The sequence below is a fragment of the Paroedura picta genome, chromosome 13 (assembly GCF_049243985.1).
Source record: "Paroedura picta isolate Pp20150507F chromosome 13, Ppicta_v3.0, whole genome shotgun sequence".
In the NCBI taxonomy this organism is placed as follows: Eukaryota; Metazoa; Chordata; class Lepidosauria; order Squamata; family Gekkonidae; genus Paroedura; species Paroedura picta.
Genome location: NC_135381.1, coordinates 3,894,429 through 4,032,463, shown reverse-complemented (window position 1 = coordinate 4,032,463; position 138,035 = coordinate 3,894,429). Strand labels below are relative to the sequence as shown.

The window sequence follows — 138,035 nt, the reverse complement described above, 5'->3', positions numbered from 1 at the left end:
CTGGCTCCGCCTCTTGCAGCAGCCATTTTGTCTCCGTGCTCAACAAAGTGGAGGACCCCAGCCTTAAAAGGGGCCAGCAGGATTCTGGTTTTTCCCCACGGCAAAGGCACCAACCAATCCTTGATTGTGGGGAGGGTTGGGCGACAGGCGGGGTAGGCTCCCAAGCAGGTCAAAGGGTTGTACTGAAGGTGGAGAGAGTCAAGGGGTTGCATTGAAGGAGGGGAAGGAGGAGCTGTTTTTTTGTACCCCGCTTTTCACACAACCTGAAGGAGCCTCAAAGCAGATTACAATCGTCTCCCCTTCCTCTCTCCACCACAGTCACCCAGTGAGGTAGGGTGGGGCTGAGAGAGTTCTGAGAGAACTGGGACAGGCCTGAGGTCACCCAGCGGGCTGCACGTGGAAGAGGAGGGGGGAACCTCTCCCCTGCTGGAGGAGCAACAGATCCAACCTGCTTTTTTCTTCAAGGGCTAGTCCGGCTCCTTGGAGGGGGGGGGGGGGATGCCAACAGCCCCAGCCCCACGTCTGGGTATTTGGCAGTTCTTTGACCAATCAGAGTAAGGCACGCAATCCAAAGGGCCATTTTCCCCTGCAATTTTATTGTTTAAATCTCTTAAAACAAGCATTGGAGCCCACTCAACAGCATGATTCTTCCCAAAACGTTCCAAAATACAGAATTTACCCACAACACATTCGGGCCAGCCCAGGAATTGCTGCATGCCGGGTCATTTCCTGTGAGGTACCGACCACTGGCTCACCCCTTTGTGAAAAAAGAGATTGTGGATGCCACCGGGGGCCGGTTTTTCACAGTTGTCAGAGCGTATTTTATTATTTTTAAAAGATCCCTTTGCAAACCAGTAAGATCCCAGCACCAAGAAAGCACTGTAGGCCATTCTTCAGACACTGCAGAGTCTGTTACATAAACCTAATCGTGGTCTGGCAGCCCGCAGGCACAATCCCACCCCAAAGGGGCTTCCGGACTGACCCCAACCTCGATCCCATGAATTCTGCCCTGCCCTCCTTCATTATCCCCACTTGATTCCTCCCTGCACGAGCCAGGATCCCGGGCACCCAAGCAAGAAGAAGTCGGACTCTGTTGCCAATTCCCGTGTGGGAGACAAAACAAAACCCAACGGGATTAGGCAAGCGGGGGCATTCTGGAAGCCCTCCACCAGAGCCTGTCACTCACTCCGGAGCAGAAGGGGTTAACGGGGCCTTTGCCTGCTGTGAGCCTCCAGCCAGAGCCCACTGTGTAGAAAGCACCAGGCACGGCTGTGCAGAGAGTCCTGCAAAAGCAGCCACTGGCTCTTCACGCCCCTGGACTTGCACTGACTTCGTTTACAGGTGAAAGGCTTCCCTGACACTTCAGAAGTGCCGATATTCTGGCTAGATTGTTAAGTTGCCTGCACCTTTGATGCCACAGGGGATTTGGAGCGGGAAGATTAAAGCCGCTGCAAGGAAAGTTTGTGGGCCCCGAAATCCAGTCTGTCCCGAAAAGGTTTCAAAAAGTTAAAGCTCTTTCAAAAAGGCCGCCACAGGACTCAGCAAACGGCCATCCAGAGGCCACGAACCTTCCCGTCTGCAAGAAGGCGCTGGCTCGGTTCTAAAAGGTTTAAATTAAAAACTTTAAGAAAGGTTAGAGCTACCTGAAGGTGTCCATGGGAGGGGGGATTGGAAGGTAACGCCGCAGAAGCAAATTAGCCAAATTAATCCCGTTAACTTTCTTTCCCTGGGATGGTTCCTACAAGCTGCGTACTGATAGCTTGCTGAAATGCATTCTGGGAGGCAGCCTACAACGAGCCTTCAGGAGACGAGGGGTATCAGGCAGCCCTCTTGAGACTCGCCCTGTTCTATGAGAACCAGGAACACCTCCTTATATATGCAACGTATCACATGGCTACACTCCCTAAGATAAGTCCAGTTCTGAAGGGGAAAGAGGTTACAGCGTTAGCTGATCTTCTGACTGAGAAGGGAGGGACGTCCCCTTAAGGCGGCCAAACACCTCTCCAAAAATTAAAAATCTCCCTCAAAATGGGACAGGGCTACCTTTGAGCTGAACCTGCTCAGTGTCTCTTTAAAAAACAGAAAGAACGGTGGGAAGGGGAGAGGTGTTAAGCATCTAATAAAAGTCCTCATGTCTCGTATTCCAGCTGAGGCAAGTGAATTCTTCCCCATGCGGAAGAGCGCTGAAAACAACGGGAAAGCTCTGACTTCCGCTCCCAAGCTGTGTCAAGTGAATTCTTCCCGCCTGGCGAAAGAGCACTGAAAACAACAGGGGCTGCGCCATGCTGTGCTCGGCCACGGGACGGCGTTTCTCCTTTCAAAGAAGGCCAACGCCGCCACTTAAATAAGAGGCCCTCCTTTAGACACCATATTCATATACATATATACATCGTACAAAAACCCCCACGCACGCACACACGCACAGAAACACAGGGCGACAGGGAGGCCGAGGAGCTTCAGAAGCCACGGAGTTCGGGGATATCCCGGTAGAGGTCCAGCGTCTCCGGATTGGAGAAGGTCCCCCGCTGCTCGACTTCCCTCCCAGCAATGATCTGCTTGACGGCCACTTCGACTTTCTTTCCGTTGATGGTGTACTGCGAATGGAACAACAAAGGCAAGGTGAAGGGCAGGCGGACACCAGATCAGTGACTTCTACCCAGGATCCTGTTAGGAGAGCCAGCGGAGTGAACTTGCACAGGGGTGGCCAAACTGTGGCTCTCTGGATGTCCATGGACTACAGTTACAGGGCTCGTGAATATTATGGCCATCCTTTCCTGCCTCTAGGGGTCAAGCTGACAATAAGGGGATACATCTTGTAAGATCACAGACTGTGGGAACAAATGGCGCTGGGGGAGCAGGGAAGCCTGGCTCTATATCTGCTCCAAACCTTTGTATGTTTGTACAGTAAAACGTCCTATGTAGCCATCGGTAATATCTTCAATAAACTACTGCAGTTTTTCTCTAAGGCTCAGAGTTTCCCTTCTTGGGGAACAACTGTGGTGGAACATGACACCACCATGATTCGAATTCAGCAGGCCCGCCGTCAGCCAGAATTTCTTCCAAGGCCCTCCCCCCCTAGATTTCCTTAGAACTTTTAAAAGAGACATCTCCCTTCTTGCAGAAACCTCATGGATGAACGTCTCCTCCTGCTTTTCAAGAGCAGAGTGCTGGGATGAAGACGGCTCCCTTGGCACACCGAACCGCCAAAATTAATCACCCCATTTGGATTTAATTGAAACCGCCCAGGAATACTTGATATATCAACAGAGCACAAATATATTTATAAACAGAGAGGAGAGAGAGAGAGATGTTTTGCTAGGGAGGGAAGGTGTTGAAAAAGGAAAAGTCTTATTCAAGAAGAAAGGCAGGCGTACACACAAACTCAAACAAGTTGCTAAGCGACCCAGCAAAACTATTTATAAAACTCCAATCCTTTTTTTTTTTCAAAAAACGGAGAGGCGAAAATTTCCAGGCGTGTGTGGGCTTTGAAGAGAGATGACAAGTGCTCCCTAATTACTATTCCAAGGTGACAATGGGCGGAGGGAGAGAGAGAGAGAAAGAGAAAGGAGAAAAGAAAGCATCGCTTCGCTGTACCGGGATGCCTTCGGTTTCTAAGATAAGGCTCGGGACGTGCCGGGCCGAGAGCGCCAAACGGATCGCTTCCTTTATCCGCCGCATGAGGTCCAGGCTGAACACCTGGTTGGTGGCCATCTTGAGGAAGAGGATGACCCGTTCTTCACCGTCTTTGTTGTACTGAGGGACGCAGAGGCTGTCAGAAACCTCTTCGAAAGCTTCCACTGCGGAAACGCAAGAGACATCGCCTTAGGTTTACTGGCCTTGGTAAGCAGACAGGGACCAGGTGGCGCCCCGCCCAGTAGGGTCACCAGGTCCAGGTTGAGAAAGTCCTCGAGATTTTGGGAGGGAGGGAGGCTGGCAACCTCTGCCTCTCAGGCCAAACAAGGAACGGCTGTTTCTGGGCCTGTAGGCCGAACCCAGCTTTGACAATAAGGAATGCTAACCTCCAGACGGGTCCTGGAAATCTAGAATGTCAACCACCCTCCAGACGACCCAGTTCCTCTGCAGAAAACAGCCATTTTGGAAGGAGGACTCTGTGGCATTGCCAGGACTCTGTCCTCCCCCCCAGGGTTGACCCCCAAACCTTCCGACCAGAGTTGGCAACCCTCCAGCCCCCCCCCTCGCCCGACAAGGGACCTACTGCATTTCAGTCCGTGCTGTCAGATCAGAATTCCCTTCATAAGCAGTACAAAAATGTTTCCATTGAGCTGCGACACAGACTGTGTTAATATCTCAGAGCTTTCTGTGTGTGTGGTGAAGGGGGCAAGTTCTCGCTCTTGGGACAAGATGGGGTCAGTCTGGTCTTCCGACCGGAGTCCGTGGCCAGCCGCCTGCGTCACCACCCCAAGCCGCCCACGCACAGATGGTCAAGCCATCTGCGTGGGGGCGGAAAGACCGGATTCGGGATGGGAGACCGCAGACCACGTAGCTCCACAGACATCGCAGCTGGCTGGCCCAACTCCGACCTGGGGGGCAGGACACAGAATCGCCTCAGAAGCCGAGAAGTCCCTCCTCTTTTCCACTTGTGATTAAAATTTAAAAGAAGAGCTGGAAGCTTTTCACTACCTGAAGGAGTCCCCACGTGGCTTACAAGCTCCTTTCTCGTCCTCCCCCCACAACAGACACCCCTGCGAGGAAGGTGCGGCTGAGAGAGCTCTTAGAGAATTGAACTACAAGGAGAGCTCTAAGAGAACTGTGACCAGCCCGAGGTCCGCCAGCTAGCCGCCTGTGGCGGAGGAGTGGGGAATCAAACCCGGTTTGATTCCAGATGAGCTGCTCTTTACCTGCAAGACCACGCTGGCTCGTTTTTAAGCCAGAGAGAGTCCCTAATGTGAGAGCGTGGGAAGGCTGGCCCTCAAAGCGTTTGTGGAAGGTACCCACGGACACGGATCGTGGTCTCTTGCTCCTCCCCCAGCACCTCTGGGGCCAAAACAGTGACTGGGTTTGTGGGAGGCTGGAGGGACAAGATGCCAATGGATCTGCAGTGGGACAGGAGTGGTCTTCGCTCAGCCCCCACAGACCCCTCTGGAAACATTTGGGACAGAATTTTCCGAACGAGTCTCAACGCAGATTTCATTCTGAGAAGTTTTGCTGTCCTGTCCTAGGGATTTTTTGGGGGGGGGGGGGGATTGCGGTGACAGTCTGGTCTAACTTATCAAGATGGCTTTAGGATTAAGCGCTGATGCACGAGTCTTTTGGAGTAGCGATCCCCAACCTGTGGGCCGCGGACCACATGTGGTCCTTCGACTAATTGGAGGTGGGCCCCGAAGGATGCTTTCTCCCCCCCCCCCGGCCCTTTACTTCATCCCCCCCAGCCCTTTACAACACACTTCATTGTTGTGGCGTGTCTGTATCTTATTTTGAAGGGATGTTTAAACATTACCATAGCGATCAGAGAACGCTAGGGCAGTGGTTGACAGTAGAGGAGTAAAATAATCCCCCCCCCCCAACCGGGCCTCAGTAAAAGGCGTTGAGTGGTCCCCGGTGAGTGGTCCCCGGTGATAAAAAGGTTAGGGACCACTGTTTTGGAGCACTAAAGACCGAAGTGGCAAGACAGTCACCCAGCGAATGAGACCCCCCCTCCCAGGGCTCCCGCCTACATTGCACGACCTGACGAGATCCGGATCCTAAAGGAATTCGAGGCCAAGCTCCGTGTTCCTTACCCTCCCCCCCCACGCCCCACCCCAGAGGGAGGGGGAAAGGCCGCCCGACAATAAGCCCATTGCCAGAAACTTTTTAGGAACAGGAGGGTGAAAAGCCAGGCCCAGCCGAGCTGAACTGCTGCCCACACAGGGGGCGGAGCTTCCGCCGAAACAGTGGCCTGATTCACTGGCCCGCCGTTCTTACACCACCGTCGCTCCCGCCCTCCCTCTGCGGCTGCAGATTCTCCGCTGCCTGAACGGGCCAGTCTGACAGCGTCTTTATGCGGGCACAAGAGTTATGGCAGCAGGGAGCAGAGGGGGGGGGCGGGAATCCGGGGACAATGATCCTCTCAAGACAACCGGGCCCCTGTGTGGGTCTTTCTCAGGAAACAGCACGGCCCCCCAATGCCAGGGGAGGGGGTCGGGGTTGTTCACACCAGACGGTTCGGCACATGCATCGTTGCGCAAACGCAGGCGGAAGGGGACTCCCCACGCTGACCCACCAGGAGGGGATTCTGTTCTGCGGCCTTCTCTTTTTCGAAGAAGTTACCACCCCTCCTTTTAGAACAAGGGGCCATAAACATGTCCTCTCGGGAGCCACGGCCCAAAAGACCGGAATGGGGTGAGCCTTTCGAACACCGTCAGGTTTCCCCCTCGTCTCTGCATCCGGACCCTTTCGGCTACCCAAGGCAAGCATCGTCCGTTGGAAGCTGGCCAGGGAAATTGCTTAGGGTTGCCCCATCCCCTGCCAGGGAGGGCGATTCCTTGCCTCCCTGCACTGGTTGTGAACAGGGGCAAGAAAAAAACAAAGCCCATGCAGCATCAGATCACTTCCAGTCAAAGAAACACAACTGAGATGACAACAGGGATGCTCTAGGACAGGGGTAGTCAAAACTGTGGTCCTCCAGATGTCCATGGACTACAATTCCCAGAAGCCCCCTGCCAGCGAATGCTGGCAGGGGCTTCTGGGAATTGTAGTCCATGGACATCTGGAGGGCCGCAGTTTGACTACCCCTGCTCTAGGAATTGCTGAAATCTATGGTAGAAGACAGAGTTTCCAGAAATTCCTAGAGCTACCTGTCATTTCCACTTTTTTAACTGGGAAATGATGTGACGCTACAGCTCCTGTCATGCCCAAAATTATCCTTACGTGCAGCTCTTGTAACTGTTGTCAGGCACTTACTGGAGAGTCTGACTTTGCCAGAACTTCTGTTTGGTGCAGTTGTTTGTAAGCCCAGCACTACCACAGAAGTACACAAGATGTTTAGCAAGGGAGGGGAGCTTCACCGGACAGAATCAAGGACTCTGAGCTGTGTTGGAGGACGTTTGGGGTCACTTTCACACCCTGTATCCCCCCCCCCCCAAAGACATGGAGAAACCTGCTTGCCATCTGGGCAAGGGGTGTGTGTTCCCTCTGTGCACATGTGGGAAGGCTGGTGACTCATTCCTCTGGCACGTGAAGGAAGCCAAGAGGGGCCGCCATTGCTTTCTGCCACTCCTACCTCGCAGGGTTGTTGTGCAGGCCAAACCCAGGAGAACTCTGTCTACTTAAGCCTCAGGCTCCTTGAAAACGCCAGCCTCAGACATACATTTAAAACAGGGACGGGAGGAACAGCTGGTGAGCACGAAGCTCTCCTACCTATGTTATAAATCTCCGAACTCCCAAACCTCACCCCGCTCGGATTCAACGTGCCGTCGCTGAGAACAAACCAGAGAGCAGAGAGAAAGAGGGGGAAAATCATTAAAATATAATCAAGGTTTGATGAAACGCGGCGAATTGATGTAATTTATTTTGGTTCTCGATGAGGCGCCTTGGTTAAATATGCAAGAAAGGAAAGCAATTCCTGGGACAGACAGTGCCTGCCTTACAAGACATTTTGCTGTGCTCCTTCGCGAAGCCGTTCTGATAGAAAGTATTACGTGTATTGAAGCAAAACGGGGAGAGAAATTATTGCATGCCACACGCCACAAATGGGAATCAGCCGGTTGGGTATAGTTTGCAACCCGGATTGCAGGAACAGCAATTTCACAGACCCTGCAGATGTCTTCCTCTAACACAGGCCAAATGTCCCTAGACTACAACTACCATGAGCCCCTGCTGGCAGAAGACAGTTTCCGTAAATCCCTAGCACTACCTGTCTTTCCCACTTTTTAAAACAGGAAATACTATTTATTTTAGCATTTGTATTTATTGTCTTTAGATAACTGCCCTCCCTCGTGTTCCAGGGCGGTTTGCATAGAATATAGGAGAACGTCAGGATAAATACGCTATAATTCAGAATAGCGCTAACTGAACAACAGTTATAACAGTTGTTCCACGACGATTCATAACTAACAATAGCAATGTTAACGTGTTAACTATGACCCCAAAGGTTGATCAAGTTAGGAATCAGCTCAGGGGGAGGGGTTCTGGGGGGCCTCGTAGATGGGGTCGGGCGACCTCAACAAATGCCTGGTGGAAGAGCTCCCTTTTGCAGGCCCTGAGGAACTGTGCTAGCTCCGGCAGGTCCCTGATCTTCTCTGGAAGCTCATTCCACCAGGTGGGGGCCAGGCCGGAGAAAGATCTGGCCTTGGTTGAGGTCAGATGTGCGTCCTTAGCACCAGGGACCACCAGCCAGTTGGAAGTGGCAGAGCTGTTTGGAGATACAGACAGCGAAGCAGTTCCTCAGGTACATTGGGCCTGGACCGTGTATGGCCTTGAAGGTGATTACCAAAACCTTAAGTCAGATGCAATAGATCCGGTCATGCTCCCCATAACCCTCCCAACAATTTCCAGGCACTTCCCTGAGCCTCAAACGGAGGTCTTTTATGCCACCTTCAACCGGAACCTTTTAACTGGAGATAGAATCACAGAATTGGAAGGGACCTCCAGGGTCATCTAGTCCAACCCCCTGCAGAATGCAGGAAATTCTGCTCCTATCCAGTGGGGGACCATGACATGGGTAAGAAATAAAAAAGCCCACGGAAGTCCCTCTGTAGCCAAAGCCAGCAGCACAAACCCCCTCCCCACGCCCTGCCAGGAGATGTACAAGATGCCGCTCTCCCACCTTCCAGAGAGCGCCCTCGCCAAGGGGCGTGGTCAAAGCGCATCTTACCTGCGCCCCAGCATGACGATGCCTCCTGTCTTGGGGTTGATTTTGCAGTAGTCTCCGTGGGACCAAACACCTGTGTCCGCCCGCACAGATACCCCCAAAAGAGAGAGGTACAAGAGGTCAGCTGGGTCGTTTGCCAACAGCCCAAACCAGGGGTAGTCAAACTGCGGCCCTCCAGATGTCCATGGACTACAATTCCCAGGAGCCCCTGCCAGCGAATGCTGGCAGGGGCTCCTGGGAATTGTAGTCCATGGACATCTGGAGGGCCACAGTTTGACTACCCCTGGCCCAAACCGTGGCTCATGTGCACTCTCATCTATTTCAGAATCAGAATGGCACAGAGCTGGAAGGGACCCCCAAGGGCCATCCGCTCTAGCCCTCCCCACCACCACCACCACCTTCTTGGGGACTTGCCCCTTCTGCACCAAAGACCAGCTCCCACCCGCTCCCTTCTCCACGTACCTGGGAATTTTGAAAAATACGCCTTCCGGTATTTGATTCCGTTTTCGTCGTTCCAGAAATGCGTCGGCTGGCAGGGCATGGGCTTGGTGCATACCAGCTCCCCACTCTCCCCCCAGACTGGTTTCCCTGGTTGAAGTGGAACGGAGAAGGATTGATGGATGCTACTCATGCTCTGCCTTTCTCGCTGAGAAGCAAAGCCAGTTAGGCAGTGCGAGTTCGTACAATGCCACGGGGCGGGCAACAACCTGTGCAGTTGGACTAGGATTACGGCCATCTGAGCATGCACACGTGGAAGCCGTTTCCGGGGGGTAACTTTGTCGGTCTGCAGGAGAAGGTTCAGATTCCAGTCTGGTCTCACCAGCCAGATTTGCAGGGGGCAACCTCTCAAGGGTCAAAGCTCCCTTCGTCGGAATTTCCCGCATGTGTTTTGCACTCCCTCTAGAGGTCGATTCAATATTAGAAGAGATGAGGTTTTGTACCTCGCTTTCTACTACCCGAAGAAGTCTCAAAGTGGCTTACGAGCACCTCCCGTTCCTCTCCCCGCAACAGACATCCAAGTGAGGAGGGTGAGGCTAAGAGAGCTCTGAAAGAACTGTGCCTGGCCCAAAGTTACCCCGCTGGCTGCATGAGGAGGAGGAGTGGGGGATCAAAGCCGGCTCTCCACATTAGAGTCCGCCCCTCTTTAGCCAGTACGCCATGCTGGCTCCCACAAAACTTGCAGACGGCATCTTTTACCTTCATCGTCCCAGGCTTCCACCGCCATTCCCAGATTCCGCGCCTGGATTTCGCCTTTGTAAACGGGAATGGTCACATTCTGGCCCATAAAGCAGGAAATTATATCCGTACCCCCTGCAACAAAAAAATATCCCACTTTTCACTGACCAAAGCAGCCCCCAAAGCAACTTACAAATGCCTTTCCCTTCCTCTCCATGCAACAAACACCCTGCGAGGTAGGTGGGGCTGAGAGAGCTCTAAGAGAACCACTTTGCAAAAAACAGCTCTGGGAGAACTGTGCCTAGCCTGAGGTCACCCAGCTGGCTGCATGTGGACGAGGAGTGGGGAATGCAACCCAGTTCTCCTGATCACAAACCACCACTCTTAACCTTGGTTGTTTTACGTGCGTTAGCAGCTGCAGTGTTAACCTTACAGGTCAGCCATCTTGTTAGACCAAAGAGAAAGGGTGTAGATACCCAGGAACACACTTTGCATGTCAAAAGTACCCACATTCGGTCCTTGCACCCCTGATTTTAAAAGAAACCACCGGAGGATTTAAGAAAGCAGAGCTGAGACAGACAGGGCTGGGTTTTGACAGCCCACGGATCCAACTTGACACGAGGCAAGTGGCCCAGGGGCGCCCCTCCCTCCTGTTGCTTAGCAACCTCAGCATCCGCATCCCTCCGCCGGTCCCCTCCAGGAGATGCAAGCCGAGGCTCGGCCTCCGCGATCACCTACCTGAAATCGATCCCAGCAAGACGTTGCTCTTCACGCACCTGTAGACGTACTCGTAACTCTGGGGCTTGAGAGGCGAGCCGGTCGACAGGATGGTGTGGAGCGTCTGGAGGTTATGAGTTTCACCTTGCGGGGAAAAGGGCGGGGAGAGAACGTCAAGCGTGAAGCCATGTTTATAGCGCTGCCATCTTTCTGTTCTTCGCCTGGCACTGAAAAATCCAGGGGCTTCAAGCACAGACGGCTCTTCTGCTTTATGCTACCCTTAAAGGTTTGAGGTGGTGGTGGGAGGGGGGTTCTCCTACTAGAAAACAGCTTTATTTGGACTGAAACAGACGTTGCTATTTTAACCGCTGAGTGGTCATTAGGACCGATCAGCGGCTAAAACAGCAAATAGACACAAGCGGCTATTGAAAATTAGGTTTGATTTACTTTATTTCCTGAACTGACTTATTTAAAAGGGTTTTCGGCCGTGTTGCCGCCCAATCGGGGTACGCAAGGTGGTTTTTTCCACAAAACCCTGGTTGAGAAAACCTGCTTTAGATGAAGCTCTGGTTCTCTCTTGTCTCTGGCCCACAATTGTCCAGCACCAGGCTCCTCGTCCCAAGGGAAGCCCCTCCATTCTGAAAGCAGCTTTGGGCGCCCCAGCCCACCCGCCGACACCGATGCAAAACCGGGAGGAGGGAGTATCCAAGGACGCCCAGCACTTACAGGGCTTCAGGTTCTTCTCTTCAAGCACCGCCAGCCATTTCGCACCCGTACCAAGGATGGTGATCCTACAACCAAACAAAGCAAAAGGACCCCTTTCAATACAGACCCTTCCCACGCCGCCAAAGCACGGTCCTGCCCCTCCAGAAGGAACAGCGCTAGGACACTAAAAACGCATTTAGAGATCGAGGGAGCTGAGCAAAGAGGAGTTCTGACGACAGTCCTGCGAGAGAGGCCGGTCTCGTTTCAGCGTTGCCGATGGGGCCGGCCTGAGGATAAGGCGGGGTTTGAGCCCAGGGCTCCGTCTCGGAGCATAGCTCTGTTTACCCCTCTGCCTCAAAGCTCTTGTGGCATCAGCCGTGGCGGGAATCTCGTACGGCCTACAAGAATATTTCTACCACCTGCTGTTTTAACGCCCCGCAGGGACGCTGGTTTAAGCGCGTTGGGAGAAGCGGCGGAGTTTTTCAAACCGTTGGCAGGGGGAGGGGGAACCGGAGCCGTTAAGAGGCTGCCAAAAGGTTCTCCTTCGCTTCGCTCGCTGGAAATTATTCATCTGAATTCAAGACTAACCCTTCTGCTCCGTCAGAGTTTGTTCTGCATAAACAATGGTTAAGTGATTAAGTTCCTGGCCGAAGGGGAGGCGGAACGCTCAGAGTGGCAGACATGCTCGTTAAAACCCGCATGACCTGTGCGTGGGAGTGCTTTCAGAGTGCCTGCCTTGGGGCCAGCTTCGTAGACAGGAAGGAGGGGATGCGAGTTCGAATCTCTCCTCAGTCGCCAGGTTCACTGGATCCTGCTCTTGACCAGGTTGTTGGAAGCATGAAACTGGGACAGCAGCCAGAGGGGTGTCCCTTCCCAGGCCAGCTGGTTTCAAGACACCAGTTATGGACATTTTGATGATTTTATTCCACTAGTTTATTTTCAACACTTTTATTGTTTCATTGCACCGATTTCTATTTTTTTGCATTTTTAAAATTTTACTGAACAGATTTTGTTGCACTTTTTTTTTCTTGCAGCGTTTCCCAGGTGGAGAACCTGAACTCCAAACCCCTGCTCCTAAGAAAACGAGTCACCCTAATCCTCCAGCTGGGGACTATTCTGGGGCTCCCATTTCTGGAACATCATGAAAGCTGATCACCCCCTTGAGCTCGTAAAGCCTTCCAATGCCAGAGCATGTTAACAGGATATCAGCTGCTGAACACTGAGCCAGCAAAGTCAGCATCTCTTACTCAAACTGGCAGCGGCTCTCTGGGGGTCTCAGGCACAGGTCTTTCCTGTTGCCTGCCACCTGGTTCTTTCAACTAGGGATGCCGAGGATCGAACCCAGGACCTTCCGCATGCCAGGCAGATGCTTTGCCAATGAGCCACAGCCCTCCCTGGTTGCATAGGGAGGGCCTACCGTTGCTCTGGTTTCCATACGGCCGGTTTACCTACCCTAGCCGGTCCACCAGATCCCAGAGGACATTGGGGGACGGCACCAGCGGGGAGCCGTCGTAGAGAACCAGAGACGCACCCGTGGCCAGAGCAGACACCAACCAATTCCACATCATCCAGCCGGTCTGGAGGAGAAGGAAGAAGATGTAGAAAGTTATACACTTTTTTTTTTCCTTTTTGCCAACCGGCTGACTCCATCCTCACCTACTGGAAGAGCTGCGAAGTAATTTCCCACTTCCTCTGAAGACGACGGTGGAGACTGAGTGGGCGCTGTCACATGACCACAATCTGCCGGCGTTCTCTCAGACGCCGGGCAAGCCCCAATTAGCTTTCAGAGCCCCGAAAGAAGGTCCGAGAGCAACTCTTGGTTTTTAGGCAGAATTTCTCTTTGGGGAGGGATCCGAACTAGGGACGTGCGGTTCGGCTCGGTTCGGCCCGCTTCGGTGATCGCCGAGCCGAACCGCGCATCCCTAATCTGAACCATTCAATAAGCAGCAATCATTCAGTGCCCTCACGGTGCAGCGGAATTGCGGCACCTCTGGAGGACTGGCAGGGCAAAAGACTAACAGAGGTGGTTTACCATGGCCTGCCTCTGCATAGCCACCCTTGGTGGTCTCCCATCCGAGTCCTAACCGGGGCAGACCCTGCTTGGCTTCCGAGCTCTGACAAGACAGGCCTAGCCTGGCCCTCCAGCCGGTGGGATCGCAGTCTTCACTTCCAGGGATGAAAGGGATCGCCCCCACCAATCCCCGACTGGATCCCGTGTTCCAGAAACCGAGGGCAGGGCCGGATAACCACCCAGAGCGGTTTCAAGCAACACCAAAGGGCCTTTCCCGACCGGGACCGCACTTGCCGTCGTGTAGTACATGATGACGTCGTTGCTCGTGGTGTTGCCGTGCAGAATGTGCTCCTTCAAGTGCTGGATTAGGCTGCCCTGGGGGGGAAAGAAAGGCAAAAACCTGTAGGGAAGGGTGGTCAGGAAGCCATGGGCCTTTGATGCCAAGACCCGCCTGCCTTCCCAGCGCAAAATATCAACAATCTGCGTTTCACTGTCAAGGTGAGATGCATCCCGTGCGAATCGCTTTCGACGGGTGAAATAGGACAGGGGCAGGGATCACTGCCATGGCTCAAACCCTGATTGGGCTGCCCCAAAGCAATTTTTCAGAGCGACCCCTTCCCCCCAAAAAACACACATGGCAAGGTCTGATCGCGAAATCGGCATCATGCTTCGAATGACCCTTTGTTTTCAAAGTGCCCAAAGTGAGACTATCAAGGGGGGGGGGGCACCAAGAACGCCACAAAACCTCACAGCTAAAGCGATGGCAAGACCCTCGGACAGAGAGAGAAGGTATTTATGCTTCCCAAATCAGTATAGCATAACTGTCATGGCTTCCCCAATGGAATTATGGGGGGAGAACTGGAAAGCTTCTCTGTTGAAGACGCTCCAGAGCCCCTGGAAGAATCCCCAGAAGGGCCGTTAAAAGTCAGTTTAAGATGGCGGCACAAATTTAGTCGGGGGGAGGGGGGCTCGCGCTGCTCCAAACGCAATTCAAAGGACCTCACTCGGGAGACGGGGCCGGCAGATTGTATCTGAGCCCCGCATTTGTTTATCCTCATAGCCTCACCGTGGGTGGAAGTATGGAGGGATTTGATGCAAATCCAAATAAATGCAGGAAGGAAAAAAAAATATCCTGTACAGATAAGAGAGGGGTTTATGGGGGGGGGGTTGCTTTTACCAAAAAGAAATGCTAATTTTGCACACTGGGGGAATTTTTTATTTTATTGGGTTTTTTCCTTCCAGCGTTCCTGTCTTTAGCCACTCCAGACATCCAGGCAAGGCCCCTTAGGCGACACGGTGCTGCCATCTAGTGGTAAGCGGTTTTTCTTCTCGCTTTCCTAACCGAGTACATTTACTCTCAAGGTATTAGAGACCCTTCCTTCCCTGTGAGTCAAGGATGAGGTCTGGGGCTTCCCCATTTAGAAAAAAGATGTAGCCCCGGGAGGGAGGGAGGGGGGAGAGACGGACATGATCCGTTGTGGTGAAACGCCCCTTCGTACGCCATTTCTAAATGAATCGGAGCTTTCTTTTCTTTCTCTGCGTTTTGGAGAGAGGGGAATGACGACGTAAGGGGAAGGTCTTGGCCTGTCCAGAGGAACTGGTTGGCCCCAGTGTGAGACAGGATGCTGGGCTAGATGGACCCCTGGTCTGATCCAGCAGGGCTCTCTGACGTTCCTATGAATGCCTCGGCCTCTCTGCCCTGCGGTTGGCCCCTGTGTGAGACAGGATACTAGATGGGGCACTAGTCTGATCCAACAGGGCTCTTCTGCTGTTCTTTTGAAGGCCTTGGCCTCTCTGTCTTGTTGGTGGCCCTCAAGAGGAACTGGTTGGTCACTACGTGAGACAGGAGGCTGGACTAGAAAAACCACTGGTCTGATCCAGAAGGGCTCTCCTGCTGTATTTTTGAAGGCCTTGGCCTTTAGGTCCTGCTGTTGGCCCTCCACAGGAACTGGATGACCACTGTGTGAGCCAGGATGCTGGATTAGATGTACCACTGGTCTGACCCAGCAGGGCTCTTCTTATGCTTTGACCATTGAATTGCGCTGCACTAATTCATGTTAAGTGTCCTTTCAGCCCAAGATGCTGGTTTCCATTTTCCCTCCTATAAGGCTTTTCCAGGGAGTTCTTTAGCATTCTACACGGGGATTCTGGGCTAGACATTCCACACAGGCAGGTGGGCCAGGCGTCTCCCAGGGAAGATTCAAGTGACGTTAAGAAACCTGACGTTTGCAAAGAAGGGCAGCAGGTACGGTGCCTACAAACATCAACAGACTCATCCAGCGGCATCAAACCGCCCACCGCAATCAGCGGTAATTCCCCACAATTCAGCCCATTTCGCCTCCCGGGCGGCTGCAGTTTTCCAATCAAGGTATTGAAGTGAGAGTGCGATTCCCCCCCCCCCCACACACACACCTGTACTTATTTCATTTGAATGATAAAACACGACACTCTTGCCGTTTGAGGGAGCTCGGGAAACCATCCAGGGTTAACTCGGAGGACAAAGAAAGCCCCCCCTAAATGCTGCTTCACCTTAAAAGAGAAGCAGCTTGTCCAGAACGCGAGCCCACCCCCACCCCGCCGCCACCTTGATTGGGCCAGCGTGCTTCTTTCCAACTGCGGACAGCCGTGCAATCTGCGGAGATGCACCAGCTGGCCTCTGGTCCCCAAGTGCTGAAATTTGTGTGCATATCAACTACATCTTGGCTCTGGTGCCCAATAGACAGTGGAAGGCAGGCAAAGGGAAGACACTACTGGGAATGCTCCTTCTTGCTCATCTAAACCACAAAATTGCCCTTAAGGTAGAAATCTAGCATGCAAGGATGAAAAGACTGCTTCTTTCTCCTTGCTATCCTAGCTTTCTACCTGCAGAGAAGCAATTCTTTGGAGCCTGGGAATATTCTCCCCCTGCAGCGGTTCAGTCTACCCTCCCTCCAGACTTTGCCAAAGCAACTCAACCCAGCTCTGCTGAGGCAATGTACTCTCCCCCCTTTGAATGCTAAAAGGTTCCTTCTGGCCTGAGTAGGTTTTATACCCCGCTTTTCCCTACCTGAAGGAGTCCCAAAGCACCTTACAAACACCTTGCCCTTCCATGCCCCACAACAGACACCTTGTGAGGTAGCTGGGAGCTTGGAGAGCTCTGAAAGAACTGCTCTGTGAAAACAGCTCTGAAGGAACTGTGACTGGCCAAGGTCACTACACCACACTACACCTTCGAAGGACGCCGGGAACTCTGTCCGGAAAGACCTACCCCTGCGGAGTGGACCATGCACTTGGGCGCTCCAGTCGTGCCGGAGGAGTACATGATGAAGAGGGGGTGGCTGAAGGGGAGCTGCTCGAACTCCAGCTGCGGGGCTTGCTCTCCTTTCCCGGTGGCGAGGAAGTCTTCCAAGAAGATGCTGGATAAAAGGCAGACAAAATGGGAGGAGGGCAGTCATTCCCAGCCCAACACAATAGTCTCACAAAAAGTTCACGAATGCATCATTGCCTTACTGTTCCCAAGTGGGTATTCGCAGAACCACTGAGCGTAAAGGGCAATATCCTGCTCAGCACAGAGCAACTTGGACAGCCTCTGCCTGGAGACCCTCCCATGAGGCTGAGCCCACCCGGCCATCGAGGTTGGACCTTGGAGCCGAGTCCCAACCTGGACGAAATTAATTCTTCCAGGCACAATGACGTCTTTCCACCCCTAGGCGGCAGCCCCCTCCCCTAAAGCAGGGGTACTCAACCTGTGGTCCTCCAGATGTCCATGGACTACAATTCCCATGAGCCCCTGCCAGCACTGCTGGCAGGGGCTCATGGGAATTGTAGTCCATGGACATCTGGAGGACCACATGTTGAGTACTCCTGCCCTAAACCACAGCTAATGTCGCACCGCAGCTGAGCGGAAGGCGATGCTCTAAAAGGAACCACGGCTGGGCCGCAAATACAGCATTGATGTGCAGGTGACGACAGCGTCCCCTGCACAAGGGAGCCGTTGGAGGCACGAGCAGAGCACTTGACCCGCTAAATGCAGCTGCGCAGAACCCCTGCTGGTCACGGATCCCGATTAAGCACTGCAGGCCCAAACGAGGCCCGGCTGCTCGGAAGGGCCCTTCTAAATAATTCATCACACCAACGGCAAAGGAAGAAACAAGCAGGCCTCCCTCCCTCCCTCCCCGCAGCCAGAGTTCTCTGCAGAGCTGGATTTGTGCAGGAGACGAGGGGGCGACGGCTTAGGGCCGCAGCTTCCGAATGCAGCAAATGCAAGGAAATTGAGCTACTCAGGGGGGAGGGGGCATGTGCGGGGGCCTCTTGGTGCAGGGGTTGAGAGCTGCCCTCACCTGTTTGGGATCCTGGAAATGTCTATGGACTCTTTTGCGGAAACGTACGGAATCACCACGACTTTCTGGAGGTCGGGGAGACCTGAGAGGAAGACAAAGACATGCAAGCCACCAGTGTGAAGCAGAAGAGAAAACACAGGGGCATAATGGGGGAGAGGGAGGTAGCTCCAGATGCAAGACCAGGCCACGGTGGTCCAGATCCGCAGGACTAAGCCCCTAATTCCGGCACTCCACCTTCCTCCCCAAGCGTGTACGGGACGAGCCCGTTAGCTGATCCGGCACAGTCTGTGGTGTGGCACCACCTCCAAGTCAGCAAACTGTGGTTTGCACTTCTTCTCCAAGCCGGAATTGGCAAGATGCCTAGTTTTGTGTACACCTGTACTTGTTTGGATGCTACAGAGAACGCCAGCATGGCCAAGTAGTTAAGACCAGTGTCCTCGAATTGGGAGAATGGGTTTGATCCCCTTCTCCTCCAACATGCAACCAGCTGGGTGACCTTGGGCCCATCACAGTTCTCTTAAGGCTGTTAAGAAGGCTGGATTACAAAACCACCCAGGGTCTAGAGCAAACCAGGGCTATCTCGGGACCTTAGACAACTCACAAACTGGGAAGGAGGCGTGGAAGTGGCCCATCAGCGCTGTTTCCAAAAGTGGCTGCCAGAGAGACACCACTGCATGGTGAGCAGTTGCATCACACCAAGCCAGCTAGAGGTCTTTTTAGGACACACCCCTAGCTGCCCGCAGGCAGGTGCACACATTCTGCAATTCGTCGAGAGCCCCCAGGGCTCATGCCTTCAGGGTTTGTGCCTCCAGCCCCGGCTGTGCCAGTCAAAAGCAATCTTTTATTACAGAAAACGGGATCGCTATACTCACGGGCTAACTGCAATCCCCTTATTGATATTCTGCACGGAAAGGGGGGCTTGTGGTTTTGAGGATGGGGGGAAGATTTAGATTTGCAGAAGTGAGGATTAAGGAGTTTTTAGATAATATAAAAGAGGATTTTTTTTTTTTTTGGTTATGGAGTGGCTAATCTCATTATAATTTTAGATCAAGTATTCAGTTGGTAATTGCACGTGTCTTTGTGCTCGAAAAACTGGGAGGTTTCACTGGGATATTGCTTCACCTTCTCTCTTGTCAGCTTCTTGGACTCTTTTCAAAACATTTCTGCATCCAAAAAGATGGATGAAAAAGCGATCCTGCCCAGGTTAGTGCACAGACCCTCACCCCACCCCCCAGAGCATGGCTGAAGACCCACAGACAGTCTCCAAGGGATACCAGCCATGACTGGAGCTGAAGGCTGCTGGTCGGCAGGCAGACATCGACTGGGGCTCAAGGGGGCGTGGATTCATTGCTTAAGCACACTGGGGGGGGAGCAGGGGGCCGATACCCTTGACGACGCTCTGGAGCTTCTCCAGATGAGAGTGCTTTTTCCCGTTGTAGATGACAGCTTCCACGGAAAAGATCAACTTGGGCTGAATTTGAGAGAACCGATCCAGGACGCCCTGCAAGGGAAGGCGGCAAAGGCTGAAATCACGACACAGTTCGGGAAGAGGCAGCAGTACGATTTTAGATGTTTCGTTGTTTAAATATTGGACTGACGCTGGACCTTTTAATCTGTATATCGTACTGCGGATGAGCTGCTTTGGTTATTCCGGGTTGTGTGGCCGTGGCCTGGGAGTTCTGGTTTTACTAATATTTAAGGACTAGCAGCTCAACCTGGGCCTCTCTACATCTCTCTTTTGCATTCTGGAAGCCCAGATCCAACCCTGGATACAGTGTTTTCCATGTTTTACATTCATTGGTATTTCTTCTTCGCTGCATGTACCTGTTGAACAGGTAAAATGGTCAAGTACAATCTGTTTCTTAGAATCTTAGGGTGGGTCAGAGGAATTAATCGGAAAGACTGGGCATGATTGCTCTCTTTAAGTCAGCCTTTCTCAACTTTTTCGCCATACAGAAGCTCCTGAAACATTCTTCAGGCTTCAAGACACCCTGGAAGAGGCATCACAGTGCAAAATATGGTTGGGAAGCAGAGCCGTGGACACGCCTACCCAGGCCCCTCCCCTTCCCACCCCCCTCCAGGCCCACCACAGGCCATAAATGCTCATACTGCCCAATAAACGTTTAACACATTTTAAATATATATTAGACAATTATTTAACTCCCACCCATTCCAGAAACCCTTCCAAGGCCATCACAAAACCCTGGGTGAGAATGCCTGCTTTAAGTATTCAAAAGGTTCTGACTTGGAGGAGGGCAGGGAGTGGCTGCTGTCGGCAGCACAGGAGAAGACCCGCAGGACTGAGTTTTAAGCTATGTGTAGAATGGTACCGGCTAGGTATCAGGAAAAAAAATGTTCACAGTCAGTGTAGTTCAGCAGTGGAACCAGCTGCCTAAGGAGGTGGTGAGCTAGAGAGCAGGGGGGATTGGTTAAAGTCGCTGTTTAAGGCTGCCTGAAATTTCTACATCATGCTAATGGAAGCAGAGCAATGCTGCCCTCTGCTGCTCGTAGGGAGGTCCCAAATCTATCATTCCTGGATTCTAAGTAGGATTCCATTCCAAACATCTCCTCTGGCTTCCCACCCATCTACCTTGGGACCCAGTGGAAATAGGGAAGGGTGTCTCCAGGGGTGCCCCCCCACTCCACTTCACTGGCCCCTCCGCCGCAGCTGTTACTCACGTTGACGCCAAAGTCGGGGGACGTCGCGCTCCAGATGGCCCCGATGCTTGCCGCGGCCAACATGGCTTCCAACGCGTGGATTCCGTTCGGCAGGTAACCTGGAAGAATCGGAAGCCGAAGCGCTGATGAAGAAGGGCGAACGTCCGTCTAGGGACGCGCGTGCCAAAAAAAAAAAGATATCCAGGACGCTTTTGACTCGGCCCCACCTGGCTCAGCATAGCGATACCCAAATCGATTAGGCTCCACTGGGGCCCAAAAGACAGCTGACGGTGTACTGAGCCAGCTGTCCACAGCATTAAACCAAGTTGGATGGAGAAAGGGGCCTTTCACCCCAGCAGACCCTGGAGTCTGACTCCAGGTGGTCGTCTCAGTCGTGGATGTGGCCCTCGGGCTCGAAGGCTTGCCGATTCCTCCCCGACTTAGGGGTGTCCACCCTCCCTCCCCCCAGAGGAAGAGAGCCTGCTCACCGACCACTCGGTCTCCTGTCTGCACTCCCATCTTCCGGAGGGCGGCCGCGTAGAGAGCAACATGCTGCCTCAGTTCTCCAAAAGTCACTTTCAGGATCTCTTCCTTGCCTTCCTCTGCAGGGAAAGGGGGGGGGACACGTGATAAGACTTGTTAGCACAGGCTAGGAAAGGGACCAAGCATGACAAGGACAGGTTAAGGGAATTGGGAATGTCCTGTCTGGAGAAAAAAAGAACAGTTGGGGGTTTTGTACCCCACTTTTTCCAGAGGTCAACCTCCAGGCATTTGGTTGAGGCTGGGCCACAAGGAACATCTAAGAACACACACCCCTCCCCAAAATGCGCTCCCTCAGAACACTCTGGATGAGGCAAGAAATATGGGGGAGTCACATGGTAAGCCCCAGAAGTGGTGTGATCGTGCAGAATGTAGTTGGGAAGCAGAGCTGTGGACACCCCCACCCGGGGCCCCTTCCCCTTCCCACCCCCCCTCCAGGCCCCGCATTGGCCATTTGGAGGGGGTAAGGTCTACAGCAGGGGTAGTCAACCTGTGGTCCTCCAGATGTTCATGGACTACAATTCCCATGAGCCCCTGCCAGCAACTGGGAATTGTTCATGGGAATTGTAGTCCATGAACATTTGGAGGACCACAGGTTGACTACCCCTGGTCTACTGGATCATATATGCTCAATATCCTGGGATAAATGTTTTTTAAAAATTAGCTAACACCGACCCATTTGGGAAATCCTTCCAGGGCCATCAAGAACCCCGCCCCACGCTTTCACAAATCCCTGGTTGAGAAAACCTGCCTTAGCTCTAGCAAGATTGTGTTTCTATTATACCTTGGTTTTAAATTGTCCTACGCCGCCCCAAGACGGCCGTGCCTAGAGGGGTGATCTTATCAAAGTTAAGATCAACCTAAAGACTCGCCTATCCGTCCTCTCCACACAAGAGACATCAGAGAGCTCGTTTCTTACTGGCCCAAACTGATTTGTGATGAAATAAACAAAAAAAAACCCCGTAAATTAAGTTTTGGCTGCGAGGTTTGAAACACGTAAGCACAGCGGTCAAGAGCAGCGGTGTTTGTAAGCCGCTTTGGGACACTTTCAGGTAGTGGAAAGCAGGGTGTTAAAAAAGCCAGTTCTTCTTCTCAGTCAGGTCCACGTGAGAAAATCCAGTTCTGAATCACGGCTGCTGCACAATGCTGGCTTGATAGCCAAACCCTGTGGGCAGCACGAAGGTGACTCCGAGCCTACCTCACAAGGCTGTTGTGGGGCTAAAATGGAGGAAGCCCTCAGCTCCAGTAGAGGAAAGACAGGCTAAAACAGGGGTGGGTGCCAGTTAACAGAGGGGCTGATGGCCTCAGCTTGGCGTAGTGGTTAGGAGTGTGGACTTCTAATCTGGCAAGCCGGGTTTGATTCCCTGCTTCCCCACATGCAGCCAGCTGGGTGACCTTGGGCTTGCTACAGCACTGATAAAACTTCCGGCTGAGCAGTAATCTCAGGGCTCTCTCAGCCCCACCCACCACACAGGGTGTCTGTTGTGTGGAGAGGAAAGAGAAGGCAATTGTAAGCCTCTTTGAGATTCCTTCAGGTAGAGAAAAGTGGTATATAAGAACACACCCTCCTCCTTCTTCTTCAGAGCCTCCAATGGGCTTCCAAATGCTCGAGAAGGCCTCTCCTGGGCGACTCTTCTGCTCCAGCACTGAGCCAGGAGCTTAAGGAGCCTGGCGCTGACTCTGTTCTTAATCTCCTTAAGGCCAATAAAGAGCTGAGATGCGGCGGGGTGGGGGGGAGGTGAGTGACGCAGGTCAGTGATGTGCTCTCCTGCCCCGGCCCTCCCCTTGGCCTCTTTCAACACTTCTAAGAGAGATGGCACCAGGACAGACTCCAAGGCCAGGAAATCCTGTCCCCTGCCACCCATTCCCTTAATGTGCTTGTTCCCCTCGCTGGCCCAAGCCAGACGCACCTTCTGCAGGAGTCTTTGCACTGAGCTGCTAAAAGAGCAGTGAGCCCAGCTAGCCCCCAGGGCCAGGGTAGTCAAACTGCGGCCCTCCAGATGTCCACGGACTACAATTCCCACGAGCCCCTGCCAGCGAATGCTGGCAGGGGCTCGTGGGAATTGTAGTCCGTGGACATCTGGAGGGCCGCAGTTTGACTACCCCTGCCCCAGGGGGTAAAATAAGAAAAAGAGTTGGTTTCTTTACCCCACTTTCTCTACCCAAAGGAGTCTCAAAGCGGCTTCCCAACGCCTTCCCTTCCTCTCCTTGCAACTGACACCCTGTGAGGTGGGTAGGGCTGAGAGAGCTCCGACAGACTCTCTGCGAGAACATCCCTAAGAGATCTGGGGGTGGCCCAAGGTCCCCCAGCATGCTTCATGGTTCCCAAAGTGGCTTACGATCGCCTTACCTTCCTCTCCCCACCACAGACACCCTGTGAGGTGGGTGGGGCTGAGAGTCAGAGAACAGCCCTAGGAGAACTGGGACTAGCCCAAGGCCACCCAGCTGGCTGCATGTGGAGGAGTGGGAATCAAACCCAGTCCTCCAGACCACAGGCTGCCGTTCTTACCCAATACACCAAACCGGCTCTCGAGCTATGGCTGCCTGACTACAAAGCTGCATTTCCCGTCTTTTTTGAATCTCGCTTCCATTCACTTTTAGAACCACCTTCCAAACCCCACTGAGCACAGCTCTGTCACGGCCAGACCTAGACCGTTTAACCACAGAGCTGGGAAGACTCAGCAGGGCCACCTGGTCGGCTTAACTCTAAGGAGGTTGGGCCACACCTTTCGGATCCGCCAGAACCGTCTCCGAGCAATCTGGCAGGGAAAACTTCCAAAACTGGCTCGTCAGCCTTCCGGAAGCCAAAGAGGGCTGGAGAGCAGCCTCCCAAAGGCAGGCAGGGGAGCGACTTCCGTGGGCCGATTTCTACCCTCCTGTGGAGCAATCAGGCTTGTTGGGACATCTGTCATCACAGGTAATGAGCTAATTAGGAGGGAGGGGAAAGGAGGGGCGGAACCCCGAGTTTTGCAGGCGGATAGCAAGGCCCGCCTCCGAAGGGCCAAAGGGAATCCCCGAAGCAGAGGAGCAGGTTCGGAGAAGGACCGACGACAGGGCGAGGCAGGGAGAGACGTCCAACTGGTTTGGGAAGACGACGCCAACTCTTTTTGCCAGGCAAAAAGGAAGGCGGAATGCAAAGTGACGCTAAGAACGTGGAGGGAAGACAAGGAACTGCCCTGCCCTGCCGCTTACAAAGCCCTGACTAGGCCGGCCGGCCGTTCCAGTAAAGGATTCTTATTGCACCTGGTCAAGGCGTTCCGTGACGAGCATCCGTTTTAATTTTTTCTCACTGTGTTTTACTGCAGGAGCCTCAAACTGGCCTTTCTCTGCTTCTTTTTACCACTGAGAAAGCCCTGAGACCTACCGTCAGGCTCCGAGAGACCCCAGAAGGGGTGCGACCATGCAGAATACAGCGGGGAAGCAGAGCAGAGCTGCCCACCCCACCCCCCCCAGGCCTAGCATCAGCCATTTGGGAAGGGGGGACAGGTCAACACGAACATTTATGGTTGCATCGCCTGGTAAATATTTAACACATTCAAAAAACAGCCATTATAAATTACGTAACTCCACGTGCCCCCTGACCAATATGGGAAACCCTTCCAGCGCAGCCAAGAAACACAAGCGCTTCGCGAAGCCCCGGCTGAGAAAGCCTGCCTCAAGCAAGTGAAGACGGGCCCGGCCACTCACGTGCAGCGTAGAGAGCAACCTTATCGTTTTCTTTGTGCTTCAGGAGGTTCTCGGCGTAGTTCAGCCGGCTGCCTTTAAACCACTCCGGAACATCCGCAATGCCTTTCGAGGAGTCGACCACCTGTTGGGGCAGCCAAAGAAACACGGATTTCGTTTCTTCTACCCCACTTTCTGCTCAACGGGCCCCAAAGAGGCTTACAACGTCTTTCTTTCACTCCTCTATTTTATCCGCTTCATGCGCCTCCCTAGGAGCTAGCTGTTGGGATCTGCAAGCTCGGTCGTGTGCATGATTCAAAGGCAATGTGAAGAACAGCCTAAAGGGGGCAGCGGAGGAGACACGTATTTGGCATAGTTGGAATAGGATGTTTTTTTCAAAGAGCCCCGTCTCGCATCCTGATTGGCTCCTTCGGGGGTTTCATGCTCCTCTGGCTTCCTCCCTGCTTGCCTTCTGAAGAGGACGGACAGAATGAAGGCAACAGGATGGTAGCACAGCTCGACCTCTCCTTCTTCTACACAAAGTTTCCCTGCTTAACAAAACTAGTGTGTTCTTTTATGCAGGTTGTTGCTTCGCCCTCGCTTGCACGTTTGAACGCCAACAGTAGTTCGCTCGTGCCCATGGTAGAACAAGGATTTGAACTGGATGTCCCAGAATCTAGTCCTGCCTTTATCGACTGTTTCCACCATTGAGAAACGACATTCTCCAGGCTGCAAGAAACCCCGGACGCCGTGTGATCGGGCAGAATATGGCTGGGAAGCAGAGCTGTGGACACACCCACCTCGGACCCCTCTCCCATTTTCAGAGAGGGGGGTTGATAAGACCATAGGATCTATCATATATGGTCCTAAAAAGGTAAAGGTATCCCCTGTCCAAGTACCGTGTCATGTCTGACCCTTGGGGTGACGCCCTCCAGTGTTTTCATGGCAGACTCAATACGGGGTGGTTTGCCAGTGCCTTCCCCAGTCATTACCATTTACCCCCCAGCAAGCTGGGTACTCATTTTACCGACCTCGGAAGGATGGAAGGCTGAGTCAGCCTTGAGCCGGTTGCTCAGATTGAACTCCCAGCCTCATGGGCAGACCTTTCAGACTGCGTGTCTGCTCCCTTACCACTCTGCACCACAAAAGGCTCTTTCATATATGCTCCTATCACTCACTAAATATTTAACGAATTTTAAAAATACACAATTTTATTTATTTGGAGTTTATACCGACCTCCTGGCTAATTCACTCCCACCCATTTGGGAAATCTTTCCAGGGCCAGGAAGAAACCCCAGGGTTTCACAAAACCCTGTGCAACATTCTGGCATTGTTATTTGTTGTTGTTGTTGTTGTTGTTATGTGCGAAGTCGTGTCCGACCCATCGCGACCCCATGGACAATGATCCTCCAGGCCTTCCTGTCCTCTACCATTCCCCGGAGTCCATTTAAGTTTGCACCTACTGCTTCAGTGACTCCATCCAGCCACCTCATTCTCTGTCGTCCCCTTCTTCTTTTGCCCTCGATCGCTCCCAGCATTAGGCTCTTCTCCAGGGAGTCCTTCCTTCTCATGAGGTGGCCAAAATATTTGAGTTTCATCTTCAGGATCTGGCCTTCTAAAGAGCAGTCAGGGCTGATCTCCTCTAGGACTGACCGGTTTGTTCGCCTTGCAGTCCAAGGGACTCGCAAGAGTCTTCTCCAGCACCAGAGTTCAAAAGCCTCAATTCTTTGACGCTCGGCCTTCCTTATGGTCCAACTTTCGCAGCCATACATTGCAACTGGGAAGACCATAGCCTTGACTAAACGCACTTTTGTTGGCAGGGTGATGTCTCTGCTTTTTAGGATGCTGTCTAGATTTGCCATAGCTTTCCTCCCCAGGAGCAAGCGTCTTTTAATTTCTTTGCTGCAGTCCCCATCTGCAGTGATCTTGGAGCCCAGGAAAATAAAATCTGTCACTATCTCCATTTCTTCCCCTTCTATTTGCCAGGAATTGAGAGGGCCGGATGCCATGATCTTTGTTTTCTTGATGTTGAGTTTCAAGCCAACTTTTGCACTCTCCTCCTTCACCCGCATCAACAGGCTCTTTAGTTCCTCTTCACTTTCTGCCATTAGAGTGGTATCATCTGCATATCTGAGGTTGTTGATATTTCTCCCTGCAATCTTGATCCCAATTTGTGACTCCTCTAATCCCGCATTTCTCATGATGTGCTCTGCATAAAAGTTAAATAGGCAAGGCGACAGTATACAGCCTTGCCGAACTCCTTTCTCAATTTTGAACCAGTCAGTGATTCCATGTTCAGTTCTCACTGTTGCTTCTTGACCAGCATATAAATTTCTCAAGAGACAAATAAGATGCTCTGGTATTCCCATCTCTTTAAGAACTTGCCACAATTTGTTGTGCTCCACACAATCAAAGGCTTTAGCATAGTCAATGAAGCAGAAGTAGACGTTCTTCTGGTACTCCCTAGCTTTCTCCATGATCCAGCGTATGTTGGCAATTTGATCTCTAGTTCCTCTGCCTCTTTGAAATCCTGCCTGTACTTCTGGAAGTTCTCGGTCCACATATTGCTGGAGCCTAGCTTGTAGGATTTTGAGCATAACTTTGCTAGCATGAGAAATTAGTGCAATGGTGCGGTAGTTTGAACATTCTTTGGCATTGCCCTTCTTTGGGATTGGAATGTAAACTGACCTTTTCCAATCCTGTGGCCATTGTTGAGTTTTCCAAATTTGCTGGCATATTGAGTGTAGCACTTTTACTGCATCGTCCTTTAAGATTTTGAATAGTTCAACTGGAATGCTGTCACTACCACTAGCTTTATTGTTGCTCAGACTTCCTAAGGCCCATTTGACTTCACATTCCAGGATGTCTGGCTCCAGGTCAGTAACTACCTCATTGTGGTCATCAGGGATGTTAAGCTCGCTCTTGTATAGATCTTCTGTATAATTTTGCCACCTTTGTTTAATCTCTTCTGCTTCTGTGAGGTCCCTACCATTTTGGTCCCTTATCATACCCACCTTTGCATGAAACGTTCTCTTCATATCTCCAATTTTCTTGAAAAGATCTCTGGTCCTCCCCATTCTATTGTTTTCTTCTATTTGTTTGCACTGTTCATTTAAGAAGGCATTCTTATCTCTTCTAGCTTTTCTCTGGAATTCTGCATTCAATTGGGTGTATCTTTCTCTTTCTCCCTTGCCTTTCACTTCCCTTCTCTCCTTAGCTATTTGTAAAGCTTCCTCAGACAGCCATTTTGATTTCTTGCATTTCTTTTTCTTTGGGATGGTTTTAGTTGCTACCTCTTGTACAATGTTGCGAACCTCCGTCCATAGTTCTTCAGGCACTCTGTCTATCAGATCTAATTCCTTAAATCTATTTGTCACCTCCACTGTGTATTCGTCGGGGATATGATTTAGTTCATACCTGAGTGGCCTAGTGCTTTTCCCTACTTTCTTCAATTTAAGCCTAAATTTTGCAACAAGAAGCTCATGATCTGAACCACAATCAGCTCCTGGTCTTGTTTTTATTGACTGGATAGAACTTTTCCATCTTTGGCTGCAGAGCACATAGTCAATCTGATTTCTGTGTTGACCGTCTGGTGATGTCCATGTGTAGAGTCGTCTCTTGGGTTGCTGGAAAAGAGTGTTTGCTATGACCATTGTATTCTCTTGACAAAATTCTACCAGCCTGTGTCCTGCTTCATTTTGTACTCCAAGGCCAAACTTGCCTGTTATCCCGGTTATCTTTTGGCTTCCTACTTTAGCATTCCAATCCCCCATGATGATAAGCACATCATTTTTGGGCGTTGCTTCTAGAAGGTGTTGTAGGGCTTCATAGAACTGATCAACTTCATCCTCTTCAGCAGCAGTGGTTGGGGCGTAGACCTGGATCACTGTGATGTTGAATGGTTTGCCTTGGATTCGAACTGAGATCATTCTGTCATTTTGGGGATTGTATCCCAAGACTGCTTTTCCTACTCTCTTATTGATTATGAAGGCTACTCCATTTCTTCTGCGAGATTCTTGTCCACAGTAGTATACCTGATGGTCATCTGAATTAAATTCACCCATTCCTGTCCATTTTAGTTCACTGATTCCTAAAATGTCGATGTTCAGTCTTCTCATTTCTTGTTTAACCACATCCAGCTTGCCTTGATTCATGGATCTGACGTTCCAGGTTCCTATGGAATAAAAATCTTTACAGCATCGGACTGTCTTTTCGCCACCAGTTACTTCCACAACTGAGCGTCCTTTCGGCTTTGGCCCAGCCGCTTCATTCATTCTGGCGCTACTCGTACTAGCCGTCTGCTCATCCCCAGTAGCATATTGGACACCTTCCGACCTGAGGGGCTCATCTTCCAGCGTCATATCGTTATGCCTATTGGAACTGTCCATAGAGTTTTCATGGCAAAGATACTGGAGTGGTTTGCCATTTCCTTCTCCAGTGGATCACCTTTTGTCAGAGCTCTCAGCTATGACCTGTCCGTCTTGGGTGGCCCTGCACGGTATAGCTCATAGCTTCACTGAACTACGCAAGCCCCCTTGCCACAACAAGGCAGCGATCCTTGAAGGGGGGGCATTGTTATTATGTTAATGTTATTGTTGTTATCACCTTGTTATTACCACAAATGGAGTTATGTGTAGCATTTCTTGTTTCATGTAAACCGCCCTGTGCCTTCGGGGAGGGCACTATATAAATACAATAAATAACCACAGCAGCACCCTGGTCCCTTAGGGAAGGACAGCGGAATTCTGGAAGGCTGCATTTTTGCATTTCAGCAGAACGCAGGGTTTGCTCACTCCAAAACCTGCATGGGTTTCCTTTCCCACAAACCAACCCCATGCAACCCACCACCTAACCCCATCCAGGTCAGAAACGTAGGTCCATTGTTGTTGCAGTTGTTTTTAAAAAGAACCAACTCAGGCCCAACTGCAGGAACGTCAGTGGTGACAACTCCCGTAAGCATGCAAGTTCATCACCCAGCATTTAAAACGTGGGAAAGCTAGACTCTGCAGGCAGCCCTCGCTTTCCTAGGGGAGGGCGTGTGGAGGATAATGGTGTTGCTAGTTCTGAGTTAAGAAAGAGCTGAAGATTTGGAGGGACTTGGGAACACCTGGAGCTCAAATGTGAAACAGTGGAAGAACGGCAGGTGCCAACTTGCGTGTGACAACCCTAAAACCACACGGTGTGTGGAGAACTGATCCCCACTTGCCCCCCTCCCATTCCAGCGCGTTCCTTTTACAAAACCAACATGGCGCCACCCTAGAGTGGCTCCAGAACCAAGCTGAGCTGTCAGGTCGTCTGCCGCTTACCTCGGTATAGAGCCGGGAGAAAGTCAGACCGCTGAACTTCCAGAATTCCGCCCAGAAATTGGGATAGTGCTCAATGGACCACTGGTACAGTTCGTCGTAGTTGGCTGCAAGTTAAGCACACGTCAAACAGGTTAGGGGTTACACTTCCCTGTGTCATGCGCAAAAGTGCTCTACTGCAATTGTTCTACTTTATCACGCACTGTACATAATGACTGTTTGTCCTCTATCGTTTGCACTATATCTGTTAGCTATCCGGTTCTACAAGGATTCAGGAAAAGAGCCCTGTTGGTCAGAAGCAAGAGAACAAAGTTGGAGTCCAGCAGCAGCTTTAAAGCCCGCAAAGTTTCATTCTGGGTGTGAAAAAATGCATGGCTGCTGCCTCCAGACCTCAGTTAAGAGATCGGTCTGCTCTGGTGGACTCAGCACCAAAGAGCCCTTTTCCCTCGCTTCCAGGAGTTTGATCATCTCTCTTCTCCCCACCCACTGATCAGGTCAGGCCGCGTCAAGAGATCCATTTCCTGGGGATTCTTCAGACATTCCTTCCTGAAGTCTCTCTAGGATTTAACACCTCCAACTCTCTGTTCCTAGCTTGCACCATCTCACTGTCTCAACCTATAAATATTCATATGAAGGTGGACTGAGGTAAGTCCACAAAGCAATTGAACTGAGCCCACCGCTCCCCCCCCCCAGGTCATTTCTCTGCCTAAAGACTGGGTGGGTGGGTGGGTTTTAAACTCAGAGTGACATTTTGGCTCATTTCAAACCTCTAAAGAAAAAATGCATTTGCTGGCAAGTCTCATGGGAATTGTAGACCATGAACATCTGGAGGACCACAGGTTGACTACCCCTGGTTTAGGATAAGGCCGTCTCAGTCATACACTGACATGAAATTGTGCAGAGGGTTTCTCTCCGGCCCCAGTGTGCCAAACCACTAGCCGGCTCTAGGGGAAAAGGCCATTTCGTTGTCTCATTCAGAAAGCTTGCCATTAGAAACTGTGGGGGGGATCGTGATTAAAGAAGAGGAGGTGCCACCCCCAAGCAAGTCCATGCAAACTGACGGGACTCCATACTTTGTTTGGCTGCTTCAGAGCAACACGGCTACCCATCTGAATCTGGCTCCTAACAGAAGGGGGGAGGAAAAACGGTCTCTGGATAGACCATAAAAGCAGATTACAAATTTGTATCGTTACGGCCATATACCACCCACAGCTAAACAATCATCACAAAATATCAGATATCTGCTCTGTAAATATATCAGATTAGATAGTATAAAATATATAGTAGGGCCACCATAAAACGCAAAGTATGGTTACAAAAACTGTTCCCCATGCTCAACCCATTGAGTTTATTACAAAAATACACAAAAATGTGCCTCTTGGCCTGTTGTACGGGAGTCCTCAAGGGACAAGAATCTGCCTAAATGGATCAGGTCTGTCTGCAAGAACAGCCCAGCAGTTCTATCTAGCCAGAGATCATTTCACCTACCCCCCTCCAGTTGGAAACTCCGAAAAAGCCACCTGCTCCTATTTGTCCCTTTAGGTCATTACCTCTCAAATGTGTTTGCTGACAATCGTTTAGCTGCGGCCTCCCCCCATTAAGAAGCACATGAAGACAAGCAGGACCCCACGTCCCCCCGGCTATCAACAGTGACTCCGACAGCTGACCGTCGGGCAAACAACCTTTCTTGCTCCACCCCCCCCCCCCAAGCAGTGACAAACTCCATCAATCTCGGGCGCTGATGGACCAGAAGATGCACATGAGAGCCATTATGGGGCCTGCCCTAAAGACACCACGCGCACAAGCTACTAAATCACCAACCACAAATGCTGTGGCCTACCTTCCTCCGTGAAATGGAGGGGAAGGGCGTCCCCGAAAGCTAGATACCTTTCAAAACCACTCTGACCTACAGCCACAGCGACAAAAGAGGGAAGCCTCGTGCCCCACGGACGTGATGGCGGCTCTGGCTTCATGCTCTGTCCAACCCATAGGCCACAAGAGGAGGCCAAAACAATGAGAGAAGCTCATGAGATGATGAGTGGAGTGGGAAAGAGCGGACAGAGAGAACTTTTTCTCCTGCTGCAAAATGCTAGAACTTGGTGGCATCCGGTGCAGCTGATGGGCAGTAGGTTCTAGAGGGCCGAAAGGGAATGCCACTTTACACAGAGTATGAGTTAAATGTAGATTTTGCTGCCAGAAGATGTTGTGATAACCACAGGAATTAATAGTGTTCAAAGGGGATTGGATAGACTCTGGGAGGATAAGTCTACCAATGTCTATTGACCAGTGACAGAGGGGAACCTCAAGGTCACTGTGTGAGACGGGATGCTGGACTAGATGGGACCTCCCTGGTCTGATCCAGAAGGGCTATTCTTAGGTTCTTAAGAAGGCCTCGGCCTCTCTGCCTTGTTGTAGGCCATCCGGAGGAATTGACTGGCTGCTATGGGATGGGGTGCTGGACTAGATGGACCCCTGGTCTGATCCAGCAGGGCTCTTCTGATCTTCTTATGAAGGCCTTAGCTTCTCTGCCCAGGCAAAGCACATCACAGAGCCTGCTGTTAGGCCACATTGATGTTGGCTCTTCTCCCAGTCTTGGGTCAGACACTCTAACTAGCCTACCTTGCAGGGGTGTAGGGAGAGCCCAATGTACATCCCTGAGCTCCTTGCGGGAAGGCAACAGCGGCAGATAGTGCTGTAACCCCCAGCCAATGGTGAGCCTGTAGGGTTTTCAAGGCAAGAGGGTCTTCATGGGAATTGCAGTCCAGAGACATCTGGAGAGCCACAGTTTGGCCACCCCGATGCAGAAATTACTTCTGGAAAAATGCTCTTTGACACAGGATGCTCTAGTCCGGGGGTGGCAGAACGTTGGTGCTCCAGATGTCCATGGGCTACAATTCCCATGAGCCCCTGCATGATGCTGCAGGGGCTCATGGGAATTATAGTCCACGGACATGTGGAGAGCTACAGTTCTGCCACATCTGCCCAAGTCCTAGGTGTTTTCTTATTCTTGGATGTCATCTTCGCACTTCACTCCCAATTCTTGAGCAATGCCCCATCATTTCCAAAAGCCAAGCTCTCAACATGAAAGCCGTCATCTCTTTTTCAATCTAGTCCCCGCCCCTACTCCGCTCCACTGATATTTGCAATCCGCTGGAGTGCCAAAAGACAATTCACCTTAAAAAAACCGAGATTAAAACAGCCCAGCGATGAAGTCACCCAGTGGCCTTAGAACCTTAGAACAAACCACATAACCCCAGGCTCAGCAGCCAGCTGCAAAATCCCAGGCTCAGCAGCCAGCCGCAATGTCTGCGTAGCAAGACCGCCCTACCTTACAGCAGGGGTAGTCAACCTGTGGTCCTCCAGATGTTCATGGACTGCAATTCCCATGAGCCCCTGCCCGCTGGCAGGGGCTCATTGGAATTGTAGTCCATGAACATCTGGAGGACCACAGGTTGACTACCCCTGCCTTACAGGGTTCTCAGAGTGGTGGGATAAGATGGAGGGAACCAAACTTAATAGGCCAGCAGTGGCCAACAAAAAAGCAAGCAAAAGCACAGCCCTCTCCCAAACCTTGTTCCAACACCTGGAGCAAGATGCAGAACAGATGGAGGGAAACATTCTGCACATGCTCTGCGATATCCAATCCTCTATTCAACACCTTTACTAACACCGGAATTGGGGACCCCGTGGATGGGCAGGCCGTTGTGAACCCCCTGCCTTCCGCAGGGGATTGGACTGGATGCCCTTCCAACCAACCCCACGCGCCCCTGCTCTTTAGACCAGGGATAGTTAACCTGTGGTCCTTCAGATGTCCATGGACTACGATTCCCATGAGCCTCTGCCAGCGTCTGCTGGCAGAGGCTCATGGGAATCGTAGTCCATGGACATCTGGAGGACCACAGGTTGACTACCCCTGCTTTAGACGGAAGGACCCAAGCCTAGCAGCCAGCAGCGGCCTGCAAAACGCAGAGCAACACAGCCGCCCTCTCCCAAGGCCTCAGCATATACACTACTCCTGACCGGGGAGGCTCGCGGAAGCCCGAACCCACCTCCACCTGAAAGGTATCTGCGTGGATTTGGAGTCGGCTGAGCCTCCTTAGGGCCGGGCCCAGCTCCAGCCAGCCGCCCGGCCCAGCCTCTGCCTCCCATTCCCCGCCACGGAGCGCAGCATCCCTGCCTGCCTGCCTCCCTCCGAGCGCCCAGCCCAGACGCACCCAGGGGGATGCCGCAGGCTGCGGCCACTGCCGCCCGGAACTGGTCCATGTGGGTGTTGCGCTTGGAGTCGGGCTCCCACATCACCTGCGCCTCCATGATCTCCAGCTCCCCGGACATGGCGAGGGTCGGGCTAGGCTGCGCGGCGCCGGGCAGAGACCCTCTCGCTCGCACGGTTCGGATGCGACTGCGGGGCTCCGCCTCCCGGGAGCCGCTTTTAGAGGACGCCGCACCGCGCTGGCTCTCGCGGGAGCCTTCCGCCGCGGGGAAGGAGAAAGAGTTCGCTGGGAACGCCCCGTTTGATGCAAATGAGGGTCGCGGGGGGGAGGGGGAAGTGGTTTGTTTGTTTTTTAGTTGCCCAAAAATAAGTCGCAAAGATGGAGATTAGTATCTGAACTGCCGTTAAGGGGTTCGTTCATTCATTCCTTCATTCTTCGATCATTCATTCATTCATTCTAGAACAGGAATACTCTGGCCTAACTAAACCCAGGTACGGCTCCCCCGCACGGGATTCTGGGAGTTGTAGTCAAAGGAGGGAGTCCTTCCAGCAGCCTGCTCTTGGCCCCTAAAGCAGGGGTAGTCAACCGGTGGTCCTCCAGATGTTCATGGACTACAATTCCCATGAGCCCTTGCTAGAAAATGCCGGCATGGGCTCATGGGAATTGTAGTCCATGGACATCTGGAGGACCACAGGTTGATTACCCCTGCCCAAAGGGGAGGATGGCTGCTCAGCTAAGGACAGGTGCCAAACCGAAGGAGATGCTGAAAGATCCATGAACATGCCTCTTGAACCAGAATGGCCAGTTCAGAGATGGAAATTCCTGGAGGTTTTAGGGTTTGGGGCTGGGAAAGGCTTTTGGGGTTATGTAAGGCTACACGGCTCACTTCCCAAAGAGGGAACTGATCTCTGTGGTCTGGCAATCAGTAGGAATTCCAGGAGGTCTCCCGGCACCACATGGAGGTTTGCAAGCCTACAACTGAGCTGTCATGTGAGATCCGTTTGTGGGATACGAGAGGGGGCAATTTTTGCCCATGCTGTTCCTCTAACTTAAAAAACTCCCCAAACCAGGGTGCTCTTTGCCCCATTGGAGTCTTTAAGGGCTGTGAAACAGTTTTATTTTCTAGATCAGGGGTAGTCAAACTGCGGCCCTCCAGATGTCCATGGACTACAATCCCCATGAGCCCCTGCCAGCGAATGCTGGCAGGGGCTCATGGGGATTGTAGTCCATGGCCATCTGGAGGGCCGCAGTTTGACTACCCCTGTTCTAGATAGATAGAAGGGGGGAGGGGTTAAGTTGCAAGGGCAGGGATTTCCCAAGCGGGTGAGTAAATGGGATTTTAGTCTTCCTTCCTTCCTTCCTTCCTTCCTTCCTTCCTTCCTTCCTTCCTTCCTTCCTTCCTTCCTTCCTTCCTTCCTTCCTATTCATTCATTTATTCATTCATTCAGTTTATATCGGTTTATTTTAGACTTGTTAGCTGCCTCGAGGCACAACAGAAAAGTGAGACATAAATATTAAGAATTAAACACGTGACCAGCATGTTTCCAAAGCAGGTCAAACCCCAGGGTGGGGGGAGTGTCCTTTGAAGCTGATGAAATGGCAGAGGGGAAGGTGTCACGCACCCCTTGCATCATAGCACCCCTCTTGCCTCAATTCCCCTGGTCAGTTGCCAGGACTGGGCCAGAATTCCAGAATTCTGCCTCTCATTCTAGCCCCCCAAAATCTGGCAAGGCAGCAACTTCGATAACATACAAAAAAAAAAGGATACACTGAACCCAACAATCGAAACAGACACAATCTTACGTATTACTGGTTGTTATAACCTACCAGTTTGGACCATGCCAGACAATTATCTTCAAAGTTAGCTCTGGAGATTGGTGTTGATACATCTTAAACCCTGAAAGAAGAGTCCAGTAGCACCTTTGAGACCAATAAAGATTTATTCAAGGCGTGAGTTTTCGACTGCAAGCACTCTTAGTCAGACTCACGCCTTGAATAAATCTTTGTTGGTCTTAAAGGTGCTACTGGGCTCTGATTTTGCTGTGCTACTTCAGACCAACACGGTTACCCATTTGACTCTGTCCTGAAAATAGAGTACATGCCTATTATACAAAGCTATATCTGTGTCTGAAACACAGTTATCGAAACAAAGTCAAAGTAGCTGTTTGTTGCTACACGGAGTTCATAATCGAAATGATGAATGTTTAAACTGAATTCATCCTAAAGCATCCAAGAATTAATTGGAAGAAAGAATACGGGAGGTGGTTGGGGCCAAGGCCCTCGTAATACCTACAGGCACTCCCCAACAAAATGCCTCCATTGAGGCATCTTTACCTGGAAGATTTTCGGATTGTGACCAATCCCTGGGTTGAACGTCAATAATTGATGCTCCTGCAGGTCGTTGATGCTGCTAATACATTTTAAACTGGTTGAATGTTTTACTATGTGACTTTAGGACTCTTTTATTTTTATTATTTGTAACTGCATTATTATCTCATTACTAATCTCAGCATGAAGAACTTTTCTCCATGAGGTCCTTATATTATTGGGTATAGCCAGTAATGCACAGTTTGTGTCTTTTTCTATGGCAGCAACCTCCGCAGCTATGCACGGTCCTTTGGCTCCCTTTCTTTGGAAACCTGTTTCTTTGCACATCGTCTGCGGAGTGCCTGAAACGCTAGCTTGGTTCCTTTCCTGTAGAAACGGCGTGTCAACATTTCTGGAATCACTGCTGGCTCTGCAAGAGCCCTAACAAAAAACTCCCTTATTCTGGGGAAAGGGCGGAGGGATCCCTGGCGCCAGCGCACCACGGTGAGATGGCGCAGCGATTGGCTGTCACGCTGCTGGTCCCACATCAGCCCAGCGCCTCTAGTGTGCAACATCTCCCCAGCTGAGGAGCAGCCAACAGACGGCCTGGCCAATTGCCCGAGACGTGTTCAAGGAGCTCATCCCGGGAAGGCCAATCGGCTGCAGAACAGGAGAGGGGTGCGACCAATCGGAAGAGGCAGCTCGGTGTTCATGCGAGGGCAAGGGAAAAGCATTTATTTATGTTCAGCTGGATGCCAGAGGGATCCCTCGGCCCAGCCTCCTTTTGCAAACACAGACGATGTCAAACGGGGCTTGGGTTTGGACACAATCACGCTGGGTACCGGTGGCACGGATGCACGACCCAGAGCGGCGGCTGATTGCAAAACGGAGCAAAATGCAGCATCAGGATGGGGGCAAGATGTCCCTCTGGACCTGGGTTTCAAAACAGGTCAACCGCAGACAGACAGAAAGTCAACAAACTTGGCTTCTGGAGCAATTTCTCATTAAATCAAGAATAACTTGGATACCTGTAGGGCTGCCACCTCTCCCTGGCCACCGACAGGAGATGGAGGGGATACAGTTGCCAAATCCAGGTTGGGAACTCTTGGAGATTTGGAGATGGAGCGAGGGTGGGGGGTAGGGTGCCCAGTAGGGAACAAGGGCATAGAGTTCACCCACCACACACCTATTTGCTCCAGGATGATTTGTCTCTGTTGCCTAGAGATGAGCCGTAATTCTGGGGGATCCCCCCGGTCCCACCTGGAGCCGGAGCCGACAATGTGAATTAACGTGTCGCGTTAATCCATTCCCTCCGTTTCAGCTCCGTTTTCAAAATTCTGCTGGGCTTCAGATTTCTGCACCCCTAATTCTGCTGGCATTCCTTTTTGGGGTGTCCCATCCCATTGCATGTATAGATTTAACACTGGGTAAGCTGCCTTGAGTCTTCATGGAGAAAGATGTAAAGGAATAAAAATATATAAAAATGGAGCAAACGGCTTTAGGTCACCATCAGGAAGGAAAGTGGAGCGTAGATGTCTGTAATCCGAGGAACCGAGTTTTATTACCCGCTCATTTGCAGGCAGGCAGCTGAGTAACCCTGGGCCAGTCACAGTCCTGATAGAGCTGTTCTTGCAGAGCAGTTCTCACTGAGCTCTTTAGGCCCCACCGACATTGCAGGGTGTCTGCTGTAGGGACAGGAAGAGACGGCGACTGACAGAGACCTATATATATAATTTTTCCATTCTGGATGAAAAACATTCATATGAAGGCCTCGGCCTTTCTGCCCTGTTGTTGAACCTCCAGATGAACTGGTTGGCCACCATACGAGACGCTGGACTAGACGGACCCTCAGTGTTCTGACCCAGCAGGGCTCTCCTTATGTCCTCCTGTCGATCCCTTATGCCAAAAAGGCATTTTGATACCAAATGCGAGGGAATCCCTCACGAAAACGGGAGGCCTCCAGGTGCCAGCGGGAGGTTGGCAACGCACTCGTGCGCCTGAGGGGCGCGTCCGCGCGTCCTTCGAGCCGGCGGTCGTCCGCGAGGGGGCGCTGTGCGGCGGGCGGCCTTGGGGCGCTCTAGGACGTCGCGCGTCGGTGACGTCCTTGGCGGGCGGACGGGGGTTGCCGGGCAACGGCGCGGGCGAGCCATGGCGGCGGGCGCGGGGCTGCTGCTGCTGCTGCTGGGCCTGGGGCTGCTGGCCGGGCCGGGCGCGAGGTCGGCGCGGAGCCGCGGCGCCGACAAGCAGAACAGCCTCCGCCGGGCGGCCAGCGGCGTCTACCAGGGCGTCAGCGGCCTCTTCGGCGAGGAGAACGTGCGCGCCCTGCAGAAGGTGAGCCCGCCCTGGGCGCGGGGCTGCGGGCGACTCCCGCGCTCCGGCCGGGCCCTGGACTGCAACTCCCATGAGCCCCTGCCAGCAGGCCTGCTGGCAGGGGCTCATGGGAGTTGCAGTCCAGGGCCCCGCCGGAGCGCCCCAGGTTGGCCAGCCGCGTTTTCTGGTTAGGCAAGAGCCGGAAAAAGCAGCCAGCTCTTCAGCAGAGTTCTTTAAGGAGCGGCTTCTAGACTTGGCAGAATTTGGGGGCAGGGCTGCCTGCAGCAGCAAAGAGCAGAAGTCCAGCTGCATCTTAAAGACTTAATAGAATTTGGAGCAGGGGGGGGGTTTGGGAGCGGTGTGGGTCTGCCTGTAGTAGCTGCAGGAAAGAGCCCGAGTCCTTTAAGGAGCGCCTTCAAGACTTAACTGAAATTTGGGAGCCTTGGTGGGTTGTCTGCAAAAGCAAAGAGCAAAAGTCCAGCTGTATCTTAAAGACTTAATGAAATTTGGAGCAGGGGGTTGGGAGCTGTCTGCCTGTAGCTGCAGGAAAGAGCCAGGGTCCTATAAGGAGCACCTTCAAGATTTAACCAAATTTGCGGCAGGGGACTGAGAGCCGCGTTAAGTCTGACTTTAGCAGCCGAAAAGAGCCAGAATTCAGCAACACCTTCAAGACTTCACCGAATTTGTGGCAGGGGACCAGGAGCCCGGTTGGTCTGTGGGTAGCAATAAAAAATAGAAAAGAGCCAGAGTCCAGGAGCACCTTGAAAGCTAACAAAATTTATGGCCGGGGAGGAGCTTTCATGAGTCACTGCTCACTTCGTCAGATAGCGCACGGTTGATGCCTATACTGAAATGCAGGGCCTTCCACAGAGATGGATCAAGATGGTTGGCCGTGTTGGTCCTCAGCGGCAGAAAAGAGCAAGTTTGGGGGCAGGGAATTGGTAGGCATATTAGACTGTCTGGGGCAGGGGTAGTCAAACTGCGTCCCTCCAGATGTCCCGCCAGATGTCTGCAGCCCTCCAGATGTCTGGGGCAGGGGTAGTCAAACTGCGGCCCTCCAGATGTCCATGGACTACAATTCCCATGAGCCCCTGCCAGCATTTGCTGGCAGGGGCTCATGGGAATTGTAGTCCATGGACATCTGAAGGGCCGCAGTTTGACTACCCCTGGTCTGGGGGAACAGAAAAGAGCCACAGTCCAGGAGCACCTCAAAGGCTACCCAAATTTGTGGCAGGGGGAGCTTTTATGAGCCACTGTAGTCACTTCTTCACATAGCACATGGCTGATGGGTTTTCATTCTTGTACAGCTAATATGTGCTGCGTCCCATGGAGGTAGATCAAGGCCCGGGTGGCCGTGTCAGTCTGTCTGTAGCCGTTGAAGAAAGCCAGAGTCCAGGAGCACCTGAAAGACTAACGTTTGCAGCAGGGGAGACGCTTTCATGAGTCACTGCTCATTGCTACAAAATCATACCTATCAATGGCTGATGCGGCGGGGTTGGGGGCTGTGCAGAACTTTCCGAAAATCATGATCCTTCAGTATCCCTGTGCTGTGTGCAGATTGAAAGAAAAAGAGTAGGCGTTCCATGGGGATTTTAAACCGGGCAAGGAGCTTTTGTTAATATAAAGCTTTTCTTTGCTGCCGCTCTGGGGAAGCTTCCGAAGCAGTAGAACATCAAACCCGAGTAGGCGTTATTCTGGAAAAGACGAAAGTTGTCGTTCAAGGTTTGCATAGTGCTATGTGAACTTTGCCTTCGTGCTTTCCAGAGATCTTGCACAGTTCCGTTTGAATTTTCTTTAGCATTGACTAAAGTGGGCCCTATGCAGAATTCTTTTAACTACAAAGATTAAGCTTGTGTAATAATAAGAGTTGGTTCTTATATGCCGCTTTTCTCTACTAGAAGGAGTCTCAAAGTGGCTTCCAATCACCTTCCCTTCCCTCTCCCCACAACAGACACCCTGTGAGGTAGGTGCGGCTGAGGGAGCTCTGATAGGACTGCTCTGTGAGATCAACTCTCTCAGGACTGGGACTAGCCCAAGGTAACCCAGCTGGCTGCACATGGAGAAGCGAGGAAATCAAGCTCGACTCGCCAGATTAGAGGCCGTCACTCTTAAACACGACACCAAGCTGTCTGTCCTAAAGAGTGTGGTGTTAGTTTGGGGGGAGGGGGGGTTCTCCAACCTTTTAAATCCTGCAGGTCCCTTTGCACTTCTGACACTATGTGGGGGTCATAGCACAAAATAGAAGAAGAGCTGGGATTTTGTAGCTGAGATCTTCCAGGTACTAACTAGTCCAGCACTCTGACCAACAATACCGTGCTGGCTGGCTGTGACTTGACCTCAACCCTCACAGGATCTCTCACTTTGGCTGGTCGTTTTGCTGCCTGCCCTTCGGCAGGGCCCGCTTGCCTCACCCTGCCAGTAAAGTACTGAAGCAGGTGCTTTCCCGGGTGTCACCTGGCATGGAGAGTGGCATTTCGCCACACACCTCAGCCTCAGAACTCTTTCCAGAGAGGCCGCCACCTCCTCACTCCTTCTCTTGTCCCCTGAAAGCGCAGCCAAAAGGTCATATTTCCAAGATAAAGCTACGCTGTAGAGAACGGGAAGGAGGAGGGGACAACGCTTGGCAATTTGAAGACAGGCTGGCAAACGAGGCGTTCGAATGCAATAACGCTTGGCATTAAAGACGGGGCTGGGGGAGGGAGAGGTGAAGAGCACACACTATTTTCATTCTTTGGCCAGAAGGGAAATGCGCCTCTCTTCTCCCCTCTCGTCACAAGCAGCTCCCCAGGCACCTTTTCAGAATTCAGGGTTTGGAAACCAACCGCAGGAAGAAGCAGCTCGAAAGCCAATCAGCTGAAGGTTAGGCTCCCAGGCCTAAATGTTCCGTTCCTTCCTTATGCTCTGCATCTCTGCTTCTGGGTTCAGGTTTACAAAGGATGGTGGACTAGCCAGATCTTGTCAGATCTCAGAAGCTAAGCAGGGTCGGCCCTGGCCAGCATTGGGGTGGGAGACCTCCTAAGGGACACGAGGGTCGTGACTCGGAGGCTGGCAGTGGCAAGCCACCTCCGAACGCCTCTTGCCTGTCTGCCAAGCAATCCTTGGATCTGAACACCTCTCCCCTTGAAAACGGTAGAGTCCCCTTATGTTCGTTTTGACTTGCCAGCGGCTTTCACCACCAGCAGAACGGTTTATAAGACCCGGTGCTCCGAGTTTTTAAGACATCATCCGGAGGACTAAGGCTCTTCAACTCTGTGGCTCTGCTTTTGCAGTTCTTCTCCCGGCTGACGGAGCGCTTCGTGTATGGCGTGGACATCCTGGTCGATACCTTCTGGAGAATATGGACGGACCTGCTGGACGTTCTCGGGATTGATGGTACGTGCGAGGCATGGAGCCAACGGTTATTTGATAGCTGCGGCCAACACGGAGGGTTTGCTTGTTTGCAGTGGACTCAATTTCAATGTGGTTGTAGAATCAATATCAGTGAAGACGAAAAAACATGACCAAGGTGACACCTTTCAGTGACTGTAGACGTTGGGCAGAGAGCCGACAGCTGCTACAGTTCTATAAGGAAGGGTCACGGATGAGTGATGTATAATCTGCTCGGCAGTCGTAAAGTCCCAAGTTTGATCCCTGACATTTCCGGGGCCGTAGAAGAAGCTGGTTTTCAGTACCCTGATTTTCACTGCCTGAAGAAGTCCCAAAGCAGCTTCCAAAACACCTTTCCCTTCCTCTCCCCATGTACTGAAACTGTATGTTATAGATTAAATTATTATAATGTTCCATGTAAAAATGTCATAATGTTCCATGTAAACTGCCCAGAGCTGTAAAGAATGGGCGGTATAAAAATCCGAGTGAGTGAGTGAGTGAGTGAGTGAGTGAGTGAGTGAGTGAGTGAGTGAGTGAGTGAGAGAGAGAGAGAGAGAGAGAGAGAGAGAGAGAGAGAGAGAGAGAGAGAGAGAGAGAGAGAGAGAGAGAGAGAGAGAGAGAGAGAGAGATAGATAGATAGATAGATAGATAGATAGATAGATAGATAGATAGATAGATAGATAGATAGATAGATAGATAGATAGATAGATAGAAAGAAGATCAGCATCAGTGGCCTCTTGTTGGACCAGCAGAGGAGTTCTTTGGCCCCTGTGTGAGACAGGATTCGGAACTAGATGGCCACTGGTCTAGGGTTGCCAATCTCCAAGCAGAGGTTTCCAGGAGCTACAATGGATTGCCAGGGTACACTGGAGAAAATGGCTGCTTTGGAAGGTGGGTTTCGTGGCATTTTACTCACCTGAAATCCTGCCACAAACCCCGCCCTTCCCATGATCCACCCCCAAGTTCCTGGAATTTCCCAACCCAGCTCTGACCTAGCAGGGCCTTTCTTGTATCCTTAGGCATTTGACTACTGCGGAGATCTCGTAATGCACAAATTCCATATCGATTGTGTTTTGAACATTGCCTGGATAGCAACCATATCTGACGCAGCGTTCTTCTATTCAATTTTTTCCCCCCAGCCTCCAACCTGACCCATTACTTTAGCCCCGGAGCCGTCGCCAACAACCCCATGCGGGCCCTCCTGCTGATCGGCGCCATCTTGCTAGCCTACTGGTTCCTTTCGCTCTTCCTCGGGTTCTTCTTCTACCTGCTGCACGTGCTGTGCGGCCGGTTCTTCTGGCTCGTGCGGGTGGCCCTCTTCGCCCTGTCCTGCGTGTACATCCTGCAGAAGTACGAAGGCGAGCCGGAGCACGCCATCCTTCCCCTGTGCTTCGTGGTGGCCGTTTACTTCATGACCGGGCCGGTGGGCTTCTACTGGAGGCGGAGCAGCCACAGCTCCCTGGAGGAGAAGATCGACCACCTGGACAGTCAGATCAGGCTCCTGAATATCCGCCTCTCGCGGGTGATCGAGAACATGGACAGAGGCGGCGAGCAGTGAAACGGAAGGTCCGGCCCCACATTTCCCACCAGCTCTTCAGGAAGCCACCTGGCACGGGGTCTCCCTCTCGTTCACGACGACGTCACGAAGCTTCCAGCTGATGCGGGGGTAAAACCATGTGCAGAGATTGAGAGGTTAGATGTTAGGAGTAGTCGATACACTGGAAGAATTCCCGCGGGAAGAAATTATCCTTGTAAAATAAGATTCCGTCGCTTGTATATTTAGAGATTTTTTCCTCCATGAGTAGAATTTTATCCGCTTACTTTTTTCTCCGAGCATCGAAGACATCTTTTGTAAAAACGAAATGTTAATAATGTTTTTTATATAAAGGTATATCGAGTAGCCTGCTTAAAAACGACTAGCGAGACAGCCAAGTTAGAGGCAGATTTGACGTTTTGAAAGAAGGAAGAACGCTTAGAATGACTCTACCCAAAGCTTCTATTAGGAAATGTTGCGAGGGGGAGGGAGGGGAGGGTCAGCTGTTTGTTGTATATGTGTGTGTTTCTTTTTGCTTTCGTGAAATTGTGGCCATTTTTCTTTCGCCAGTGACTTAATTCCCATTGCCTTAAGTTGTCTTTTTGTGCAATTGTTGAGGAATGTGTTTCTTCTGGTCAGATTAGGGGGTGGGTGGAGGGGAATATCACATTGTGTTTTTAATGGGGGAGGGGGTGGCTTCTGGACACCAAAACCTTTTTAAAGCCAAAAAGAAAAACTTGAATGTCTTGTGTGTCCTTGCTAAAACGCTCCCCAACCCCCCCCCGTCCCCCTTAGCTAATTACACTAGAGAGGATCGAGTGCAAAAACTCCAGTCCGCACACGAGCTTTTGTCCAGCTCGATTCTGTGGCAGAGTTCACTGTAGATCAGGGGTGGCCAAACTGTGGCTCTCCACATGTCGTGGACTACAATTCCCATGCTGGCAGGGGCTCATGGGAATTGTAGTCCTTGACCTCCAGAGAGCCACCGTTCGGCTACTCCTGCTGTAGACACACAGAGGGATGTTTTGCCAGCCTAATGAGTGAGGAGATGGACTCACGCAGGGGCTCTGTTGATCCAGAGTGTGAGCAGCCGGGAGCATCTCCTGTCAGCTGCATTCTCCCCTGCAGTCACAGAAAAGCATGATGATCCCATGGCATAACGTTCCAGTGATTTTAATCAAGCCTGGGGAAGGCGGCTGTCTCACCAGCCCCCTAAATGAATAAAAACAGAACCCGCCCTTCAGCCTGATTTAATCCAAGTCCCTGAGAAAGTTGAAAGTTGTTAGTGGTTCATGGCGAGGAGAAAGGGGCAAGGTGCAGCCAGCCTCGGCAATAAAGTTATTTCCCCGAGCAGAAATAACGTCTAAGGTATAATGATGCATTTTCTTTGCAGAGAGGGGAAAACCCACAGAGGAGGGGACAAAACCTCAGGACCTCTGGGCGGCTTCATTTTTCTATTTTTTTAAAAAGCAGCCGATCAAATAACCCGCAAAGAGGCTGCCGTTGAACTTTTTTCTCAGGACCAATAAGCGGCAATAAGTTTTTTTTTAAAAAAATAATAATAATAATACATCTTACCTTCAGGAAGATGAGGTGCTTTCTTGCTTTAAGGTCTGCGCCTTCTCCCAAGTGGGGCTTTGGAGAAGCCAGCCGCATTCAACCCACTGAGTTGAAAACGAGAAGCCCGCCAGGCCCGTCCCCCCCCCCCAGGCACCACCCATTTCCCCCGCATGGTCAGTCAGAGGCAAAGAAAGGGGCGTGGAAAGAGCAGGATTCATGCCCAGGACTTTGCTGGCAGTCTGTTTTGGGGGCTGGGGGGGGATCTTGACTGGCGACCTTCCCCCACCCCTGCCCCAAGAGAAACCCCCTCGTAAAGCTTGTCACTGATCAGTATTCGGAATCCCAATGATTTGGCGGCCGTTTGCAAAAGTGTAACCGGCTCACCTTAGCCTGGCTAGTTCACTCAAGGACCGAGAAATCTTCGGAGGCCAAAGCGTGTCAGGCAGTGGTTGCCAGGACAATAGGGGATTTACACCTGAAATAGCCACGAGGCACCGTTCTGAGCAGATGGAGCTCTCGGTTGCTGCCGAACCAAGCGTCCCCTTCTTACCCCCATCCCTTCTGAATATATATATATATTTTTAATCATGGCATTAAAAAAAACATGCGCTCTCTCGGGGAACATAGAGGCAGGGGAGGTAGACTCTGAAACATTTAGCCCAGGCCTGTCTGCAAGGTCCGTTCTTCCTGGCGAGGAGGATTTCTTCGGCTGCCTTGCCGCTGCTTCGGGATGAAGCTGGATTTCCACATTGATCTTTAATTGAATGGACAGGATTTTTTTTGTAATGCTTCTTTTGACGCAGCTGCATTTTGAAATAAGTTTTAAAGAAACAGGAGGTATCTTGCTTGTTTCTGCATATACTTCAGCTTGGCTTACGTGTGTGCCTTCTCCAGCCCCTCCCAAACAATGAGAAAAATAGGCTGGGTTTCCTTTAAACCAGGGGTGACCAAACTGGCTCTCCAGATGTCCATGGACTACAATTCCCACAGGCCCCTGCCAGTATAATGTGCATTTGATATAGCATGATGTTGGCAGGGGCTTGTGGGAATCGTAGTCTACAGATATCTGGACAGTTTGGTCACCCCTGCTTTAGATTGAGAAGCATTGTTGGACCTCCCCTTCTCGCCCGCTCTGAATTTGCAAAATGGGCCCGTTAGCTATATCCTCTCGGTATACCCAGGAACTGTACAGATTGTTTAAATTTAGACCGGAGCACAAACCATTCTCCAGTGTCCCTGAAAAAATCGCTGGGCCCATTCTTGCAGAGTGCCACTATAATGCTTTGGAGATCTCAACGCTTGGTTCAGATTGCTCAAGGGTCTATCAAATGCACATTTCTCTCTTTCTCTCTCCCTCAATTATAACTGGCTGTTTGTTTGACTCCTGTTCTCTGTCCCCTTGTTGCAAGGGCATTAGGCCTGCCTTTCTGCTTTTGTTTGAATGTCTGGAGGCACTTCGGAGTAGTAGAGGACTGTTTCAGCCCTATTTGATCATGCATTGGGAGGCAAAATGAAAGCACCTTGTCCGGGGCTGCTGCAGCCAGTCCCTGCCCAAGGCGACATTCAGCAACTCCTCTGCACAATTTTCTTTCCCGCGGTGCTAACCACGGTTCACCTTGACCACCATTGTTCTTGTAACCGTGCTTGGCACGAACCCTGGTTGGCACCAGTATCAACTTAACGCCACGCTTTCATTTATAGCCAGCCCCCAACAGAAAGCAGCAAGCTGGTTCTTCAGAGTGGAATAACGCAGCGCACTCCCAACTATAGCGGGGGTATTGCCAAACTGTGGCTCTCCAGATGTCCATGGACTACAGTTACCGTGAGCCCCTGCCAGGCTGCTGGTGCGGTAATTTTAGGCCACGGATTTCTGGACAGCCAGCAGTTTGGCCATCTCCGAATTATTGTACGGAAATTAGAAACATTACACCTGTTCTGGTCCATGTGATCTCACACACAACCGTTCACACCAGTGTGGAAGAAATCCTTGTTCAAAACCCTGCTTTGTTTGTGATTTCATAAATGAGCCGACTTCAGTTCCCGGACCATTTAATACTGCTTTACCAGAGAACCGTCTGCTTGATGTTTCTAGCAGTTTTTTCTGCAGTCGATAATGCGTCTTAATGGGATGTAAGCCAAAAAAGAACCCACCCAAACAACCCACCCAAATATCCCCTTGTTCCCTGTCATCATCCGTTTAGCGCTGTTTCACCCTAAGATCTAACAGCAGTTCGGTCTTGTGGTCTGCCAGGGCATTTGCCTGTCGCGAGTGTTGCCATGCCCTGAATATAATGCTTCTTTTTTTAAAAGCGATATTGGATAATCAAGCACAGTGTACCAGATCCGATGTAGCTGACCCCACTCTTGCTTTGCAGGCACAGTCTGTTTTTCTAAAAGCTTGCTTGTTTCGTTAACACAGAAGGTTTGTCCGTTCCTGCCGGTGTTCTTTTGGTGAAGTAAATTTAGCTTTCTCGTGACTTGAGAGCCATTCTTACCCTGTGCATTGGGCAGCTAATGATCCATCTGGACCGTTGGTCTTTTTCCTCCCCCCCCCCCTTGTTTTGGAGAACATCACATTTTGCTGTATTCTGCATGCAAATTTAATCTTTTTTATTATTATTATTACACTGGGCTACGGTGCCAATTAGAAGCCGGCCTTTTCTGTCCTCGAGCAGGAAAAAACAACCATATTGAACGTAATACTGTTTATCTGCACTGAATATAGTGACTTTGTATCCTGTTTTGGACATCTGATCTAAAGTATTAGGTAGTTTTTCTTTTTGTAAGTCTGTATACCAAAATTGTGTATTTCTGTTAAAACGATGATCATGTTCCGAAGAAAATGGTGTACGTATTGTTTTTAACTGATGAACTTCAAATTGATTTCACTGATGTGATTGTAAACGTGAAGAGCTCAAATCTTTTTTTTTTTAAATTCAGTTATTCACACCTTTATTTATTACCTGACCAACAGATCAATGTACTTCGATATAGTGGAATATTTGTAGGGCCAGTTTCACAACTGAATTACGTTGTGGTTGACGATTAAAGCTTAAATGTTTACTGTAACCTTGTTAGTTCTGTGCTTTTCTTGTGCTGGCTAGTCCAGGGTTTCATGAAACCCTGGAGTTTCTTGGCTGCCTTGGGAGGGTTTCCTGAATGGATAGGAGTAAATTCTTTTAAAATATATTTGAACAAATTGTTCAACATTTATCATGATATGTCAACCTGGCTGCCCCTCCCAAAATGGCCAGTGAAGGGCCTGGAAGGGGTGGGAAGGGGAGGGTCCCCAGCTAGGTGTGTACACAGCCATGATACCCAACTGTATTCTGCATGATCGCGCCACTTCCGGGGTTTCTCAAAGCCTGAAGAATGTTTCAGGGGTTTCTCAAGAGTAAAAAAAAGAAAGGCTGCCCAATGAGCATGCCCACCTTCTGCTATTCCCTATGGGCAAACCTGTTTTCTGTGATTCCTTATATGCTAGCGTGGTCCACATTATCCCCTATGGGCGAGGCAGCCTTCTGTTATTTCCTAAGAACAAGTATGGTCTGTATTTTACCCTGTTATTATTAATTTGACGTTTATGCTGCCCTCCCAGCAAGCTGGCTCAGGCCAGTGTGCATCATATATAATGCAGCAATACAGTTTAAAAACAGTATCAACAATGGAACAGAATGGGCCTATGGACAAGCACTCTTGTCAACAAATGAACAAAGTCCACAGTGCATCAAAACAGAACCCCGTATTCATTGTTGATTGTCAAACTCGGGTAGTCAACCTGTGGTCCTCAAGATGTTCATGGACTACAATTCCCATGAGCCCCTGCCAACGTTTTCTGGCAGGGGCTCATGGGAATTGTAGTCCATGAACATCTGGAGGACCACAGGTTGACTACCCCTGCATACTGTACTGTGTTACAAGTTCTCAGGGTTCTGATTTGTTCTTACTGTTAAAAACGTTCTAGGTTCAAATCAAAATGTTATACTGTACTGCATTATGAAAGTTTCAGTGTAAACTGCTCTGAGCCACAAGGGAGGGCGGTCTACAAATATATATAAAATAAAATAAATTATTCCCAGTGGGCCTTCCTTCCTTCCTTCCTTCCATTATTCCCAATAGGAAAGTGTTTCTCCCATTATCCCCCAAGGCCTGGGTAGCCAAACTGTATGTCTCCAGATGTCCATGGACTACAGTGACCATGGGACGCTGCCAGGATGATGCTCACAGGGGCTCAAGGTCATTGTAGTCCATGGGCATCTGCCAAGCTTCAGTCCCCACCTTCAACGCGGCCCCTTTAAGGCTTACTGGAGGACTCCTGGCCATTTCCCTTCCCGCGGGCCCCGCCCCCTCCCCCGATTCGCTCCCTCTTGGCACGTGACCGCTCCCTTCCTGCCTTGCGCGAGACGCGGCGGCCGGAAGGCGGAAGTACGGGCGCTGCGAGCCTCTGGGGATCCACGTGGGTGCCTGCCTACCTGCCTGCCTGGCGCCCGGCCTCGATGGGGAAAGCGCGCAAGAGGCACAACTGGCGGGCGCGCTTGCCGGGCGAAGGCGGGCGGCGGGATGTCCCGGCCGAGGAGCCCGTGCAGCTGGAGCTGGGGGGTGAGCTCGGCCCTGCGGGGCGGGTCGCTGGGTTGGGACACCCCCTTCGCCTTTGTCTTACTTGTTATCAAGGCACGGGCTTGTAGATTTTCTTCGCACGCCTTGAAACGTCATCAGGGGCGTCCCCACGGGCGTGCAAAAATTAGTGCAAGGGGACTCCTGCGGCCGCGGGCTTTGAGGTGGTCAAGCACTGTTTGACAGCGGAGCAAATAGTTGTCATCTCTTGGCTGTGAAATTGCTGCCACTTGGGGGAGGGGGTGGAGCCCGGGGAGAGGACGGCCGTCACCTGGATATCTTGCCATTCCCTTCCAAAGCAGCCGTTTTCTTCGGGGGGATTGATCTCTGTACTCTGGAGATCGGTAGTAATCCCGGGAGATCTCCCGGCCCCGCCTGGAGGTTTCAGCCCAAAGAGCAGGAAGGCAGACGTCCTTTGCTGTCGTTTGTTCTCTAGCAGTTGGGGATAATCTGCCTCGGAACAGGGAGGTTCTGCTCATCTGTCATAGCAAACAGTGACAGCTAGACTGGGGCCTCCTGGCTCTGGGAACTCCCTGACCCTAATAACCAAGACGGCTAAAGTTGAGCCCTTGAAGACCAAGGTATAAGCTTTCATGTGAACAAGACTTCTCCAGTAAACTGCCATGTGCATGCACCCTTTTTCAGTGGCACTATGAATTGGCCTTTTGGGGGGAGATTTGCCACAGAACAGCCTGCCTCCCCTGTCAAAACAAGGAAGTGCCAGCAGCCTTCTGCCATGTCTGCATGTCCAGCAATGCTGTGTGATGCTCAGAAGTTGCAGCAACCTAACAGAGCCTTCTCTCCCGTATCCAGATGAAGCCCCCTTGAAAGGGGTGGACGAAAGCAACGCCTTGGTCCTTCCGTCACGAAAAACCAAAGGGCCGAAAAACATGTCTGAGAAACGCCCAGAAAAGAAGCCCCTGAGCAAGAAGAAGAAGAAGCTTCTGGAGAAAATTCTGGAGCAGAAGAAGAAAAAAGAAAAGGTAGACATGCAGAAGTGGCATAAAGTGCAGTAGTTCACAACTCTTCAAGTATGCCTCTTTCTCCTGGAATATGAATATATTTCTATCTTTAAATTCCACTGTTATGCCCAGTAGTACAATTCTGTACGCTAAGTTATTAGTAATGCATTTCATGTTGTGGAATCAGTAAAAGAAGTTTTGGCTTGATAGGAAATATATTTCAGCCCCCCCCCCCCAATTTCTTTTTCCCATTCACCTACACACCAAAACAAAACTGGAGAAAAGATATGTGTGTTTTATTTTCCCCCTGACTTCTGGAAATTCTACATTTCTATTAATAGGGCGAGGGTCCTTAAGCCCCCCTGCTAGAAATTTCATCTACCTTTCCGGCTTCAGTCCGTGCGGCCTTCAGCATTTTGAGCGATGCATTCCTGAGGTCTAGGAGCATGCTTTTTTGTTTTAGACAAGAGCCAATCGTTTCAGGAAGCTGAGTTTTTCATTCCCGTGTTGGACACTCATTCTCCATAGAACTACAGTGCACTCCAGTCTTGACAACTGCCTGAACAAAGTACTCCCTGTGAGGAGGGAACAAACTGTGTGGAAGAAAGGTCCAGTTCTCTGTAACTGGTGCAGCCGTACAGCGTCTGCGGTACCAGCGATTCTTGTGTGTCTTTTAATTGTAGCGTGCCGAGTTGCTAAGAAAGCTGAGTGAGGTCCAGGCTCCTGAATCCGAAATGAAGCTGTTGTACACCACCTCTAAGCTGGGGATGGGAAAGCGCCTGTTCCAGGAGCAGCGGTAAGTCACGGGCCTGTGCTGTGAGCCCACATTTGGTCATAGAGTTGGAAGGGACCTCCTGGGTCATCTAGTCCAACCCCCTGCACTATGCAGGACACTCACATCCCAATTGCTCATCCACTGTAACTTGCCACCCCTTTGCCTTACGTCCACGGGCTTCCTTTTGCAGCCTTTTTGTCCTCCGCTGATTTCCCCAGTGCCCTGATCTGGACGGCCCAGGCTAGCCTAGTCTTGCCATATCTTGGAAGCTAAGCAGGGTCAGCCCTGGTTAATACTCGGTTGGGAGACTACCCAGGACATCCTGGGGTTGCTATGCGGAGACAGGCAAGGGCCAACCACCTCTGGCGCCGGCGTGGTCTGGTGGCTAAAGAGCAGTGGACTCATCTGGAGAGCCAGGTTGGATTTCCCGGCTTCTCCACATGCAGCCAGCTGGGCCAGTCCCAGTTCTCTCAGAGCTCTCTCAGACCACCTACCTGTTGTTGGGAGAGGAAGGCGATTGTACGCCTCTTGGAGGCCTACTTGGGGACCTTGGGTTAGTGCCTGTTCTCTCAGAGCTCTGTCAGGCCTGTGTGCCTCACAGGGTGTCAGTTGTGGGGAGAAGATGGGAAGGCAATTGTAAACTGCTTTGGGACTCCCTTGGTTAGTAAACAGCGAGGTTCCAAAATCCCACTTCTCTTTTTCTTGTTGTTTCAGGACTATCCACGAAGGGAGCGGCTCCTGTCCTGAAAGGATTCGAAGCGTCGGCGGCGCAAACAGGAAAAGAAGCAGACTTGAACTAGACGTCGAGTCTGAGGACGAGGAGGAGGAGGAGGAGGAGGAGGAAGGTTCAAGTGAGCAGGAGGAAGAGCCAGAAGACAAGATGGGGAAGAGCACCCCAGTGAGCCCGAGCGTTGCTTCGGTGGCACTCCAGCAGCCGACAGGTGTCGTCACGGATCCCCCCAGCGGGCCGAAGCAGCATTCTCCGGCTCCCAAGCCCTCTTCAGAGCCTGCCGTCTTCATTCCCGTGGACAGGACTCCTGAGATTCAGGTCAGTTCTCCCCACCTTTTGCCTCACAACAGCCCTGTGAGGTAGGTGAGGCCCAGAGCGAGCAACTGGCCCAAGGTGAAGTGGAAGGCTTCCAGGGTGTCTGTCAGAGCTGCATTTCCCTGATGGTTGCCAGACACTAAGCACCCTGCCATCAACTTTCCGTAAACCTTTGACGTGGAAGTGCTTTTGTGTCCCACAAGGAAGCCCGTCTGAAGCTCCCGATCCTCGCCGAAGAGCAAGTCATCATGGAAGCCGTCAGCGAGCACCTCGTGGTCATCGTCTGCGGTGAGACCGGCAGCGGCAAAACCACTCAAGTGCCCCAATTCCTTTACGAAGCGGGATATGCCAGGTACGCATTGGAGCCGGTCACAAAATGGCTGCCCCGTCACAAAATGGCTGCCCTTCAGTCAGACAGCAAAGGTCCTTGTGGTGGCAGCTGTTGTTGTTTTTTAAAATCCACATGCCCACTTGGAAGTCTGGCTGGCCAAATGTCCCTCTTGCAAGGCCGGGAAAGGGGTTTGCAGGCGTCCCTGGGCACTGTGTTGGGGACCTTTGCGTTATAGACTCCGTTCATTCTCTTTCCCCCCCTAACTGCAAACTTTTCTTAATTTTGGTTATAGCTCCGGGGGCCTCATCGGCATCACGGAACCCCGGCGTGTTGCGGCTGTGTCCATGTCCCAGCGTGTCGCCAAGGAGATGAATTTGTCACATCGGTAAAGCTGCCTGCAAGCTCAGTTTTCTTAATGCGGGGAGGTTGACCTAGTACGCACTATTGATGTTCTTGGAAAAGGGCCACATTTCAGAGAAGTGCCACGCTAGTGGGTTAAACTCTTCCTGGTCTGAGCGAATATTCATGATCACGTGGCCCTTCCTTGCAAGCTCAGGGAAATGCCCATCACCATTTTGGGATCGGAGGGGGGCAAATTTCTTCCCGGCCAAACTGACCAGGGATTCTGGTTCTTTGGGGAAGGGGCATCATCTGAGCATGGAATTGGAACCACCGAGGGTGGGCAGGTAGTTGTGAGTTTCCTGAATTCTGCAGGGGGTTGGACTAGATGGCTCTGGAGGTCCCTTCCAGCTTGATGATTCTGTGATTCAAAGCAGAGCAATTCTGCGTGGAATATCATGTTGATTGTGGAATTCTTGGCTTCTGAGGAAAGAGTCGTGTTTCAGATTATTTCAGATCTGCCACTAAAGCCGGGCCTGTTTTTTTTTTGTTTTTGTTTTTTAAGGGGGGAGCAGTCTCCTCAAAACCCCTTCAAAAAATAAATAGCATGGCATTAGCAGCAAATTCGAAATTATTTCTCTCTCTCACACTGGCCTCCCAAGCTTCACTTCCACAGAATGTGTCCAGGTTTAGGGTTTTGTTTGCTGCCGGAACACTGCTCAACTTCCTTGATCTCCCACACCCAGGCTGGTTTCATACCAAATCCGCCATGAGGGGAACGTGACCGCCGACACCAGCATCAAGTTTATGACGGACGGGGTGCTGTTAAAAGAAATCCAGAAGGTAGGGGTGTTCCCATCAGGAGTGCAAGGAACTGGGAAGGAGGGCTGGGTGGGGGATTCTCTGCATTGTGGAGGATTTCCTGAAGTGTGACTCAAGCAGAATTCGGAACAGAGTAAGAGACCAGGAGCACTAACGTGGCTACCCATCCAGACTTAGAAAGCTCGTCTTTCTTCAATGCTTAGCTGTGGGATGCCCAGCCATTTTGTAGCCGATTCCAGTTTTGACACACTGTGGTGGACCCAGCCACAAAATGGCTGCCGCAGGAGTTGGAATCGGCCACAAAATGGCTGCCGTGGCTTACCCTCAGTCACACCGTGAAGTTCCTTGCACTGATTTTTAAAAATCAGCTTCTTATTTTGGTTAAAAGCTTCTAATCTGGCAAGACGGGTTTTATTCCCCACTCCTTCTCCACATACTGCCAGCTGGGTGACCTTGGACTAATCACAGTTCTGCCAGAGCTCTCTCAGCTTTACCTCCCTCACAGGGCATCTGTTGTGGGGAGAGGAAGGCAAGGCGATTGTAAGCCACTTTGACACTCCTTTGTGTAGTGAAAGCGGGGTATAAAACCCAACTCTCCTGCACAGTCAATCAAATCCCCCATGGCCAATCAGAAGCTTTACTGGTCACAAGCCTTAATTGGGGCCGCCTACTTTCTAAAAACACTGGGGAGGTGCCAGGAAAGAAATCAGGAGGCTACAAGGTGCCCCCATGCTTAGCTCATAATTAGGAAGGTTTAGGAAGAAATACTCAGGGAGCAGTTAGAATGAAGCACCCTCAAGCATTTGGTAGAAGTCCATGTGCTGATTCTCACCCCCATGGGTCGGATCGGTCAGTGGGTTTGGTGCAGCTGTGAGAGGGAAGAAGAGCGCAATTTTTTCCCCATTCCCGCTTTCCGTCGCTTTAGGATTTCTTGCTGTCCAAGTATCGAGTCGTTATTCTCGATGAAGCCCATGAAAGGAGTATGTACACCGATATCCTGATTGGTCTGCTCTCTCGCATCGTGCCCCTTCGGACCAAGGTGAGGAGAACCAGAAAGGTTTGGTCGTGGGCTGGTCAGGTGCTTTAAGTCTGGGATCTCCCAAGGTTTTATAGCAAGATAATTGTGCTTCCAGAGCAATGCGGGGGAAGGTAAGGCTAGTTGTTGCCGGGCAGAGTGGGACCTCCACGTTCCAGCGCAGTCTACCTCAGTGCCAATTTTGGAGAGGCAATATCAGGAGAGGACTGCCATCACCGTGCCCTGCTGGTGGGCTTCTCAGGGTCCGTAAATTGGCCACGTGGGGGAAATTACTCTGGAATTACTCTCCTCCTTGATTTGATCCGGCGAAGGGCCTTCGTCTGTTCTCCTAGTGTGTAAGAAGAGCCTGTGTTTGTGTGTTGACAGAAGGGGCATCCGCTGAAGCTGATCATTATGTCGGCCACTCTGCGCGTGGAAGACTTCACCACCAACACAAAACTGTTCCCAACGCCTCCTCCGGTTCTACAGGTAACTCTTAAGGACGCAGGTGGTGCGGCAGGTCGGGTGCTGAGACCCAGGTGCGATTCCTTCCTCAGCCACAAAACTCGTTGGTTGACCTGGAGCGTGGTCGCGTGTGTTCAGCCAAACCTACCTTACAGGGTCTTTGTGAGGGTCAAACGGGGGGAATTCTAACACAGCACAGTTAAGACCTGCTGCAGGAGGCAAAGCAAAATGGCCGTCCGCATGATGTCAAGAGCAGCAGCTTCTAATCTGGTGAGCCGAATTTGATTCCCCGCTTCTCCACGTGCAGTCAGCTGGGGGACCTCGGGCTAGACACAGTTCTCATAGAACCGTTCTCCCAGAACAGTTCTGTCAGAGCTCTCTGAGCCCCACGTCCCTCACAAGGTGCCTGTTGTGGGGAGAGGAAGGGAAGGCGATTGGAAGCCGCTTTGAGAATGAGCCGGCAGAATCCAGTAACCTTAACAGTTGTTTCAAAATTGCCTTCTATACGAAACTTGCTTGCTTCCTCTCAAATTATTGCAACCAACTGCCGGTTTGTAAGAGGAGACCCGTCTATTTCCTGCTACATCGCTAACGGTCATACCGTTATTGTCGAATGCAGTCTAGTAAAATGCTTTCCCTTTGTTCCGCAAAACCACAAGGCATGAGTTCATTCTTGGCCATTTCCTGCCAAAAAGTCAACGAGGGGGTTTCCTGTTAGCAATATATTTATGATTGATCGATCGATTGATTTCTATACCGCCGTTCTCCAACAGTCTCGCAGCGGTTTCCAACATCAGTAAATACAATAAAACCCATAAAGCATCCCATAAAAACAATTACTGATTATCACATATGAAGATACTGCCTTTTCTCTTCAAAGAAGGAAGCTTAGCCCCTTTTCATTCCCACCCTTTTCATCAGCCGACCTTCTAGCAGAGGCGTTCTCTAAGTTTTCCAGTTTGGGGTATTTAACAGCCTTGTTGCCATGTCCATTCACAAAAGTTTTCAGTTTGCTCGTCCATCAGCCCCAAGGCAGCTTTGGCTTCCAAAAGCTTCACCCCTGCAAATCTTGGTTTGATTTCGAGATTCGAGGCCATTCGCGGTCCGGGACCTGCGTGTCCGACGGAACTGTCTGAGTGAGTCCATCCCCCAGAGGGACCTGCAATACGCCAACCAGCTTGAGAGTCCACTGCCCCAAGGAAGGGCACTTAGCCTCAACCTGGGCCGTGGATTTCTCCGCCCTGGTCCCCGCTTGGTGGAATGAGCACCCAAGGGAAATCAGGACCCTGTCGGAACTCACCGAATTCCGCTGGGCCTGCAGGACAGAGCTCTTCCGCCAGGCTTATGGTTTAGGTCGGTGAAAACCCACCAATGCAATACACCCTTTCCAGATCTGGCTATATTAAACTCAGTTGTGATTTGGTTGCAGTTTTAAATGATTTAATGCTTATTGATTGATTGATTTTACTGTTAACAGGGCTTGGTTTATGTATATGCAGGGTTTGAGGTTGTACACCGCCCTGAGATGACTGGCTCAAGAGCGGTGGTCTGTAAATTAAGGAACAAGTGAAATCAATCAATGCTGGACTCGAACCCAGCTCTCCTTTTGCAGTCCAACCCGGCAGTCCTAAAACTGGCATTTCCCCTGTAGGTGGATTCCCGACAGTTCCCCGTGGCCGTCCACTTCAACAAGAAAACCCCGCTGGACGACTACACGGGGGAGTGTTTCCGGAAGGTTTGCAAAATTCACCGCATGTTACCCACGGGTAAGTTGACTGCCGAAGGGTCCCAAACAAATGCCCCTGCAACCAGCTGGGTGACCTTGGGCCAGTCACAGCACTGATAAAGCTGATAGAGCAGGAATATCAGGGCCCTCTTGGCCTCACCTCCCTCACAGGGTGACTGTTGTGGGGAGAGGAAAGGGAAGGCGAATGTAAGCCACTTTGAGACTCCTTCGGGTGGAGAAAAGCAACATAGAAGAACCAACTCTTCTTCAGAGAAAGGGGGTGGCAAGCTACCTCTGCCACTGAGCCCGGGCCCCTCCCTTGAGGCAGGATGTCCTGGCTTAGTTTCCATGACGGTCCACAGGGGTGAGATGTTTTTTGCTGAAGGGGAACCGTCTTTTTAGACCCAGATAGTGGTCCTTCTGGCCACATGTGCTCAGATCAAAGACTTTTGCTTTTTCTTTGCAGGGGGCATTTTGGTGTTCCTCACTGGCCAGGCCGAAGTGCATTCGCTCTGCAGGCGGCTGAGGAAGACTTTCCCTTTTCGCAAGAATTTGCCTCAAGGTACACACCCACCCACACGCACGCTTTCTTTCTTTACTCCTTTAGAGAGCCAGCATGGTATCATTGAAGAGCAGTAGACTCTAATCTGGAGAGCCAGGTTTGATTCTCCACTCCTCCACCCATAGCCAGCTGGTTGACCTTGGGCTAGTCACAGTCCTGTCAGAGCTGTTCTTGAAGAACAGTTCTTCTCAGAGCTCCCTCAGCCCCGCCTGTCTCGCAGGGTGTCTGATGTAGGGAGAGGAAGGGGAAAGGTATTTGTAAGCCGCTTTGGGACCCTTTCGGGTGATAAGGAGTATAAAATACCAGCTCTCTCCTCTCTGGGTTTGAATGGCCATGACGGCATGTGCTGCTTGTTTGGCGATCCAGCATCCACCATGCATTTTTGGGTCGGTACAGGTTTCTCTGTTGTGATAACTGAGACTCTTCTTTTCAGGTGGGGAAAACAAGGCGGATTCGGTGGAAGAAACGAAGAAATTTAAGAAATCCAAACGCAGGAAAAAAGTGGTATGTGGAGGTGGTTTTTCCCCCCTAAAACAAAGCTTTCCTGCTTACAGAACTACACTGGAAACAGTTTGTCATGTTGGAGAAACAAGAGTTTGACTTTTATTTAACAGCCCCAGGTGGCCTTTTAGGATTACACAAAATATTCTAAGGCAGCCTGCCTCCAGGAAAAGAAGAAAACCAATCTGTGCGAAGCTTCAGTGCCTGGTCGCCTGGAAATAACCCTTCACTCTCCCTAGGTGACCAAGCACATGACTATTTTCAGGCTTGTTCTGGAACAGATCATTACATTAGCAATGAATTGTTCTTCTTTTATTTATGTGAACTGTATATAACAATATGTCCTCTCTCTGGTGACTCAGGGTGGGTTACGGCAGATCAAAAATACACATGAAATCAAATCAAAAACTAATTTAATATGTTAAAAACGTTAAATATTGCCCGATTTTCACTATCCTCTCATCAAGGGCGGGGAAGGGTCATAGGACCCTACAGTTGGAGTAAATTCAGTGGATTGCCAGCAGGGGAGGCCAGCCCTTTGAGGTGTTGTTTAGGCCCCCAGCCATAGGCCTGGCGGAAGAGCTGTTTTCCAAGCCCTGCGGAACAGATTAAGGTCCCATGGGGCTCTGATCTCAGTCGGCAGAGTGTTCCACCAGACCGAAAAAGCCCTGGCCCCAGTTGAGGCCAACGTTCTGGGATTTAAAGCTTAGAAAGCCCTTCCTGTCCCTCCCACCACCCCCTTGTGTTTTTTTCTAGACGCTACCGAAAATCGATCTGGACAACTACTCCGTGATGCCGGTGGACGAAGGAGACGAGGACAGAGACGCCGGCAATGAGGACGAAGACGACGCTGACCTTGCGGGCTCGGATCTCGATCTCGACTTGGGAGATGATGATTCGGAAGGTAGTTTGCCTTTTGGGGTTATAGGATGTTCACTGTTGAAGACCAAACTTCATGGGATGTTTCATTGCGTTGCACTTTGAGGGCTTGGTACGTTGTTCTCCGTTTTCTCTTCATAATGAACCTCAGGGCTGACTAGGGATTTGAGCCCGGGCTTTCCCAGACCTATTCGGACAGTCTCAGCTCTTTGGGGCAGAGATTTCTTGTGAATCCTGATGGGGATGACCACTGATCAGTCCATCAGCAGTCTTCCTGAATGTATAATTTGGTGTGTGCGTGTCTTTGTTTCACGGGGACACAGGTGAGAAACCAGATTCTTCCCTTCCGCTGTACGTTCTTCCGCTCTACTCCCTGTTGGCGCCAGAAAAACAAGCCAAGGTAAGAAAAAAAATTAAATCCTCCTTTTTATCTCAAGAAAAATCTGGGGTTGCAGTGAAAATAGAATTAGAAGATACACCGCTGTTGCCTCGTGGTGGCATCAAATTTTTCCCAAAGTGAGAAAAGTGCATCATTGAACCAATATTATAGGAAAGCATTTCTGGCCATGGCAGCAAACTCTGAAGCACGAGGCCTCTGATTGATACCTTTGCCTCTGGTCATCAGACAATAATCCTTAAAGGATTTCATCTTAATAAGGAATAGTTATTGCATCGCAGAATCAGGAGTTATCCTGGAATATCATTCGTTTGACCTACAAGGAAGGCCGATGGACCAAAAGACGTCCATTCAGGATCAACGATGGCCAGGGTCAATATCTATCGCTTTTTAAAATCTGCTTTGGAATAAATACACACATATTTTTGTATAGCTGTAAATAATGCTTTTAATTTGACTAACAGAACTATTGGGCCTCGACATTCAGATCTTTTAAATCTTTGCGTTCTTAATTCCGTTCTGTTGAGGATTAAATTCTCCCTGCCCCTTGTTTTTTTTCTTTTTTCCCACTGACGCCAATCTTCTGTAGCACAATTAAATCACAGTAGCACCTTGTGGCGCAGAGTGGTAATGCAGCAGACATGCAGTCTGAAGCTCTGCCCACGAGGCTGGGAGTTTAATCCCAGCAGCTGGTTCAAGGTCGACTCAGCCTTCCATCCTTCCGAGGTCGGTAAAATGAGTACCCAGCTTGCTGGGGGGTAAACGGTAATGACTGGGGAAGGCACTGGCAAACCACCCCGTATTGAGTCTGCCATGAAAACGCTGGAGGGCGTCACCCCAAGGGTCAGACATGACTTGGTGCTTGCACAGGGGATACCTTTATCTTTAGCTCTTTTAAGGTGCTACTGGACTCTGATTTTATTGTCCAGTCTTCTGTGTTTCATCCCAGGTTTTCAGGCCCCCTCCTCCCGGGACACGGCTCTGTGTCGTGGCTACCAACGTGGCTGAGACGTCTCTGACAATCCCTGGCATCAAGTACGTGGTGGACAGTGGGAGGGTCAAGAAGCGTTTCTACGACAAAATCACCGGGGTCTCGTCTTTCAAAGTCACCTGGACATCTCAGGCTTCCGCCAACCAGCGGGCCGGCCGAGCAGGCCGCACGGAACCAGGCCACTGTTACAGGTGAGCGGCCATTTTGTGGACGGGGAGCCCCGGGGGATTCTGGGAGAAGCTGCCTCTCTGTTGTGTGTCCCCCCCTTCCCAATCGCCCCATCTCTTTGTGGCAGGCTGTACTCTTCGGCTGTCTTCAGCGACTTCGAGAAGTTCACCCCTCCAGAGATCACCAGGCGACCCGTGGAAGATTTGATTTTGCAGATGAAGGCACTGAATATTGAAAAGGTGGGCCCAGGGTCTGTCCTTGTTGGGCAGGGAAGGGGACTGCAGACCCGGCTGCATTGTACGCCACAGATCTCAAAGTGCCAGGAAGATTCCCCCCCACACACACACACACACACCCTGGCTTTGCCACCTGGGCTGCTCTGTGGCAGAGTCCATTTAGTTATTTATTTAGTTTAAGGTTTATATCCCAGACGGCTCATGGTAGGTCCAAAAACATAATAAGAATATCCCCAATAAAACCCATCGCTAAAAGCCAGGATAACGCAGCATTCTAGTGCATCGTGGCCAAAAAATAACAGTCTTCTGATCCTCCAGAGTAGCGATCCCCAACCTGTGGGCCGCGGACCACATGTGGTCATTCGACTAATTGGAGGTGGGCCGTGAAGGATGCCTTCTCCCCCCCCCCCCCGGCCCTTTACGATATATAAAAATCTGAATTGACTCCCACCCATTCGGGAAACCCTTCCAGGGCCGTCAAGAAACCGCTAGCATTGGGGCCGGCTTAAATATTGCTCCGTATCGCGTGGCTGGATCTGAATCTGAACAATCCTTACCCTGTTTTTTTGGAAGCCCCCCGTCCTCCCCACCCCTTTAACAGTGGCTGTCCCCTTGCGTTTGTAGGTGGTCAACTTTCCTTTCCCGACCCCCCCGCCGACTGACGCGCTTGTGGCAGCTGAGGAATTGCTGATCGCTCTGGGGGCTTTGCGAGAGCCCCCCAGATCTGGGAGGTATCTCAGCCTTTTCGATGTTCCCTGAATTATTTGTCTCCTGCCACCGCTATCCTGCTCATACTTCCTTTTGGCGGTCTCCATCAGCGTAAATGCACTTTAAGGGGTCAGCGCTTGGTGGCTTAATCGCATCTGGGAAACGCTCCCTTTTTCTAGGCCGAGGAAACTGCAGGAAGCCAAGCTGTCCTCTCCCATCAGCCCCCTGGGGGCCACCATGGCGTCATTTCCGGTGGCGCCCCGATACGCCAAGATGCTCTCCCTCAGCAAACAGCACGGCTGCCTGGCCTACGTCATCACCTTGGTGTCCGCCTTGACCGTTCGTGAAATTTTCGAAGAGTTTGACAGGTGAGGCTGCGCCCGGAAGCGTTCTGCACAGGTCTCCGTGAAACGCCGGCCGGCTCAATCCCCTGTGGCGAGCATCACTGTGCTGCAGGCAAACAGGGAGAACAGGCTGAAGTCCATTTCTCTGTGTTGGTGCTTTTAGGTTCTTCATCCTCGTTTTGTTTTTAAAGCAGACTTGTATTCGCTGTGCTTGAAAGCAGCGCTCAAGTTTTGCAGGGAAAAAACTTGCTTGCTTGATTTCTTTAAGTGATTTGCAGGGAAAATAAGTTAATCGGGGAGGTTGGGTTGGGGGCTAGATGGTGGTTGTGGCCACGGAGACAGTAAAAGCAGCCAAACTGCAGACCCCGGATGATTTTGTTTTTTTGTGTGTGTGTTCCCTTTGCTACAGACCTGCCGTGAGCGAAGCCGAGCAGGAGATGCTCAAGGGGAAAAGGGCGCGGGTGGTGCAGATGCAGCGGATCTGGGCCGGGCAGAGACCCGCTCAGAAACTCGGAGACCTCATGGTAATGCTAGGTATGCTGTTCAAATCAAAGCCCCCCTTTCCTAATTTAGAAGAGCATAATCTTTGTTTCTTGATTGGTGGAAGCAAGCCTCGGTATATGTCTTTTGTGCGAGCTACAAACCCAGCTTGCCAGATTAGAAGTCCGGCTCCCATCCACCAAGGCTCCTCTCACTTCCTGGGGGGGTGACCAGGAGGCGTGGCCAGATGACATCATTTCCTGGTACCTCGAAGGAAGCCTGAAAAATATTTCAGCTGTGCTTTGATGGTCAAAAAGTTGAAAACGGCTGTCTTGGATTGTAGCAATGTAACAGATTCAGGTTACATGGTGACTCCTTTCCCCTCTCAACGTAGCCTCTGCACCTTAGCGCCTTTGCCGGGCGTCACAGCCGTTTGTTGTATCTCTGACCCGTCACCTGTTGTGACTTTCCGTGGCAGGAGCCGTGGGGGCCTGCGAGTACGCCGGTTGCACGCCCAGCTTCTGCGACGCCAACGGCCTGCGCTACAAAGCCATGGTGGAAATCCGGCGATTGCGGGGCCAGCTCACGACGGCAGGTAAAGCCCCCTGGGGACCGTGCTCGGCCCTCCATCACCCTCTGCCATTGTGGTATACTTTGGGAAGAGGCTGCAGCTCACGAGCAGAGCATCCGCTTGGCAGGCAGGAGGTCCCCGGTTCAATCTTCAGCATCACAGAGTTAAAAGGTTCTGGTGATCGGTGATGTGAAAGACGGCTGCTTGAAGAACTGCTGCTAGTCTGAGTGGGCAGTACCGACCTTGGTATAATGCTAGGTTCATACGTACAACATAACCAGCATGAGGTCCCTGGTACGAAGGGGGATGATCCTGCGTTGAGCAGGGGGTTGGACGAGATGGCCTGTATGGCCCCTTCCAACTCTATGATTCTATGAACCTCTTTTTGCTAACGGTCCATCGTACCTGTTAAGAGACCTAACTAGATAGCTGTTGTCTGCAGTCCTCCTCCATCCAGTTCCCCTTCAAAGAACAGGATGTCTCCTGTTGAGCCAATCAGGGCCCTGGAGAAGATAATTTGAAAATCATCAGGAAGTTCCTCTCCTATCCATGCTAAATATACATCTCCTCTGATGCCCCCTGCAGGACAACCTTTATATTCAGCTCAGTTATGCACACTGAAGCTTTTGCGCATCCCATCATGAAGTCAGTCCCCTCCCCTAGTCCTGCCTTCCCCAGGCTCCGTTCCCAAAAACTCCAGGTATTTCCCAGCCACCAACTGGGAGACCCAGTTTTATTTTTCTGCATTGTAGCCCAGCAGATGTTTTCTAGCAATTGCCTGGGCCTTCTTAATCCCCTCCTGCTCTCTCTGCCCTTCTGAGTCTCTTCCTTGTACTTTTTTTCTCATGTGCTTCAAGTGAACTCCATCTGCCCCAATGCCAACCTCTTTGTTGACCCCAAGATGAAGCCCCCGACGGAGACGCAGGTGACCTATTTGCGGCAGATCGTTCTCGCGGGGCTCGGAGACCACGTTGCCCGAAAGATCCAAGCGGAGGAGGTCGTCGATGAGAAGAGGAAACATGGTTACAAGGTAGAGTGTGGTGGCCCCCCTTGTCAGTTGAGTTTCTCCCTTGCCTTTTCCTGTAATAATCTGCACCTGACGGCACTGTTCTGCCCGTTTAAGACAGCCAAGGCCCCGAAAGACTCACTTTGGAAATACAAAACCACTTGGGAAACCAGCTCATCGAAGAGCCGCCTCTCTGTTTGAGTTCCTGATCTTGGACACGTTTGTTGCCTCTCTGAGTTGATGATCTGGACATTTCCCGATTTGGAGAAGAGGGATCCAGGGCAGGAACTCATACTGAGAGACAACGGATTCAAGTAGATAGCTCTGTTGGTCAGAAGCAGCAGAATAAATTTTGAGTCCGGGGGCTCTTCTTAGCCCAACAAAAGGCTCAGCCTGTTTTCCCTTCTGTGTGCTCCTGTAGACTCCCCTGCTGGACGATCCGGTCTTCATCCACCCAAGCTCCGTCCTCTTCAAGCAACTGCCCGAGTTTGTGGTCTATCAGGAAATCGTTGAAACCACAAAAATGTACATGAAAGGTAAGTGGCCGCTCCATTTCCGGGTCTCCTTTCTCCGGGGTTAGCGACACAGGCAGGTTTGTCAGCAGTAATGTTAATGTTGTGGACATTCCCTTCGGGATAAGCAGGTTCAAAGTCACTGGTGTTATAAGGGATTTTGAGAATGTTTGCAGTTCAGAACTGGTGGATTGAGTGTTTCCAAGGGCCAAACTGAGGAAAACTTCGGGGTTTTCTTTCTCCTTTTTTACCAACTGCTTTTTGCACCTCCTTTCCAATCTCCTGCAGGCGTTTCAGCCGTCGAGCCGGAATGGATCCCCCTCCTCTTGCCTCTGTACTGCCACTTCGAGAAGCCGCAAGAGCAGCCGCCCCCCTCCTACTGCCCTGAGACGGGCAGCGTCAGATGCCACAGGCCGAGCGTCTTCTGTGAGTTTTGTGGGGCTACGTTTCTCGGTGGGAGCTAATGTTTCGCCGTTTGATGTTTTAGGATACAATAAGAAAGTCTTCACAGTATAAAGACTCCTAAACTTTTCCAGCCCGAATTCTAGCCTATCATGGCAGGCAGAGGCACAAAATGGCTGCCACAAGAGGCAGCCAGCCACAAAATGGCTGCCGAAACTCATCTTCCAGCACACAGTGAAAATCTTTGTAGTGGGAGACCAGCGGCTGCCAAAGCAGCATTTTAAAGAAATCGACACAGCCAATCATAGCTCCAGTGGGTGGTTAAAAGCTTGGAGGAGGAGCTGGTTTTTTTATATCCTGTTTTTTACTACTTGAAGGAGTCCCAAAGCGGCTTCCCTTCTTCTCCCCTGAGAGGCAGGTGGGGCTGAGAGTTCTGAGAGAATTGCTCTGTGAGAACAGCTCTATGAGAACTTGGACCGGTCCACGGTCACCCAGCTGGCTGCATGTGGAGGAGTGGGAAATGACACCCAGTTCTCCAAGGTTGAGTCCGCCACTCTTGGGCCATTACACCATGGTCGGCTTCGTTTGTTAGGCAATGATGTAAGTTGGAAGTACAAATCCTTCTGATTAAATGCAGTTTGGCATGGCCGGTCCCTTCCTCTTTGAAAGAGAGCAAATTGAGTGCTTGAGGGCTTTTTGAGCGGTTTCTTGACTGCCCTGGAAACGTTTACTGAATAAACTGAAGTTAATTATTTTATGAGTGTATGAAACATGTATTGAGTTATGTGGCCATATATGGCCATGTTGCCCTGCCCCTCCTTCCCAAAATGGCCAGTGATTGGCCTGGAGGGGGTGGGGAGGGGCCCCAGGTGGGCATGTCCACAGCTCTGCTTCCCAACCATATTCTGCACAATTTTGCCACTTCTGGAGCCTGAAGAATGTTTCTGGGGTTTTTCTCAATGGTAAAAAAGTTGAGAGAGGCTGCTCTAACACATCCACCCAACCCCCCACCCCCACCCTCTCTGCAGATCGAATAGGGTGGCAGCTCCCTCCGGTGGAGGTGGATTACCCGGAAGGCATCGACCGCTACAAATACTTCGCCAAGTTCTTCCTGGAAGGGAAGGTGTGTGCGCGTTTCTCTCCTTGCTTGCTTGCTTGATTTCTTTAAGTGATTTGCTTTCTTCCTCCCCAAAAACCTGCTCCTGCATGACTTGCAAGGGACAGAAAGAATGCTGTGAATGCAATGTAAATTGCCCACATGGAAAACAAGCCAGGGCGTAAAACTTGGAGCAGAATTAAGATCTGTAAAGGGCCGCAGGCTAGAAGCAAATATAGAACAGCTTAAAAAAATAATAAAGCCGTTGGTTAAACACCTGGGCAGAACCCTGTCTTGGCAGCTGAAGGGCAGTAAGGTGAATGCAGAGGAAATCTCAAAGGGAGGAATGGATCTCAACCACTGGGGGCCACCACTAAAAAGCCCTTTCATCAGTGCTCATCTCGCCTGTCAATGCCCCGGGATGCAGGAGACTGACTGGTGAAGTAGACAGACCCGCCCTACTTAATTCCTCCCAGTAATAATTTTGAAAGCCGTTCCTTGCATGTGGACTTCTTTTTAAAACATGTGCCTGTGTCTCCTTCTAGGTCTTTAAAAAATTGGGCTCCTTCAGCCGCTGCCTGCTGTCCAATCCGGTCATAATGCTGAAAGCTTGGTCCAAGTAAGTTTTGGCACCTGGAGGGGGGAGGATTGCTTGTTTTCCGAACATCATAGTAAAACAAAGAGCCAAGTTGTGAAAGATCCACGGGCGGGATCCGCCTCTGCTTTTTTGGCGAAACACAGTGTCCCACGGTGCAAGTTAAAAGCACTCTGTTATACTAAAAATACATGCGTGCATTACAAAATAATTTAAAAGAATTTTCAGCCCACTGCCTCACAGGATGAAATTGTTCAAAAGTATCACATTTGGACTGTACACAACCATTCCCTGAGTCACAGTCGCTAATTTCAAATAATTGGTCTAACTCCTTTTGAAACAATTATTTCTTGGCTCTGGAGCTACTGGGCATTACATAATGTGCATGCTTGGTGTTGTGGTTGAGTGACAGCCTCTAATCCGGAGAGCCTGCTTTGATTCCCCGTTCCTCCACGTGCTGCCAGTTGGATGACCTTGTGCGAGTCAGTCCTGTTAGAATTGTTTTCACAGAGCTCTCAGCCCTACTTCCCTCACAGGGTGTCTGTTGTGAGGAGAGGAAGGGAAGGCGATTGTAAGCTGCTTTGAGATTCCTTCGGGTAGAGAAAAGTGGCATATAAGAACCAACTCTTCTTCTTCAGTAATCTCAGGGCTCTCTCAGCCCCACCTCCCTCACAGGGTGTCTCTTGTGGTGAGAGGAAGGGAAGTCGATTGTAAGCCACTGAGACTCCTTCAGGTGATGAAAAGCAGGGTATAAAATCCAGCTCTTCCTCTTCTGTTTGACCACTGAAGAAAGCTGTTTGAACACTCTGAACACAGCTTGCTCCTTCTTGAGTTCTTCAGCGTATTCACTATTACAGACTTAGGATACATTTCTTTACCCTCCTTCTCCAAATCCACAAATTATCAAGTCATTCTTTTCACTTTCCTGCAAAAAAAAAAAAAAAATCAGTAAAGGTTTTCCCGTTTGCAGTAAAAGACGTTATATCCTTTTCCCTGATCCAAAACGTTAGTCCGGCCGTCCCTGCAAATGCCAGCCTTCTCATCGTCCTCTGAATTCTGATTTGGTTTGAAACTTCGGAGCATCTGCTTGGTTTTATGTTCTTGCCATAATGGCCGTTTGTCTCTCTTTCGAATCCCCGCAGACTCCAGCCGAGGACAGAGTCCCTCCTGACAGCTCTGGTGTCTGAAAACGCCGACAACCGGGATGCGTTACTGGCGGCCTGGGACAGGAACCCCAAATGTAAGCCCTGAGAACGTACTAGCCGCTTTCGTCTACTTTGTTGAACCTCGCTGCAAAGGCCTGAAAACACAGCTGCCTTTGGACCGTCTGAGAGCCCAGCGTCAGCTTTCATGGGGCAGCTGGCTCTGAAAATTCCCCATCCTTGTAGTTGTAGTAGAATTGTAGTTGAGGGGTAGAGCTCATTTCAAAAACCCCGTGAATTGAACAGGTTTCCCCGTCACCCGTGGCAACGGCCCCATAGTGTGAATGGCAGGTGGATCCTGAATAGTAATTTGCACAGAGAGATAACAAGCAACCTCTTTGAAAAGTGGGTGATTGTGCTGTGCCTTTCCATTGCACAGGTGATCCAACCGTGCAAAATTTGTGTGGAATTACTCATCCTAGAAGCTGTTAGGGAGCAGTTACTTGCCAAAACAGTGACTCATGCAGAGTTGCAGCAGGAGTTTCTTATACGGGTGATCCTTGGGGCTTTCTAGAACCTTGCCTCGTTTAAGTTAGATTCATGTAATTGTCATGGCACACTAACAGATGGCTTGTCCTGGGAATTCTGGTTGATGAGCAATTTGAAAAGGAAACATGAAAATTAACAAGCAGGCTTTTTCCTTAGGCAGATTGTGAGTGGGTGGGCAGAAGGAATTGCTCGTCTCTTGTGGCCCTTTCTTGCATGCCCAGGGGAATGCTCATCGTCACTTTGACCGTTTATGCACTGTATCTCTTGATGTAAGGTCAGACCATAACTTGCCCCATCCACCATCAATACCACAGCATGATTTTAAAACACTCCAGAAAGTTTCATCCAGCTGTGTTGGCCGGACTTTCCAGAAAGCTGCCTTCCATTAATGGCCCATCTCTCACAAATTATTATTCTGTTTCAGATTTGCTGGCGGAGTATTGCCAGTGGATCCCAGAAGCGGCACATGAAAACGTCTCTAAAATCTGGCCACCAGTAACATCATGAACTGCCAAAGCAAGTCCCTGTACACAAATGTCGCTCCTAGACCAATTGTAGCTGCAAAGGCCCAACAGAAAAAGAGAGACCTGTATTTGCAAGGGAGAGACCAGCTTGCTCGTGGACAAACAGGCAAATGTGTATTCACTTGCACAGTTCCTTGCAGTGAGTTTGAGTTGATGAGCAACTCGCATGTGTTTTACTGGAGGGAGCAAATCCACGGCTGCAAAAGGACATGCACACAAATGCTCTTCTTCCCTCAGTAGAATTGGGGATATAGTCATGTGCATTTGTTGGAGGTCTAATGTACACCTTTTAAACAACATGTGCAACATCACCAGATCATAGAAAATGAATCTAACATGCGCAAAGGTGCTTTGGTGTTTTCACAGAGCAAATGAGAGGTCTGAGGTTTAATTCTGAGCCCGAGTGGCTTGATCACTTCTCAGTTTCACAGCAAGGCAGCTGACAGAAGGAGAGAGCGGCAAACTGTGCTGAGAAACACATTATAACAAGAGGGATCGCCTTGAAATGCAATGCCAGGAGAGGAATTTCAAGGTCATCTGCAAGCCTCGATCTCAAGTTGGATGCTGAAATAAAAGACGTTCTGCACCAAGGACTGAATTCAGTAGAAGACCATCCCAAGCATTCCGCTGACAGGTTCATCACAACGGCTGCTGGCTGGATAATTTTTAGCTTTTTCCTTTGGAGATAAAAACTTCAGGCTGTATTAGTTTGCTTGTTTGCGAGGGGTGCAGAAGATCCTTGAGTTTATCATAATCTCCCTTGAGGTTCAGACACGCTGTGAAAACCCTCATCAAGAGACGGAAGCAAGCAGGGTCCTCCTAACTCACAAAAACAGTGGGTCGTGCTCCCCCCCCCCCCCAAAAAAGTGGCCTTTTCTGTTTATTTGTTCTCAGCCATGATTTATACATCCCGGAATGTGTCTTTTCCCTTTTGACATGTCATGTTTAAGAACGCATATTTTTGCAAATTGAAAAACAGGACAAAGGATGCATTTTTCTGAGATGTGGTTATGAATGAGAACCGCATATCCTTTAGAGTCACTTAGGAAACGTCGTGAAGTTTGCTTTATGCACGTCCTTCCTTAAGGGGGTGATTGTACACTGCTGCCAGGGGGTTGGGATTTGTGAGCTGTACCCCAGGGCCGGTAGTGTAGCTTCTTTCCTGCCACTGGGCAAGAGCCAGGTTTTAGCTGGCCGGGTGGCTTCAAGCAAATGAAATTTCCCTTCCGGAAAAGGAAGTTTTCAAAACAGTCCTTTGTGGGGCACAATTTTGTGGTAATCGAAAGGAGCGTACCCCTGCAAATAAGAGATACTTTGACTGTGTCAATTCACCATGGATCACATGTCCATAATTTTGTATTATATGCTGTTTTCTGAAATAAAGTGTCCTTTATCTACTTGTGTTTGTCCCTTTGTTACAGAAGTCTGCAAAAACAGCTTGTGTGTCTGCAAACCGGGAACGTTTTGGGGCATGCTTTTTTGAAACAAATATGTAGATGCATGGTACCCACAGGCACAATATGTCTTAGTTCTGCTTCTAGGAATGTCGGTCTCCCAGCGGGACCTGGAACCTCCTCGAATTCCAGCTAATCTTCAGACTACAGAGATCAGTTCCCCTGGTTGCTTTGGAGGGTGGGGTCTTCAGTGTACCACGAAAAAGTCCCCGACCTCAGACTGCACCCCCAAATCCTCCAGCAGCTTCCCAGCCTGGAGTTGGCAAGCCACTCACCTCCCGCCAGTGTCAGGAAGGCCCCAGCAACCTAACGTAGCCCTGAGCATCAAATTCTGCAAAGTCAACTGGCCACAGATAGAGCACAATGTGGGGCTTGACGACATCTAGGCTGTTTTGGATGCTGTCTTTGGAGGGAGAGTCACTTTAGTCCCAAACACCCAAGTTGACTTGGGAAAGGAATTTGCCAGGGTTTCCAAGCAGCCCCGAAAACAGGCAGCTCCGTAAGACGCTGTGCCCTGCTGAGACCGTGCTCTTTTCTGCAGCTCCATCAAGAAGTGACATCTATCGCACAATAAAATCAGAGTCCAGTAGCACCTTTAAGACCAACCTAGATTTATCCAAGGCGTGAGCTTTCGAGTGCATGGCAGAGGGACGCTCAACTTCCAATTCGATTCTAAAATATGCAGCCAAGCAGGCCGAACTTTTAGGAGGTGGATTATAAGGTGCCACAGTTTGCAGAAAGAACCTTGCATGGATTTGGTTTCTTCTACTTACTTGGGAGGTGGGGGAAAAAGTGGAGATGCCGGGGATTGAACCCGGGGCCTCATACATGCAAAGCATGCGCTCTACCACTGAGCTACATCCCCAGCCATGAAAAAAAATCTCCAAGTCGACTTACAGAGCTGCCGCATGGTCTTTTCCTCTTCCCCAAGAGATTGGCTTTTCTTTTTCTTTCTTTTTTTTTTTTTTTTTTTTTGCAAAACTGTAAAACCACCTCCAAGGGAGATATTCTCTCCTCCTGCGTTATGCACGCCGTCCTGTCTAAACGGCGGCCCGGGGATCTTTGGAGCAGGCTGCCCATGCGCAGAGATCTTTTTCTGCTTGCAGACAGGGGTTCAGGTGGGTCGGAAGCAGCAGGACAGAGGCTTGTTCTGGGTCTAAGCTCTCCTGGGCATGCGCACTTCTTCCGAGAGCTGGCATCACACGCTGTTCTAATATCTGGGGCAGGGATGCTCTGGATTCTGGGGGCTTGCGGGGCGACGGTGGGAGTTGCGGCCCCACATAGCCTCCCTTACGCTCTTAAATCGGTTTCTTACTTGCAATCCGTGCAAAAGCTTCCCCTCCCTCCCTCCCTCGGGAAATAGAACCTGGCACGAATGAGCACTTTTGCATTTTCACTATTGAATTCTTGCAAATCTTTTGTGGGAATCGCGGAAGGCCACACCTGAGCTTGCTTTATCTAGCCTGATCTCGAAAGCTGAGCAGGGTCCGTCCTCGTTAGTATAGTGGTAAGTATCCCCGCCTGTCACGCGGGAGACCGGGGTTCGATTCCCCGACGGGGAGACCGAATTTTTTGGAAGGGGGGTTCTTTCTGGAAGTAAAATTGGATCGCCCTTTGCTCGGCTCCTTATGCAGACATCAGTCGGTCCAGCTGCTCCGGAGAATTCCGACCGTTTCTTTTCTTTTCTTTCCTCCCTCCCTCCCTTTTGCATTCCTTCCTTTCTTTCCCCCCTCCCTCCTTTCTGTCATAAAAAGCAATGGTTCCATTGCAAATTAAAGTGTGTAAACGCAGCGGGAGTGGGAGGAACCGGCGCGGCTTGCACGAGAAAGGTCAATTCCTCCCTCCAAAATCACCCCAAAGGGCCAGTCGAGGGCTGCAGCTTTTGCAAAAGTCACCAGGGCGGCTGGGATCGAACCCTCCCCCGTTCTGAGGGGTAGGGAGCTCGTCGGGGGAGCCTGATCACTCTTCCCCCCCCCCCGTACATGCCATGGCAGCCCAGCCTACCCTCCCTCGCAGGGTTGTTGTGCAAAGAAGGTGGGGAAAGAGAGAGCACCCACAGCCTCTCCCCTTTGGGGCAGAAACATGCAAGGCCAGGTAGGAAGGAGGCTCTCTGAGCATAGGCAGAGTACCACGGCTACCGGCCCCTACCGACACCTCAATCCTGTGCGGGGAGCAAAGAGCGTTCTGCATGAGCTCAGAGGCACTCTTTGTCCAGTCCTGCCGGCAATTAAGTTTGGCTACCTTTCGCTCTCCCCGGCCTTCCTCTTAAGTATCTGCCGGGGAAGGTTCCGTGCAAGGGCCAAGGCACTCTGCATATGCTCTAAGGCGCTCTTTTCACCCATCCTGGCTAGCAGTCCTCTCTCGCTCTATCAGAATTCTAGCCCAGTGACCCGGGAGGAAAGGGAAGACTCTGCTTCCCCTGGGCCTCCTGGAAACGCCCACGGCCCTTTCTTTGCAGCGGATTTGTCGGCTTGGTGCGAGATCTCGCAAAAAATAAGATGGCAAGAAATAGATATATTGCTTCACTGAAACGGGAAGTCTCTGATCGATGACTACAGCTAGTCGAACATGAAAAAACCCACAGCCGCCGAAATAGCTCAGTTGGGAGAGCGTTAGACTGAAGATCTAAAGGTCCCTGGTTCGATCCCGGGTTTCGGCAGATAGCTTTTTTCCCCCCAGCAATGCAACATTATTTCCTCTCTTTACATTTTCGTCACTGCCGTTGCACAGCCGGGAGGGGGAGTCGAAAGCAAACTTCCAACCCTCGTTGCACCCGCACGCGCGCACCCAGGCTGCAACTCTTGCAAATCGAGCCGGAACCCGCTGCTCCGCGCCCCTTCGCCGGCCTGTGCAATGCACGAGGTCTCGTATTTTGTTCTCTTCGACCGGCCACATCGCTCGTTGACCGCCTCCTGCTGCTCGGTGGCCAGGTGAGAATGGGCCCTGGTTGGGGCCACGGGCTCTTTAAGGGGCATGACCCGCCATGGCTTCTCTCCTGTGCTTGCAAAGGGCCAGCATCACCCGGAGTAACGCATCAGCAGCCACCGACTCCCCAGGACCGCCCCCTTCCCCCTCGGGTTGGAATCCACAATTCCTGAGGATCTCTGCAATCCGGAAGCAAATGTGAACCAAGCCCTTGCAGGCTGAATTCCATCCCAGTCTCAAGTGACGTTTTTTCAAACATTTAACAACAGCTCTTCCTCGTTAGTATAGTGGTGAGTATCCCCGCCTGTCACGCGGGAGACCGGGGTTCGATTCCCCGACGGGGAGGCTGTCATTTTTCGTACCCTACAAAAGACTCCTGTTGCAACGCTAAGAGCCGGGGATGCCCTTCGTTTCCGCCTGGGCTTTGCTTTTCCGAGCTGGTCGGACTGCGGCGCCTTTCCTGCGTTGCTGTGCAAAGAACAAAGAGGGAGGTTGATTGGTGGCTGGGCCGGTCGGTCTGCAGCAGCAGCAGAGAGCGAGCTTTGCAGCTGCTCGCTTCTTGCATCCTCTTTAGCGTTTTTCGCCACCTACACAGCTTTGCTTGCTCACAGCCTGGATGCAGGAGGAGGCTCAAAGCTGGATTACAAAGGCTATGATATCAAAGCATGCAGAAAATCTATTTTGTTGTCTGGGGATGTAGCTCAGTGGTAGAGCGCATGCTTTGCATGTATGAGGCCCCGGGTTCAATCCCCGGCATCTCCATTTTTTTTTTTAGATGCAGCAATTATTTCACCGGTTTCAGTTTCACGGAAGTACTGGAGGGCGTTTTCGTTTTGCTTGCCTGCTAAACCAAGCCATGCCCAGATCACCCCAGCCATGTTAGCTGGTAAGTGCCAAAGAAATTTTTGCTCTCTTAGATAAGTGGTCTGCAAGTTTACTTCTGGGTAGGCAATGCTGTTTCTCTTCCCTTGCCCTAAACTTCTGGCCACTGGCAACTTGGCACCCTTGTGGTCAAATTTTGATGGGTCTTGCAGGAAGGTGCCTTTTTGGGTTGCTTCTGTGGCCGCCAGGTCCTTTTTTCAATAACTGTTTTTTGTGTTTTTCAGGCCGCTCAGACCTTGAGTTACATAACAGGGGCCTTCTGGTCACAGGACTCTGCCTTGGCAAAACTTCAAGCAAGTCTGAGGGATTTTGCTGACCTTGACACATCCCCTGCCACTTCCTTTGGGGCACATGCAAAAAGCATCAACAAGGAGGAAGTGGGCCTGGTTCCGATAAGGAAAAAACAGGAGCAAAAAGTGCCTCTCAGTGGAGAGAGGTGGAAAGAGGGGTTGAATCATTTCAAACAGGGTTGCCTGGCCCCCAGGTCCCACCTGGAGGCTGGCCTCCCTACCTGCAAAGCAGGCCTTTTCTCCAGGGGAACTGACCTCTGTAGCCTGGAGAGGAGCTGGAATACCCACCTGTTGGCTGGTATCCTTATCATCCACCCACCAACATGCCTCTCACCTTAACATGACCCCACAGATTGCAGCAGGAGCATTCATTGACTTGGCCACCGTTTTGCGCCAGTTATGTGCTAGCTAGCACTGCTGAATTTTCTGGGCTGTCAATTCATCAAGCAGAGCACTTATATCCCACCTTTCCTACAGCTGAGGCAGTCTTGAGAGTCAACCCCACTGGATTTAGAAGAGTTTCTTCACACCTTAAAAAAGTTTGAGATTTATCACCGGTTTTGGACAGGTTCTGCTTGTGTTTGGGGACTTCCAATCAAGGTGAGGGGAAAAAAACATGAGCTCTTTTTTCTGGTGTTAGCGGGATTCTCCATGTGGGGTCAAGGAAGAACCAGATATTAAGTGGAAGTTATAGGTCCCCCCCAAACATATCCCTGCAAAAGTGGCCAAACCGCAGCTCTCCAGAAGTCCATAGACTACAATGACCATGAGCCCCTGCTGGCAGGTGTTCATGGTCATTGTAGTCCATGGACCTCTGGAGAGTTTGGCTACCCCTGCGCGAGTCCTACAAAAAACAAGTGTTTCTTTCCACGTTTCCTCACAGAGATGGGTTATTTCTATGGTTTTAAACCCTTGATTCAGGACCATTCCAGATCCAGATGGATCCAGTCCGGATATTCCTCCCACTTCCTCGCCTCCCAACTCTCTTTCCCCCCACTCTCAACCGTCAATCTTATCAACATCCCGACGAGAATTTTTTATCCTTCCGCGTCCCCCTTAAGCTCCGAAGAAGGCGTGGCTCCCCGCTCCCCTTTCCCCTCCCATTGGCGGCCGCCCAACCCGGAGCGCGATATAGTCCTCTCTGTCCCGGCGCCGCCGTTTCAGCGGAGGGATCTCTGAGCGCGCGGCCTATATAAGAGGCCGCCGCGGCGGTTGGCGCAGTTAGAACAGGCTGTCTGTCGTCGCTCGAGCTTCGTGTATTTTTTTGGGACAGGATCAGCTGCGGCTGCGCGGTGAGTCCTCGCGCTGTGGTCATGGAAAGCGGTGCCCGGTTCTTTTGGGGAAACATTTTGTTGTGTTATTGGGGCTTTCGTGAAGGGGGACTCAGGCGGGGAGGGAGAGAAGCGGGCTTTCCGGGCGAGGGGGAAAAATAAGGCCAGTCGCGGAAATAAATATCGGTTTTCAGCGAGGGGGGAACTGGGTGGGAAGGTTGAGAGGGGAAGTCAGCGAGGAAAACCGCCTTCTTTCCGCGTTAGGAGCGGCGGCGGGCGGCCTCTGTCCCACCAGCCAAAATGGCGGATAGGAGCGGAGGGAGGAAGACGCGTAGGCTCCGACTGCGCCTGCGCAGCTGACGTCGCCGGCCTTTGTGGCGTCGCTGGGTGGCAAGGCGCATGCGCGGCCGCGGCCCTCGCACGCTTCACTCCCCGAAGGGGGAGGAGCTTGACGGCCTAAAGGGAATGCGGAAGCAGAGTCTGGAGGTTTCTTTCCGGTGGGGTATTGGCCGGATCTTGGGCTGCGTGAATTCGTCTGGCTGGTGTTGAAACAGACCTGTCTAACTTGCGTTGCCCGTTTGTGTCTCTCCCCTTCCCGTTTTTTTAAATAAATCAGAGAAGATGCAGATCTTTGTGAAGACCCTGACCGGCAAGACCATTACTCTAGAGGTGGAGCCTAGTGACACCATTGAGAATGTGAAAGCAAAAATTCAAGACAAAGAGGGCATCCCCCCTGACCAGCAGAGGCTGATCTTTGCCGGCAAGCAGCTAGAAGATGGCCGCACCCTCTCTGACTACAACATCCAGAAGGAGTCCACCCTGCATCTTGTGCTGCGCCTGAGGGGAGGCATGCAGATCTTTGTGAAGACCCTGACCGGCAAGACCATAACCCTGGAGGTAGAGCCCAGTGACACCATTGAGAATGTGAAGGCCAAGATCCAGGACAAAGAGGGCATCCCTCCTGACCAGCAGAGGCTGATCTTTGCCGGCAAGCAGCTGGAAGATGGCCGCACCCTCTCTGACTACAACATCCAGAAGGAGTCCACCCTGCATCTTGTGCTGCGCCTGAGGGGAGGCATGCAGATCTTTGTGAAGACCCTGACCGGCAAGACCATAACCCTGGAGGTAGAGCCCAGTGACACCATTGAGAATGTGAAGGCCAAGATCCAGGACAAAGAGGGCATCCCCCCTGACCAGCAGAGGCTCATCTTTGCCGGCAAGCAGCTAGAAGATGGCCGCACCCTCTCTGACTACAACATCCAGAAGGAGTCCACCCTGCATCTTGTGCTGCGCCTGAGGGGAGGCATGCAGATCTTTGTGAAGACCCTGACCGGCAAGACCATAACCCTGGAGGTAGAGCCCAGTGACACCATTGAGAATGTGAAGGCCAAGATCCAGGACAAAGAGGGCATCCCTCCTGACCAGCAGAGGCTGATCTTTGCCGGCAAGCAGCTGGAAGATGGTCGCACCCTCTCTGACTATAACATCCAGAAAGAGTCCACCCTGCATCTTGTGCTGCGCCTGAGGGGAGGCATGCAGATCTTTGTGAAGACCCTGACCGGCAAGACCATAACCCTGGAGGTGGAGCCTAGCGACACAATTGAGAATGTGAAGGCCAAGATCCAGGACAAAGAAGGCATCCCCCCTGACCAGCAGAGGCTGATCTTTGCCGGCAAGCAGCTGGAAGATGGCCGCACCCTCTCTGACTATAACATCCAGAAGGAGTCCACCCTGCATCTTGTGCTGCGCCTGAGGGGAGGCATGCAGATCTTTGTGAAGACCCTGACCGGCAAGACCATAACCCTGGAGGTAGAGCCCAGTGACACCATTGAGAATGTGAAGGCCAAGATCCAGGACAAAGAGGGCATCCCCCCTGACCAGCAGAGGCTGATCTTTGCCGGCAAGCAGCTAGAAGATGGCCGCACCCTCTCTGACTACAACATCCAGAAGGAGTCCACCCTGCATCTTGTGCTGCGCCTGAGGGGGGGTTAATTAAGTTGCTTTTACTACCATCCACTTAAGTGAAACGTCACTGCACTTTGTTTCAATAAAGCTGTTGCATTCCCAAATGTGTGTCTTTCTTTCACCTTGGTTAGTGTAGCATTATGTGGTATATATTATGTATAGCTAATGAATAGTAATCTATAATGAGAGCCACAGCAATACATTTATCTTCGAATCTTTGGCTTGTGGGAACTCTGAGGGCACAAAATTCCATTAATGGCTTAGCTGGTTTTATTCTTATTGTAGAGCTAAACTTGGTGAGAGCCAGTTTGGTGTAGTGGTTAGGAGTGCGGACTTCTAATCTGGCATGCCGGGTTCGATTCTGCTCTCTCCCGCATACAGCCAGCTGGGTGACCTTGGGCTTGCCACAGCACTGATAAAACTGTTCAGATAGAGCAGGAATCTCAGGGCTCTCTCAGCCTCCCCTCCCTCACAGGGTGTCTTATGGGGAGGAATGGGAAGGCGACTGTAAGCCGCTTTGAGCCTCCTTTGGTTTGGGTGGGGAAAAGCAGCATATAAGAACTCTTCTCCTTGGTGGTCATGTGCCTCATGCTCGTAACAAAAATGCAAGATGTCTGAGCAGTTTGAGTTTAGCCCAGCAGTCAAAAGATAATTCTTAAACAGTTCTCATTCTGACAATATAAAGTGAATTCAGGTGCAATCTACAGCTGAACTTGATATTCACTGCTTCCGTAGCTTGCTTGGCCCTGCTGCAGCTCTTTGTGGTTAGAGCAGGTGGAAAACAATGACTCAGAAGCTACTGTGTTTTCTCAGCGGTTGGGCATGTGCTGCTTGTGCCAGCTGAATGGTTTGCGGTGGTGGTTCGTATGACTATTTCTGTGTAGGCCTTCAGCAAGATCCTATGAATCGTAATGATGGTAGTCCCTGTGAGAGCAAGCTTGAATCCCAATTGGTCAATGTATTTAATTTCTAGTTCATTGCAGTACCCTTGCATCCTAACTATGGGGTTTTGGGAGAACAGGGCAATGAGAAAAATGGGCGAAGAGCTGCAGTGTCCCAGCAATGCTTGTTAACCATAAGACAGAAAAGCAAAGCATTTCTATGGGCCTTCAGCCAGCCCCCAAAGGGCGTAGCAGGTATTGTATTCCAGAGTAAAGCATATTTGACCTGGCTTAAGAACAGAGTTCTTCCAAGATGGGAGGATCTTTAAACTAGTGGTGGTCCAGCCTCTGGTCATACCAAGACTGTCAACACACTTTCGGGAATTCAGTAATGTGCCAGGTGTGTCACATAGGCTTAAGCTACTTTCTCTGCCCAAAGGTACACATGAAAGACTGGGTGGGCAGGTAGTTGTCAATTTCCTGGGTACTGGGCTAGAATAGATGACTCTGGAGGTCCCTTCCAACCCTGATTTAAAGCTGGAAAGGACTGGTGGTGATGCCCAGGCTGGAGAAGCCTAAGAAGAGTTCTGGTTTTAGCATGTCTGGTATCCCTCACCTGGCCAGCAGGGGTCACGTTTTGAAAGGCATTGTGAGCATCTTGCCACAGTTCTGCCCAAGTACTGCATTGCCAGGTCAAAGCATACCGGGTTCCCTGTGCTTGTTAGGGGCTGCTGGTACTTTGCAGACTTCACAGCTCTGCAGAAAAACACCAGGCTCTGGAATTGGGATGCAGCCAGTGCTGCATCTTTCCCTGGCCCCCTGGTACAGGCTGCTGACAAGTCATACCTTCTATTTTCCACCTGAAGACACAGCCGCAAAATCCACACTAGACCTCTCGCTGGCTGACTGGTGTATCCCGATTGGCTGTGAGCACCCAGCTGCAAGCAGAGAAAGGCCTTTCCCCTCTCCCAGATCCCGTGCTGCGGCCCTGAACAAAAACAGCCCTCCCTCCCACCAACTGCCTAACGTGCCAAATATTTAGCCTTGTGCTGTTGTCAGCTGATGGCGTGCACATTGGTTCTGGCGTGGTTCAATGCTAACAGGAAATCCCATGATGCGCTTTGTGAATGGATTGTGCTGCAGCTGTTTTGTGTTTTGCAACCAGAATGGTTCCCTCCCCAGTGTTTCTACACCAGCAAGCTTGGGGCGAGCAGCCATCTCCTGCCCACATACGACCGCATCACAATCAAGAATTGCCGTCCAGCTATAACTTGCTGCAGGGACGAGGGTTGTGTACTTTATTGCCAGGGATGTGGCAAAAGCTGGCTATCAGAATCTTATCAGAATACGCTGCAGGCAGGCACGGTGTACAAGTCCATCTAGAATCATAGAATAGAGTTGGAAGGGACCTCATGGGTCATCTCCTGCACTATGCAGGACACTGTTTGAAATTAGATGGGAACACAACAGCAATGACAGAGAGGTGGCCACCAGGTGTCTTCGTGGCTAGGAAGAAGGGAAAGATGCCTTTGGTAGAACAGTGAAGGAGACACAACTACCCTTTTGACATGTTAATACAGAGGTGGCGAAACTGGCTCCACAGAGGTCCATGGACGACAATGCCATGAGCCCTGCCAGCATTTGCAGGGGCTCATGGGTACTGTAGTCCATGGAGCTCTGGAGAGTCACAGTTTGGCCACCCCTGTGTTAATGCCTCTTGTGTGGAGGGGTGCAGGTTTGGCCCCCAGGTAGGATGGAAAAAAACCAACCCACGGGGGGGGGTGGAATTTTGGGGAATTTTTGAGCGTGTATAAAGGGTGATGTGGAAGGAATATGCAGACGTACTAGGTGGGGAGGCATCCCCAGAAAAGATGAAATATATTTCTCTTAGTGTACCTAAGGAGGTCAGCCTTTTGAAGCCTGCAGGCTCTCCACAGGGGCGGGCCCGGCTACAAAATGGCTACCGCAGGTCAAGCCATCTACAAAATGGCCACCACAGCTTAACTACAGTCGTGCCGCCTTGTAGTGGCAGCACAGCCAGTGTGAAACCCTGCTGGTGAAAGCATTGGCAGCCTTCATGGGCATTAGTTTAGGGCCTAGATCCTGACCTTTGCAATTCCCTGCGCTTGTGCCTTGTAGAAATATAGTCTTGTTTAACGTGAGGGAGGCTGCACAACGTAGCTGTGAAATTCCTGCATCCTGCAGGGGGTAGGACTAGATGACCCTGGAGGACCCCACCAACTCTATGACCCCTTACCTCCTAGCTCCTTGGCATCCTACTGAACGATACTCCTGCGAGGCTGGCTTTGGCATCCACCTGAGAATCAGGGGGGCTAGATTTCAACCCAAGTGGTGGCTGTGACTGGAAAGGGGGGGGGCAAAATGGGCTAGTCCTGTCCACCATCTCTCACATTTAACCCATCCAACGTCATCGATTTGCCTCACGACAGCCCAGGCAGCTACAAACTGGCTATATCCGTGGGGTGGAAATTTTCCACAGGAAAAAAACAGAACAGGACAATAGTAAATGCTGGATTTAAGAGTTTATGGCCCACCTCCCTGCTCAGGGCTCCGTGGTATTTCTCCTACTCTCTCTCGTCATTAATCCGATTAGTTGCATGTCACACTTGGCCCTTTTATGGCTTCCGATTATCTTAAAATCAAGTATGTCAGATTTAGCCCGGCTGGGAGATTTCTAGCAGCAGTTGCCTTATATTTACTCCATTGTTAAGTCAGTATGGTCTATTCCAGGGTTGATGTTGGGGGGGGGGGGTCAGAAAAAGGTCTTCCCCATCCCCTGGGTCCTGAAACCCTATACCTGGAGATTGAACCTGGGTGTTTTTCAGCAGAATGCCCTGCCTCTGAACCATGGCCTCACCTTCTGCGTGTTCCAGGCGAATGCATAGCATTTCACCCAAAGTCCTTTGCTCCGAGTCCTGATTCTGTCAATGCACATTTCAGCCACCCCACACCCCACACCCCACCTTTTTGCAGCAGCCAAAGGTATATGCAGAATGAAGAGGCGGCCTTGTGTGGCCCCCTGATTATATTATCAATTTGTTGCAAGGAACCTGAGGTTAATAATGCTCTGTCAGGGACAGGTGTTTGCCGTGCTTATCAAAAGTCTGAAACCTCTTATCAGTGAAGCGCCATAAGCAAGGCTGTTGGCTGTTGATAACTAAGAAGCTGAGCTATCAAGGCAGCTATTTTCAACTTTTTTTTTTTTTACTGTTGAGAAACCCCTGGAACATTCTTCAGGCTTGGAGAAACCCCAGAAGTGGCGTGATCCTGCAGATTACAGGGTTGGGAAGCGGAGCTGTGGCCACGCCCACCCAGGGCCCCTCCCTTTCCCACCCCCTCCAGGCCCATCAGTGGCCATTTGGGGAGAGGGGAGGACAGGGCAGCATGCTCCTCTGTAGTCATATCGCCAGATAAATGTTTTAACACATTTAAAAGATGTATAAATTAACTCCCTCCCATTCAGAAAACCCCCAGGGTTTGATGAAGCAGAGAAAGTGTGCATCCATGGCTACGTTTTGGCCATGTGCAGCCAATTTGTGGCTCCTTTCAGGACAGGGAGCAAGGTGCTTTAGGAGGTGTTTGCAGGTGGAATTGATGGGAGTGATATTTCATTTGCTCTGTATGACCGTTAGGCGAAACACCTGTCTGCAACAGCAGGGTTGCCACCCTCCAGGTGGGGGCTGGAGACCGCCTGGAATTGCATGGTATCTGCAGGCTACTGTGCAGTCGTTCACAGAGCAGACCCTGAGCCAACCTGGAAAGGCAGGCTATAAAAATAAAGTAATTCTCGGTAGCAAGGGCTTTAACCCAACGATGCCCACCCAGTTTCTTCAGCAGGCCCCTACCCCTTCCGAGCGACTTCTCTCTGCCTGGATGCAATGCCAAGAGTTTAAAAGAGTCAGTTTGGTGTAGCGGTGTAAGACGCTTTGAGCCTCCTTCGGATAGAGAAAAGCGGCATACAAGAACCAACTCTTCTTCTTTTGTTTCTACGCATCTGCAGAAGGCTGCCTGCCGGCACGACAAAGCTAAAAACTGGCATCAGACTTCGTGGGTCCTACGGGTGCCAACGGGAGGCGCGCTGCCCGGCCGTGCCCCCCCCCCCGCCGCCCTCCCCGCCGCCCTCCCCGCAACCCCGGTCGCCCGGGCTTTGTGAGCCGGGAGTTGGCAAGCCTTCCCAGCCTGGCCCGGCCGCCGCTCACTCGCTGGATCCGCCGCACGGCTGCGCGCCTGGGAAGCGCCGTCCCGTCTGGCTCCTCGGCCGGCGGCGCCCCGCTCTCCTTGCCAGCTTTGCGCGGCGGCGGCGCCCGATCCCCAGCCCCGGGCGCCCACGTGCGCGCCTCCTCCGCCCCCTGCTGCTGCTGCTGCTGCTGCTGCTGCTCCCGCCCCGCCAGCCAGCCAGCCAGCCAGGCCGGGCCTTCGTGGGCGCCGAGGGGGGCGGCGCGAAGGGCGGCCGTAAATAGGGGCCGGGTGGCGGCGCGGGGCGCAGCGCTCGGCTCAGCTCGGCTCGGCCATGGGCGTGGGGGCGCCGCGGCGGGCGCTGGTGGTGTGCGGGGCGCTGGGCGGCGGCCTCCTGCTCCTCGGGCTCGTCCTCGTCGTCGTCCTGCCCGGACTCGTGGAGCTCATGATCACCCAGGTGGGCGGCGCCCCCCACCCCCCTCGCCCATCGGCCGGCGGCCGGGCGGGAGGACGGACCACAGCCCCGACGCGCCTCTCCTCTCCGCCGGCCGCTTCCCAAGCGGAGCTGGAGAGGGAGGGGGCCGGAGCGGCGGGCAGCCCCGGCTGGGGGACCGGAGCGCTGGAGCCGCCGCCGCCGCCGCGGACCTAGCCCTGCGAGCGGCTTTCCGCTCCGGCTGCTGCCTTTAGAGGCGTCGGGGAGGGATGCCGGGCGGCCGGCCGCGGTTGCAGCGCGCTGAAAGGGGCACGCAGGCGAGGGAAGAGGGGCTTTCCCTCCATCCTTTCACTCTCACCCTTCCTTCCTCCTTCCTTCCTTCTTTCCCTCCTTCCTCTCCCCTCCGTCCTTTAACTCTCTCTCTTCTTTCCCACCTTTTCCTTCCTTCCTTCCTTCCTTCCTTCCTTCCTTCCTTCCTTCCTTCCTTCCTTCCTTCCTTCCTTCCTTCCTTCCTCTCCTCTGTCCATTAACTCCCCTCCCTCCTTTCTCCCCCCTCCTTCTTTCTTTCTTTCTTTCCCTCCTTCCTTTCCTCCATCCTTTCAGTCTCTTCCTTCCTTCCTTCCTTCCTTTCCTACTTCCTCTAACTCTCTCTGCCCGCCTCCCTCCCTCCCTCTCTCTCTCTCTCTCTCTCTCTTTCTCAAGAAGTTCCCTCCTCGGGAGGCGGCGGGGGGGGGGGGGGTCGTCCTTCTGGGGAAGTTGGAAGCAGAGGCTAGAGAGTCATCTGACAGCAATGCTGATTGTGTGAACTGGGTCAGGTGGTGGGTGGCTGGGCAGAAGGGAGTGTGACCGAACTTGGCTCTTGTGGCCCTTTCTGGCATGCCCAGAGAAACCCCATTTGCCACTTGGGGGTCAGAAGGTGCCTTGCCTCCAGCCCTAACTGGCCGGGGATTCTGGTTCGGGGAGGGGGGCGTCATCATCTGGGCGTGGAATTGGGGTCACAGTGGATGGGCAGGTAGTTTTGCATTTCCTGCATTTTGCAGGGGGTTAGACTAGATGGCCCAACTTTGTTCCTATGATTTCTGTTATTCTTCCCTCATTTTCCCCCACTCCTTCCTCTCTTTCTTTCTCTTCCCTCCCTCCTCTTCTTTGCCTCTTCTCTCCTTCCTGCCTGCATAGTTTTGTGGTTGCCCTCGAATCACAGCTGAGTGGTGGTCAAGGCCACCCGTTCCCAAGGCCAGAGAGACCTTCAGACTTGTCTTCTCCATCTTGACTCTAACTAGCCCTTTGGGGCAACTAAATCCACCACCTCGTAGAGGTGAAATTTTAGGGGAGCTGTTTTGAGATATTGGCGGAAGTGTGCGTGCGCACCAAAGCTTAAACCCAGAATGAAATTTTGCTGGTCTCAAAGGTGCCCCTGTGTGCAGATTTTGTTCCTAACTGGTTTGCTATTGCCCATCTCCCCATCCTAGCTGGGGACTTGGTGGGTTTCCATCCAGAAACTGTTTAGTTCCTGTAATCTGACGGGAACGGGCTAGCTTGGTGTGTCCAGGTCAGGCGGAGCCATGTAACTAGCAATCTCAACTGTGGATTAACCATTAAGCGAAATAATCACCTCTTTAGAGCACAGAGGAACTATTTCTGTTAATTACTGTTAATTACTCGTAGCATTGCACATTTAGGATTGCATCTGCCCATTAATCTCTAACCTTGACATTTCTATGTCCTTTCCTATGTTTCCCCCCCCCAGGGGTTGAACCCAAACAACTGGTGACCTTAACAACTTAGCTTGTTATTCCTGCAAAGCCCTTGCATCTGTCAAAAGTCTTCATTATGGGTGGACTTGAGGAGGCATGCTGTGTGCACACAGGCTTGCACCTTGAGTAACCGTATTGTGGGTCTTAAAGGTGCTGCTGGACTGGGACATCTGTTGTGTTTTCTGTAATGGGTATTCCTCAGAAATTATAGGCAGCAGGCCCTCCGCCACCCAGAGGGAAGGAGCAAAGTATGCAAACAGATTTGTGCGGTCAGTTCAGTGTTGAAGGAGAAATGTACAAATGAAGTTGTACATCTGTTGTTGTTAGGTGCGAAGTTGTGTCTGACCCACCGCAACCCCATAGACAATGACCCTCCAGGCCTTCCTGTCCTCTACCATTCCCCGGAGTCCATTGAAGCTTGCACCGACTGCTTCAGTGACTCCATCCAGCCACCTCATTCTCTGTCGCCCCCTTCTTCTTTTGCCCTCGATCGCTCCCAGCATTAGGCTCTTCTCCAGGGAGTCCTTCCTTCTCAGGAGGCGGCCAAAGTATTTGAGTTTCGTAGCCATCATAAAAGCTTGCATCCTGAATAAAATCTCGTGTCTGCGGTTCGGCTCAGACTCCGGTGCTGCTGCTGCAGACCACCCTAGAGACCCACCCAAATCTCTCTCCTGTATTGTTCTTTCAGTGCATTTTCTTGGGTTTTTGACCCGTTCTTTCAGCACGCCTAAGCCTGTGTTAAACTTCCCTTCAATTTGGGATTTTGTGAAACCGTTCTCACGTCCTTGCTTTTTGGTGGTTCTCGCCTATCTCTTTACGCCGGTTGTTGATAATAGTCACTCTCCTGGTGCATGTGAACAAGCCACTGGAGCAGCCTTTCTCAACTTTTCACGCTTGAGAAATCCCTGAAACCAGCTTCCGGCTCCGAGAAACCTCACAAGGGGCACGATCGTGCAGAATGTGGTGGACACGCCCATCCGGGGACCCTCCCCTTCCCACCCCCTCCAGGCCCATCACTGGCCACTTGGAAAGGGGTGGTGGGTCAACGTGAGCAGATATGTTTATATCCCCCGCTAGATGTTTAACAAACTTTAAAAATGTATGGAAAATTAATTAACTTCCACGCCTTTGGGGAAACCTCTCCAGGACCCTCAAGAATGTTTTGGAACATTCCTGCTAACCCTTCAAGGCAAGAGGCATTGCCATCGCCTGCCTCCGAGCTGCAGTCCGGGACTTCCTTTTTGGTCTCCGAAAACTGTTGTTCTCCAAGCGCTTCCTGCTCGGTCTCCAAGCTCTGGCCGGAGCCGATGCCATTTAGCTTCCGAGATCCCTATCAGGCTGCCCCCATCTGATCTGGAATACTTAGGGGACTATTAACTAGGCTGCTGCACCGTACTTAGGAACCGGACGAAAGCAAGAGGAAAAGGGGAGGAGGGAGATCATCAGAGTAGGGAAGAAGCCGTCCTGTTGAATGGAGTGGGTGGCTGAGACCCCTGGGAAGAACCTCACCTGGGCCATAGATTTTAGGAGAGGTCCGTATGCACCGAGGCTCCGCCTGTCCCCTTGCAGGGTGGACACAATACCGGCCTCATGTACGGACAGCTCTGGTCCTGCGTGCACAGGGAAAATGCTCCATAGCAAACTGTGGTTGCTCTAACAAGCGCGGGACTCAGTATGACCCTTGAGCAGTCAGAGTCGCGTTTCCTCGATGCTTTCCCCAAGCAGATTTCACAATTTGTGAGTTGCAGCTGAGGTCATGTGTCCAAGGGCCTTTCTCAGAGTTTTTTTACCCTTGAGAAACCCCTGAAACATTCTTCGGGCTTGAGAAACCCCCAGAAGGGGGCGCTATCATGCAGAATGCGGTTGGGCAGTAGAGCTGTGGACACGCCCACCTGGGGCTCCTCCCCTTCCCACCCCCTCCAGGCCCATCACAGGCCTTTGGGACATGGGGGGGGGGCGGGCAACATGACCATATATGGTCATATCACCCGATAAATGTTGTACCGATTAAAAATTTATATTAAGAATGAATTAACTCCCACTCATTCAGGAAACCCTTCCTGGGCCGTCAAGACACCCCCAGGTTTTAGGAACTGCTGGTCTAAAGCGTATCAGCACTAGTGTACAAAAGGGTATGTAAGAACTCAGTTGTTGGTATTTTACGGTGCCGCAAACCTCGTCCTTGCTTTTGCTGGCAAGGCAGACAGGCTGCAAAGATGCAGCAGGGGGTTGGACTAGATGACCCTCTAGATCCCTTCCAACTCTAGGATTTTATGACCCACTGAGAAGGCACTCTTCCAGCACTGTAGGGCAGGTATAATAACCTGACAGGTAGATGCAAGTCTAGAGATGCCAACCTCCAGGTGGGACCTGGGGATCCCCTGGAATTTCAACTCCCCTCCAGACTTCAGGGATCAGTTCCTCTGGGGAAAATGGAAGCTCTTGAGGGTGGGGCTTGGCCTTGGACCCCACTGAGGTCCCTGTCCTCCCCAGGTTTTATCCCCAAATCTCCAGGAGTTTCCCGACATGGACCTGGCAACTCTACAAATTCTGTTTGGATTTTTAAGGCGCCATGGAGAATGAATGAATAAATGAATGAATGAATAAATAAATATTAAATATCAATCCCAAATTGTGCGGCATTAGAAATGGGAAGGTCTGGTGAGATCAAGGCCACTCCTCCGCGACGGAGGTTGCCCGATGGATCTCTGCATGAGCTACTGTTCTGGGCTGGACTCCTCCCAGGACTGGTAATTCTTACTCTTTCGCTCTCTAAATGCAAATCCCAGAACTTTGACATTCTGCCCTCGCAACTGGGAGCTCCGGAAACACTGAACCAGTTTCTCAAAGAGTTGCAGAGCTCCGTGGAGTACTCCGAATCACCCCCAGAGAGTGTTAATTTCCTCGCGTCTTCAAGTGTGTTTCGAAACCAGACCAGTAAAAGCTGTTGGGAGATAGTGCAAGTCGCGGCAAAAGCAGATGGAGAAAACGGTGCCCAATGAGACTGAAGTAGTGCCATGGACCGGCCAGCTCTGGCAAAGCCAAGAGGACTCCTTAAAGGAAGGGGCAGCCAGCAGACCTGATCCAAACCCACAGTCCGTAACAGGGAAACTGCAGGAGGAGGCGGACTCCGAGGAGCCAGACATGGACCCCAAATCAGCTCTCAATACGATGAGCTTGCAGCTCCCCAGCCCTGAGTTGGGAGCAACCCAATGACTTCCTCAGTCACCAGAGCCCCAGGAACAACCCAGGAGGGAGATAAAAGGGGAGCCGCAGCCCTGAAGGCAAAGTGCCGGATTGGCTGCACATCAGCAACCAGGATGAGCGGTTGCAGGAACAGGACTGAGGCCGCTGGCAGGTGCTGAGTGTGCTGTTAAAAGCAGCCGGCAAGGGAGTGGCTGCAGGGAAGCGCCCCGTCCACTAATTACTAACCTTGCAGCCTGTATCTTGAACCGATTATCTCATCTTGGGCTTCGGACTGTGTTTTAGAACTCTTCTTTTGGCTCCTTTATCTTGGACTATTCAGACTTTGGACTGGTGTCCTGGCAAGCTCTCTGACAGCTGATTGTTCTTTTTGGCTACCCGCTGTGTCTGTAAGCAGGACAGGTAGCTTGGGGGGGGGGGGGCTTTGAATCGACCCTTGTGATTTTGGACTCGTGCCGATCCAAGCGATTGCCAGCCAACGAGAACCCATCGGTTTAGCAGCTTTTCATTTTGCTTTTAGTTCGGGTTTGGGGGTCAGGTTTGGGAAGAAAGCTTGCTGTAACGTGGCGGGTGAGCCTCCAACTAAGGGCCTGACTTCCCTCATTTACGCATGTGGGCAAGTGCTCTTGTGGGCAACTCCTGTGGGCAAGTGCTCTCTGTTAAAAGAGCAGCCGTGAACTTCAGAAGAATTCTGTGAGTTGTGGGATTAGATTAGTTAAGATGAGAATTAATTAAATTCCCGAGCAGTCAAGTCATCCGGGGTAACCTGTCTGGAGATAAAGGAATCTGGTCTCCCTTCAGGGTTTATTTGCTTTGCTTAAAGCTTCCCTCCAAAGCAGTTATTCTTTTCGGCGACAAGTTTGTAACCTGTGGGTGCGAAGTTGTGAGCCAGTTCTACTTTGCGTTCAAGGCCTAGAGCGTTTGAATACAGTTAAATGCTTTATTTTCTGTTAACAACACCTTTGTTCTTCATCTTCTTTGTGTCTTGTCTGTTCTGCCTAGTCAAATATTATAAGGAAGAGATTCCTGTTTACCTCATAAATCATTGCAATTTATAGCACAGAGGTGGCCGAACGGTGGCTCTCCAGATGTCCATGGACTACAATTACCATGAGCCCCTGCTGCTGACAGAAGCTCATGGTAATTGTAGTCAGTGGACATCTGGAGAGCCACGGTTTGGCCATCTTTAGGGGGCACGTCACTTACTCACTGCCAGTCCTACCTACCTGTGGGACCACCTATCTCCTTTTTGATCCTGGCCCCTACCTGGTGGAATGAACGCCCGGATGAGTTGCGGGCCCTGTTGGAGCTCGCTGGGTACTGCAGGGCCCACAAATCAGAGCTCTTCCACCAGGTGTTTGGTTGAGGCCGGATGGAAGGACCAGGACAATAAGGTCAGGCTGCTTCTCTCTCCCCAGAGTCCGAACGATGTATTAGGCTATGTCTGTCCTTTCACTACTCTGTCCCCTTCCTTTTTGACATCAGGATCGTTGGTAGGCTGCGTTTAACAGAAGCCAGGCTCAGTGTTATGGGGTAGTGTTTTATACCCCCATTGTTATAGATTGGAGCTATGTTATTAATGAACTGGGGCGGTGTTTATTGGTTAGACTGTTTTATCCTGTTTAACAATATTATGTTGTTTTTATCTGTTATCTATGCCACCCACCCCTACCCCTTGGGCAGCTGTTATTTGGGTAGCTGTTATATTCACTCTCACGCTCCAAATACATTTCAAACCCCCTTACACCGAATCAGGCTGCCGGACCTTTAAAGTGCAGCAATTTGGCTCGGGCTAGCAGTGGTTTTCCGGGGGTCTCAGAGGCCATCTACTCCAGCCCTTTGCAGAGTGCAGGAAATTCACAACTACCTGCCCACCCACAGTGACCCAACTGCCATGCCCTTCTGCTCCCCCACTCCCAATCTGCCTAAGTTCACAGAATCGTTGCCTGCTGCTGGGTCCTTTCACCGGAGACGCCAGGGACGTGACCAAGCAGCCGCTCCGCCACCAAGCCGCCAACCCTCCCTGTGCGAAATTCAGAACCCTCAGTGCCCCTTGGAGTTTGAACTTGGCCAGTGGCACGATCTGACCTTTCCCCTCTAGCCCATCAAGATACCCTGGTGTCATTGATCTGTTGACCAGCTGGAGTGGCTAGCGGGATCCACTTGCGTTCTTGCCAAGAATTGATTTTCGCTCACCCTGAGGAGTGGCTGCTTGTAGCTCTGTCCTCCTTACTGGGTCCTTAAGTTCTAGCTACGTATCCTTGGACTCTTGATCATGTGAAGATTAGTAGAACTGACTAAGGCCAGTCTCTGATTGCCGCAGCCTGTCCTTAACCCCGTTCGTTGTCTTGCTTGTCTTGACAGAATGTCCAGATACGGCCGAACTCTTTTCTTTTCAACCTGTGGAAAGATCTCCCCATACCTTTCCACTTCTCGGTCTACTTCTTCCACGTGCTCAATCCAAACGCCGTTCTCCAGGGGGAAAAGCCAGTGGTGGAGCAGCGTGGGCCGTACGTCTACAGGTGCGTCCTCTCTTGGTTTCTGGCAGGTGTTGTTTTTTTGTTGTCAAGCTGCAGGGGGCTTTTGACAACCTTGTACGGCCTCTCCCAGGACGTCCCCCATAGAACGCTACGGTCAAATGAGAAAAATCTGCTAAGGGAGATTAAATTGGCCTCAATCAGCGCCAGGGCCTTTTCAGTCCTGGCCCCCTGGCCCGGTGGAACCCACTGCCAGATGACATCAGAACCAGCCAGGACCTTTGACAGTTCTGCAGGGCTTGCAGGCTAGAGCTATTCCACCGCACCAATGACTGAGGCCAGAAGTAGCATCTAACTTTGTTGACCTTTCCGCCTGACGCCCACCAAGAATCTATGCTTCCGTTTCGGAATGACCCTCCCCCCAAGCCCCATAGCGGAAATGCTCTAGTCAATTTGAGTAAGCATTTCTTGTGAACTTGCCATTTTTATCGTATAGAATTTTGATGTGTTTTTTATTGCTGTTGTTATTGTTAATGGACTTACTTTTCAGCTTCTACGGGGATTGTGTGTGTCAGGAGGAATATAACCCACCCTGAGTGCCCACAGCTAGGGAAGAATATAGATCCCAAAATAAATACATACACTTTCCAGGGGGTTGGTGAATTGAATTTGAATTTATTGCCGAAGCTGTAACAATCAGCTGTAACAAACCACAAGCAAAGCGTTGGTCGTTGCCAGCCTCTGGACTTTCCGATGGTCTAACCAAGACTGGCCGTGCTTAACTTCCACGATTGGATTAAAATCCGGCCAGCCTGGACTTTGCAGGCCAAAGTCTGGTTCATGAAAGTGTTCTTTAAAAAAAATATCTCACGTGAGCTTTTGGTTTGTGTGTGTGCATGCTTTGAGAAAACTGCAAATGCAGGTGTCTTTTTTAGGAGGCTCTCCACCCATGCTCTGTCTGTATGCGCAAGGGTTCATGCACAAACTGATGAATCCTAGACCTTACCAAATAGTTCACTGTGCAGCTCACCTGTGAGCAGGCTGTGCCAGACGCAGGGTACTTCAGTGGGTTTATGGGGTGTGTTATTGTGGTTCATAATTACTTTGATGTGTTGGAAATTGGCACGAGCCGCCTTTCCCTTGGAAGATGGAAGTGTATTTAAATAACTGAAGCAGAGAGACCTGCTCCTGCTGGAAACCCTGCAGCTACAATGCATTGCTCAGTTGCCTGTGCATCTTGGCTCTGGCAACTAACCCTCCCTACCAATAGGGAAATCTGCTTCAATGGAAACAAAGTCACATGCCTAATCTCTCAGTTCTTGCTAATACTTGGAGTCGACCTTGGAGCTCCCGTTGGATTCCAAATTCCTTGTCACGTCTGTTAACTCTTAGCGTTGTGGTTAAGAGCGTCTAATCTGGCGAGCCGGGTTGGATTCCCTGCTCCTCCACACGCAGCCAGCGGGGTGACTGGAGCTAGTCACAGCCCTGATGGCAGCCCTGTCCGAGATTTCTCAGCCCGCCTACTTGTCAGGGTGTCTGTTGTGGGGAGAGGAAAGGGAACGCTGCTTTGAGACTCCTTCTGGTAGAGAAAAGCGGGATATAAAAACGAATGCTTCTTTTTTCTTCTTTGAGATCTGCAATCTTATTCGCAGATCTTGGGCACTGCCTTAATTCAGTCTCTGCTATTATCACCCAGTTTCGTAATGTGTCTTGACGCTGACTAGCACCTTGAAGACTAAAAATGATGTCAAACAAAGTTGGGAGTTCACAAAAGCTTATACCTTGACTAAAAAGCAGTGGGCCTTAAAGGTGCCACTGGAGGCCAGTTGGGTGCTGCTGATAACGACCAACACGGCCACCAGCCTGGATTTTATTTCTCCGTGGTTTGCTTTGTGAGCATCATCTTCTCCTTTTGTAATCCTGGCCGACCTGTCGTGTTGCTTGGTGGCTGTCCTGCCCTATAATTGTTGGTGAATGTTTTGCAATTCACCCTGGGCCTTAGAGATGAAATGTTTTGTTCTTTGCCCTGAGTGCTGGGAGAAAAAGGCAGATTCGTAAATCCTGTCCAGGTTAGACAGTCGAAGGCTGAGCACGATGCTGCTGGGGTTCAGACAAAGATTGCAAATGCTTCTGTTAGTAATGCCTAGTTTGAGTGCCCTGAGATTGGAAGGCATAATCTGCCTTAGACCTTGGGTGGATTGTGACACTGTCAGTATGCCAGCCTAATCTTATAAACCCATTCCGGCGGATTATGAGCAACCTGTAATGCTGCTTGGTTGAAGGGGCAGAACTCAGCCCTAGCAGTTCCTGTCCTTCCTGCCTCCGTCTTCTCCCTCCCACTCTCTCCTTTCTGCATCTCTTTAGATCCCCAACCAAGGTAAGTACAGCGCATTTAGCCCCGTCATCTGTTTTGAATCGATTCCGGAAATCTTGCCACTGTTGTATAACTTCCCCTCCTGAACCAGTTCTGGCAACGGGCTGCTGGTGAAAGTGGACTCTGCTCCTGCTCACCCAAATGCTTTGCACAAACAGATGCGCTTCTGGAGCAGAAGTCCGTCAGGGGCTGCTAGCCACAAGGGTTAGAGGGAACGCTTTGAAGAAGAAGAGCTGGCTCTTAGAAGCCGCTTTTCTCTACCTGAAGGAGTCTCAAAGTAGCTTCCAGTCGCCTTCCCTTCCTCTCCCCACAACAGACACCCTGTGAGGTGGGTGAGGCTGAGAGAGCCTTGATATTACTGAAGAAGAAGAAGAAGAGTTGGTTATTATATGCTGCTTTTCTCTACCCGGAAGAGTCTCAAAGCGGCTTCCAGTCGCCTTCCCTTCCTCTCCTTACAAGAAACACCCTGTGAGGGAGGTGAGAGCCCTGATATCACTGCTCAGTCAGATCAGCTTTATCAGTGCTGTGGAGAGCCCAAGGTCATCCAGCTGGCTGCATGTGGAGGAGCAGGGAATCAAACCCGGCTCGCCATATTAGAAGTCCACACTCCTTACCACGACACCAAGCTGGGTCTCTCTGCGGTTGTGATGCTTGGCATTCTCTGTGCTCAGGGGGCACCAGTGAGAGGGCTTCTGGTTTCTGGTCCTGCTGGTCGACCTCCTCCTGGCACCTGGATTTGGGCCACTACATGGCACAGCGCATTGGCTTGATCCAAAGTGGTTCCTTGTAGTATTAAAGCAACCAATTCGTGTAAGGCAGGGGTAGTCAACCTATGGTCCTCCAGATGTTCACGGACTACAATTCCCATGAGCCCCTGCCAGCAAATGCTGGCAGGGGCTCATGGGAATTGTAGTCCGTGAACATCTGGAGGACCACAGGTTGACTACCCCTGGTGCAAGATTTTCCAGCTCCTGGATAAAGGAGCAGCCATCTTGGGACTACGTTATCCTCCTCTCTACCTTGCAGGTAATAAATTAGATACTGATGGGGGTTGGGGGGGTCTCTCTTGCAGGGAATTCAGGGAGAAGAGAAACATCACCTTCTACGAGAACGGCAGCGTCTCCTTTCTAGAGTACCGGCGTTTCTATTTCCAGCCGGACTTGTCGAATGGGACGGAGGAGGATTACGTGTGCATCCCAAACCTCTTGGTGCTGGTAAGAGAGAGCTCACGACTGCGGGAGCGTTAGCCGAACAGAGAAGTTTGCTTCAGCCTTTTGTGCAAATTATTCCACAGCTGCACGGGGGAAGTAAGCAAATGCAAGAGGATGGGCAGGATGAGATTGATAGCGAAAGGAGGGCAAGGGGTGCATGTAATAATGTCACTTCCGGGGGTGTGGCGGGGAGGCGTGGCCAGCTGACCTCACTTCCAGGGTTCCTCGAAGCCTGAACATTTATTTCAGGGGCCTCTTCCCCCATCAAAAGGCTGAGCTAAGGAAATGTTTTTGTGCATGCCAGTTGATGCATTCTACTCATTTTATGGCCAAGTATATGTTATGTTTTCAAGGGACCAAGCCCTATGAAGACAGGTTGAGGGACTTGGGAATGTTCAGCCTGGAGAAAAGGAGGTTGAGAGGGGACATGATAGCCCTCTTTAAGTATTTGAAAGGTTGTCACTTGGAGGAGGGCAGGATGCTGTTTCCGTTGGCTGCAGAGGAGAGGACATGCAGTAAAGGGTTTAAACTACAAGTACAATGATATAGGATAAAAAGGTAAAGGTATCCCCTGTGCAAGCACCAGATCATGTCTGACCCTTGGGGTGACGCCCTCCAGCGTTTTCATGGCAGACTCAATACTTCAACATGATATAGGATAGATATCAGGAAAAAAATGTTCACAGTCAGAGTAGTTCAGCAGTGGAATAGGCTGCCTAAGGAGGTGGTGAGCTCCCCCTCACTGGCAGTCTTCAAGCAAAGGCTGGATGCACACTTTTCTTGGATGCTTTAGGATGCTTAGGGCTGATCCTGCGTTGAACAGGGGGTTGGACTAGATGGCCTGTATGGCCCCTTCCAACTCTATGATTCTATAACTGTATTTTTATTTCCATATTTGGAGTGTGTTGTATTGTTTTTTTTTAGCATGATTTGTATTTTTGCATCGCATCTGTGTATTTGCCACCCTGAGCTGTGTGGGAGGGCGGTATACAAATTCGAAAAAACAACATTAATAAGTGTTGGATTCCCGGCGGCCTCCAAGGACGTGCTGTAACCCCTGCCCCTTTTTCTTCTCCCCCCCCCACCCCCCAGGGAGCTGCAGTGATGTTGGAGGATCTCAGCGCCCCGCTGCTGATAGGGGTCAGTGCCGCGTTCACTTTCTTCAAGCAGAAGGCCTTCCTGAACCAGACGGTGGGGGAGATTTTGTGGGGCTACGAGGAGGGCCTCATCAAGTTCCTGAACGCCTTCAAGCCCGGGTTCCTTCCTTTCACCGACAAGTTCGGCATATTCCTCAACGTGAGTCATACCGGCGGGGATAGCAGCTGGGGAGGGTGGACGCTTAAGAAAGACGAGAGAAGCCGCGTTGTTGCTGTCCGTCAGAAAGTCCCGTTCTCTCTTCCCCTTCCCTCAATCTCATCCGTGCTTTCTTGGACCCATAAACCTGAATGGGGAAGGCAGAGAGCTGGGGGTGCTGTCCTGCAATTGCTTTTGTTAGATGATGGTTTTAAGCAAGGCTGTGGCTCAGGGGCAGAGCATCTACTTGGCATGCAGGAGGTCCCAGGTTCAGTCCCCCGGCCAGAGAAATGGTGATGTGGACCTCTGCCTGAGCCCCTGGAGAGCCACGGAGAGGGCCTGTGGCTCGGTGCTAGAGCCTCTGCTCTGCTCTGCCTGCAGAAGGCCCCAAGTTCAATCCCCGGCATTGCCCGTTAAAAAAGGACCAGAAAATAGGTGGCGTGAAAGATCTCCACTTGAGTCCCTGGAGAGCCATGGAGAGGGGCTGTAGCTCAATGCTAGAGCATCTGCTTGGCCTGCAGAAGGTCCCAGGTTCAGTCCCCGGCATCTCCCGTGAAAAAGGACCAGGGAATAGGAGGTATGAAGGACCTCAAGCTTGAGTCCCTGGAGAACTTCTGCCAGCCTGCTTCGTGTGTTCACGAGCATTTCTCGTGCTTGTCCAAATGGGTCGTGCCATCGAATAAACGAGGCGGTTGATTCTAGATTCAGCTTCGGACACCAGCACGGGGTACAGGGTTTTAGGCTCTGGCTCGAGAGAGCTGCATTCAGATGCCCACGCAGCTGGCTCTTCCTCCCAGCACACTTACGAGGAGGTGGCTGCTTTCCAGGAAAGAAGGGGGTAGATAAAAGTTGGTAATGGATTCTTGCGTCACGGCGGGAGCGTGAGTATTAAAATCAAGGGGGAGATAGCTCCGGCATGCAGAGGGCTTAATTAAGCAGCTGCCAAATGATGCCTGATAGCGGCAGCCAGCCCTGCGGGGCGGGGCAGATGCTTTGGCGTGCAGGAGGAGGCTGAGGGACTTGGGAACGTTCAGCCTGGAGAAGAGGCGGTTGAGGGCACAGGATGGCTCTCTTGGAGTATCTGAAAGGTTGCTGCTTGGAGGAGGGCAGGGAGCGGTTCCTGTGGGCAGCGGAGGAGAGGACCTGCAGTAAAGATTTTAAACTACAAGTAGAACAGTACTTGCTCAATATCGGGGCGGGGGGGGGGGAATGTTTACAGTCCAAATAGTTCAGCAATAGAATCGGGTGCTTACGGAGGCGGTGAGCTCCCTCTGACTGGCTGTCGTCAAGTAGCAGCTTGGCAGATACGTAGAATCCTAGAATCCTAGAGTTGGAAGGGACCCCCTGGGTCATCTAGTCCAACCCTCTGCACTTTGCAGGACACTCACAGCCCTATCGCTCACCCCCCTGTAACCTGCCACCCCCTTGAAAGCTAGCCAGCCCCTGTCTAAAATCTTCCAAGGATAGAGAACCCACCACCTCCCGAGGAAGCCTGTTCCACTGATAAACTTCTCGCAGATGCTGTAGTCCAAGGGGAGGGGGGCCGAAAGGCTCCATGAACTACATGAACTACATTTCCCAAGAGTCCCTTCTAGCATGTGTCTCATGAGAATTGTAGCCCATGGACATCTGAAGAGTCCCTTCTAGCATGTGTCTCATGAGAATTGTAGCCCATGGACATCTGGAGAGCCACAGTGTGGCCATCCATGCTTGAGGCCAATCCTGCATTGAGCATGAAGCAGGACTAGATGGCCCCTTCCAACTCCAGGATTCTGTGACTCTAAGGTTCAAGTTGAATCTTTTCAGATAAAAAAGGCTTTGGCAGCAGCTTACAATCGCCTTGGGTGACCTTGGCCTAGTCACAGTCCTGATAGAGCTGTTCTCGCTGAGCAGTCCTCTCAGCCTCGCCTCCCTCACAGGGTGTCCGCTGCAGGGAGAGGAAGGGAAGGCAATTGTAAGCCGCTTTGAGACTCTTTCGGGCAGCAAAAAGCGGGATATAAAAACCAACGCTGCCGCTTCTTCTTCTTCTTGGGGGTAATTCTATTTGTTCTCTCGTTTAGGAGGAGCATCACGAGACTCGATCTTGCTTCCGTCTCTCTCGTTTTAAGCTAAAGTTGCAGAATACCTCACCAAATCCCGCTTCCCCCTCCCCTTCCTTCTCACCCTCTGCAGTTAAACAACACTCACATGGGACGGTTCACCGTGAACACAGGCGTTCGCGACATTTCCAAAGTCCAGATGGTGGAGAACTGGAACGGTCTGAAGAAGGTAGGGGGACCGTTACGGCCTGCCAACCCTTCTCTTGTTTTGAAGGGAGCAGCGGCAAGCGCGCGGAGATTTTACACGAAGCCCGTGGTGTCCTTGCCTTGTTTCTTCGTGGCGAGTCTTGCGAAAGTGGCACGGTGCTTCCCCAAATCGAACCGGGGTCCCTCTTGCTTTTGATGCCTTTGTTTTCACGTCACGCGGGGCCCTCTTTCGAGCTGTTCCGTGGACTGAGAAGTTTTAAGCGCTCTCTGCTTTTTTAAAAAACAAAACCGGACAAAAACAGAGAGAGGAAGTTGTCTAAGTTCTCCAGCAAATTGGCTCAAAAGAAGCTGAAATTCCACGACAGGGGTTAGTCCATTTGTAAGACGGGCTTGCTTGGGGCTTGTTTTGGCCTTGCAGGGCTGGAGGGTCCTGCCGATTGGGTTCTGTTTGGCTGAACATAGCGGCCCTGGTTTCATCCCTTGAGGTTCCACGCAGGTACTTACAGAGTACTCCCGGTGGAACGCCCACATGCGACCTATGCTGCCCCAGGTATGCCGGATCCAGGTCGAGAACCGAATCACGGTCGATGCTCTGATTCTCACCTCTGAAACCCTAAACCAGGGGTAGTCAAACTGCGGCCCTCCAGATGTCCATGAACTACAATTCCCAGAAGCCCCTGCCAGCATTCGCTGGCAGGGGCTTCTGGGAATTGTAGTCCATGGACATCTGGAGGGCCGCAGTTTGACTACCCCTGCCCTAAACGATCTAGGACGCTCATATCTTTGGGGCCTCTCACGGGCCTCGACCAGAACCAGGGCTTTCGTGGCCCTGTCCCAAGCCCAGTAGAACACTCTTCCATAAGAGATCAGGGCCCTGCAGGACCTTAGGCCAGCTTTCGACCACGGAGGAGCCCCTGAAATAATTTTTCAGGCTTCAAGGAGCCCTGGAAGTGATGTCAGCTGGCCACGCCCCTGGAAGTGACATGCCACACACACACCCTCCAACCCCCCCCCCCAGAGTTTTAAAAAACCAAAATACCCCCCTCGCGCCCAAGAGGACTCACTTAGCTGGAGTGCGCTAACCTGCTCAACACACCTCTGGCAGCGGGTACGAGTTGGCCCCAAGCCCCGAAGTAACCCTGGGGTAATGCGTAACCCCAGTTGGGAAACAGAATGCTGGAGCTGCTCCCCTCGAGGTTGACCTACAAATGATGCCGCAATTCCCTAGGAGGATCCTGGTTTCATCAAGCTCCGTGTGGCAGCAGAGTTGCATAATCGCGATAATCGCTCGTACGTTTGATGGACAGAGATTTCTTTTTATGAGGTGTCTGCCCTCGGTTTTCCCACCTAGTCTTTTCCTGTGGACAGCCGAGAAGGTCGAGTCCCTCGCTCCATTTGGATGGTCTGCCTTTATGGGGGGAGCTCCTCGGTGCAGCTAGGGGGAAAGGAGAAGGGTCATGAGAAGGCTGTGACTTTTCTCCCAAAGAGGGTGGAAAGCCCGCAGTGACCTTGGAGGAGCCTGGGAAGAGGGTTAGATGGGTGTTTTTTTAGGGTGTTCCATGCCCTTCCTGATTTCTCCGCTTCTTCCTGGTCTCCCGTCCCTGCAGGTGTCCTATTGGAATTCCGACCAATGCAACATGATCAACGGAACGTCCGGGGAAATATGGCCGCCCTTCAGGACCCCTTCGGAGCCTCTAGAGTTCTACAGTACTGATGTCTGCAGGTGAGCTGGGCAGAAATGGGGTGCCAGGTATGGAGGTGGGCCCATAGAGCTCTGATGTCCCTTTCCACAGAGTGATTAAAACATGCAATTGGCCGCAGGAATAAGCAACTTTCAAAGGGGATTAGATAGACGCAGGGAGTCCATCAAGGGCTACTGGCCAGGGTGATTGTGGGGAACCTCCAACCTCAAGAAGGCCCCCCGTCCCAAGTAGTTCCACCCTCTCCAGGCCCGTCAGTCATTTTGGGAAGAGGTGGGTGGATCCAACATGACCATATATGACCAATGAATATTTAACAAATTTTAAAGATATATACAAAATTATCTCCCCTCCGTTCAGGAAACGCTTCCAGGGCCGTTAAGAAACCCCAGGGTTTCATGAAAACCTGGCATAGTGGTTAGGGGCAGTGGCTTCTGATCTGGAGAGCAGGATTTGATTCCCCACTCCTCCACATGCAACCAGTGGAGTGAATTGAGGCCTGTCACAGTCCTGTTCTCAGAGCAGTTCTGTCAGAGCTCTCTCATCCATCCCCACCCCCACCGCACAGAGCGCCTGTTGTGGGGAGAGGAAGGGAAGTCAGTTGGAAGCCGCTTTGAGGCTCCTTTGGGTAAAAGCAGGATATAAAAACCAACTCTTCCGTCTTCGTATAACTGCTCTTCATCTGTGTGTGCTTTGTTCCTCGGGCAACTAGTACTCCCTATATCATGGATGACTCTTTTATTATGCTGTATGCTAATTTGCTGATAATCCTTTTACCAGTTGCCTTAATCCCATCTTGGCTATTTTTATTGCTCAGCTACTTATGCACTTTGCCTTTAATTAGCCGCTCCTGGTTACACCTTCCCCACCTAGCCGTAATGACTGGTTTGTTTCAGCGCTTCTGAAGAAGTATGCGTGCACACGAAACCTATACCCCAAATAAAAACTCTTAAAGGTGCAGCTGGCCTCACACGTTGCAGTTGTATTATATTTATTTGGGGCAGTCTCTCCAATCCTCCCCGAAATTTAAGCCCCCCCCCCCCCAGTGTCGCCTGCTATCTGCCCAGAGGAAAGCAAAAAATAAAATAAAATATCCACATTGAAAGCCTGTTTCTGGTGGACTCATCGGAACAGAAAGATCCAGGCCCTTAAAAAAAAAAATCAGGGCTGCCTGGATTTTTATCCATCAAGTTCTATCTTCGAAGGCTTGCCAAAAAATCCAGCTTAGCTGCTGCATCTCCCAAGGAGTAATTAGCCATGTCCACTTTAGTTCCTTAATAAGGAACTTCTTGATCTTCCAGACCAGGGGTAGTCAAACTGTGGCCCTCCAGATGTCCATGGACTACAGTTCCCATGAGCCACTGCCAAGGCTATCGAAATCTCTATACAGTATAACACACATTGATAAGATGTTGAATCAGGCATCAAAATATGTCTTATCTCTATTTTAATGATGAACGAAGCAACCAAAATAGGCTCTAGATTTGTGCCATTTTCAATGTTCAATTTTCCTATGTCCACAAGATTACAGTAAAGTTACAGTCAGTGTAAATTCCATCATGGGACATAAATTAACAAACCAAATTTACAAAAGAAGCATAAGTCCTCTGATTGTGAAAATTATCCTTGCAACTTTCCAGTGTTCCAATATCTTTCCTACGATTCAGTATAGCTCCTAACATAATTCTGGCCTATATTAATATAATTCATATAAGGCAGGGGTAGTCAAACTGCGGCCCTCCAGATGTCCATGGACTACAATTCCCAATTCGTGGGAATTGTAGTCCATGGACATCTGGAGGGCCGCAGTTTGACTACCCCTGATATAAGGTAAACTCTTCCCTGTTCTATATTGCTGAAAAACCCGTCTTTTTAACTTTATATCCTATCATAAAATAGAAAGGACCAACGAGAAAACATATGTAGAGGATTTAAATTCTATAACTCTAGAAAAAAAGTCATCTTACCAGCTTGTTAATGTGTATTGTAAAAATATTATAGTGTATATGGATTTTGATAGCCTGGGACAGGTTCTCTCTTTTTTATTGGACATTGTTTACAGGCAAACCCAACCAGGCTTTTCACCTTGCTCACGCCCTGAAGCCACGTTGAAATGCAGTCGTGACCAATGAAACCGGGAAGCTCTAAACCAGTATCAGCCACTCAGAAAAAGCAAACATTTTATTGTTGCCGCATTGTATTTTATCATTGCTGCTTGCTCTATTTCTTCCCCCCCCCCCTTTGTTTTATGCCATCCTGGTCTTTTGGGGGTTGTATTTTTAAAAAATGGTTAAAAGGTAAAGGTATCCCCTGTGCAAGCACCGAGTCATGTCTGACCCTTGGGGTGACGCCCTCCAGCGTTTTCATGGCAGACTCAATACGGGGTGGTTTGCCAGTGCCTTCCCCAGTCATGACCGTTTACCCCCCAGCAGCAAGCTGGGTACTCATTGTACCGACCTCGGAAGGATGGAAGGCTGAGTCAACCTCGAGCCGGCTGCTGGGATCGAACTCCCAGCCTCATGGGCAGAGCTTTCAGGCGGCTGCCTTACCACTCTGCGCCACAAGAGGCTCATAAAAAATGGTTAGCAAGTGATCAAATCAGGAAGGACGCCACCAGCAGCAACAACTCAAGTGGGTTAAAATGTCCAGCTCTGTGTTCGCTCTGCCTCGGTTTCTCTGTAAGGCCGGAATAAAATGGCCGATGGGCAGAGAGCTGAAGGGGGAATGAGAAAAGCAGGTGGCTTGGGTGGGTCAAGGACCCGGAGCGGAGCGAATGTCCAGCCCACCCTCCTGCCCACCACTGTTTTTGCCTGCAGGTATCGCTTCTCTTAAAGGCGTGCATATTCTGGTGACATTTTTTCTTTTAGATCCCTGCAGCTGGAGTACAAGGAGATGGGGGACTTCCAAGGAATCCCTGTGTACCATTACGTGGCTCCCAAGACACTGTTTGCAAACGGGACAGAGTACCCACCGAACGAAGGCTTCTGCCCATGCAGGCAGTCCGGAATCCAAAACATAAGCAGCTGTCAGATGAGTACGTCTGTTTTAAAGTCCGAATGAGGCCGCTGACACCAGCTTGGTGTAGCGGTTAGGAGCACGGGCTTCTAATCTGGCGAGCCGGGTTTGATTCCCTACTCCTCCCTCACATGCAGCCAGCAGGGTGACCTTGGGCTAGTCACAGCACTGATGAAGCTGTTCTGACCAAGCAGGAATCTCAGGGCTCTCTTGGCCTCCCCTCCCTCACAGGGTGTCTGTTGTGGGGAGAGGAATGGGAAGGCGACTGTAAGCCGCTTTGAAACTCCTTCTGATAGAGAAATGTGGCATATAAGAACCAACTCTTCTTCTTCAGTAATCTCAGGGCTCCCTCAGCCTCAGCCTCCCTCACAAGGGTGTCTGTTGTCGGGAGAGGAAAGGGAAGGGGATTGGAAGCCACTTTGAGACCCCTTCGGGTAGAGAAAAGCGGCATATAAGTACCAACTCTTCTTCTTCTTCTAGGTCAGTTTGGGTTGGCTTTCCATTGGGCAGGGCAGTTCCGGCTTGGGGAGCACTTTCCAGTCACGGCCACCTTATGGGGACCCCCATGTTGGCCAGGCTTTTTCAGCCAGGGTTTTGTGAAACCCTGAGGTTTCTTGACGGCCCCGGTGTCAGAATTCTGTTGTTTCTGACATCATTTAGCGTTTCCGAATGGGTGGGGATTAATTAATCTTAAATATATTTGAAAGTGAGTTTAAGGGGTTGGTGTGAACTTTTCAGAAAAGGGGGGACTTCCCCTGTTCTCAGCCTTGGAAACGTGGGAAAGTACATTTGGCAGGGAGGATAATAATTACTTACAGGAAGATAATAATATTAGAATAAAAGACTGAATTCATTTTTATAGCCAGGCTTTCTGTGGTTGACTCAAGGCAGGCAACATCAGATAAGAACAATACAGAAATAATAATCGTATAACAAACGGAACGATTAAAAAAATTAAGGTCGCAAATTACTAAAATTATGTTGAAGGAGCCGACTTTACAACTTGGGGTTGTGGTTAAGAGCGGCGGCTCCTAATCTGGCAAGCTGGCTTTGATTCTCCGCTCACCCCCGTGCAGCCAGCAGGGTGACCTTTGGGCTAGTCACAGCCCTAATAAAGCTGTTCTCACAGAACAGTAAGTACCATCCGGGCTCCTCCACCCAGGTCCCCTTCCCTTCCCAGCCCCCTCAGGCCTATCCTTGGTCATTTTGGGAAGTGGGGGGGAGAGACAGGTCGACATGACCATATATGATCAGATCCCCCAATTATTATTTAACAATTTTTTTAAAAAATATATAAAAATTAACTCCTTCCATTCAGGAAACCCTTCCAAGGCTGTTGAATAAACCCTAGTTGAGTAAACCTGTACTATAAGAATGATGGGAGACAGAAAGGTATGAACTCTGTCCACCCTGCAAACACTCCAGAAACAACCGTGCTCTGTTTCCTTTCTTTTTCAAGACGCACCCATATTCCTGTCCCAGCCTCACTTCCTCAACGGCGACCCGGAGCTGGTGGAGGCCGTGGAGGGCCTGCACCCCAACGAGAGGGACCACGACATGTTCATGGATATGCACGCGGTGAGCTAACCGTGGCCCCCTCCGCTACGTTCCGTGCCTGTCCCCTTAGCGATGGCATCGCGGGGACTGATTCTTCTTCTCCGCTGGTTGCTGTCTGCTGAACGGCTGATACAAATTATTCTGTCCAGAGCTGGCAAGTGGAGAGTTAAGGAGGGCTTTTGTCTAGCAGAGCTTCTGATTGGCTGGCGGAGATTTGATTGGCTGTCCGTTTCTTTAAAAATGGCCGCCGCTGCCCCTTCAGCAGAAGGAACTTCAATGAGTGGCGGAAGATAAGCTGTGGCAGCCATTTTGTGGCTGGCTCCGTCCCCTGCAGCAGCCATCTTGCAGTGGCGCTCAGGGTTCTCCCTGTAAGGCGGATGAGGGTGAGAGGGAATGACAGGCCTGGAGTCAGCAAACAATCTTTGTGGCAAAGCAGGAATTTAAATCCTGGATCGAACCGATTATACTTTAGGGCAGGGGTGGCCAAACTGTGACCCTCCAGATGTCCATGGACTACAATTCCCATGAGCCCCTGCTGTTCTTAACCACTACACTAGGCTGGTTCTCACAATCCACCTTAGCCCTTTGGGAGTCGACTCCCCTTTTGGTTTAGATGTAGGCAAAGTATTATAATTGGAAAACCTTTTTAACGATAGTATCGGGTCAAAAATCATATAAGCTCTTTAATTTGAAAGAAACAGCTTGGGATAAGACCTCTCGACAAATTAGAAGCAACATTATTAATATCACATAAGTCTCCACAAGGAAGATTTACTTTATCCATTTACAAAATAGTTTGAGGAGTTCTAATAATTTTCAGATTAGATGGAATAAAACATTAGGGAATGTCGTAAATGAACAAGAACGGAACTTCCTATTTTCTAAGGGGTTAAACTTGACCATAAGTTTTAACATTCAAAGAAAACCTGCTAAAAATGATATAAATGTGGCAGCTTTCACTCAATAGATTACAACAAATGTATAGTTTAAAGGAGGAGGAAAGCAGCTGGAGGTACTGTGACAAGGGACCAAGCCCTATGAAGATAGGTTGAGGGACTTGGGAATGTTCAGCCTGGAGAAAAGGAGGTTGAGAGGGGACATGATAGCCCTCTTTAAGTATTTGAAAGGTTGCCACTTGGAGGAGGGCAGGATGCTGTTTCTGTTGGCTGCAGAGGAGAGGACACGCAGTAATGGGTTTAAACTTCAAGTACAACGATATAGGCTAGATATCAGGAAAAAAAATTGTCACAGTCAGAGTAGTTCAGCAGTGGAATAGGCTGCCTAAGGAGGTGGTGAGCTCCCCCTCACTGGCAGTCTTCAAGCAAAGGTTGGATACACACTTTTCTTGGATGCTTTAGGATGCTTTGGGCTGATCCTGCATTGAGCAGGGGGGTTGGACTAGATGGCCTGTATGGCCCCTTCCAACTCTATGATTCTGTGATTCTATGATTCTACAAGGAAAGAGCTGACTTCTTCCACATTTGGTGGGAATGTCCTAGAGCTCTTTTATATTGGGACAAAGTGGTGCAAATTATATCACGTAATCTTAAAATAAAGATAACATCAAACCCAGAAAACGTATTATCGAATTATTTTTTCCAGAAATACAGTCAGAGCAACTCCCTGTTGTACTTCATATGCTAACATGGGCAAGACTTAATTTTGCCAGATACTGGAAAGAAAAGAAATCTCCAGACTTAATTACTTGGTGTAATAACATTAATGAGGCTTTCTGATCAGTCAGATTAACAGATATTCAGAACAATAAAGAGATGGGATAGTTAGGCAGAATGTGGAACCAGGTACTTTCCAGAATGCGTACATGCAAGAAGATAGATCTTGATGAACGGAAGGAGGTCCTAATTAAAGTAGGGGGATAGTTGAGAGGTCATCGTCATGGAGGGTCAATTGGTACTATTATTCCTGAAAGCGTCTCCTTTTTAAAACGCTTCTTGAATATACATTTTGATGGAGCAGGGATTTGGTGCGTGTTTTAGAAAGGGCTTTGTGGAGGGCATTTTTTTCCTGGACTTTCAGTGTTGGTGGTTTATCTCCTGATATGAATACATGCGTTTATGAAGTTTAAATATATATAAAAAATTGCAAACCCTATTGAGTTAAACCCCACCCAGAACTACAGAACTGCTGGTAAACCGAAGGAATTGCAATCCGGTCTCTTTGCACTCACACTTGATCTAATCTCTTTCCCAATTGATGGTTTGTCAGGGATTCCATAGTACAAGGATGTCTTCAGTTACTGAGCTGATAGAATTATCTGTAAAACCATAAATCAATTAGGACTGTGATTCTTACATTGGGGCGAGGTAGTTCAAGAGCACCAGAGCTTTGTAAGCAGGCAGGATGGATGGGGCCCTCCTACGAGCAGTTGAGGGTTTAATGTCGCTGCTACTGGCACAGATCAAGAGTTGCAGAGAAACTGGGAATGTATAGTTGCTTCTATCCACAGCATTTTTGTCAATGATTACAGTGGCCAGATCTGTGTTTGGAAATAGTTGGAGACCTTGGGGGGGGGATGACCCAGGAGCAGGCAGGATTTGGGGCAGAGGGGGGACCTCAGCAGATGATGTTATGGAGCACACCCTCCAAAACAGCCACCTTCTCCAAGGGAACTGATCTCTGTAGTCTGGAGAGGAACTGGAATTCCAGGGGATCCCCAGGTCCCACCTGGAGGCTGGCATCCCTGACCCTCAGTGGGGTCCAAGGCCACAGAGTCCCCCCTCCCAAGCAGCCCTTTTCTCCAGGGGAACTGATCTCTGCAGTCTGGAGAGGAGCTGGAATTCCAGGGGATCCCCAGGCCCCACCTGGAGGCTGGCCTCCCTGCCTGAGAAGCAGCCATTTTATGCCAGGGAACTAATCTCAGGAGATGAGCTGGAATTCCAGGGGGGATCTCCAGGTCCCACCTGGAGGCTGGTATCCCTAACCCTGGCTCAGGAGTTCTAAGCCTTTGACAAAGGTGTTTTTTAAGCCTGGCCTGACCCCAGGATTTAGGGCACGTTGAATTTTCTTCTCTGTTTCTGTTAAACAGCATTTATGCTTCTTTTGCAAACACAAGCTGTGGGATTATTTTATCAAGAAGGAGAAATGGCCGAGAGAGAGGGTGGGGACTTTCACCTGCTCTTTTCTTGCTGGGAAGAAAACAGAGGTGCTTATGAATGCTCTTTTGCAAAAACGGAATGGGTGTTTTTTTCCCAGCGAGAAAAACAGCAACGGGACAGAAGGTTAAAGTTCCCTTCTGGCCTATGCCAAGGAATCCTGAATGCTGCATCTGATGAAGGAGAGTAAACGTCATTAAATATTTAATTCAATGGTGGGAATTGGCCAGAATTACAGGACTTCTGAATGGCCCTGGGAGGGTTTCCTGAATGGGCGGTAATTAATTAATTTTAAAGTACGTATTTAATGGTTAGACATTTATCTGGTGATGTGACCACATTTTTGTCATGTTGCCTGCCCTCCCCCCAATGGCCAGTGCTGGGCCTGGAGGGAAGGGGGGGGGGGCGGAGGGGTGTGTGTCCACAGCTCTGCTTCCAAACTGTATTCTGCACTTCTGGGGTTTCTCAAAGCCTGAAGGACGTTTCAGGGGCTTCTTAATGGTAAAAAAGTTGAGAAAGCCTTCTGTAAGAAATCAGCAAATTAAATCTATCTTGTTACCATCTTAACAGGTCCCTTCTTTGTGTTGTGGGTCCCTTTTAGGGAATAAAGCAAAGAGTAATATACGTTTTACTTGCAAGGGTGGTTTATGGTGGAGAAAGATATTTTTAATTTCGGTCCTTTGATGATAAACATGCTTGCTTTAGCTCTTCAGGCTTTCGTTGCCTTTAAAAACAACAACAACGTAATTTTGTGTGTGTGTGTGTTTGTTTTTGTGTGTCTATGTGGGTGGAGAAGCCAACCAAGGTCAGGATTTTTGCATTCTCCCTCACTGTCTCTGGCTTTTGCACATATAATTTGCTGTTTGGACATAAATTAGATCAGAATTTAAAGACACAGGTTGCCTCAATTTGTATATATACTTTTCACTATTTTCTGTTATGCAACCCCCGTTTGCAATTTTTTTTATGCATACACTTTGTGATTTAATACTAGTAAATCCAAAAGACTCTTCTAGACTCTTAAGAAGAGCTAGTTCTTATATGCCACATTTCTCTACAACGATAATCTGACACCACTGAAATGAAACCAGAGAAAGAAACACGCTATTTCTGAAATGACAGTTTTTGTATATTTTGGGTGCTCCCCTTATGTGGGTCTGGGACATAATCTTGGTGAAAGGATCGTGCATTTAATACCTTCTGGCCAGTCTTCTCCCTTACAGAGTTGTTTGGGGTATCAAAATGGATGCAGAAGTGCTGCTTGGACTCATGGGAAGAAGGTCAACGTGCCATACTTGCAAGGAGGGCGTTTCCTTCTCCAAGGAAGGAGACATTCCCTTGTCACTGGAGGCTGCTGAGGGAGCTGGCGACTCCGGTAGAGGAGCTATCACGCTTGCCCTTTGAGCACCAGCATTCTGCTAATTTAGATAATTTAGATAATTCCGGGCGTTCTCAATGCCTGGTGGTGGATCTTATCAGTCCGTCTCTCTTGCTTTTTATTGCCCTTCACATGTTCGTTCTTCCCTCTGCTGTTTTGGCCTCCTGGTTCTCCTTGAAGTGGAAAACGGACTGGAGGGCCACGGGGAGGGATTCAGGTGGCTTTTTGAGTTGATGGCTCAAACTGATTATCTGGTGTGTGAAGATGACCCAGAGGGAATGCCCTATAAAGGGGTGTCTCCACGTCTTGCCACATCAGAAGAAAGGTGTCCTATCCCAAGTTGGCCCACTGGTCCATCCAGTGCTGGTGTGGGGTAGTTTGGAGACATCCAACTTGGTGTAGTGGGTAGGAGCGTGCATTTCTAATCTGGCGAGCCGAGTTTGATTCCTCGCTCCCCCACACGGAGCCACCTGGGGGACCTTGGGCTCGCCACGGCACTGATAAAGCTGTCCTGACCGAGCAGGAATATCAGGGCTCTCTCAGCCTCACCCACCTCACTGGGTGTCTGTTGTGGGGAGAGGAAGGGAAGGCGATTGGCAGCTGCTTTGAGACTCCCTTCAGACAGTGAACAGCGGGTTATAAAAACCAGCTCCTCTTCTTCTTCAGTGGAACTGGAAGCCGGCAGCCGCTTGAAACGAACGGTTGAGACGGAGTAGGAATTGCTCTTAAAAAATAACAGGGCTTGTAATCCTAATGGATGGATTGGGAGTTAATCTATGAGGCCTGATTCATAATCTGCAGGGAAGGAAAAAGGGTGGTGACATAGATGGGTTTGCTTCAGGCTGCAAGCGTTCGGCTCTTTTTCTCATGCCTTTTTTTGTTAAAAAAAATATATATCCATGCAACTAGCAATTCTGCTCAGCAGAGAGGAAGGCGGAGAGCTTTTTTCCCTGTTTTGCTGTAGGGTGATTTTTGTTTTAATGGAGGGGAACTTTCCAAAACCGCATTCCTCAGTAGGGCTGCCAATGCCAGTGCCCTTGCGTGAGTGAGAGGGAGGGAGGGAGGCAGTCTCACCTCTGCCCTATTTGACTCTTTCCTGGAACAGTCTGGTTCGGCTGGACAGGACAGGGGCTTCTCTGTTTGGAAGGAAACGGGGAGACACAAGGCCTCAGCAAGCCTTTTAACGTGTTGGCTGGAGCCCAGAATGCCGTGGTGGGTAATACCCGGCGTAGGATAGGTTAGGATAGATTAAGGGTGACTTTGAGCCACGTTTTGGTGATGAGAGCCATAGTGTTTCTCCTCCTCGCGTCCCACCGGACAATCTGTAGGACGAGTGGGTTTCTCGGCCGCACAGGGAACGGGCCTGTTCCTTTATGCAAAGGGGATTTTTGGTATCCTTTTGTCTGGTTCCGGAATCTACTTATCTTTAGCATCAGTTCGTCAAGCACCTTCCAGGATGCCGGAGGGCCAGTGGAAGGCTCTCTTCTTGGAACAGTGTCAATAATACACGGGTGGCAAAAGCCAATGATTCCTCCACAGCGATCCTTGGATGCCTTTGGATTTCTGCCAAGGGGCAGTGGCCACAATCCCAACATGGCGGGTGTTGCCACACGATACCAAGGAACACTTTAAGGATAAATAATAGCAACTTCTTAGAACTGGCTTTCACAACCAGGGTTTCGTAAATTAACAACTTGCTTGCAGATAAATATAATTCTATTTCTTACATGGTGGCCAGGTTTTGCTACATTGGCAGCAGAGCACAAAAATCTTTGGCTAACGTTGATGCTGAATGTCCTAGCTGTTAAAATGCTGTAACAATGTATGTGGGGTTCTTTATACTTTGATGTTGGTCAGTGACCTTAAATAAATAATCTAATCTAATCTGAATCATTTGTCTATCTCCCGAGACTCAGGGCGGTTCACATGGAACGTAAGACACAATACATTAAACGCGGTACCTGTGTCGAGTAAATATGTATCAATAACAATCACAGCAACAACAGAAGATAACAGTTTGAACAGGATTCCTGGGAGGGAGGGCACAGGGGCTCTGTAGATGTTGCTGATTTTGGATCAACCTCAACCAAATGCCTGGCGGAAGAGCTACCTTTTGCAGGCCCTGCGGAACTGTTTGAGTTCCGTCAGGGCCCTGATTTCCTCCGGGAGCTTGTTCCACTGGGTGGGGGCCAGGATAGAGAAGGCTCTGGCTCTGGTTGAGTTCACGTGGGCTTCTTTTGGGCCACCAGCCAGTTGGCGGTGGAGGAGCGCAAAGCTCCTACAAAGCGCAAAGCTCTTTGAGGAGCATGGGCTGAAAGGTACACTGGCCCCTGACTGCGTGTGACCTTTATTAAACATTTATTGGGTGATAATAGCCAATGATGGGCCTGGAGGGGGTGGGAAGGGGAAGGGCCCTGGGTGGGCGTGTCCACAGCTCTGCTTCCCAGCCATATTCTGCCTGATTGTGCCACTTCTTGGGTTTCTCAAAGCCTGAAGTACATTTCAGGGGTTTCTCAACAATAAGTTGAGAAAGGCTGCCTTAGAATTTCAGGGCACCTGTTCATCTGCACAGCCAATCAGAAGCCCTGGTGACCTAGCTCCACCCACTGCCTAAAAGCACTTGGCAACCTGGGAAAAGGGGTTGGTGGGTGCCTTGTGGACCCCGGGCCTAGTCCATTGTTCCACGGACAACAGCGATGGATGTTTGTTTTTGATTCCTCTCTCTCCTCCTCCTCCTCCTCATGCAGTTGACCGGCGTGCCAATGAACGTGTCCGTCAAGCTGCAGCTGAGCCTCTACATCAAGCGGGTTCCGTTCATCTCGTAAGCCGCTGTCTCTTAAGCTCCTCTTGTTCCGAATTCCCGTTCCTCCCTCCTGACTCCAGAGCAGCCCGTGCGTCCTGGCGTGCGTCCACATGTTTCCAGCTCACGGCTGATGCTTTGGGGATTCCCCCCCCCCCTCGTTTGTGGAAGCACATGGCAAGCCGCTGCAGGAACCTCATTGATATGTTCCATGTTCCGTTTCCGCACCGCCCCTCCCTGCAAGCTGGCTCGGGGCGGCTTGTCATAATAGTAAGACGGGTAAACCCAGCTTCCCTCCCGCTACCTTCCTCACCGACCCTCTGCCACCAAGCTAACGGGACTGGGGATGGTCTAAAATTAAAGGGGAGGAGCCAAGGAGAAGGGGGGGGCATAGAAGTACCAAACCGCGATGCTTTTTAACCTGGAGCTGAGTGACAGCTTTAAAAGCATGGCCTCTTAACTGGCTTCTGAGTGCACCACAGGTTTGCAAAGCGTTAGGAAGAGGTGTGGAACGCAGTGAGAGAATCTGCTTGGCATCCTTTTAAAATGTAATGAATTTTCCCAAAGGAAAATAAGATAGAAAAAGTAAGGGTAGTATGTGGGGCGGGGGAGAGAAATACCAAAGAGATTACAAATAGTCTGAAGCGTCATTCCCTGCTCCGATTGCTATAAAACCCTCAATTCTATTGCAGTTCAGATCAATTGCTCTTTATCTCGAGTTTCCCGTTCAGTTATTGTTTTACATACATTACCATTTGAAGCTTCCTTTAAGCCAGGGGTAGTCAACCTGTGGTCCTCCAGATGTCCATGGACTACAATTCCTATGAGCCCCTGCCAGCGAATGCTGGCAGGGGCTCATGGGAATTGTAGTCCATGGACATCTGGAGGACCACAGGTTGACTACCCCTGCTTTAAGCAACGGCCAAATTAGAAACCCTCCTTCTTTTGTCCTCCCCTTATATTATATTGATTGGTTAATTTTTCCAGCATCATAGCGTTAACTGATTTTCCAACACCACCCCTGCACATTTAGTGCCTCTAATCTCCCAATTTTTTCTTAATTTATTGGCCAAAGGCTCTAAAGCCAAGATGAAAAGCAGCAAAGAGAGAGTGTCATGCCACAGTTAACCTTTTGCTTTCCCCAATATGCTATTGTGGAAATCTTCGCACAGGATGTTGAATAAGTGGCCCGTATCGCATTATTGAATCTATCTATTTCTACGCCTGTAGCGGTGTATTATTTGTTTAACATAGTTCTAGTCCACAGAATCAAACGCTTTATAGTCATCCGTGGATAATAGAGCCATTTCTACTTTCTCTTTTTGCAAATACTATGACAAACCCATCGTTTCTCTAAGGCCCATTCTGCACACGCTGGATAATGCACTTTCACTGCGGTTGTGTGGCTGGATTTTCCTGTGCGGAACAGGAAAATCTACTTCTAAAGTGCATTGAAAGTGCATTATCCAACAAGTGCAGAATGGGCCTAATAGCATCACCCAATACATCGCTTGGGGACAAAAATCAAATTGACCTTGCTATCTTTTTAAAACTCCTGTCACTTAGAACAGTCAACATGACATGGATGTCCAAGGATGAGGCGTGGCTGCCATGGAAGAAATGACGCAAATCCGTGGAGCTTGTTTTACTTGGGCATACGAAGGCCGGCTAGAGATGCCATGATTCATACTCTGGACTGAACTTGTCAAAACATCTGGGCCGTGGAAACTACTTTGCACCTGCCTTGTGCTTGTGGCAGTTTTGACTCCCGTTGGCTGAGTTGGTACAGTCAGCATGGAATGTTCGCAAACATTCCAGCACACGAGGGAGAACTTTATTGTAAAAGTGCGAATGGTTTAGTTTCTGTGAGGGAAAGAAAAGTTGTCAGTCTGGCTGTCATGGAAAGCTTTTTAACATGTGGTTGAATTTTGGATCAAAGGTACCGGCTTACATGAATAATTTGAATTGTGTTGCTTTATCTTTCAGTCAAACAGGGCGCATCAGTCCTGTCGTCTTGCCTATGCTGTGGTTTGAAGAGGTAAGTATGTACGTAAGCAGCTGAAAGTTCAATGCAAACGAGATCTCCGGAGAATTTCAGTGATTGTATATGACGATTAGCCTTGCCATGAACTTCAGTGACAAATCGCTTTGTGGCCCACATTGTGCAAGGCAGGGGGGAATTTGTACTCAAGGTTGCAGTGTCCTCGGCCTTGTGATAAGCTTATTTTTAAAACTTTTACTCAACACTCGGCTAAGGAGATTATTAGCCATGAATCAAGCGTATGCAGTCAAGAGTTTTGCTGTAGGCAGGAAACTTCCCTGCTGTTTACGGAAGGTTTCGAACGCACCAAACCCCCCCCCCTGCTTTCTGCAGCTGAGCTTGTCATTGGTTGACCTGCGATGATGTAATAGAATGTTCAGATATGGATAAAGGGATCAGCGGTGGAGTTTTTTTGAAAACCGCCTGTGAAAAATGAGATGGGGGAAAAATTCAGAGACACAAAGGGAAGCTGGGTCCTGTTTCCAGGAAATGAGGATGTGGAGGAGATTTGGAAGCTGTGGGGCAGAGACCTTGTTGCAAAGCACGGTCAAACCGGTGATTGTGCGTTCTGCCCATCGCAGTGTAGACTCAGGAGATATCTACTGGCGGCGCAGGGTAGTGCAGGGATTTATTCTCTCTGTCTAAAAAGTTTTTTGTTTATGAGTATTTTTGTATGTGTTGTATTTTTAATAAAACAAGTGTCTAATGGACTTTGATTATAATGATTTTTAGAATTAACCTCTTTTGGTTCCAGACCACGAATGTAGCCATATCAGGGACGAAAACCAGTAACTTCCTCTCTTTTTTGGGCAGCGTGGCATGATTGGGGAGAATATCTTCAACAAATACTATGATATGGTGGTGCTGTTGCCGGCTGTGATGGGATACATAATGTACTGCATTGTCGGTCTCGGAGGCTGCCTGCTCATACTTACGGCTTTCCTGCTGATCCGGAGCAAGGTAGGAGCAAGCGGGACCAGCCGGCGTCTGAAATCTTGGTAGCTTTGCAACGGTATCCTAAGCGGAGTCTCGCCCTTGTAAATCGGTCAAAGCCTATAGGGATAGAATCGTCGGCCTCCGCTTAGGACGGCGTCGCTAGCCCTGCAACCTGATTACCTCTCAATCGCCAATCAAATCTGAAATTTGCATCCTTCATTTAAATCGGCGTCTAGATTTTGCTTGGAATCACATCTGCTTGAGTGGGAGAGTTTATAACATGGTGATATCCGGGGGGGGCTGAACTACACGAACAGCAGAACTGGGTGTGTGGGTGCAGACCCAATCGCTCCGACCTCCTGTAAAGACCTCTGTGTGAATATTAATGACCTCCAGAACATCCTCTTGTTCACAGCCCAGCTTGGGCCTTGGCTTCCTCAACTGAGTCAATCCCCATCTCCTGTTGGCTCTTCTTTTCCTCCCGACTTCTGCTTTTCCCAGCTTTATTGTCCTTTCCGGTGACACTTGTCTTCTCGTAATGTAGCCACTCAGCCCAATCAGCTTGGCTGGCGGGGAGGGGACTTCCTCCCCCAAAAGGGAGGAACACCTGGCGTTTTAGCAACATGCCTACATGACTTAAACGTGACCCAGAAATGACATAAGCACATCAGGAATAGCAAGGTGCCGATCTGGTTTTTGGGCAAAACCTCTATGGTAGAAGCTAATTCTACCATAGAGTTTTTGCCCAAAAACCAGACTATCACCCCCAGTGTACCCTAAGTCACTTCCAGGTCATGTCAGAAGTCATGTGGGCATGCTGCTGAATCGCTTGATGAAACTGTGAGTTCCTGGTAAGTCCACCCCCCATCCCCAGGTTGCTGCTATTTCCAGGGTTAGAGTTCCAGAGGTGTCCACAGACTCAGAAAGGTTGGAGGACCCCCGAAGCTAGAGACCGGGCTAAGAAAAACAATGTGCTTGGACCCCCAGTTCTCCCGTTAAAGCTTGAAGGGAGCGTTTCTTCCGTCGTTCAAAAATAACATTTTTGCGTAGACCTGGGAGTACACCCATCAGCTTGCGTGTTCAGCAAGGGATATCAGGAAAAGGAAGGCAGTGGAAAGCAGAGAGCGTCAGGTTTTTCCCGTCAACTCCCAAATGGAACACAGGGCTGACGCCTATCATCGTAGGAAGAGGGTGGAGGAATCTGAGAAGAACAAGGCCTTGCGACACCCGGCAAATTCTCTTGGGCAACAGAGGCTGCCATTCGCGTTGTGATAAGCCTTCCTCCTCCAGGGCTGGAGTGTGGGAAAGTGCTTGGCTTCACGTTGCTGGGCTGTCATTCAGGAGTGCTGGAGGAACCGTGGCATCCTTGGCTTGTGCTTTCCAAAACACCCTTATCTGATGTATGTGGGTGCTCAGGGCCGACAAGTCGCCCCTAGTTCATAGCAACCCTATGAATTAATCCTAGAATCCTAGAATCATAGAGTTGGGAGGGGCCATACAGGCCATCTAGTCCAGGGGTAGTCAAACTGCGGCCCTCCAGATGTCCATGGACTACAATTCCCAGGAGCCCCCTGCCAGCGAATGCTGGCAGGGGGCTCCTGGGAATTGTAGTCCATGGACATCTGGAGGGCCGCAGTTTGACTACCCCTGATCTAGTCCAACCCCCCCTGCTCAACGCAGGATTAGCCCTAAGCATCCTAAAGCATCCAAGAAAAGTGTGCATCCAACCTTTGCTTGAAGACTGCCAGCGAGGGGGAGCTCACCACCTCCTTAGGCAGCCTATTCCACTGCTGAACTACTCTGACTGTGAACATTTTTTCCTTATATCTAGCCTATATTGTTGTACTTGAAGTTTAAACCCATTAACGTCCCCAGAGCGCCCTCCAGTTCGCAGGCTCGCTTGGGTCTTGCTCGCGGAGAGCCGCGGTTTCTTCAGTGCAGTCCATCCCCTTCCGGTCGGGTCTTCCTAGCTTCCTGCGGCCTTCCAAGTTTTTCAAACATGCCAGTGACTTTCGTCTCTTCGGAATGCGAGCAAAACACTCGAACTGGAGTTTGCCTTGTGGGGCAGAGTCCGGGCCCCGTTTGATTCAGGACCCCCTTGTTTGTCTTTTCCGGCAGTCCACGGGATCCGTCAAACTCTTGTCCCCACACCACCCTTCAAAGGAACCTGCCCTCAGTGTTCTTCATCCTCCAGCTTCCCACGCATAATAGCACGGATTGCCAGAGCATGACTTAACTTGATCTGGGTTGCCGGCATCGCGGTCTGGCACTCAACGGTCCTTTCTGTCTCCTTCGTGGCTGCTCTTCTCAGTCATCGTCTCCTTACCTGCTGTATGCTTTTTTAAAAAAGAAAACTGTGATATTTAAAGGCTGATCTCTGGACTGCAGCCCGGCCACGTTTGGCTGGACCCTCCTTGGTGGTGGTGGTTGGGGTTTTTTTTTGCACTGAAGGTGGCAATTAGTTAATGGGCCTCTGCAACTTCACCGAGCGATGGGCTTGCCAGATCCTGCCTTGTCACAAAATGTACCTTTAAAAAAGCTTAGCTTGCAGATATCGGTGCCACAATAATTGTGTCGGTCTTTTGAGGTGCCGTAGCCCTTGCTGTTTTGAGTCTCAGTGCATTGCTAGGTACACATTGCTAGGACAGGCCGTGCTCTTGCTGATTACAGACCGGGAAGCCTCTGAGGGCGGGTTTATTTGCAAACTGGACATTTCTAGGATTTGCTTTGCCTTGTTTCTCCCTCACCTTGAACCTGCGGTCCATGCAATCTCAGCCTCACCGGGGAAACCGCCAGAGTAAATCTTCCTCGATGCAGGATTTGTTAAGCCTTAAATTGGCTGTTTGGTCTTCTGCTTTGCTTCTCCGTGTTCGGTTTAAGCCCCGTGTCTGCCAGAAAACCTGATGGCGCTTTGGAAGTTTCCTGTTTGTTCTTTGTGTAATCAGGATTTGGAGGAGGAGAAGAAGAAGAGCTGGTTCTTAGATGCCGCTTCTCTCTACCGGAAGGAGGCCCAAAGCGGCCTCCAATCGCCGTCCCTTCCCTTCCCCACAACAGACACCCTGTGAGGGAGGTGGGGCTGAGCGATCTCTGAGAGAAACTGTTCTGCGAGAACAGCCCTAACAGGACTGTGACTAGCCCGAGGGCACCCATCTGGCTGCATGTTGAGGAGCGGGGAATCAAACCCGGGTCACCGGAGGTCAACCGCCTCTTGTCCCCAGTGAATCGTAAAGGCTCTAAAACTCATGTTTTAGAGCAGAGGTAGTCAACCTGTGGTCCTCCAGATGTTCATGGACTACAATTCCCATGAGCCCCTGCCAGCAAACGCTGGCAGGGGCTCATGGGAATTGTAGTCCATGAACATCTGGAGGACCACAGGTTGACTACCCCTGTTTTAGAGCACACGTTAATCAGGAAATTATTGAGCTTCTGAGGAACCCATGCAAGGAATTTTAGCTTTGTAGAGTGACCATGCTTCTGCTTTGAGCACCAGCCTCCTGGTTTGCATGGAATGCTGTGCTCCAGGATTGGCATCTATTGTTCATAGATGACAAAGGAGGAAGGCTCTGACAGCCCTGTCCCCTTCCCTCCCTCAGAGGCCAGATTTTCCCTCCATTTTTCTTTCTGACTGGTCTGTTTTCTTCTTTCCTGAAGAGCTAAGGCTGCTGCTCTGTCCCGGGAGCACCTTTGACTGCTGGCTCAGCCCAGGAACCAGAGGGGGAGGGTCAGGGATTGTCCTTTAACTTAAAATCACACACAATGACACTTGGGGCATTTTGAAATCCCAAATCAACATGTATTATTCAGCATAGAGGGGGAAGGTCAGGTGAAGCCAGGGGTTGAAGGTTCTGAGGTAAATCAATATAGATAACGCTGAGGTGAAATCTGTTTATGCACAGACTTTAGTTCTGCTTCAGTCTCACGAGGGTTTCTAAAGGGCTCTGAAGTTGTTCATAGTTCCTCAAAATCTTTGTGCCGAGAAGATTTTGTTCCAGCCTTTTCCAAACACTCCAGCGTACTTTCTTTGAGTGTTCTTGGACTCGTTCGCTTTCTAGAAGGCTGGAACAGTCCACAAACCTCTTGTTTCATTTTATTTTATTGCATTTTTATTTTATTGAATTTTTATACGGCCCTGCCGCGTGGCTCAGGGCGGTTTACAGTGAATTCAGAGAACAACACAAAGAATACATTCAAATTTTAAACTTGTAGCATTTCTAACATTTCAATAACTTTAATGATATAACCATTTCAGCAGAACATTTGTTTATATAACCATTATATAACCATTAACAACAGAGCGGAATACTTCTGAGAGTATTTCTTATTGGTTTTATTCATTTATTATACTAGATGTAAAGCCCGTCGTATCTGTAAATACGCCGGGCGCTAGCATCCCCCCCCCCCCCCCCGGCAGCCCTCCCGACAGCCGATTGCACCAGATTGCCCCTCGCCGAGTATGTTGGGGGCCGGGCTGGCCTCTGTTTCCGGTCCACGGGCCAATCAGGACGCGCACAGCAAAGCTCTGCAAAACTGCATCATTCTCCTGAAGCAGAGATGCGACAGGCACACCCATCTGCCCTCAAGCTCCGTGAAGGTTTGCTTCATGGGGTTTTCAAGACAAGGGATGTGCAGAGGAGTTTTTGCCATCGCCTTCGTCTACAGAGCAGGCCGGGTCTCTTGGGCAGCCCTCCCATCCACATCCTGGACCATCTTAGCTTCCAAGCTCTGACAGGGTCCTCAGACCGGTCTGGGCTGCCAGGTCTGTTGCTCGGAACGTATACTCCAGCCCGAAGCAGCGGGTAAACTCCTCGGAGCACAGGGAAATATGTACCTTCGCTGCCTCAAAGGAAACTTACAGGGGCCGGTCTGCTTCTCATTTGTTCCCACTGAAGTTTGAGCATCCTCTGGGACGGCTCACGCCCGCAAGTGACCCCGTGACATTCGCCACTGAGGACCAGCCCATTGTGTAGTCCGAACAAACGGGTTCAGCGCCTTTCCCTGTGCTCCGGCAGTGTACTCATTAAGCTCTGACAGTGGAAACAACGAAGAGCGTTTTTCCTTTCCTGCCCTGCTTTCCTAATCTGCCGTTGGTGTAATTGCACCATCAGACAGAGTTCTTCGTCTTGGACCACCGCGTCTGCTGGGTGTCAAAAAATGACATAAGCCTCTTTTCGGATGTCTAAATTCGTTCTTTATGATCCTTTGCAGCTGAATTCCACAGCTGCTGGTGACTCAGGGCCCGGAGGGAATGTTCTGTTGTTCAACCACAAATGGGAAATAATGTATATTTTTTTCCTAAGCTGTTAAGTGCGAGTGCAATTCTATCGCTAATTGAGCCATTTGAGAGCGGTGTTCGCGTTGAAACCCCTTAACGTTTGTTTGTTTTTCAACCAGAATAGGGTGATCCAATTTCAATTGGGATTTCACCTGCCCAAAAGATCCCTTAGCTGATGTATACGGTTGCCAGGTCATTCCTTGCAACTGGTGGGAGACTTACCAGGAGGAAAAGAAAATCCCTGGCCATGCTGCCAGCGTCAGACAGGAAATGATGTCAGCTTGCCAGCAAATTTGGGGCGACTCCATTTGGAACATGTACTCCAACACAATATGAGTTGGGCAAAAACTCTTTGGTGAAACTGACCTCTATCTTAGAGTTTTTGCCCGAAAACCAAGGAATGACCCAGAAGTTGCTGGCCTGGTGACATCACTTCCTGCAATGTAGACTAAGCCTTCCTCCTACTGCTAACCTTTCCTGTCGGCCATCTGGTGGGGAACCCAACACCGAGACGGTCTGGCAACCCTAACACAGGGCCCGCCATATTGAATTCTCAAATTGCCTCTGACCTTGACGTTCTCTGTTCAAAAGCAAAGTTGGCCGTGGAGTTTGGATTTTGTTGGCACTCAAGTTAAAAAAACAAAACTTATTTTTCACCCTCTGGAGCAATAGCTTGATTTCTGCCATGTTTTCAGGCAGCTGCAGAGCAGATCTCCCATCAGGAAACCAAAATGTTACGTAAAAGTGCTCTGTGAAATAAATTAAACTTTAAAATTGGACCCAGACTTGCTGCTTCAGACTAATCTGGACTGGATGAGAGTCAAGGTGGAGGCCTGCAGGTGTAGAATTGCTTACTCATATTTCCAAAGCTTATTTAAAAAACAAAAAAAAAGGATTCCCCTCTTTAAACAGGATCTCAAAACACAAAGATGTGAACACACCGCTTTCACCTGGCTCGGCGATTGATTCCCCACCCTTCAAGCCTTCTGAATAAAATTTAGCTCTTCCAATAGAACTGCAGCGGAGATGCCCCTGCGGAATGAAAACAAATTCGGGGCAGCCTCTACCAATCAGCTCTCCCATGCCTTGCCGTGATCTCTTTGAAGCTTCAACCCTTTAAATAATTCGCCCTCCCTCTTGAAATGATGATTGGCTGGCTTCCTTCTTCCCAAACTTTTACTAATCCTGGAAGTACAGCAGAAACAGTTTAAACCAGACTGATTATTTTCTAGGGAATGTGCTGTTTGTTTTGGAATAGTAATAAGGGGTCAAACCTTCAAGAGGTCAGCGAGGCCTCTGCCAAGAAAACTGGACCCTCCACAAAGGAGAAGGCTGTGAAACTGTAGGTGGGTATTGGGGGGAGGGAGGAAGGGGGGGGGTGAAACCAATCCTAAAACTTAAAACTAGCTTGATCAATCTCTTTTACTGTAAATCCGCCTGTTTTTGAACTGCCTTTGTATTTCATTTTCGTAACTGATGGTTAATTAGCCGTTTTCACCTTGTCGTTTTAAACATGCCCGTTTTAGTAATCGTCTGCGAGCGGAATTTATTTACTTGTTTTTACAAACCCACTCACGTCAGGTTGGCAAAGCACAGTTGAGCCGCTGTTGAGGGAAATGGCTTTCTCCTGATGTCTGGACCCTCCTTCTGAGCGTGCTATTTAAAACGTCCCCAGCACCCCCTACCACGTGGCTCCCCCCCACCCCACGATCTTCCGCAGACTTTTTTTTTTTTTTTAACATTCTAGGTGATTTTTCTCAACCAGGATTATGTGACGGCCCTGGAAGAGTTCCCCAAATGGGTGGGAGTTGATGAATTTTTTGTATAATTTTTTAAAATGTTGAACATTTATTGGGAGTGGTGGTGACCATAAGTGGTCATTATTGACCTACTCCCGAAATGGCCAATGATGGGCCTGGAGGGGTCGGGAAGGGGAGGGACCTAGGGGGAGGCATGTAGCCAGCTCTGATTCCGAACCATATTCTGCACAATCATGCCACTTCTGGGGTTTTTCGAAGCCTGAAAAATGTTTCCGGGGTTTCTCAGTGGTAAAGTCTGTGCTAAACCACTCTAGCACTTCAGTGCTATAGCAATACCATAGAGATGCCTCGATTCCTATCTGGGCAGGCAATACTATGGTTGACGGATTGATGGCCAGATTCCGTCTACGGCCACTTCATGGGCGAGTGAAGCTAGGGCATGCGTAATGAGTTCCTTCTTGATGCTCAATGAACTCTCCCAAGGTTTTGTTCTATTGATTTGTATACCGCCCCTCTCGGACTAGCCGTCCCGGAGCAGTGAACGGCCAGGGGCACACCATTCCACAATAAAATGCATGAAGCATCATAAAACCAACTTCACGATTAATTTAAAGTTTGAAAGTGCTGCCTACAGCTGGGATTATTTTCTGTCTATTATTTGGCTTTAATTCTGTGGCTGACTTTGAAAAAGAAGAAGAGTTGGTTCTTATATGCCATTTTTCTCTCCCTGAAGGAATCTCAAAGCGGCTTCCATTCACCTTCCATTTCCTCTCCCCACAAGAGACACCCTGTGAGGGAGGTGAGGCTGAGAGAGCCCTGAGATTCAATCTGAACAGCTTCATCAGTGCTGTGGTAAACCCAGGGTCACCCAGCTGGCTCTGTGGGGGGGAGCGGGGAATCAAACCCGGCTCGCCAGATTAGAAGTCCACACTCCTAACCACGACACCAAGCTGGCTCTGTTTGGACTGTGTTTGATTCCCCCCCTCCCAAAAAAAAAAACACCCCTTCATGCCAGATTGGTAAAGAACCCTTTTTTGTTTGGGGGAAGCCTGTGATTCTTTCCATATGTGTTCTGAATTTGTTGGCAGGCCCAAAGCAAGATGAAGCCAAGAGAAAATCCGTTAGCTGATTAATAACGAAGAGAAGAAAGCAGGCTGGCATGGAATAAGTCTACGTCCTTTAGTAATAAAGTCTCTTACACTATGAGAGCCAGAACGAGCCCTGTGCGAGAAAGAAATCTTTGACGCTAACAAAGCAATAATATCAGTGTCTATATGCCTAAAAATTATCCTCGGACATTAAGGTATATGAATGTATGATGTTATGCAGCATACCTGTAAGGAGTGTGGTCAGGTTTTTACCCAACAACTAGGAAATTACTGTAAGCATCTAGAAAATATATCGCTATAAAATACGATATTTGCAGAAAACCAAAACATGTTGCCAAAATGAACCATTTTCAACAGCTTACCTAACAGTATCAAGTTGCCCAAAATAAGTCCAAAAGGCACCCAACAATGCAAGGGGATCTCAGTGCTCTATTAATTGGACCCGATTAGTAGAGCTGCATAAATGCTTAATTACCTAAAAACAGTAACAGCAATATATTTTCTAGATATTTCCTAGAAGTTCCTAAGAGTTCTTGTGTAAAAAACTGACTACACTCCTTCCAGGTCTATTATATATATTATATATATTTATTATAGGGAGTGGCGGGATATAAATCTAATAATAATAATAATAATAATATTGGTCTCCCGCCCTCCCCTGAGGCTCAGGGCGGTTCACATAAAAACAGGGAACAATTCATGTAACACAGTAGCTATAAACAATCACGATGCAGTGATAAACAATCGCTGTATCACATGCATTCATATACCTTAATGTTCCATGATAAAATTTATTAATACTGATGATTCAGCGCCAGCTTGCATTCCTCCCAACACAACTCCCAGCAGGGTGTTTCACGGCAGGAGGGTGTGGGGATGTTTGTTCTCAATGTTTTAACCACCTTATCGCCTTTGTTCGTCAGCAGGGGTAGTCAACCCATGGTCCTCGAGATGTCCATGGACTACAATTCCCATGAGCCCCTGCCAGCAACCGCTGGCAGGGGCTCATGGGAATTGTAGTCCATGGACATCTGGAGGACCATGGGTTGACTACCCCTGTTCTTCAGCACTCAGTCTTCCAGGGGCATGCTGCCTCTGAATGCTAGCACTCCTTTTCAGCTGCCCAAGCTGGGAGCGGTCGGTAGAGCTCTCTGAGGTTAGCGTGCCCCCAAGCAAGCGGCCCGTGTCCCGGGCAAAGGAATTCCAAAGAAAATCCTTTACAATGCTCTTGTTTGTTGGATTTGGCAAGCGCACCCCTGAACAGGATGCCAACAAGCTCTAGAGCTCCCCAAACCTGGAGAGCCAGTTTGGTGTAGTGGTTAGGAGTGCGGGCTTCTAATCTGGCATGCCAGGTTCGATTCTGCGCTCCCCCACATGCAGCCAGCACTGATAAAGCTGTTCTGACCGGGCAGTGATATCAGGGCTCTCTCAGCCTCACCCACCCCACAGGGCGTCTGTTGTGGGGAGAGGAATGGGAAGGCGACTGTAAGCCGCTTTGAGCCTCCTTCGGGTAGGGAAAAGCGGCATATAAGAACCAACTCTTCTTCTTTACCCAGGCTGGGTGTTTAGGACAAAAAGAGGTTGGAGAAGGAAGCAATCATGAGAACCATTCAGGGCCTAGAGGGAAACAGCTTTCTAGCACCTTAGATTGGAGTTCCAGGTGGGTTTTGCAGGTTTAATAGCATTAGCTGGTGATAAGCAGCAGATAAGACCCAGGTGTGGATTTGCCGTGGCAATGAGGGATGCAGGGAAGACCCGGGGAATTAAAAAGTTAGCAGGGGGCTTGGCTGCGTGGTTGCAGCGTTCTCCTCTGGCTCTCAGGCTGGCTTCTGTGCTGCTTATTTGCTCATACGGATTGCCCAACCTGCGTTCTTGCAAAAAGGCCGTTAAAATATCCAGCCGCTTCTGCCCGCATCACTTTGAGACAGTTTCCGAATTGGGGTATGTGTGTGTGTGTGTTACTCTTGCACGGGTGACGTAGCTAAATTTTTCTTACCAGCTCTTTTTACTTCTTCAGCACTTGTCTTGGTTATACGGCTTGCGGGTTTTTAAACCCGAATAAAGGCAAAGATCAGTGGTCCGATATAAGGGAGGATGGGGGGGGGGGGCTGTTCAGTCGCTGCTGAAATTCAACTTGGTTGGAAAATAAAAACCAAGCCAGCAAGCTTTAGTTTTGCTTAGCCGCAGCTGGGCAGCGCCCTCGTGTGGCGACAATTTGCATTTTTCCACGCCAGGGGGAATTTGGGTCACCCCAGCAGAGTACGTAATAGCAGGGGAGGCCAAATCGTAGCTCTCCAGATGCCCATGGACTCCAATTCCCATGAGCCCTTGCTGCCAGGGACTCATGGTCACTATAGTCCATGGACATCTGGAGAGCCAGGGTTTGGCCACCCGTGAAATATATATAAGCTGTCACTGAGCAGAGGGGATGTTTCACTACCGTTAGGTACGGTTGCCAGCCTACAGATGACAAGTAATCTCCAGGGGGAAATGGCCAGGTTGGAAGGTGTGCTGCATGGTATTGTTGTTTGGTGTGAAGTAGTGTCTGACCCATCGCGACCCCATGGACAACGATCCTCCAGGCCCTCCTGTCCTCTACCATTCCCCGGAGTCCATTACAGTATTATGGTCCTCCAAATGGCCAGGCATTTCTTAACCCAGAGCTGGCAACCCTATCAATGTGTGTGCAGGTTATTTGGGGGGGGGGGGCAGTGGCAAAATCTTTGAATTTTGTAGGCAGACTAGCTCTGCCTGTGTTCCATGCACAACGTTTCAGCCGTCCGGCTTCCACCAAGGTGTTTTCTTGCTTCCCACAGGAAGACGCTCCGAAGAAGGCCCTGCCGACCGAAGGCCCACAGAACGGCGGACCCCAGGACCCATCTTCTACCCCACTCTTGAAAAAGGACTTGAACCCCAGCGTCCCCGGGGACGACTGACACTGGACACTTTAGCTTTGCAACGGATGAGCTGCGTGGAGATTCTTTTTTTCCAGGACACGTGACTGTTCAGGTACCAGGGGGGAGGGATAAATTAGCCCTCTGGGGCCCAGCTGGAAGGGTTCCAGGTTGCCTGGGTTGGAGCACACAGGGTACATTCAGCCCCTTTCTGCTGAGGATCTGTCGCAAACGGCCGGGCAAATTCTCTGCAAAGAAATGCAGAGTTTCAGAGGTGGTCTGTCTGCCCCTGGCGGCTGGGCGGCAAACTCTCTTCCTGATGACTAGTACGGCGATTCAGTGCCCGTACGTCTTTTTTGCACTGAAGGGGTCCTTTTTCTCTGAGAGCAAGGCAATGGGTTTTTAAGAAAATATCTAGGGCTACATGCTGAGAACAGCCAACTGGATTCTCAAGCGTCCTCAGCACTACCGGCCGTATACCTGCCTGCATTTGCAGCACGGCCAAAGTCTCTTTTCCTGCTGTAGCTCCTCACATGGTTTTGGCTGGCACCTCTTCCACCTGGAAGGGAGCCCGCCACCGCTCCTCTCCGTGCCCCGAGACATTCCTGCTCACGGAAGCTCCTGAAAACTGCCCCCAAAGGCCGGGGCCCCAAATGCAATGTGGGTTCAGATGAAAGCAGGAGAGGGGGAGCTGATCCCTGAGTGCCTGGGGCAGGGGGTGGGGGGGTTGAATCTCTGCCTCTGGCACGTCCCCCCCGTCTTCCAACTTTTGCACTCCCAAATAATGGATCGCACACTGCCGGTTTAATACTTCCACTTTTTTAAACGTTTTATAGCAACTGAAAACTTAAAAATGCACTTTTTGTAAGCTATTTTTAGTGGCGCAGAAAAGGGGTGTTGCATTCTCGGGTTTTTATGTGGGCCCTTCACTTTTATGAAAAGCAGGAAAGAATTCCTTGCCTCAAGGAGCAAAGCAACTAAATGTTTCCTAAAGGAAAAAAACAAACAAACATTCAATGTGCTTTTTCCTAAAGCGCCCCGGTTCTTTTTCCCAAATTTTCCAGGAACGACCTTTCCTTTTTGAGCACTGGTAAAAGGTGTCTGGGGTTTTTTTGTTGTTGTTGTTGTTTGCCAAAAGCCAAATAGGCTGCTCAAACATTCCCTGTTCCGAATTGCACTGTGAAAATCTCCATGTCTGGATTATGAGAAAAATAAAGTAGTTGTCAAACTTCCTGGCCTGGGCTTGTGAGTGTCCCAAGCAGCAGGGCGAGGGAAGGAGGTAGACGATCGCTAAATTTGGGAATGGGTATTTGGGAAGAGGGTTCAGCAGGTGGAGGTGTTTTGTTGGGAATAGCTAGGGGTGCGTGCGTGCTATTCTTAAAAAAAAAGATTCTTTAAAGAAATTGAGCACATGGCACTGTAGGAAATGTACGCTTTCCGGTGGGGAAGCTTAAATTGGAGGGGGGAGGAAAAAATCCTTTCGTGCATGCCTTTGCATTTATATCTCACTTTCCTTTCTGGACGGGACTCCAAATGGCTCCTTGCTCTCCCTTCACCTCTCACAACAACCACCCTTTGGGGCAGGCCAGGCTGAGAGATTGTGCCAGGCCCGGGGGCATCCATGTTGGAAGCAGGGATTCGAACCCAGGCCGCCCCGGATCCTAGTCCTCCAGTGTATTCACCACACCACATTGGCTCTCCGGGAAGCGAGCGTGTTGAAGCTCCCCTAACAGCGGAGACGCTCCTTGCCCCCGTTTTAAGGCGCTCCGTATGTGTGAAAGAGATAGAGAGAGAATTGATTAAGGCCAAGCCAAACACCACAAAACCCTGCGTAAACTTTGGAGCACTTAAGAACTCTTTATCGGCCTCTGTGCCTGATAAGAGTTCTGGAGGAGCCCCCGACCTTGTTTGCACGCTGTTTGGGTTGGCCTTAAAACCCAGGGAATAAGGACAGGTGAGAGCCCTGGAAGGGCTTCCCAAATGCGCGGGAGTTAATTAATTTTAAATGTCATTTTTAAACGTGTTAAACTTTGATTGGGCGGTATGGCCCTATATGGTCATGTCAACCCACCACCCACCCTCCCAAAATGGCCAGTGATGGGCTTGAGGGGGGCGTGTCCACAGCTCTGCTTCCCAACCCTATTCTGTGGGATTGCATCACTTCTGGGGATTCTCAAAGCCCGAAGACTGTTTCAGGGGTTTCTTAATGGTAAAAAAAATCGAGAAAGGCTGACTTAGAGGGTCGCTGATTCTTAATGCAACGGGATTTCTGAACCCAAGGGGGGTAGAGGAGGGAAATGCTGAGATGCAGTACAGCCACTGTCCACTGGGTGGAGATGTTGGTACACAGGAGCAGGCAGCTGTGCCCAGGTTGCTCAAGCCAGCCCAGGGAGGCTGGAGAGGATGTTCCCAGGGAATTTGAACACACAAGTCCCTCGGGTTTAAAGGGCACGTGGGTGGTTTAAAGGGCACGTGGGTGGTTTAAAGGGCTGGGACAAAGCTAGAAGCAGCGTCCCGCAAAACGGCCGTTCCCTTTTTTGTGTGTGCCTTGAACGCTTGGCCATTTCAACAGACGTTGCTCACCACATAGTGGGATCCCCAGAATAGGAAAGTTTATTATGACTCGCGATGGACGGATGGTTGATAAGGCCAGCCGAATTGGCTGAAGCGGCCAAGCCGAAGGCTCAAACGAAAGAAGATCACAGTATTTGTAGCTGCCCGGAAACAGTTTCTGGACTTCCTGCATGATGCGAACAAAAAGGAAGAGACGGTTTATGGCTTGGAGAGCTACGGGAGAGGATGTCAACGTACAGACGGGAGAAGTTTTAAATTATTTTAAAGATTGTCAGAGCAATTTGGTTTATATTCATAGATAAAATCGGAATCTTTGTAGGTTTTTTGTTTGTTTGTTTGGCATTCTGTATTTTAGTTCTCGTTTGTATTCTGTTTTAAAATCTCGAATAAAAGTTAAAATTTTAAAACAAAAATCCCCAATGGTAGCATCCATGGGTGTTTTGTACCAGTCTAAACATAAGGAGCGAAGGGTGAAATGCCCAGAAGTGGGGCAAGAGAGGGAAAGTCACAACATCGGATTGTGGTGTGTGGATCTGGGGATTTCCTGGCAGACTCGGGTCTGGCCGCCTGCCTGGGTTAAAACCAAACTCTGCTTTGCTCCTACAGGGGTTGGATCCAGAGGAGAAATGCATCCTTCCATTTCTTCTCTCTGCTCTCTCTCCTGTCCTGGGATGTGGCTCAAACCCATAGATTCTTTTTGCACTACCTGTGTGCTGCATCCGTCACTTTTCCAGAGTCAGTTGGACGTGAGTTTGGGGCTTCAACGGAGCCCATAAGCTCAACAAGATTTCAAGAGTCAAAAGGCTCCTTCTGTTGGATGGGGTGAAGACGGTGTTTGACAAAAGGAGCTCCGTGTCTCGGACGTTCACGCCCTGGAAACCTTGGTCCTTTGAGGCTGAAGCAGGAGAAAGGGATGGAGGACCGAAAAGAGATTTTTTTAAAATGCTTTTGTAGCAATTTAGAATAAGCAAGGAACCTTCCTATAACCTTGGGACCTGGCTAGCCCAGGTAAGTGTCATCCGGTCAAATCTTGGAAGCTAGGTAGGGCTGCCCGTGGCTAGGGCTTGGATAGGAGACCTCCAAGAACTTGGGGGGCAGTTCCTCCAGTGAATAGTAGGGGTCAAGAATACTAGAGGCAGAGGTACACAAGGGCAAATCACCAACTAGTTTCCCTTGTCCGGCTGCCGAACAATCCTTGGATCTCCCGTTGACGGTAGCTGGTTTCTTGCACTCTGCCTTTTCCTACCGAAAGAATCTCCAAGCACTTTACAATCACCTACCCGTCCTCTCCCCACAACAAAAAACTTGGAGTAACTGATAGATTCACGTGGGTATCCGGGTTGGTCTGAAGTAGCGCAGCAAAAATTGAGATCCATGGCACCTTGAAGCCCCACGAAGATTTATCCAAGGCGTGAGCCTTCGTGTGCAGGCACCCTCCCTCGGACAAAACGGGACAAGAAGAGGAAAGGTAAATCAGTGGCAAATTAGTAGACTGTGTCATAGTATCTAAGAGATGCCATGTGATCATTCTTTGCTAAAACAGCTAATCGGTCCTCTTGAATTCAGTTGTAGCTCACAAAAACATCGGAGGGTTTGACCTGTTTGCAGGGAGAGACCTCTGTAAAGTTCTATGGATTCCCCCCTCCAAAGTAGCCATTTCCCCCCCCAGGGGAACTGATCTCTGTTGCTGGGAGAGGGGCTGTAATTTCTGGGGATCCCCAGCAACTGGCATCTGTCTTTCCTCCCCGCCCCGGGTCCCACTGGCCGGGCCAGAGAGCCTCTTCTGATTCCCTCCCCTTTGCGCACCCCATAAGGAGGGCGCATGGACAGAAGGGAGCAGTGTCATGGGATAAGGGCCTTGTGCCGCTTTCTAAATGTCAAGGCGAAGGCGGCTAATTCATCACGGCTGCCTGGGAGGACAAGGGCGGGTGTTTGTTTTCCCCGCAGAAGACATTAATCCAGCCCCGGTGCCGGTCGGCGGACTGATTTCTCCCAGGCCTGGTGATTGATCAGGTTTGCAAGGAAGGCTACGGTGGTGATCCAAGGGGGAGACGTTGGACGTTGATGAGTGATGAACCAGCTCTATTTTCGGGAGGCCTGGAACACCTTGTAAATATCTGAGATGAGCCATAAGCGGTGGCATCTCTCTCTCTCTCTCTCTCTCTCTCTCTCACACACACACACACACACACACACACAACTCAAGCATGACGGTTTTCCAGTGAAGGGAAGAGAAGCAGATATTGTCTTCAGATCCCTCTTAAGCGGGCAGGGGGTCTGTGCTACAGTCTCCCTCCCGACTGTTTTATTGCTGGAACATGCAAGTCATGCAGTGGGCATGGAATCCTAGAGTTGGAAGGGACCTCCTGGGTCATCTAGTCCAACCCCCTGCACTATGCAGGACACTCCTCATCAAGCAGAATACAAAGAACATCCTGCAGCAGGTATCACAGGAGATCTGTGTTTAGCATAGTTGAATCAGAAACTTCCCTGATATTTTTCAGTTGAACAGAAGGATGGATGACCTGTAGAACAGAGGTCTACCCAATAGCCATCACCCGCAAGTTACAGAGGGAACACTCTGTTTAGGTCAATGATGCTCAGTCATCTTGGTGGTTGGGGGCCAATATGGGGAGGGCATCTGGAGCTTTGACCTTGCTGGTGGACCTCCTAATGGAAGGTCATTATGCTACATAGCGTTGGAATGGGTGGGCCTTTGGCCAGATCCAACATGGCTTCTCTTATGTTATTATGTCTGGGGCAGTGAGGTTCTGCATGTATTCTTGGTGCCTGGTGAGCGAGGGTGGGAGATCTTGGCCTCTATGTCCTGTTGTTGGCCCTCCAGAGGAACTGGTTGACCACTGGAGGAGACAGGATGCTGGGCTAGATGGACCCCTAGTCTGACCCAGCAGGGCTCTTCTGATGTTCTTATGAAGGTCTTGGCTCCTGTGCCCTGTTGTGGGCCCTCCAGAGGAACTGGCTGACCACTATGTGAGATGGGATGCTGGACTATGTCAACCGCTAGGGTGATCCGACAGGAATCTTCTTATGTTTTTATCAGAGAAAGGCCTTAGCCTCTATGCCCTGCAGTTGGCCGTCCAATCCAGAGCTAGCAATTCCACTTCTCCTCCCAAATCTCCTGGCATTTCCGAACCCTGAGCCGGCAACCCTGCTTGCAACGCTTTGTCGTGACTGCCGTTTAATGTGCGGCCACCGAGAAACGGAAAGGGGCGGCCATCCTCCAGAGAAAAGAACCTTTTCTGTTAACCTTTCCTTTATGGGGTCTTGGTCCTTCACCAGCTTGTCTTTTTCTGCTCAGAGCAGGGAGTGAGAAGCGGCAATTGAATCCAGGTGGAAAGAGGGTGCGGAGGTGAAGGCTGGCTCCTTCAGAGCAACAAAGAAGCAATTAGCTTATTTATTCTTGCCGGGTGAGCCGGGCTTTGCAGGAGTGAAGAATGGATCGGTGGTGAAGGAGGACTGTTTTCATAAGCCCGCTTTCATCCTGCAGCCGGCCGCGGATGGCCCTCTCCCGCTTTCATGGACTGCTCCCGTTGCGGAGCTGTTAGATCAAAGCCCCGTTTGTAAAACCAAGTTCCTCGCTGTGCTCGGTTTAACACTTGGCTTTTCGTACTCTGGTTTCCCCCGGTTGATTCTGCTGCTGGAGGAGGATCAAAAAACTCGTTTTGCCTTTCCAAATTGGCCCTCGGAGCAGTTGTGTGGCCTAGCTGTAGTTTGTGCTGCGGGTGTTTACGCCTACCCGGAGAACAGAATAGCCGCCCACATTATAATGGCCACCCACGTCTGTCTTCGAACATGAAGGAGGAGGAGGAGGAGGAGGAGCTGGATCTTCTATGCCGTTTTTCTCTACCCGAAGGAGTCTCAAAGTGGCTTACAGTCGCCTTCCCTTTCCTCTCCCCACAACAGACACCCTGTGAGGGAGGGGAGGCTGAGAGAGTCATGACATTACTGCTCAGTCAGAACAGCTTTATCAGTGCTGTGGCAAGCCCAAGGTCAACCAGCTGGCTGTTTGTGGAGGAGAAGTGGGGAATTAAACCCGGCTCACCAGATTAGAAGTCCACACTCCTAACCACTACACCAAATTGGCTCTCCGGTTTTGAAGGGGAGGGCAGGACTTCCTTTGGCTAGCTCGTTTTGTAAGCTGAGTTTTGCCCATAACATGTCGGAGGGGTGAGGATTGGCAGTGACTGCCCATTCCTAAATCTAGAAACAGGCGAGTTTGGTGTGCCCAGGAAGAAAGAGCAGGAACTCTGTTCTCAAGAGGAAGGTAGACATCTCTGTTGGGGATGCTGCAGCTAAAGATGAGTCCCCGAGGATTTTGGCTGAGTATGTTTCGTCAGATCTCAAGAATATCAGAGTCCAGTAGCACCTGTAAGACCAACAAAGATTTATTTCCACCGTTATGATGGTAGTTCATAGTCTGAGGAAGAATTGCTTGCGCTCGAAAGCTCACGCCTTGAATAAATCTTTGCTGGTCTTAAAAGTGCTACTGGACTCTGATTTTGTTGTGCCGCTTCTGACCAACACGGCGACCCCACTGGAATCAGGTCTCAAGAAAGTGCGAGCCCTGCAGAAGGAGGTCAGTGCCCCGTCCGGTCCTGTAGCCTCCTCCCCATGGCAGCCAACCAGATGCCTCCAGGAAGTTCTGAAGAAGGTCAAGAGGACAAAACCCGATCCTATGTTTGAAACACTCAGGGTTGAATACTTAAATGCAACTGGACACGTTTCTTTTGTAGTGTGGAAAAATGGTGAAAAGGCAGGTTTACGGAGGGGAGGGACTTAGGTTGAGTGGCATTGTACCCTACCAATCTTCCAAAGCAGCCACTTTGTCCCCGGGAGGAGCGGAATGAAGGTTTTAAAGCAGGGGTGGTCAAACTGCGGCCCTCCAGATGTCCATGGACTACAATTCCCAGGAGCCCCCTGCCAGCATTCGCTGGCAGGGGCTCCTGGGAATTGTAGTCCATGGACATCTGGAGGGCCGCAGTTTGACTACCCCTGTTTTAAAGAAACAAATAAGGAATGAATGTCGCCCGGAGGTTGGTTGTCATTTACGGGCAGTCTCCAGGCCCCACCCTGGGAGTTGGCAACCTCGAAACTGCCAACATGTAAAAGCGCTTCTCATCAAGAGGCAAATGCCCTCTCTCTTTTCTTTTTTGGCTGCCTCTCCGGATTCGGCAGGGCTTGCCTCATTGTTATTGTTATCTTTTTCCTTTCTCCCCTTGAGGCTGGCAACACCGTCTTGATTTTAAAAATAATTCTTTCTTTAAAAAAAAAAAAAAGGAATCACAACACCATTCGGAGTCTCCCCCTGTTCCCAGCGGGCTCCGATTTTGGCAGACAAAGGGACCCACGTCAGCCTCTGACTCAGATTCCAGCAGCAGATGGCGTGCCCGTCGGATCTGGGCCCGTAACTTTTCTCGTCTGTTTTTCTTGAAACGAGAAATAGGTTGACCGCCCTGCGGAACAGATTTCAAAGTGGGTTCCGAATGAAGCTGTTTGTTTGGGGGGTTCGTCGTGTACTTTGCAACCTGGATATCGCCACGCTTTTGAAACCCCTCCCCTCCCCAAAAAAATGCAGGATGCTATTGTTGGAGGACCTCACATTATGCAGGCAAAGTTTGGTATACTGGTTAGGAGTGGCCGTTTTCTCGAGGGGAATTGATGCCACAGAACCAGCACGGTGTGGTGGTCAAGAGCAGCAGTCTCTAAACCCTGGATTATTGGGGTGTGATTCCCCACTCCTTCTCCACAGGCAGCCTGGGTGACCTTGGGCCTGTCACAGTTCTCTCAGAGCTCTCTCAGCCTCACCTACCTCACAGGATGTCTGTCGCGGGAAGAGCAAAAGCTGGCGATTGTCAGCCGCTTTGAGGCTGGCAACCCTTTGTCTCAAGCAGTTAGCCCATGCCAGTTATCTACGAGAGGCTCCGATTGTTCGGGCTTATAGATTAATCACGTGAGCATTGGTTCCTGAGAACTTTCAAAGGATTTAAACGTTTGTTCCCAGAGTTTTGAGCAGAGCCTCTAAGCCAGGGGTAGTCAAACTGCGGCCTTCCAGATGTCCATGGACTACAATTCCCATGAGCCCCTGCCAGCGAATGCTGGCAGGGGCTCATGGGAATTGTAGTCCATGGACATCTGGAAGGCCGCAGTTTGACTACCCCTGCTCTAAGCAATGGGGAAAGCAAAAAACAACCCACCGTGCTTCAAGTCGCTATTAACCGGAAAATCCTACGACCGCAAAATTGCCCAGTTTTGATCTAACACCATTTCGGAGGTGAGCTTGGGGGTTGGGATGGAGGGGAGGAAATGCCTTGACTAAGATAAATTAGCGGTGCCCTTCCAGGACTAGTCCACACTGGGGAAATGTTGGGTGTCAGCATTTAAGAAAATTAAAACTGTAACGCATTGCCGAGCCCGCTCACAAAGATGAGGCCGGGCGCCCTCCACCCGGAAGATAAATTTGTCCCGAGGCAATCTCCCACAAGCCGGTGGCTCTCTCCAAAATTGCAAAACCACAAAGGCCTCGTTGGTTGGCTGGCTGGAAAATGCAAGCCCATCACTCATCTGACAAAGGGTCCTTGGTATTGCTCATTTTACAATGCCCCCCCACCCCCCCACCCCAGCTTTTAGATTTGTCTGCCAAGCTCAGCAATGTGTCAGGGAACCCCTGGTATGCTCAGAAGCTGAGGAGGCATTCCTCCATCGGCAGATGATTAAGGGTGGGTTTGGTTTCCCCCAAAGGCAGCCAGCTTCTCTAGGACATCTCTTGCACATTTGGGGGGACTGTATTTAAGGGAGACCTGCAAAAACATGTGTCTCCGTGGAAGGCCATGTGCAGAGGGAGAGAGGCGGACAAAGGGCATACACAGATAAAGGAGGGGTTAGAGCAGTGGTACTCAACCTGTGGTCCTCCAGATGTCCATGGACTACAATTCCCATGAGCCCCTGCCAGCAAATGCTGGCAGGGGCTCATGGGAATTGTAGTCCATGGACATCTGGAGGACCACAGGTTGACTACCCCTGGGTTAGAGGACAACTCCCAGGTTAAGAAGAGCTGCTTTTTTTTTGTACCCCGCTGTTCTTAACCCGAAGGAGTCTCCCTGGCCCAAGGTCACCTGGCTGACTGCCTGTGGAAGAGGGGTGGGAAATCAAACCTGGCTCTCCAGATTAGAGTCCACTGTTCTTAATCGCTATACCATGTTGGCTCTTTTAAGTCTTAAGAGCATCTGACGCTTCACTCTAATATCCCTTTCCTTACCCGAATGGCCCTGGGGAGATGTTTTTCGCTTGCTGGGGAGGGGAGGGGAAAACGTGGATTTCCCAGCTAAAGTTTAGCAGGTTTGATCATCATGGTTCATCTCATCTCTACCCGCCTCATCCCTGAGCTTTGAATCTCTGGGGTTTTTTGCTCTGAAAACAAGAGATTGCGAAGGTTTGACGGAGCAAGGTCTGCGTTGGTTTTCGTTCTCTATCCGGACCGCGGTCAATTTATTTTCAAGGTCATACGAGCCGGTTCACGCTCTCCCCCCCCTTCTGGGTCTCAAATGCAGCTCTCGAGCAGAAAACCTTTTGAAGGGTGGAGGGGAGCCCATTTTGCATTCCAGCCTGCCGAAACAGTCCTAAGAACAAGGATACGGTTTCCGAGCTTCATCTTAAAAACAGGAGCAATCAATTTTACAGCACATAAATTATCTGTTCCTGTCACCAGACTGAAAGGGTTTATGAAGGTTTACATTCTTTAGATTGCATTGTTGGGAAATGTAGCCAGGATTATCGCTCCTTCCCCGACTTTAGATGACAGATACCCGCCCGTTTGACATAAAAGCTGCATTTCTATGGGCTGCAAACGAGAATAGTTTGTTTTTTATTTGTACACTGAGGAGGGGTTTGGTTTGTAGCGAAGAGAAGTCTTCCAGCTACAGGAAAGGAACAGAGTCCCAGAACTGATGTGGGAGCGGGAGAAGGGAGGTAGCATTTGTATGGGCTTGCGGTGGCTGCAGCTAGATCCGGGATCCATTACAAGGACTATGGGGCTTCTTCACGTTCGGTAGCTTAGTAGGAGACGAGGGCCTGAATCGGCTGTACTACAGATTCGTTAAGAATGCGGGAAAGGCTTCACAACCGAGTAAGGACTGGAGGTATAGGGACAGCTGTGTATTAAGACCTGGAGAAAAACTGAAAGGAAAAATAAGGTGTTGTCTAGTTACAGGAAGTTCTTCCTAGAGCTACCTGGAAGTAATGTAGGGTTGCTCTGGGAATCACCGGAAACTCTATGGTAGATGCTTCTATAAGTGGACAGGGACTTGTTTTTCTTCTTAATTTCACCACACACATACACACAACCCTCTCACCGGTTGTAGGTACTGCCTGGCCAACCCTATAGTAAGAGGATACAAAAGCAAGAATAAAAATAGACATCCCACATTGCAATCTTAAGTGGAGGAGAGCGACAAACCTCTAAGTCCATGAAGTTAGTGATCGGAGCTGTGATTCTGCTGAGGACTTCTCTGCTCGTTATATCTATGATGTTGTCTTGTCTTGATGATTCAGGCTGTTGGTCCCTCCAGCTCAGTGCTGTATATTCTGGCAGCCGGGAGCTATCCAGATCCTTCCTCAGCACCTTCTCCCCATGGCTGCTTTGGAGGGCGGACTCTACAGCATGATACTCCACTGAAACCCCTTCCCGTCCCAAATCCTGACTTCCTCCTGACTTCACCAAGTGAGATGTAGAATATGGGTGATGGGCAAACTCAGAATACATTTCTATAATTGTTTACTAAGTCTGTTCTTGCGATACACTTTATACTTTTATCTTTCTTCTTCCTTCTCTCTCTCTTTTTTTGTTCTAAAGCTCTGTCTACCTTTTTACGTATGGAACACTTCAATAAAACTATACATATATCATGGAGGCTGAGAGAGCTCTGAGAGAATTGGGACTGGCCCAAGGTCACCCAGCTGGCTGCGCGTGAAGGAGTTGGGGAATCAAGGCCACTTCCTCAGATTAGAGGTCACCCCTCTTCACCATTTTATATATAAACCCCCCTCGTCTTATTCAGCTCCCGCTTACAGAATGCTGAGCTGTTGCAGACCCCCCTACATGGGGATGCTTGAGCTCAGAGCATAGTTGGAGCAGTCTGATAAAGTGAAGGCATCATTTTTTCTTTTAATTTTTCTTTTTTTTTTGGAACCGAGCCTAGAAATACAGAGAGAGGGGTTAGCTATAGACCTGGAACCTCCCGGAAGGTCACAGTCACTCTTGGCCCCCAAGAGTCGCTAATTGTCATTCATCGCTGCAACTTGGCTGCAAATGAATTTTTCTTGCTCCTGCTTCCAAATGTGGAAAATTAAATTAGGCCCAGTCTCCAACACATTTGAGAGAGAGAGAGATGCCCCCTCTCTCCCTCCGCCCCCTCCCAAAGCACACCTGATGATTACCTGTAGCCGTCTTCATCCATCTTCAACATTAGTTCGTGGGATGTTTGCTAACGACCATCAATGTGTTCCCTAATACAGATCCTTCTAATTAGCTCGCAATAATTGATCGGAACAACATCGGGCTTCCTTTCCTTCCTTCTTCCTCTCCTCCTTTGAAAGTCAATATTAGCTCAGGATTCCTGGTCGGCCTTGGAGAGCAATGTGCAGATTTCCCCCCGCCCCTCCAAGGCAGAATGATTTCTCGAACAGGGATTTCAAATGGGATTTTTTTCTCTTGCAGGAGCCCAAAGGGCTCGATCCACCACAGTGTCTTCTTGGCTCAATCTGTGTTGTCATTCTTGTGCGGGGAGAACTTCCCTCTCCTTTGTGACCAAAAGGTTTTCTTTCCATCAAATGCCGGAGAATACGGATTTTATTTTAGTTAGAATTGGCAGTGACCTCGCTGACTTCCAAGGAGTGGTCCCAAAGAAGGAAAACAGTTGTGCAATGACAACTACACTAAATAAGGATTGACACAATGTGGAGACAGTTTATCCAGTGTTTTAAAAGCACAAGTGTAACACAGCCATTTGACAAAAGTGTCATATAACTGTAGGAACGCCCCCGGAAATCCCAAATCCAAACGAGAAA

General features: G+C 50.4%; 5 protein-coding genes, 1 long non-coding RNA gene and 5 other non-coding genes across 15 annotated transcripts; 9 read left to right on the top strand and 2 right to left on the bottom strand.

The window, feature by feature from the left end:
- Window positions 1-577: 577 nt before the first annotated feature.
- Window positions 578-34,333, bottom strand: AACS (acetoacetyl-CoA synthetase). Of its 2 annotated transcripts, XM_077308101.1 has the most exons (18): window positions 34,116-34,329; window positions 29,905-30,008; window positions 24,623-24,743; window positions 20,884-20,997; window positions 20,417-20,514; window positions 19,124-19,238; window positions 17,738-17,819; window positions 16,666-16,813; window positions 13,713-13,793; window positions 12,860-12,984; window positions 11,429-11,493; window positions 10,724-10,846; window positions 10,007-10,120; window positions 9,272-9,397; window positions 8,813-8,882; window positions 7,357-7,415; window positions 3,595-3,797; window positions 578-2,594 (listed from the first exon to the last, which is right to left on the bottom strand). In XM_077308101.1, the coding sequence occupies exons 1-18, from the start codon at window positions 34,231-34,233 to the stop codon at window positions 2,457-2,459; spliced, it is 2,004 nt and encodes a 667-aa protein (XP_077164216.1). In that variant the 5' UTR covers window positions 34,234-34,329; the 3' UTR covers window positions 578-2,456. The 2 variants fall into 2 exon arrangements, with proteins under 2 accessions (XP_077164216.1, XP_077164217.1); XM_077308102.1 differs by lacking the exons at window positions 3,595-3,797; window positions 7,357-7,415 and having other exon boundaries at window positions 34,116-34,333.
- A 4,195-nt stretch (window positions 34,334-38,528) lies between these two features.
- Window positions 38,529-48,258, top strand: BRI3BP (BRI3 binding protein). The gene is made up of 3 exons (XM_077307709.1): window positions 38,529-38,750; window positions 41,999-42,101; window positions 43,235-48,258. Exons 1-3 carry the CDS (start codon window positions 38,568-38,570, stop codon window positions 43,651-43,653), a joined length of 705 nt encoding a protein of 234 aa, XP_077163824.1. The 5' UTR covers window positions 38,529-38,567; the 3' UTR covers window positions 43,654-48,258.
- A 1,339-nt stretch (window positions 48,259-49,597) lies between these two features.
- DHX37 (DEAH-box helicase 37) lies at window positions 49,598-70,343 on the top strand. The gene is made up of 27 exons (XM_077308042.1): window positions 49,598-49,788; window positions 50,617-50,786; window positions 51,449-51,561; window positions 52,255-52,588; window positions 52,789-52,937; window positions 53,209-53,301; window positions 54,002-54,098; window positions 55,003-55,116; window positions 55,480-55,581; window positions 57,209-57,323; window positions 57,750-57,845; window positions 58,279-58,349; window positions 59,103-59,250; window positions 59,549-59,625; window positions 60,572-60,804; window positions 60,909-61,020; window positions 61,642-61,748; window positions 61,905-62,093; window positions 62,479-62,603; window positions 63,028-63,144; window positions 63,978-64,150; window positions 64,548-64,662; window positions 64,927-65,064; window positions 66,069-66,163; window positions 66,682-66,755; window positions 67,874-67,971; window positions 68,847-70,343. Exons 1-27 carry the CDS (start codon window positions 49,686-49,688, stop codon window positions 68,927-68,929), a joined length of 3,441 nt encoding a protein of 1,146 aa, XP_077164157.1. The 5' UTR covers window positions 49,598-49,685; the 3' UTR covers window positions 68,930-70,343.
- An 850-nt stretch (window positions 70,344-71,193) lies between these two features.
- TRNAA-UGC (transfer RNA alanine (anticodon UGC)) lies at window positions 71,194-71,265 on the bottom strand. Its single transcript has one exon. It is a non-coding gene; the product is annotated as a tRNA-Ala (tRNA).
- Window positions 71,266-71,890: 625 nt separating this feature from the next.
- Window positions 71,891-71,962, top strand: TRNAD-GUC (transfer RNA aspartic acid (anticodon GUC)). The gene has a single exon. It is a non-coding gene; the product is annotated as a tRNA-Asp (tRNA).
- Window positions 71,963-72,986: 1,024 nt separating this feature from the next.
- On the top strand, window positions 72,987-73,059 carry TRNAF-GAA (transfer RNA phenylalanine (anticodon GAA)). The gene has a single exon. It is a non-coding gene; the product is annotated as a tRNA-Phe (tRNA).
- A 91-nt stretch (window positions 73,060-73,150) lies between these two features.
- LOC143822602 (uncharacterized) lies at window positions 73,151-75,100 on the top strand. 2 transcript variants are annotated; one of them, XR_013226216.1, is made up of 4 exons: window positions 73,151-73,330; window positions 73,410-73,615; window positions 74,101-74,211; window positions 74,432-75,100. It is a non-coding gene; the product is annotated as an uncharacterized LOC143822602 (long non-coding RNA). The 2 variants fall into 2 exon arrangements; XR_013226215.1 differs by having other exon boundaries at window positions 73,154-73,615.
- On the top strand, window positions 73,599-73,670 carry TRNAD-GUC (transfer RNA aspartic acid (anticodon GUC)). The gene has a single exon. It is a non-coding gene; the product is annotated as a tRNA-Asp (tRNA).
- On the top strand, window positions 74,016-74,087 carry TRNAA-UGC (transfer RNA alanine (anticodon UGC)). Its single transcript has one exon. It is a non-coding gene; the product is annotated as a tRNA-Ala (tRNA).
- A 529-nt stretch (window positions 75,101-75,629) lies between the features above and the next one.
- Window positions 75,630-77,837, top strand: UBC (ubiquitin C). Its single transcript, XM_077307483.1, has 2 exons — window positions 75,630-75,789; window positions 76,385-77,837. The coding sequence occupies exon 2, from the start codon at window positions 76,390-76,392 to the stop codon at window positions 77,758-77,760; it is 1,371 nt and encodes a 456-aa protein (XP_077163598.1). The 5' UTR covers window positions 75,630-75,789; window positions 76,385-76,389; the 3' UTR covers window positions 77,761-77,837.
- A 5,251-nt stretch (window positions 77,838-83,088) lies between these two features.
- SCARB1 (scavenger receptor class B member 1) lies at window positions 83,089-126,610 on the top strand. 3 transcript variants are annotated; one of them, XM_077309351.1, is made up of 13 exons: window positions 83,089-83,268; window positions 90,567-90,724; window positions 94,126-94,267; window positions 95,357-95,560; window positions 97,730-97,825; window positions 99,411-99,526; window positions 102,371-102,537; window positions 103,978-104,096; window positions 111,314-111,387; window positions 113,353-113,404; window positions 114,221-114,367; window positions 120,848-120,957; window positions 125,301-126,610. In XM_077309351.1, exons 1-13 carry the CDS (start codon window positions 83,146-83,148, stop codon window positions 125,380-125,382), a joined length of 1,590 nt encoding a protein of 529 aa, XP_077165466.1. In that variant the 5' UTR covers window positions 83,089-83,145; the 3' UTR covers window positions 125,383-126,610. The 3 variants fall into 3 exon arrangements, with proteins under 3 accessions (XP_077165466.1, XP_077165468.1, XP_077165467.1); XM_077309353.1 differs by having other exon boundaries at window positions 120,848-120,961; XM_077309352.1 differs by lacking the exon at window positions 120,848-120,957.
- Window positions 126,611-138,035: the final 11,425 nt, after the last annotated feature.

What these genes read in the sequence shown, in the direction of transcription:
- AACS (XM_077308101.1), bottom strand. Translation starts at nt 34,233, where the DNA reads ATGTCCGGGGAGCTGGAGATCATGGAGGCGCAGGTGATGTGGGAGCCC. An exon ending in TCATCATGTACTACACGACG is followed by an intron (nt 12,985 to 13,712) that starts GCAAGTGCGGTC and finishes CTTCTCCTCCAG; the next exon opens with ACCGGCTGGATGATGTGGAA. An exon ending in AGAGAAGAACCTGAAGCCCT is followed by an intron (nt 10,847 to 11,428) that starts GTAAGTGCTGGG and finishes TTTCCCCGCAAG; the next exon opens with GTGAAACTCATAACCTCCAG.
- BRI3BP (XM_077307709.1), top strand. Translation starts at nt 38,568, where the DNA reads ATGGCGGCGGGCGCGGGGCTGCTGCTGCTGCTGCTGGGCCTGGGGCTG. An exon ending in ACGTGCGCGCCCTGCAGAAG is followed by an intron (nt 38,751 to 41,998) that starts GTGAGCCCGCCC and finishes CTGCTTTTGCAG; the next exon opens with TTCTTCTCCCGGCTGACGGA. An exon ending in GGACGTTCTCGGGATTGATG is followed by an intron (nt 42,102 to 43,234) that starts GTACGTGCGAGG and finishes TTTTCCCCCCAG; the next exon opens with CCTCCAACCTGACCCATTAC.
- DHX37 (XM_077308042.1), top strand. Translation starts at nt 49,686, where the DNA reads ATGGGGAAAGCGCGCAAGAGGCACAACTGGCGGGCGCGCTTGCCGGGC. An exon ending in TACGAAGCGGGATATGCCAG is followed by an intron (nt 52,938 to 53,208) that starts GTACGCATTGGA and finishes TTTTGGTTATAG; the next exon opens with CTCCGGGGGCCTCATCGGCA. An exon ending in TCGTGCCCCTTCGGACCAAG is followed by an intron (nt 55,117 to 55,479) that starts GTGAGGAGAACC and finishes GTGTGTTGACAG; the next exon opens with AAGGGGCATCCGCTGAAGCT.
- UBC (XM_077307483.1), top strand. Translation starts at nt 76,390, where the DNA reads ATGCAGATCTTTGTGAAGACCCTGACCGGCAAGACCATTACTCTAGAG.
- SCARB1 (XM_077309351.1), top strand. Translation starts at nt 83,146, where the DNA reads ATGGGCGTGGGGGCGCCGCGGCGGGCGCTGGTGGTGTGCGGGGCGCTG. An exon ending in TCCCAAACCTCTTGGTGCTG is followed by an intron (nt 94,268 to 95,356) that starts GTAAGAGAGAGC and finishes CCCACCCCCCAG; the next exon opens with GGAGCTGCAGTGATGTTGGA. An exon ending in CATAAGCAGCTGTCAGATGA is followed by an intron (nt 102,538 to 103,977) that starts GTACGTCTGTTT and finishes TTCTTTTTCAAG; the next exon opens with ACGCACCCATATTCCTGTCC.